The sequence below is a fragment of the Myotis myotis genome, unplaced genomic scaffold (assembly GCF_014108235.1).
Source record: "Myotis myotis isolate mMyoMyo1 unplaced genomic scaffold, mMyoMyo1.p scaffold_m19_p_16, whole genome shotgun sequence".
NCBI lineage: Eukaryota > Metazoa > Chordata > Mammalia > Chiroptera > Vespertilionidae > Myotis > Myotis myotis.
Window position 1 is genome coordinate 14,163,370 of NW_023416320.1, and position 144,179 is coordinate 14,307,548.

A 144,179-nucleotide genomic window follows, 5' to 3' on the forward strand; every position below is an offset into this window, starting at 1 on the left:
TGGATGTCAGGTAGGAGAGAGACTTAGATTTTACTGTTTGACCCAGAAAGATTTATTAGTTAAGAAAAAATTTAAAACATGTGCTAGGAAACAAACCCAAAAAATCCTATGCATGGCAGTCTATTCTATAGGGGTCTGAAATGCATCCAAGCATAATATAAAGAGAACTGATTGGGGTACTGCATTGATTGATGATACATCAACCAGAGGTAGTTTTTCCAAGGCAAGTAACATGCAGGTCCGCAGGGAGTCTCATCCCCCAGTGCTGGTATAAGCAACAACTTTCCTAAAAAGCAGTTAAGGAAGAACTCCCCAAACCCCATGTTGTTTCTTCTTGAGAGACATGCTACATACTTGAAGGCCTGAATCTGTATATGCACCAAAATGAAACAAAAGTAAAGAGCAATTTAGATTTAAAAAGTACCTCAAAGCAATACAAAAAAAGTCACTTTAATTTTGATACATATTAAAACATTTCAGTCAGTTTCTCCTGACAGCATAACACGACAAATACACAAGACCTCAAACATGCTTTAAAATGACATTCAGCAAAGTATTTAAAACTTAATAAATAGCAATAATCACACACAAATACATACTTCATAATCATTAAGCTACGAAAACAGACAGCTAAAGAATAAATAAACAGGAATGGACAATAAAAATAATATGTGGGGTTTGCAAATTACTCTACTTAAAATAGGGGCTGATCTAAATGATTTGTTTTTCAACATGTAGCATGATCCCCCTCAAGAATAAAATATATTGAAAAAGTCACTTTCTTATAATAATGCAGTCTTTAAATACAACAAATAAATATAAAACCAGCAAAGAAATTTCAATTTGTAATAAAAATGCCCCCTTCACCCCCCCAAAGCTATGGAAATATATAGTTATTGTGGTAGCAAATAATAGTATTTAAAGTGATAGTGCTTATGCACTAAACTCATCTGAGACCTTTATATGATTTTAGTGCAAATCCCTAGGGTCCAATACAAGCATAACCCTATACCAGGGAAAGACATCACCAGTTGGAACTTATCTTGTACAATTTTTGTACATATTTTACAAAGTTCAAGATTTAATGCATAGTAGAATATCTTCATCCGCTCAATCCTGTCCCTAAATAGAGATGAAAAATAAATGACTTGTAATTTTACCATTTGGTTTAATACCATATTAGAGTATTAAAGTCAAGATTAGAAAACCTATAAAAGAGTTTCATTTTTGCCATTAGTTTACCTAACTTTATCTAAATTTCACATCACTGCATGTTCAACATAAGAGAAAAAATTTTAGACAAAGTTTTTTTTCCCTTTAACAAGTTCTTATTATGATGAAATCCAATAATATTTGGACAAATGATATATAAATAAAAACACATGTGAGTATAAGGGTCCCCACCCTGCATTGGGAGTACATTAACAACCTTGACTTCTAGTATATTAAGTTACAAGATGTACTGGCAAAAGCAGAAAGGGTTCAATTAAAATAAGATATTTTGTACAAATAATAGTTTTAACATAGATTAAACTGACATCGAATGAGTTTCAGCAGCCATATTTCTAACATGAACTACAGTACCAGGATAAAAACAATGAGAAACAAATGGAAGAACATCATTGAACAATATGAATACATAATGCATGTTTAGCTGCTGAAATAGCAAACTCTAAAGTTACAAATTGTTTAATTTAACCATGCAGGCTAACATACAATAATAAGAAATCACCTGCATCTTTTTTCTTTTTAAATTAATACTAGTTTAATTGTAAAGTTACAAAACAATGACTGGATATTGCTCCAACTTGAATGTAATTTCCTTTACGTGATCGTACCTAACAAAGTAACAAAGCCTCATCATCACTCGTTTCGTTTTTCAGCGTTGCCTCTAAGCACGTGTCCGGTATCTGGGCAGTGTGCACAATACCGCAGCGCTCACAGGGGCCGTCTCGGCTGCCTGGCCTCACGCCAGGGTTTGTTGCAGTATATGGTTGCCTGAAGCCTTGGCCTTGATCTGAGGCAAGATCAAGAAGAGGTCTAGAGCAGTCGTTCACATCCAAGTCTGAAGCTCCATCAGAAACTGGAATTAGCATTTCCACATCATCATCTTCTTCTCTTCCACTGACCCCGTTATCAAGTTGTCTCAAAGGACTCTGGTTCTGATTTACGGAGCTTGATCGACCTAACGTAAAACGTACCCAGCGTAGCCCCTGAGTCATCCGACTTAGTGCACTTGTGAGCTGGTGACGAGCTGGACTCACACTTGGGGGTTCCACACTGGTCACGTCCCTTCCATTATCGGAGTGGCCGCCCCGGGCACTCTGAGTGGAGGAACTTCCACTGGCTCCCACCGTTGCTTCTACGGCTGTGGTGGGAGGGACTTTCTGGGGCAGAGGAGCTGCAACCCCACCAGATGCTCCGGCTGCATCTCTCCTCTCACTCTCTGTGTCTGTGTCGTCTGACTCCACGGAAAACAAACTTCTGTGAGTGTGATTCCTTTCAGGTTCTCTGCTCGTACCCTGACTAGGGACAACCTCGTCACCATCTGCCGAGACCAAAGCCAATGACCCTGAATGACGTGATCTTGCAAAGCTGAAAATGCGATTCCAAATGTTGCTGGATCTGCCTGCCATAGGAAGTCTGATTGAAGTAAATCCAAGCTGGGATCGTACAGCTAGCCTCAGGTTTTCCAGAACAGAAGCCTACAAAAAGAAGAGATCTTTAAGAAAGCAAACAAGTACAAAGATTGGAAACACCCTCTAGTGAGACTGTGCTGTGGCTGAAGATTCTGTCCTCACTGCTAGGGTCTCTGAAGGAAGAATGAAGTTTTCTTGACTACACAGGCTCAACTCACTACGGAACCTAAGGTACCATGTGAACCACTGCTCACTGTGTAAGATTCTCTTAACACCTCATTTTTTATATGCAACTTTAAGGTGATATTTCATATTAGTTATAACAGCTACTTATTTAAGAACTTCACATAGTAATCCAATCCTAAAAGTGTACCGAAGTCAAAAGATAAAATTTGATACTTCTTTAGCTGGGAAGATGGAAGAATCGCCACCATAATTCACTAAATGACCTAAAGCAGTGTGGAAACTAGGCCCATATTTTTGTTGTTGTTTTTGCTGTTGTTTGATTTTTAACACAGAACAAGTGAATCTTGAATTACAAGGTTGAGACTTTCCAAAACGTGAAAATTATATTTCACAGTTGGTTCTCAAGGATTTGTTGTGTGACTGGACACTGAGGACTTGTAAATAAAGGAACTAATATATCTGTTATACAGCACAGGAATAAATAAATAAATAAATTTGTAATATGGCACAGGAAACAAAAAGCTAAAGAAATTAATTAATTAGTTAACAGCACTACATAAAGGTATCTGAGACATTTGAATTCTTTCTTTCTCTTTAAAGATGAAGTTTTATTTTCCAGCTTAGTATTAAGTATTAAATTATATCCTTATTATTGCAATTGGTGATTTTTAAGTAGTACATATGGGAGTGATTTAATTAGTACATATTGTCCGACTGAAAAGGAAAATCTACCTTTTTTCTAGATGAATGAGTTTACAGATTATGAAAAAAAACAAAACAAAAAACAAGCCTACCGCATTATATAAGACAGTCTTTAAGCTCCATCTAGTGGTTATTAAAAAGGAATATTCCAATGTGGGACAAACATGGCTTTATCAATCTGGCAGTTAGTACTGGAAATACGGCCTTTCCAGGACACAACGGTGAACTGGCACCTCCTTCCAAATGATGATCCAGGTTTCCTCTGCCCCTCCCCTCACAGGTGAAACCAGGAAGAAGTGACAGCACACGTTCTGTCACCGTCTGTGACGGGCTATTCCAGCATGTTACTAATATGTTACTAGCATGTTAATTTTAGTATGCATTCTGAAGTATTCTAAATGTTCAGTTGAAGAAGAATCAATTTGAGAAATTTCACTTTGGGTTTTAATTAAATTAATCAAAAGAGTAAAATGCTTAAGAACAATAGAACCAAGTCAGAAGAATGAAAAGTATACTTTTGTATGTTGTGGTATCTGTCAAGATATAATGACACAATGATGCTTTCAAATTCTCCATATATAACTCTTGACTTCACTGCAAAAATGTTGAGAGTCACGGGTCCGTCATCAAACATTCAAGTACAGGTTTCATTTTAAGAGGCACTGAAACAGAAATCATGAGTTGCGATATACCTGATTAGGTGAACACACAGGAAAATCTTCGACCGGTGGGATTAAGCCCTGAGCAATCAACTGTCCGTATGAGGGGGGAGCTTCTCTTCTTAGCAATTCTGCTTCCACTCTTGACAGCTGTGTTTCAAATGATCTTTGAGAAGAAACAAGGGAATTAAGAGGGTTAAAGAAAAAGGCAAGCAAAAAAATTATTTTTAATCATCACTAATCAAAACAATATGAATCTTAATATATTTGATCATCGTAAAAGCTTAGTCAACCAACATTTACTGATACCTATGAACCCCTACGCTGAGAACAGAGATGAAGCAGTGTGTCCTCAGGGGCTTTACACTGGCAGCCTGGATCATTGAGTTTTTTTTGTTTTTGTTTTAATCCTCACCCAAGGATATTTTCCCACTGATTTTCAGAGAGAGTAGAAGAGAGTGGGAAAGACAGAGAGAAATACCGACGTGAGAGAAACACATCCATTGGTTGCCTCCTACACGAGCCCTACCAGGGCCCGGGCTGGGGAGGAGCCTGCAACTGAGGTACATGCCCTTGACCGGAATGGAACCCGGTACCCTTCAGTCCACAGGCCGATGCTCTATCCACTGGGCCACTGAGTTTTCATAAATTAAAAATCCCTGTACAAGGAAAAGGTACTAGATGCCTACTTGCAACACTCAACCACTGAGCCATGCCAGCCGGGCCCCTATTAGTTTGTATGTAGCTTAGCTCCGGACAAACTGAACTATGCTTATCCTCTGAGCACGGCTGGCATTCCTATCTCTATGTATTTTCCCAGGCTGTTTTTTCAACTATACCTTTTCCCTATCTACCTTCTACTCATAGATTTCAAATGGCACTTGTTCAATGAAGGCCTCCCCCATCCTTCTTATGAGACCAGGCATCTTTGTACTTTCGTGCCACTTTGTTTTATAGCTCTTACAACACTTAACATTTTTGCCATCTTATTCTATCCACTCATTCCTTCCTCCTAATTGTAAACTACCTGTGAGATTGTCTTATTCATTTTTCTATTCATCTGTATAGCGCTTTGAACACAGTAGGTTCTCAAATATCTGAAATTATAAAAATACGGGTTACAAAATACAGCTCAGAATCGCAGCTTGTAAAATTCCTACAAAACAGACTAATCTGAAAATAGGAACCAGTAAATACAGATCAACTATTTTCACGTCATAAATCCAAGTACTGATTCACTTTTTTAAATGTGTGTAGCCTTCTGAGTCTTCAGCTTTTCACACTAATTTCTTAAATCAACAATATTTATTTATTTCTAAAATAATATGAAACAAAGACATATGGCTAACCACAGTAAGTAAGGTGCTCGTTGTAAATATTTGGGCCGTATTTTTACCGTAGAGGGCATTACCACTATAGTTCTGTCTTGATACTGACCTTCGCTCAAACATTCTCAGGGAATAAAGCTTACAGGTACATCCCAACGCAATGACGAGCAGCAGGCCGCAGATGAGGCTGCCGATGACGGCCGCGGTTATGACCCTGGTGGGCACAATCACCGGGCAGTTCTCCTCATCGCTGCCGTCGCCGCAGTCATCCTGAGAATCACACACCCAGCTTTCAAACACACAGCGATTGTTTTTACAGTGAAAATTCCCAGGCTGGCAAAAAAAGCAGTTTTTTTCGTCCGAGCCATTCGGGCAGTGATTCTGGTAGTTGCAGCGATCAGAACGAGGGTAACAGACACCGTTTCGGGAACATGGGAACTCCTCCTTCTGGCACATGGTACAGTTGACTTCATCCCTCCCATTGGGGCAATGCCAATACCCATCACAGCGCTGCTGCTCAGTGTAGCACCCCCAGTTACCCCCGCAGGGTATCTCCCAGGGCAAACAGAAGCCGTCTACTTGGTAAGTAGCGTTAAAGCCCCTTGCAGCATTCACTTTATCCGCACAGAAATGGACCCGTATCTGTCCAGAGGAAGAAACCACTGTAAGAGGCGCATGAGAATCAAAGGCAGTCAGCACACGCAAGAGCTTGTGCGGGTTCTCCTCTAATCCATCGTATATTTTGACATAATCACCATAACCAGTACCATCAAGTTTAAAGTCTGTGAAGCGTAGAATGACTTTGCGATGATCACCAGTGTCTATTAACCAGGTGCAGTTGCTTCCAGGAGGATAAAAGTCTGGGTAATTGGGAGAATTAAAAGTACCATAAAAGTATTTCAGCCACTGCCCACAAGTTGGCACATCACAGTCTATTTCATCTCCAAGGTCAAGGCAGTCAATGTTCCCGTCACATTTCAAAGACTCGGGGAGGCAAGTGTACACTTTGGTAAACCGAGACAGACACTGGAACTGGTTGTAAGCACAGGGCTGGAAAGCAGCGGGTGTAGGAGCATTAGCTTCTGTAGCACAGATCTCCTCATCGGAACCATCTCCGCATTCATCCATGTTATTGCATTTCCAGGCTTCCGGGATACACTTCCCATTTCCACAGCGGAACTGATCACAAGCACAGTGTGGCTCCTCAGATTTCCCTGGGAGAACATGGGAGGGACGGAGGGAGCGGAGAGGTAAGGAGAAAAAAACATGCTCTTTAAAATAAAAAATGCGTAAGAGTGAGTGATATATTTATAACAAATGTTGAGTAAGCCCAAGTGAAAGGGTTTCAAAAATCTTGTTTTAAAAAGTAGGTTAAGCTCTAATGGCAAATTAATATTAGCTCACTAATTACTCAGAGAACAAACCAATTCTGTTTTTACAGAAAGCTGTTTTACTGCAGAACATCCAGTAAAATGATGTAAGACACATAAACCAACAGGATATAGTGCCTAAAAATTTTAAATAATCTATTGCATAAACATTGAAATGATAGACATTTTGAAATAAAGAGAAATTCATCCACAGGAATCACCTTTTCAAATCAATTTTCTCATATTTTTTTAGGTGTTTATATAGATAACACAATATTTTGCTATGTATATTATAGTATATTTTGTAGGCCCATTAACTTAAATTCTTGCTAAGATTATATGATCAACTTTATGTTTATAGCATTTCATGTAATCATAACATAGCACTTCCAGTCTATAGTTTCTATTGTTTTAACATAACTGCAAAATATTGCATGAATCTGAGATAAAGGTATAAATTTAATCATCATAATGGGGGAAGAAGACAGAAAAAAATGGAAATGCTCATCTAATTCTAACTATCTTAGTGTACCGTCCTGAATATAAAACAACGAGGCAGAGAAAGAAAACCAAACATTAGATCCCTACAGTCCCAAAATTGACAATGTTGGGCCAATGCTAACATCTCCACTAACAACTTGTTTATTGGTAAATAGGTGACAGAAAATGTGCTTCAGAACCTTAAATAGTACAAAGACTATGTTTTTAAGAAAAAAAGAAATGAACATAAGTTTGCTAAAAAAGGCCATGCACCTCAGAAGATGTAAAATTATTTCAGCAAAAAATACACATAGCTCCACTGCTGAGTTCTTCACATGTGCATGACCTGGTCACTCTCTTTGGATACAGTTTAAAAATAGCCAGTACACTATAAACCATGAGGTGAATCTGAGTGTGTCTTTTTGTAAAGACAATGGTAATTCACAAACAAAAATGTATTCTGAAGTAACTTTCAGGATATGGGGAAGTAGCGAAAGGAGAAAAAGTTCTTTTAAACTAATGTGTTTAAAATATTTAAAAGCAAAGTGGCCTTTGTTTATAAAATTAATCATTTCATTAGGATGATACAAAACACCGTTTTAAGGCCCAGTTCTAGGGCCCCTGGACCTTTAGCTGCTAACTTCCCCCTCACAGCTGCCTGGAGAACAGTCTCGATGAAATGAACACTGCCGGGAGACTGGCTCCCAAGTGCCTGAGCAGTTACTACTGTCGAATTCTGTTCAGCACCTTTCTCCTTCTTAGAAACACACCTGAAAAGTATGCCAGTCTGAAGCCCTTCCGAGAGACGCTGTCATCGGAGTGGAACCGGATCCAGACGTGGTCTTGTGAAGAAATGTAGGGCGGCGGGACAGTGGAGCCACAAGCTCGGTAGCTCTCAATATTCTTGTATGTTTCTATTGTCAACCAGTCCAAACTGCACCTTCTGGACCCCTGGATGTCAAAATCCTGAAAACTACCAAACACACAAGAAAGTCAGAAAAGGCTATTAGATAGGGTAATTATAATACAACTAGAGGCCCAGTGCACGAAATTCATGCATGGGTAGGGTCCCTAGGCCTGGCCAGCGATCAGGGCCTATCGGGGCCTTCTGGTTGCCGACCCGGGCCTCCCTTCCCCAGCTACTGGCTGCCGGCCGGGGCCTTTCTTTGTTCTGTGCCATGCACACCCTGGTGGTCAGCGCATGTCATGGCGAGCGATCGAACTCCTGGTCAAACTCCCGAGGGGACAATTTGCATATTAGGCTTTTATATATATAAATGTATAATCTCCTTGGTTTTCCAGACATACAACTATATCATCTACACTAATAAAAGAGAAACATGCAAATTGGTGTCACTCTGCTACACCCACCAGCCAATCAGAGTGACTGCAAATTAACCCAACAAAGATGGCAGTTAATTTGCAAATGCAGGCGTGGAGCGAAGACTAAAGGCTCCGGCTGGAGTGAAGACTGAAGAGGCTTGGCTTCTCCGCTGCCTCACTGCGGCTGAACCAAAGGCCTGGGTCCCAGGTGCCGGAGGAAAACCGGTGCCGGCAGCCAGGGGAAGGAAGGCCTATTGCACGGATCTCTTAGTGCAATGGGCCTCCAGTCAGCAAATAATAATGCTGTCCACTGTTCCTATATTCATCTTTCTCTCAGATTCCAGAGTAATACTTCTTTATAAGTAATGTCAGATTCCAAAAACAAGTGATAGCTGGTGCCTTTTCCATCTTCTTCTCTCTGTGCGTATGTGTTTAGGAAAGACTACCGCTAATGCAGAATATCCTAAATTGTCCTGTGTTTGAACCCAAAACACCACTCTGTAATCTAACACACACAGAGAAAGCCAGCAGTCTCTTAGATTATACTGGTCATCTGCTTGCTTAATGAAAAGTTTATAGTTTACATTTTCAGGAGAGCAAATAGCATAAATCTGAGCAAAGTATAAAGAACTAAAAATAAAATTTTCAGTGAAAAGTCCCAGAGTTTGAAAATACCTTTTTTACGTAAGTTACTTTATAGTTAAATATTATCCTGTAGTTCACAAAATGTGGGCATGAGTAAAGAGCAAAAAGTCAAGTAAATAAAAGCATGTACATAATTAGTTACTGCTATGAAAAAAGAAAAACCAAACTATCATTTTCTAATAACATATTTCACCAAAAAGTGAAGATCTGACTTTATCTCCTTGCCTCTGCCTTAAACTAAGTTATAATAAAGTTAATTATCCAAGATTATTATACCAGGATATTTTCTCTCTACATATTCTGAATAACTATAACAAAGGCTGGCAGACAATTCGATTATTTCCACTTTTCACTATTATGAATAATGTTTTAAAGAATCCTTATATATGCACCTCTCTCTATACACATGAACAAGTATTTCTCTAAGACATATTTTTCTGGAAGTAGAGCTACTAGGTCAAAAGTCAAAATTCCACTGAGAGAAATGTTCCATGGAGTGTGTAGGAAAGTACCTTATACCCCATAACTCTGGCAAAAGGAGATATTCTGTTTTTTTAAAAAAATGTGTTGCCAATTAGGTGGACAAAAGATTATCACTGCTCTATTTTGTGTTTCCGTATGTACTGAGATTGAAACTCTTTTTCTTATTTTCTTCTATCCTGTATGGAATGCCTTTCCATTTTCTTAATGGTATCTTTTAATGAGTTTTTAATTTCAGTTTTGATCAAGCCTAATTTATTTTTTTTCCTTTATGTTTAGTGCTTTTACTGTCCCCTCTAAGATACCTTTGCCTACCCCAAGGTCCCAAAGATATTCAACAATGTTCTTTGGTAACATTTTAGAGTTTTAGCTTTCACATTCATACTTAGGGCTGATCTTAAATTAATGTTTGTGTGTTCTCAGGGACAGGCTGAGATTCTTATACTATTTTTGTTCTATCATGCAATTAAATCATTGTCCGATCACCCTGAGCTTGTGGAGGTTTGATTTTATATTTTGTTAAGTGAGTTTATTCAACTTTGTCCTCAGTCTTAGGTGAAGTCTTAATTTTAGGGCACTGTCTTTACTTATAAAGTATTTACCAAGCCCCTTGAACTCAGCAGGTTTCAAACTCTGATCTTTTGAACAATTTAAGATTTTACTTCACTATTCACAAGTGATACTTGATTATATATATATATGTGCATGGAAAGTTTGGTATTACCATGACAATAATTTCAGTAAGAACTAGGATGAAAATCACTGTCTGATTCATTAGGTTGTGTACATCCATTCAGTAACTCCTTCCAGAATTTAGGGAATCTTCCTTTAGAGATGGAGCTCACCTCTAATTTTATTCTGCATTTCAGTATTCTGCTTGTTTTTTGGGTGGCTTACTTGTGAAATCTCAAGGATCCACCACATGATCAGAACCAGATGGCAGTAATCTATGCAGCCTCCTCCGTGCTGGCAAGAACTTCCAAGTTTTACATAACTGATCTGGGAGGATGCACATTTCATTTTGGGGCTGGATTTTTTAGGTTAAAAGACAAAAATCTCTGAAAATTCTAGTTTTATGTTGAAAAAGATCCAACACTTGGAACCCCTATGGTAAAAATGCTATTTTATACACACATTTATACTTGGTCATATTACAAGTAACAGCAAAACAGGCATACTGCTCAGATTCCAACCTGGGTATGTTTGCGGAAAGATAACCTCAATGGCACATCCCACCAATGCATGGAGAGAATCACCTCCCCCCGGAGTGGAAGAGGAGGCCTGGGGCTGAGGGGGCCAAAGGAAAACAAGCCAGTGGTCTCTGTTTTACGGCTTCCACAGAACAATGGGAATAGACCACAGTTGTGTGTCTCAAGAGAGAATGGTTCTCGCATTAATAAAAGGATATAGAAAAGAGGGGAAACGATACAAAGGTAGGCTCCATTTACAATCTCATTTTAATAAATGTTAAGTGAAGGGATTTAAGTCTATGATCTGCCAAGTTTCTTCTACTAGTAATTTTAAAATTCCATGCTTCTTACCTACAGAAATGAGACAGTGAAGGAATGTCGAAGGCCCTGTGTGCTGCTGCAGACACAATCTCTGTGGCAGGAATGACATTCTTACTTGTGTGTCAGTGCCAACTACAGTTCTTTGTTTAGGCACACCAACTTTTTCCCCTCCCCTTCAGACACCCCGCCCCTTCCGCCCCCCATCCCCAGAGCCTTGATATAATTTCCATAAGCAAGCAATATCTAGTTCCACTAAATATTTTCTCCTTAATATCTTATCCCCACAGTGTTTCTCTGCCATTTTAAATGTTTTTAAAATGAATCTTAATCTTTCTTATTTATATCGTATTTATTCTCAGAATCTTAAACTTCTAGCTATTTTCCCTAGGAATATCTTTGCAACTTTGTACTCTTAACCAATGTTCTTTTGTTTCAAAGTGAAAACAGAGGCTTGTTTTTCTAAACCCTACATTTATCCATTATCAGCTTGCTTCAAGTTTTGCACATGCATCTATACACACAGACATACCTATTATTGTTTTACTCGTTAAGGCAGAGGACTCTACTAATGAGACTGATGTTACAGGCTAGATCTCCAAGTGGATTAATGAGTTTTGTTTACTTGTCCCATGGCCAAAAATTATACTCTTGAACCTAATAAGCTATTTTGCAAATGTGTACCTTTTGTTAAAAAGTGGCCTAGAAAAGTATGAATGACTCAGTGCAAATCCATTACCACCAGTAGGAATTCAAAACACATGTCCTCAGAGTAGGGAAAGGATGGACTATTATTCTGACCCTTAAGATGATACTGATAACTATAATTTATTACATTTTCTGAAAATCATCTTTTTATATGTTGAGTATTGATACTTGGAAACAGAAATACTTTGTAATAAAACAGTGTCTATTAATACAGAAAGAAGCCAGAATTACCTTATAGTAATAATTTCCCCTGGGTTTGCCCTGATGAGCCAGCTACAGTTGATCTTGGCAGGATATTCAGAAGGCCAGCCTGGACTCGTGATTACACCACTCGGTGCTCGAATCTGTTCTGGAGTTTCTCCACAAGCTGGAAGACAGCCAAAGCGATCTTAGCTAATTATCAAACTTTAAAACAAAACATTAAGTAAATCAGTGCTTATTTTTAAAAAACAAACACTTCACACATCAAATCACATACAGTAAAATATGGTATAAACTTTAAAAAGGTTTTATTATTCTAATGAGATATTTTACTTTCCTTCCTTTTAGTCAAATTATCTTCTCCTAATTAAGTACACATTTGGAGGAGGCATGGAGGTTTTCAAAGCGGATCTTTGAATAACAGTTTAAGAGTCAGAATTGCTAGCTTTAGTCATGAGATCAATCAATTGCATGCTTCACCCACCACCCACCACCCACCCTTCCATCTTTTTTCAAAATTCACCTTTTACAGTTATTTTCTTTATTATAAACTACCTAAAATTCAATGTTTACTAAACTACTGTGCATAGATCCTTAGGAGTACTACTTTGCTTTTTGGACACTTTAAATAAAAGACTATGATATAAATAGTCTTAGGAATAAAATAATTAAGGGAAAGCACATATAAATATAATAATAAGCTGGATTGTTAAAAAGTTAGTGGATGATTGGATAAAGACAGCCAACATTATTTCAAAATTACTGCAAAGTAGTAAACTTATTCATAATACTTCCAATTGTATTACAGGGTCAAGAATAATTCCTAAATTATTTTAAAAATAAAGGTTTGAAATAGTGATTAAAATATCATTATGTGATTAGATATCTGAATATCATAGAAAAATACAGAATAAGTTCAAACTACTACTAACACTTTCCTGGATCATTCTCCTTGACTATCTTGAGCTCCCACAGTAATACACTTAACATTTTACCTATTCGTAACTCAGTTCATAATCTGATAATTTGTTCTCTTTCAATTTAAAAAATAGTCACTGGGCTACAAATATATATAATAAATGTTTAAGCCTTCAGGAAAATTTAATATGCTAGAACCTCTTAGTTGATATAATTTAGACAAATTTATTTTTTTCTGATTTTTAAAGTAACAGATTAGAAGCAGCAAATTACAAGAGTAGCTGCCAGGGGTACACAGAGAGTCATCAGAAGTGATGGGTGCAATGTTCAGAAAAATAAAAAGTATGTGCTGAACTCAAAAACCACAAGCGCTGAGAGCCTGTTCAATACCACCTGTCTTCCCAAAAGTAATAGAACACTCTCATCTACACTAATAAAAGAGCAAGATGCAAATTAACCATCATTCTGTCACTCTGCTACACCCACAAGTCATGCCCACCAGCCAATCAGAGCGACTATGCAAATCAACCCAACTAAGATGGCGGCGGCCACAGGGCTGGAGTGAGCAGGAGACTTGGGTTGCCCCCAGCGATGGAGAAAGCCAAGCTTCCCGCCTGCCCTGGCTGGCCCTGAGCTCCACCCAAGGCTACAAAGTTTCAATTATAGAAGATAAATAAATCCCAGATACCTGCTTCCAGCTGCCCTGGCCTCCACTCAAGGAGGAGCTGGGAGCCTGGGTTGCCAGGGGCAACCAAGGTTTCCAGCCAGACCTGGGCTCTGTTCAAGGCTACAAAGTTTCAATTATAGAAGATAAATAAATCCCAGATACCTGCAAAAAAAGGAAAGGCTGGGAGCTTGGGTCGACGTCCATCAGCCCCTCACCCAGGCTGGCCAGGCACCCCAACGGGACCCCCCACCCTGAAGGGGCTGTGGGCAGCCTGAAAACGGCCCTCAGCACCTCACCCAGGCTGGCCACACCCCATGGGGTGAGGATCCCTGCTGGTGGGCTTGGCCAGCCTGAAAACAGCCATCAGCCCCTCACCCAGGCTGGCCAGGCACCCCAGAAGGACCCCCACCCTGATCCGGGACACCCTTCAGGGCAAACCAGCTGACCCCCACCTGTGCATCAGACCTCTATCCTATATTATAAAAGTGTAATGTGCAAATTGACCCTAACAGCAGAACGACTGGGAATGACTGGTCACTATGACACACACTGACCACCAGGGGGCAGATGCTCAATGCAGGAACTGCCCCCTGGTGGTCAGTACGCTCCCACAGGGGGAGCTCTGCTCAGCCACAAGCCAGGCAGAAGGCTGCCAGCACAGCGGTGGTGGCGGGAGCCTCTCCTGCCTCCTCAGCAGCACTAAGGATGTCCGACTGCAGCTTGGGTCTGCTCCCCGCTGGCAAGTGGACATCCCCCGAGGGCTCCCAGGCTGCCAGAGGGATGTCTGACTGCCAGCTTAGGCCCAGTCCCCTGGGGAGCCTGCGAGAGGGCACAGGCCAGGCTGAGGGACCCTCCCCCCCAAGTACACAAGTTTTTGTGCACCGGGCCACTAGTTATATCATAATTAGTCATACTTAGCTAAATAAGTTGAGTGAATAAATGAATCAAGCAAGTAAAGGGCCTGATACAACATGTGGGCTGAAATGTCATGCTTTTTGGGTTCTGCTGTTAGTTTAAAATTTAGGTAACCCAATTTGTAGAAAGGCAAGTATCCCTATACAATTATACTTTGCAATAATGACCCTGTTTATTTTGTTTGTTTGTTTCTCTCTCTCTCTCTCTCTCTAACAGAGGTTATAATTTGTTCCATTTAGGCTAGAATGCTAGGAAGTATACTATAAAGTTTTTATCCACAAAGACCAAAATAAAGCAAGCTATACTGCTCAGTTTAGTAATCCTTATTTCTATAGAATAACCCACTACCTGAAAGAAAACAACAACACATGCAATTAAAGTGTTCATGCCTAAAATGGGTCTATCCTGGAGTTAGAGTACATTGCCAAAGGGATCTTGTTTTCAATCACTTTCAGAACAGAGAGATTCATGGCACAGAACAAAAGGACATATCAAGAACCTAGCACACATCTGATTGCCTTCCCACAGTTAAAGCTTGAAAGGATCTTTGTTGTTTTTAATTTCATTGATTAAAATTTCCCTTATAAAAATTTAATTTTAATATGACCCTTTAGGAAAAGACTAATTTTAAACAAATGTGATTCTATTTTAAGAGCTTATTAACAATGGAATGCTAGAGTTTTGCTTCTAACTATGCTCTAATGCAGCGAATTTCAACTTTTTTCATCTCAGGGCACACATAAACTACTTATTAAGATTCTGCGGCACACCAAAAGTACAACATTCTTCTGACAAAAGAAATAGGTATAATTTTGATTCATTCACACCAGACAGTGATTGGATTGGCCGTTGTCATCTTTTAATTTGACAATCTAAGGGAAGAGGTCAGTGCCCCTGATTAAATAGTCAGGTACTGCATGTTTTAAAAATTCTTGCAGCACCACGGTTGAAAATTGCTGCTCTAATGAGTTACCATCACAATAATTAATGAAAAGATATCCTAAGTCATTAAAAAGACTTTTTTCTTTTTATCCCTTGCCAAAGCATTCTGGAATTATATATTAAAGAATTCTTAAGTTTATGAAGATACAAACAAGCATACAAATAAACAAGAAAAAATAATCATCACTCCTTCCCAAGAATGTAGAAAATTGCTCATATTCATGAAAAGATTCATCTACATTAAAGATAATAATTAATTCTGGATTCAATTACATTTAACTTAAAATCATAATACTGCACTGAGATATAAGTACACAAATACTTATTAGCTGATTTAACAGCAATGAGGTAGATACATCCAAAAACTAGGGGAATAATTTATGACAAAGCAGACAATTGTTAACTTTTAAATAAATGAATAGACTAGTTATAGGGGAAAACAAGAAAGAGTTTTATTAGGTTTTTATTTTATTAGGTTTTGTTTAAAAACTTTCCCCCCAAAATACCTGAGAAACCCATAGGTGGTGCTCTTATACCAAAAATTAAAGAATTTATGTTCTGGTATGAATGCTCAAAAATACTGTTATGAATATTTTCACACAATTGCCCAAGGATAGTAGTAAGACCCATCTCCCATAAATAAGAATGGTTATCTTAAAATGTAGTATTTTACATTCCTAATACAATAAGTACTTTAAAAACAAAACTATATCATAATGTTTCTCCCACACCTGGTTATTCATATAGATTTTGATATGTTAATTTTGCATATTGCAACATGACTGGTTTCAGATCCAGCCAGTGGCTTTTTATCAACACATTTTTGCATGTACAATACATTGGGGGCACGTAGATATTCTCTAGTACAATCGTAACTTATTCCCTTCTCTACCTGAGAAAGAATAATTCAAATGCGAAAATAGTAAGATTAACATTAGAACATTAAAAATATTTTTTCCTCCTTTTTGGGTTAATAGTTTTCACCAATATACAGGTAGATTTGGAATCAGAAAACCTAAATTTAGTGGCTTTGTCATAATGTAAACTACTAAATCTTTTTGGGTCTTGGTTTCCTCGTGTATCAAAATAAGGAGTTGCTATTTGAATATCTCTAAGGTCTATTTCAGCCCTAAATCTTGCCCTCATTCCCGATCATACTGATTCCTCATATGCTGTTGTTCATGGTTCATTCCCAAGACTTCTGCTCTTCTTATTTTCTAGGGAAGATCTCATTCATTCCTATACTTACCGCTATACTTAGAGTTCATGGGTTTAAAATCTCCTACCCAGAGATTTTGCATAGTCAAAAGCCCACTGGACATTCCAATTTCAATTCAACGTGATCAGAATTGGGTGTTTCTCTAATCCTTCTCTTTATATCCTATATACAGCAGTCCCCTCTTAACTGAGGTTTTGCTTTCCATTGTTCAGCTACTCATGATCAACCAGGATCCATAGTTATTAAATGGGAAAATACAGAAATAAATAATTTATAAGTTTTAAATGTTGAGCTATTCTGAATAGCGTGATGAAATCTCACGCCACGCTGCTCCGTCCCATGTGGGTTACGAATCATCCCTTTGTCTCTGTTTATGCTATCCTCTTGCTAGACATTCAGTAGTTGTTTCTGTTATCAGATTGATTATTAGAAAGAGAGAGAGAGAGAGAGAGAGAGAGAGGGAAAGTCTCATAACTTTTATGACAGTATCCTATATAATAAAAGCCTAATATGCTAAGTGTCTGGTTGACCAGTCGGCCATTCAACCAATCAAAGCATAACATGCTAATGATATGCTAAGGCTGCTTAACCGCTAGCTATAATGTGCACTGACCACCAGAGGGCAGACAGTCGATTGGTCAACCAGTTGCTATGACATGCACTGACCACCAGGGGGCAGACACTCTGACCAGTAGGTTAGCTTGCTGCTGGGGTCTGGGCCGATCAGGACTGAGCGAGATGGGCTGGATACACCCTGGAGCCATCCCATGGCCCCTCCCTGGCTGGCCAACCTCCTGTGTCCCTCCCCTGCCCCAATTGTGCACCGGTGGGGTCCCTCGGCCTGGCCTGTGCCCTCTCGCAATCCGGGACCCCTCGGGGGATGTCAGAGAGCCAGTTTCAGCCCGACGGCAGAACAACTGGTCGCTACAATGTGCACTGACTACCAGGGGGCAGATGCTCAATGCAGGAGCTGCCCCTTGATGGTCAGTGCGCTCCCACAGGGAGAGCGCCACTAAGCCAGAAGCCTGGCTCATGGCTGGCAAGCACAGCGGTGGTGGCAGGGGCCTCTCCTGCCTCCGCAGCAGCACTAAGGATGTCCAACTGACAGCTTAGGCACATTCCCTATAGGGAGCGGGCCTAAGCCATAGGTCAGACATCCCCTGAGGGCACTCGGATTGCAAGAGAGCACAGGCCACCGGGCTGAGAGACACCCCCCCCCCCAAGTGCATGAATTTCATGCACTGGGCCTCTAGTATTGTTATAATTGCCCTATTTTATTATTAGTTATTGTTGTTAATCTCTTACATGTCTAACTTATAAATTAAACTTTATCACAGTTATATATGTATAGATAAAACAGCATATATAGTGTTTAGTACCATCCACTGTTTCAGGCATTCACCGGAGGTCTTGGAATGTACCACCCACAAATAAGGGACCTACTGTATTCTTAATCTTTACTGATTTAGGCATCATTTAGTTAAATAGTCACTTCATCTAATTCAAATAAAAAGGAAATCTACTTTAAGAATACCACAGGCAATCTCAAAGATTTTCAAGCACAGGAAATAAAGTAAAGCCAGGCCCTACAATGACTAAAACTCAAAATTTCCAAGTCAGAAATTGAGACTGCCTTCACCACCTCTTAGGCCTGTTTTATCTTTTACACATCTGCCCCAATCTTCCAATTGGCTTCTTCTTGAGTCCTCTATTTTTTCATTATTTCAGTTTCTTATAATAATTTTCTATTCCCAATTCATCATAACACTTTAGCTTAAGAACTACTATCAACTGTAATTTCATTTTTCTTAGTTTATTACATTTAATGTTATTAATTTATATTACACGTTTTTATATAAAAGATTTTTGGTGACTTGTTGCAGTCAATTTACTAATACTTAAGACTCCACTGTCTCACTTGTAAATGAGGATTAAAACACTACCTACCGCATAAATGCTACAAGGATTAACTATGGTTATTTTGGTAAAGGACTTAGCACACGGCTTGAATTACAGTAAACTGTCAATGAGTAACACCATCTAATATGCCAAATCAGATTGGTCGGTTGGCAGTAACAGCAGGAGTGCGGTATTGAGACTGCCACGAAGGCTGTGTGAGAAAGAAGGCGAAGTGGGAAAGAACCCAATGACTGTTCATCCAACATGTAACTGGGCACCACTCTGCTCTGGGAAGAATGAGAAATGATGCCATGATTAACTGCTTATCTGACATGGGTAGAAGCCAGGGTAAGAATGGGGTTGAGACACATACAAAACCTTGCTTTAGAAAATGAATCTCTTCTGTTTTAAACCAAAGTGTTTACATGCTTCTGCTAGTTTTGTGAGAGTTTCACTATGGAACAAATCTCACCCTGTTCATAAATAAAGGGTAGCATTTATAGTCAATGGTGGCCCCTATCATTTGGTCATCACAATATAGAGTGTTTTATAAATATTAACTCAATTTTGGCTGATAAATACAAAAACAATTAAAAATGTTGAGGCTACTAATAAGGGTTTGATTTGATCCCAATAGAAATAAAGGTACTTTAAAATATCTCCAAAATAAAAAACAGTAAGCAAATGGCAGCTGTTGAATAGCCCTATGGGATGAGAACAAGAATGATCCTGAAGGTTACCAAGTAAATCATGCAGAATATTGAAAGATGAGCGGGCAAAAGTAGGTTTACATAATACAAATAAACAATACAATTAATTAATAAATAATAATACAAAATAAATTTACATACTCACAACTGGACGTTTACTTTTGCCCACACTGTACTGTGCCCATTAAGCAATAAAAGGCACTTTGACTGAGAAAAACCAGAATAGGTAGTTAGGTGATTAGTATCAAAACCAGATACCTATTGTCTGACTGTTAATTTAGGAGCAGGGTAGTAGTTTGAAAACTTAAAGGCTGAGAATGGTGCACAGTATTAAAAATGAGATTTCTGTGGCAGGTCAGAAATTTATGGCGCAGAGGTTCAAGGCCTGTGACTTAATGCGAGGCATGTGTGGTCAGATCTGTGGATCCCAAGCTGCTGCTGACATCAGTGTCAGGTACCTCCTTTTCTCATTTAATCTAAGTATTATCCCTACTTAACAGAGGAGGAAAAAAGTGGAGGCACCAAAATTAAGTAATTTTCCCAAGATCACAAAAAGGTAGTAAGTGTCACAACAGGGACCGGGACCCAGGCAAAGGCTTCAGAGGCTGGACTCTTAACCACGAGGACACACAACCACCTCCTAGGCAGCCCCTGTGACAGCTGGAACAGTATCTGGGGTAGAAGTATCTTGACTGGAATTCAGGAAAGATAAAAGTGGTCTATTTCAGAAAAAAGATCTATTGTTCCTATACTAACATGGAGAGAAAAGACATAAGCTACATAAGCCAGTCAGAGAAAGATAAGTATCACATGATGTCACTCATATGTGGAATCTAATGAACCAAATAAACTAATGATCAAAAACAGACCCAGAGACATAGAAGCATGAACAGACTGTTGAACCTCAGAGGGAAGGCAGGGGAGGATGGGGGGGAAGAGATTGACCAATGAACTTGTATGCATATATATACATGACCCCTGGACACAGACAATGGGTGGTGAGAGTCTGGAGGCAGGAGTGGACTAGAAGAGGTTAATGGGGGGGAAAAGGAGGGTCTATGTAATACTTTCAACAATAAAGATTAAAAAAAAATAACAGAGAAAGAGGGTATACTTAGACTTAAAAAAAATCTTTATAAACATTTTCTAGAACCTACCTTTAATAAAACATGTACATATACACATTCATTATATGTAAGATGATCAGAGCATTGGGTAGAACAGTAGCAATAGGGGATACAGTGAAGGCTGAGGGAGATATTTCAAAGGAAAGAGAGAAAAGGGAAAGGAGAAGGCTGAGTGACTGGAAGATGGTTAATGTTGTACAGAAAGAGTTTAGAAAGCAAGCATGTTGAGTCTGAAGTCTCTGGGCCACTGAGAACACTGGGCAAGTGGTCAGTGAGGGTCAGAATCTGCAAGATGATAAAATACAAGAACATTTGTCAGACTGTCACACAGGACATAGCTCAGCCCTGTAACCTCAACAGGAAACACAAGAGGCTCATGCTAGGAAGAAATCGCTCTGTCTGAAAGCCCTCCATGCAGCCTGACTGGGTTTGCTGTCCGCACCTAGAGTCTTGATTTCTTTGACCCTTTGCTGTCCAGATTCCTCGAATAGGTTTTCTGATCACCTGGTACCTGAGCTGAGCTTGTCACTGAGGATGAACAGAGTTGGGAGGAAACAGACTGAACATGCCTACTTCCCTTAGAATTACTCCAAGTTTCATTCTCATTTTTTCAAGAAGCGATAAAACTGAACTTGTCCAGGAAATAATTTCGAGCATTCTAACAGCAATATTTACTACTCTAAGATGGGAAAGATTTAAATGATCACTTAAAAGGTATAATTCAGCCCTACTGATGTGGCTCAGTTGTTGAGCGTCAACCTACGAACCAGGAGGTCATGGTTGGATTCCCGGTCAGGACACATGCCTGGGTTTTGGGCTTGATCCCCAGTAGGGGGGGCATGCAGGAGGCATCTGATCAATGATTCTCTCTCATCATTGATGCTTCTGTCTCTCCCTCTCCCTTCCTCTCTGAGATCAATAAATATATATGAAAAAACATGATCTCACTCATTTATGGGTAATAAAGACCAGTATAAACTGATGAACAAAAATAGATACAGGGCAGAGCAGCCTCGAACAGACTGTCAAACTACAGCCGGAAGGCTGGGGAGGATTGGGGGGCGGGAGGTGGGGGTAAGAGATCAACCAAAGGACTTGTATGCATGCATATAAGCATAACCATAAGACAATGGAGGTTAGGGGAGGCCGGGGGATTGTCAAGGGGGGGAAAAAGGAGACATATATAATACTCTTTGTAATACTTTAAGCAATAAAAAAAAATAACCAAAGTAAAAAAATAATAATAATAAAGAAAAATAAAAGGTACAAATCAGGGCAAGTATATAAACTTATATGAATCTATCACTCATACTTAGGATTCTCTCTTATTACTCTTGGACCCGTTAGCAAAAACCACACATTTCTACTGCAAGCAGGAAATCCTATACCCCGCTGCTTATAATTAAATGCAGATTTAATGATAATAAACTCTACATTAGCACAGTTACTTAAGAATAAATGCAGCAATATTTATTCCTATTATTTATTTCTATTATTCTAAGTAATGTTTTTTTTTAAGGACCAAAATATTGCACTTGATCATTAGCTCTAATCAAGGCAGGTATTTCCTTGGTTTCTTGAAGGTCACTAAAGAAATAACAATCAAGAACTATATGGTAGTAAAATATTTTAAAAAGTCAGAGGCAAAAGTATGGAAAAATATAGAAGGGAAAATAGAAAAAAAACCCATAGTTTTTCTAGTTCCAATAGGGTCACAGCATAATATGAATAAGATAGAAGAATATTCTTAATGGAACTATCTAACCAGCTTCACCCTAAATTTCCAAGGAGTAAGGATAAATTTGAATTTTGCTAGCAAAGCATAAGATACGACGAACATGAAGATTCAACCTTTTATACCCTTTTTATAGGGCATAAAAGGACAATGTTTTTCACTTGAAAGGGCATAATAACTATTAATATGATACCTACATTTTCCAATTTTAAGCACTACAAAAGACTAAAATGCTAAGCAAGCTACTATTTCTATTTCTGGAATGGTAAAAATTATTAATTTTTGACGTTTACTATGATTCTTGCTGGAAACATAGAAGAGGTAAGGCAGAAATCAGTTCCTGAACAAAGACAGATGGCCTCAGGGCTCATAATTTTTTAAGCCACCTCTATCAGCTTTGACATAATTTTTAGTATATTCACATCTTCTTCCCAAAGTGTTCCAATCTTAGTGTCCTCCATCAGGAATAAACACTACTCAGAAATAAACACTACTCAGAATATGTTTAAGGGAGGAGTAAAGAACTATCATCTACTTTATGAATACTATATTTCTATTACTGCAGTTTAAGATCAAATCACCCCTAACTTCTATTGGGCTATTAGGCAACTAAAATCCAAAGTCCAGTTTGCTTACCTGCTAAGTGCCTGGTTTTTGCACAACAGTGTCACAGTACATCCAATTCAAATTCATGCCTTAACCAAATGACCAGTAATTGAAATGCCACCACACTCAATAAATATTCTTAAAGTGAGAAAGGATCATTCTCAAAGTTACAGAGTGGAAAAGAAAATGTTAAATGTTTAAATACAGCTCGTTTTTTATACGTCCGCTGGATCTGGCCATTCACTCCAGCAGATGAACTTCACTTGGCCAGCTAAGCATCACACTCTGTCACATTATGACCTGCTCTGTCTATGATCCCAGGACTCACTTTTACTGTTCTAATGTTGAGTTCATTTACTGTTTATTATAATAATACAATATAAAATTATAATGCATAATAACTTTGCTATAAATATATAATTGCTCAATAAATATTTGATAATACATTAAATGTTATCTATAATTAAAAAAGCATAATATGCTAATTAGACTGGACAGCTGAACGACCTTCTGGATGTCCTTCTGGATGTCCTTGTGGATGACCTTCTGGATGAAGCCGGGGCTGTGAGGGCCGAGCCCCTTGCATGAATTTTGTGCATTGGGCCTCTAGTACTAGTAATTATATAATACAGAAATATACTAAAACATACTGAATAAAACATAAGTAAGATTTAATTACATAGTATATAATATTACATATAAAAGTATAATATATAAAACTTACAATACAACCATTACTTTTCTTTCTGAAACTTAAAGGGAGCACTCTACTCTAAAAGCTTAAGTGTCTCATAAATAAACTTTCTGAGGGCAGATAATGCCTTTACAATTAGTAGTATCCTAAACTAATGTGTGTGATCTTTTAAAAAAGGTACTGTTTATATTCTCTATTCACTTTCTTCATTGAGTTCATATGTTCTACTTCTATATTCTAAAATCCTAAAAACCTTCACAGATTCATTATCACTCAAAATACAATAAGCTTTCTTTCCCGTCTTCATTGAAACACGGACAAAAGACACTCTGTGTGACATTGGTCCAAAGAACTGATGAGGAAGATGGCGCCAAAAGCTAAGAATGAAGCCTCTGCCCCGCCTGAAGCCGAAACCAAAGCCAAAGCTTTGAAGGCAAAGAAAGCAGTGTTAAAAGGCGTCCACAGCCACACACAAAACATCCGCGCATCACCCACCTTCCGAAGGCCAAAGACAATGAGGCTCCGAAGGCCGCCTACATATCTCGGGAGCGCGCACCCAGGAGAAACAAGCTTGACCACTATGCCATCGTCAAATGCCCCGACTACCGAGTCAGCCATGGAGAAGATAGAAGACAGCAATACACTTGTGTGCATTGTGGATGTCAAGGCCAACAGGCACCAGATCAAAGAGGAGGCAAAGAAGCTCTATGACACTGACGTGGCCAAGGTCAACACCCTGATCAGGCCTGGTGGGGAGAAGAAGGCATATGTTCGACTGGCTCCTGACTATGATGCTTTCTTTTTCTTTTTTTAATATATTTTTATTGATTTCAGAGAGGAAGGGGGGGGGGTGAGAGAGAGAGAGAGAGAGAAACATCAATGATGAGAGTCACTGATCAGGGTGTCCACCGTGGCCACATCATTGGTTGGCTGCCTCCTGTACACCCCCGACTGGGGATTGAGTCCACAACCTGGGCATGCGCCCTGACCAGAAATCAAACTGACCTCCTGGTTCATAGGTTGATGCTCAACCACTGAGCCATGCTGGCTGGGCCAGTCTATGGTATTTTGTTATGGAAGCCCCAAAGGACTAATAATAGTTCTCAATATTTTTAAAAGCATAAAAGGGATTCTGAAACCAAACATTTTGAAAATCACTGAATTAGACAATAACCACTTGGTTGTGTGAATTAAAATGTTGGTAAACAAACTTCTTGTTTCACAGGTACAACTTGGAAAAATAATCACAATTCTCATTAGCTATTTGAAATAGAAAGGGAACAAAATTAAATTCATCTTTAAAATAACCTTATTTTTACTTGATGTATATAATTATATACCATTTGATAGCATATGAAAATGGTGAAACAAACTAAAAGAATACAGGTTACTAAGGCACTTGCTTTGCTTTTCATTATCAGAAAACCAAGCTTGTTGATGTGTTTAGCCAGTGCATACTAACTCTTAGAGTATTTGCTAAATCTATTAACTATCTGAATATAAAATCAGATATAAAAGAAGAAACTTTCAGCTTTGCTTCATATGAGAAAAAACAACCAAACAAATAACAAGCTGACAGGAAGAAATCAGATTGATAAATACACCAAGTTCAATTTTTTAAACTACAAAATTTATAAAAACTATAGGGAAATAATAAAATAACAGTGAGAAACTATTTTAATATATGCAAAATAAAAGATTTTGCTCTCCTAGTAATCGCAGTTGATAGCAAAAATGGTAACAAAACTATGGAAGTCACTAAGAATGAAAATTTTAATAGTTATGGGCCTTTAAGAATTATTAAGTTATAAAAGCTTAGATGAGTGGGAAGATGTATTTACCTCAATGAATTTCTGAATTTCATGGACACAAATATGTTGGAGTTGCTTTTTAATAGCATATAAATTGTGCCTTTTTAATGGCATATAAATTGTGCACTCAAATACAACAGTTTTATGTATAGTCGTAGTCTAATCTAAAAATCAAGCAAAGTGCTTCATTTCTAAGGCTTAATGCTACATTCAAAACTACATTTTAATAAATTTCATTCCATATAACTTTGTATGTAAAGAAAATACTAATTCATTTTGAGCTAACTTCTCTTGGCTCAATGTTTTTATGAAAAATAATTATGCAGTCCATTTGGAAAAATATAATCAACCCATGGGCATGCAGATATCAATTTTATCTTATGAGAATTTCTCCGTGTACCAGTTACTTCATTCCTTATTACATGTTGCAAAAAGCAGTAATAATTTTTATAGCCAAATATCACTTCATAAGATACCAGATGGCTTTCAATATTTACCACATAAGTCATGCATGAAATTTAAACATTACAAAAAATGACTTACCAGTTGACACTCCTGAAATATGCACATTTTCAGAATGTTCTGCAAGAGCACCATTTCCTAAAATTAAACATAATGGATAAACTAATTTCCAAGATAAAATTTATAAAAAATTTTCAGATTCTCCCTTTAAAAGAAAACAACTACATAGAGCTACGTGTAATATTCAGCAACTAAACTAAAGCCTCCTATATATTCTTCAAAACTATACCAAACCCAACAATTCAATGGTAGTAGGAAAAACACAATATTTTTGAATTCACAAAAATGCAATGTAATATATAAAGGTCAAATATACAGATCTGAGTAAAACCACAAAGAATTTCCTATCAAGTTAATAGTCAGAAGAGAACATCATATCACTACTAGAAAAGAGAGAATCATGTACTTGAAAAAACATATATATCTTTATTGATTATAGAGAAGAAAGGAGAGGGAGAGAGATAGAAACATCAATGATGAGAGAGAATCATTGATCGGCTGCCTCCTGCACACCCCCTCCTGGGGATTGAGCCAGCAATCCAGCATGTGCCCTGACTTGGAATTGAACCTTGACCTTCCAGTTCATAGGTTGACATTCAACCACTGAGCCACGCAGGTCGGGCGAGAATCATGTGCCTTTAAAAATCGTATCTCCTAAGAGCATGCTCAATCCGTCAACAGTGTGGCCATTACTAGGGTCACACATGTTGGCACATTAAAAAAAAATGCCTTGCATTATCTCTTTTAACCTTATATCAACAACTCTAGTAGTCTTAAGACCATTAGGGACAAAATTATATCTTTTTTTTGGTATCTCCTGATTTTCTATACATCCTATCACAAAGTTGGGACATGGAACCATTCAAATATACTTCTAGTGACCAGATATATGACCAGAGAACAGGACATTTTGAAGGGTAACTATTCCATTGCTAAGGAAGATTGTTCAAGTTTATTAGAGATTCTATTATGGGAGCCAAGGACACAGTAGGTCTACAATCACTCTGGATCCTGGAGTCCTTTATTAGCCCTTCTCTCTGTTCCCTTCAGACCTTTCCTTTCTTCTTGTTCCTTTGTCTCCTCCTGATGATATATTCAGGTCTTTCTCTTTCATAAAAGAAAACTTCTTTCTTGCCAGTGCACCTACCTGTTTCTGCTTTCCTATCTTGGTCTTTCCCTCCCAAGTTAAACTTTTTGAAAGAATCTATACTCACTAATGGAGCTCCCTTACATATCATTTACTCGTGAACCTGCCTTAGATTTTAAACATCACCTTTTCTCAGCCTGGTACAGCCCAGTGCACTGCCACTTACCTGCTTAACTCCTTCAATTCAGCTCAGGAAATAGAACTCCATCCATCTCAGGATGAATTAGGAGTCCTCCTTAACGCTCCCACCGTACATCAAATTAGTACTGACTCATGAGCATACTACTACCACAGCCCTATCATCCTGTCTGGGTTGTTAATTTACCCATCTTCTACACCAAATTTTGAGTGTCTTTACAGCAAAAAAAGTCTCTTTCCCTTTGCTTCTTTTCTCCTCTTCTTCACTCTCTACTTGCCTCCCTATTTCCCAGTTTCTGATACAGAGTGCGATCTCAGGAAATGTTTGTTGATTTAATGAGTCAAAATGACCAGATCTTGAAATTAAGCACAAAACATCCTTTGTGTAATTAACAATTTGATTTCAGGTTATAGTTTGCTTAGAGGATTAAAAAAAAAAAAAAGGAAACAAAAGGGTAGAGAAATACAAAGAGGAAGACAGGCATTCTTTCATTAGTGAATTAAGTTAGAAAACTACAAAGGAAAGAGATTTCAGATCCAGTTGTTCGCTTAGATTACAGGTTTAGAGAGCTGCTTCTTTGCACTATCCTTTAAATGTAAAATGTTTGGTAAATGACTATTCAGACCTCTGGAGCAGCTTCAATTTTTAGACTGAAAGGGACTCAACTCTGAATTAGCTTCAGCTACTTGTTGGGGGTGGGGGAGAGGGAGCACGGGGGGAGAACCAAGCCAAAGGCATGATGCTTTTCTGCATCATTTTTGATCTTCAATGACTCCTAGGTTCTTAATGGCTTTAATAAATCTATTTAAAGAATTCTTTTTTTTCTATGAGCAAATGGCTAGCTTTTCATTTACCTCTAATGAAGTTCATCTCATAATTTTTCACTTTCACATAATCTTTAAAATAGTACCCTGTAGTTTATCTCATCAACTTGACATTTTCCTATTAAAATATCATATATGAAGTTGAGGATTATCCTTTTTTCATATAACTTTAAAAAGTACCAATCTATAATAATAAAAGCATAATATGCTAATTAGACCAGACAGCTGAACGACCTTCCGGATGTCATTCCAGACAAAGCCGCAGTGGTGGGGCCAAGGCAGAGGCGGTCCAGTGCAATCAGGCAGGCAGGTGAGTGGTTAGGGGCAATCAGGCAGGTAGTCAGACATCCCCCCCAGGGGTCCTGGATTGCGAGAAGAGAGGGTGCAGGGCGGGCTGAGGGAACCCCCTCCCTCGTGCCTGAATTTTATGCACCAGGCCTCTAGTGTAAATATATTTATCCCTACTATATAGGTGTGCTTCCCCAAGTGAATGAAGACAAACATAGATATTCTTACCTAACTACAATGATATTACTTCAATGAAATTAATTATAATTTTTATATCATTTAATATAGCCAAGCCATCGTCAAATTTCCCTGGGTAGCTCATAAATGTCTTTTTACAGTTGGTTTATTTGAAGCAGGACCTAAAGGAAATCTTAATGTTTCATTTGGTTAGTGTGTTTAAATCTCTCAACCTATAGTAATACTCCCTTATTTTTCATACTGCAGACTTGTTACAGAAACCAGATCCGTTTTCCTGTAAGAGGCCCACATTTAGTGGTGTCACTAAACTTTGTTCATCTAACTCTAGAGTCATCGAACTTTTCCTTAAAAAGGCCAGATAGTAAATATTTTAGACTTTGTGGGCCATATGATCTCTGTTGCAACTACCCAACTCTGCCACTGTTGCATGAAAGCAGCCATAGATAATACCTGAATGCATCAGAGTAGCGTGTTTCAATAAAACATTATGAAAAGAAAACAAAACAAAAAACAGGCAGTGGGCTGGATTTGGCTCAAAGGCATATAATTTGCCAACCCTTGGGTAGAATCTGATTTGACATGGGTTCAACATTTTTGGCTGGAAAACTTCAGAGCTGATGTTTTATGTTTCATGTATATTACAGGAGGCGGCACAAACTTTCTGCCTGCCCTACTTTTCATAAGACTGAGGTTAATCAATAGGTCCACGTCGGGCAGCCTGATCCCTCCATTTTAAAGTTCCCACATGACCATTTTTATAATACTAGTTTCATCAGAGGAAACTGATAATCATGGCCTGAATAAGTTATTTCATTATGGCAACATTTTCTAACCCTGCCAATTTTTATACTTCCACTAACTGAAATTCCACAAAGAACTTTCCCCTCAACAAATGTTACCTGCTTACCTTTAAACACAGTTCATACAGAAAAGGGAGGATGAATGCAATTTGCTAGTATTTTATTTAGGATTTTTGCATCTGTGTTCACCAGATATATTGTCTATAGTTTTTTTTTGTGTGTCATCCTTGCCAGGTTTTGTGGGCCTTGTAGAATGTGTTAGAAAGTATTGCCTCTTCTTCAATTTTTTGGAAGAATTTGAGAAGGATAGGTATCAAGTCTTTTTTGAATGTTTGGTAGAATTCACTAATGAAGCCATCTGGTCCTGGACTTTTATTTTTTGGGAGGCTTTTCAATTTCCTCACTGTTGATTAGTCTATTTAGATTTTCCAGTTCTTCATGATTCAGTCTGTAAATGTTAAATATATCTGTAAACCTACCTATTTCTTCTAGGTTATTGAGTTTGGTGGCATATAGTCTTTCATAGTATTCTAGTATGATCCTTTCTAAATCTGTGATGCCTTTGGTAACTTTTCCTCTTTCATTATTGATTTTGTTTATGAGTCTTTTCTCCTTTTCCTTAATGAGGCTAGCCAGGGCTTTGTCAATTTTATTCATCTTTCCAAAGAACCAGCTCTTTGTATAATCTTTTTACTCTCTATTTAATTCTGCTCTAATTTTTATTATTTCCTTTCTTCTGCTGACTTCGGGTTGCTTTTGTTCTTTTTCTATCTAGTTCTTTAAGATGTGATGTTAGATTGTTTATTTGGAGTTAGCTTATTTTTTGAGATAGGCATGCAATGATATACACTTCCCTCTTATTACTGCTTTTGCTGCATCCCAGAAGTTTTGATATGTCATATTATTGCTCTCATTTGCCTTTCTATATCTTTTTATCTCACCTTTTATTTCTTCTTTGACCCAGTTATTTTTTAGTAGTATATTGTTTAATCTCCACATGTTTGTGTGTTTCTTTACTTTCTTTTTGCAGTTGATTTCTAATTTCAAAGCATTGTGGTGAAAGAATATGCTTGGTAAGATTTCAATCTTCTTGAATTTGCTGAGGCTACTTTTGTAATCCAACATATGGTATATCCTTGAGAATGTTTCATGTGCACTGGGGAAGAATGTATACTCTGATGTTCTGGGATGAAAGACTTCGTAAATATCAATTATATCCATTTGGTCTAATGTATCATTTCAGGCTGACATTTCTTTATTTATTTTCTTTTTGGATGATCTATCTAGAGCTGCCAATGGAGTATTAAGGTTCCCAAATACGACTATTGTTTTTGTCTGTTTCTCCCTTTATTTCTGTTAGTAGTTGCTTTATGTATTTGGTGCTCTCTGACTGAGTGCATATATATTAAGAAGTGCTATGTCCATCTTTGTCTCTTGTTACCTTTGTTATCTTGAAATCCATTTTGTCATATATAAGTATGGCTACACCTGCTTTTCTGTGGGTGCCATTTGCTTGGAAAATCATTTTCCACCCTTTCACTTTGAGTCTAACTTAGTCTTCGCAGTTTAGATGTGTCTTTTGAAGGTAGGCTATGGTTAGGTTTTGTTTTTTGATCCAATTTGCTACCCTGTTCCTCTTTATTGGTGAATTCAGTCCATATACATTCAGGGTAATTATTGATGTATGAGGATTTCCTATAGCCATTTGAACTTTTGTTTTCTAGTAGCTCTGTGCCTCCACTGGTTATTTTCCTTGGTGTTTTTGTCTGTTGTTTTTGTGTGGTAGTATTCCATACTTCCTTCCTGTTTTCTCTTCTTTTAAGCCATGTGTCTCAGTTTTGGGTTTGTGTGTGTGTGTGTGTGGTTACCTTTAAGTTTAAGAAAAATAAAGTTTCATATATACTAGTACAATAATCCTTTTTCATTTGGATGTATCTGATCCCCATCCTCCTTTGCAAATTCAGACCTTTATCTTCTCCCCTTTCATGCTTTTATTGTCACAAGTTATCCCTGTTTATTTGTAAAGTTATTGTAGATCTTGCTCATAGTTTTGTGACCTTTTGTTTCAGGTAAATAACTCCCTTGAGTATTTCCTGCAGTGGAGACCTTCTGGTGATAAATTCCCTTAGCTTCTGTATGTCAGGAAAAATTTTGATTTCTCCTTCATATCTTAAGGACAACTTTGCTAGATATAGTATTCCTGGTTGGTAATTTCTCTCTTTCAGTAATTTGAATATTTGGTTCCATTCTCTTCTGGCTTGTAGCATTTCTGCTAGAAAGTCCGATGATAACTTAACGGACTTCCCTTTATAAGTTACTTTCTTCTTTTTCCTGGCTGCCTTGAGAATTATTTTTTGTCATTAATTTTTGACAGTTTTAATACAATTTGCCTTGGAAAAGGCCCTTTTGGATTGATGTGATTAGGTGCTCTGTTTCTTGGATCCAAGAATCTAATTCTTTGCATAGGTTTGGAAAGATCTCATCAATTATTTGTTTGAATAGCCTCTCCATTCCCTTCTCCCTCTTTTCCTCTTCTGGTATGCCTATTATTCTTATATGGCTCTTTTTGATGGAATCAGATAGTTCTAGTAGAATTCTTTTTTTTTTTTTAATGCTCAAATCTCTCTTCTTCCCTCTGTGTCATTTCTATCTTTGATATCACTAATTCTTTCCTCCATCTGGTTGGCTCTATTTCCTATACTCTTATTCATCTTTAATTATTTTTATTGTGTTCTATAGCTCTAGAATTTGTTTGGTTCTTTTTTAAAGCTTCAATCTCTTTGGTAAAGTACTTGTTTTGTCTGTCAATTTGTTTTCTGAGATCATTAAATTGCCTGGCTGCATTCTCTTGCATCTTGTTGATTTTTTTCATAACTGTAATCTTGAATTCTCTGTCATTTATATCACATAATTCCATGTCTTTAAGTTTGTTTTCTGGGGGTTTTTCATTTTCTATTTGAGCTGCCTGACTACCTTGGTTATTCCTGGTTATTTGATGGATTCCTTCTCTGTCTAGGCATCTATGAGTGGTACCTCTCTAGCAGATTACTATGAAGAAGCCTTTCTATTATTTTCCAGTAGGTGGCACTAAATCATAAGTTTTTAGCTATCTTGCACTTCTCTGGCTTTTCAGATCTCGGTGGGGTAGTACTGCCTGGATAGATGGTTTCCCCTACTGTGCTCTGCCCCGCCCCCCCCGCCCTCCCCCTCCTGCTGTCTCGGGGAGCCATCCCACAGAGGAATTAGGTGTGCAATGGACTCCAAATCTGTGGAATCCCAGTGCTGTCCTCCACAGCCAGATGCTGCTGTCATTATAACAATGTGTGTGGGTGTGGGGAACCTGGCCAACTTCTTTGCTGTTTTGCCTGTCAAGTTATGGTGACCTTGGACTTCTGCGGGGTCTTCGCAGTGTTCAGAACTAGTCACAGAGTGCACCCTCTGCTCAGGGAAAAAAATGATTCTGTAGTACTAGTTCTCGAGTTTGCAGATAATGTGCTACACAACATGACACCAAAGACAAAGCAAGCCTCCACAACTTTGTTTCTGAGTCAGGAATGCTGACTGCCAGACAACCACAGCAGCATGTCTGACCTGTGTCCCTGCCCAGGTCACTAGGCTCACCCACAGCTCATACTGCTCACTCCTGCAGGAATGCCTACTGAATCTCTCTCCTGGCTGAAGTGAGTGCCAGCCACAACCTGCTTCCTCCCCTCTCTGGGTTGAGCCCTTCTATGAATGCCCAGCTGTAGGGCTGCGTCTCTGGCTCATCTCAGCTTTTCTCCCTTCTTGCCTCCCCAGTTCGCTTCTACTTGCCCGCCTTAAGGTGTTTCAATGTGCAGGTCTTTCAGGAACATTGTGCATTGAGCAGGGGATTCTTTGTGGAGTTATAAGTGTTCAAAATGTTGAAACTTCAAGGGGAGAGACCAAAGGGATCTCTCATGCCACCATTCCTCTAATGCCTCTACTTTTATTACTTAATCAAAAGGAAAATAATAAAAATTAAGATAAAAATTAATAAAACATGTTACAGTATTTATAAATGTGAACATAACTAAAAAATCTCATGTTCAATATTAAAGAAACAGTTTATGAAGAGAAAGTGATAGGAAAAAGTGCCACAGATATATGTCAAGTAATAGCAATAAACCTATCAGCCAAAAATTACCATTTCAAGTATGAATGCTCATTTCATTACCTTCTAAACACATTTTTACTATGTCTTTATTGAAAATTATGAACACTTAATAGAACAGTTTGATTTTTACATATTTACTAAATTAGTATGTGGTATGTATTTGCATTTCTTTAAGTTAATTTTTGTTTCTAATTTTATTAGTCATCCAATTACTGTTCCTATAATTATCTTTTGTCCATCTACTAAGGAAGGAAATTAACATTTTATGTAGAAAGTATTCGCATAAGTTATTTAATAGCCTCACAAAAAACCCTGAAGGTAGGTAGCAGAAAACCCAATAATCTAGCATCTTGCTATTTTGAAATCTCAAATAGGAAATCAAAATTAATTCAAAAAATTAATGAGCTGGCATCTATGGCTCATCTATCAGTACCACAAGCAGATGAGTTCTAGTTATGAATTTAAAAGAGCAAATGTGCCCTTGCCGGTTTGGCTCAGTGGACAGAGTGTCGGCCTGCGGACTAAGGGGTCCCAGGTTTGATTCTAGTCAAGGGCACATGTTCCGGTTGTGGGTTCGATCCCCAGTGGGGGGCATGCAGGAGGCAGCCAATCAATGATTCTCTGTCATCACTGATGTTTCTCTCTCTCTCCCCCTCTCCCTTTCTCTCTGAAATCAATAAAAATATACATTTTTAAAAAGAGCAAATCTATCAGAAATTAATCAGTTTGCAAAGAAACTACATTGAATTTAGGAATATCTGTAAATAAAACTAAAAAAAACAATATACTGTTATGGTTAAGAGAAGAGACCAGAACCACCCTTTCTGGGTTCAAATCCTAGCTCTTCTGATTACTAATTATATAGCCTTAGCTAAGCTACTTAACTTCTCTGGTTTCTTATCTGCAAAGTGAACATACTAACAGTATCTAGGCTGCCAGGGTTGTTAAGAGTGTACACAAACATACAGTGATTAGAACACTGTCTAGCATACAGAAACTATGTGTTTACTACTGTTACAAAAATGAGTTTATAAAACAGTCCCTCCGTGCCTCTGCTACTTCACATAGCATAACTTGCCATTCAAATACAGTTAAACCTAGTTTCTCGAACTTCTCCCATATTGAACAATTTGATTCTTGACCAAGTTGTTCACAGAAAAAATGTTTTGGTTGTTGTTGAAGCCAACTTCGGTTTAAAGGACAACTCTTTCAAGCTGATACCTCAGCCTGACAAAAATTGTCTCAGACCACAAACAAAGGAGAGAATGTTTTTGTTGTTGGGGAAGTCACCAATTAGCACAATTTTAAAGCACAAAGAGGCCATCAAGAGTGCTAATGCTAAGGTGTGAGAGAAACAATGATCCCAGCAGCTGAAGAGGTAGCGAAACTACTGTTGACTGGTATAAAGGAAAAGCACTTAGCCCAGGCAGTAATACGGGAACAATCAAAGATGCTGCATGCTGACCTGGGAGACACCCTGGAAGGAGTGCTGAAAGTGATCCCTTTAAGGCTAGCAGGGGGTGGTTAGATAAACTTCAGAAGTGTTTATTTATAGATTAAACAGTACATTAGACATGTACTGTATATAAGAAGTTAAAACAGGGAATCACTTGGGGCTCTGGAATGAATTAATTCAATTTACATTATTTCTAATGGGCAAAATGATTCAATTTTCGAACAAATTGCTTCTTGAACAGCTTTCCGTAACGAATTAAGTTCGAGAACTGAAGTTCCACTGTACTGTACTGTACTGTGAGTATTTCAAAATATTTATGTTTTAGCCCTAGCCAGGTGGTTCAGTTGGAGCATCGTCCCATATATTTTTAAAAAATGTATTCCTATACTCTAGCAATGAAAAATACAAAAATTAAAAAAAAAAATTTACAATAGCACACATAAAAAAGTAAGTTTATCAAAGGAAATACTCTGAAACTACAAAACATTGTTGAAAGAAATTAAAGAAGGCCAACATACCTGGAAAGACATCGCATGTTCATGGATCAGAAGTATATAAATTGGTAATATAGCAATACTCCCCAAATTGATCAACAGACTCAATTTAATACCTCACAAAATCCAAGCTGCCTCCCCCCATCACCCCAAATTGAGAAACTAATCCCAAAATTCACACAGAAATTCAAGGAATCCAGAATAGTAAAACAATCTTCATAAAAAATAAATTTGGAGGATTCACATTCCTGATTTCAAAACCTACTGTAAAGCTACAGTAATGAAGGCAGTGTGATAACTGGCATAAGGACAGACAGATAGGCATATAGAATAGAGCTGTCAATCAAGAAATAAGCTCTTACAGTTACAGTCCACTGATTTTCAACAAGAGTGCCAGGATTGCCGAAACCGGTTTGGCTCAGTGGATAGAGCGTTGGCCTGCGGACTGAAAGGTCCCGGGTTCGATTCCGGTCAAGGGCATGTACCTGGGTTGCAGGCACATCCCCAGTGTGAGATGTGCAGGAGGCAGCTGATCGATGTTTCTCTCTCATCGATGTTTCTAACTCTCTATCTCTCTCCCTTCCTCTCTGTAAAAAATCAATAAAAAATATATATTAAAAAAAAAAAAAAAGAGTGCCAGGATAATTCAATGGGGAAAGAATAATATTTTCATCAAATTGGGATGAGGCAACTGGTTATCCACATGCAAAAAAAAATAAATTTTGATCCCCTACCTCACACTTTATATAACAATTAACTCAAAATGGTCCAGGCATCTAAATATAAATACTTAAAACTATAAAACTCTTAGAATAAACATAAGAATTAATCTTCATGACTTTGGATTAGGAAATGGATGTTTGGATATGACACCAAAGCACAAGGAACAAAAGAAAAAACAGGCAAATTGAACCGTCTCAAATCAAAGAAACACGTGTGCTTCAAAGGTCACCAGCAAGAAAGTGAAAAGTCAAACCACAGAATGGGAGAAAATATTTGTGAATCACATATCTGATAAGGGGTTAATATCCACAGTACACAAAGAACTCTTACAGCTCAACAACACAAAGACAAATAATCCAACAAATTAGAACTGAGCAAAGACTTTGAATAGACATTTCCAAAAACATAGACAAATGGCCAAAAACACATGAAAAGAGCATTAAGGAAATGAAAATCAAAACTACAATGTGATATCACGTCACATGTGCTACATGCATGAACCATGATAACACTGTGCTAGGTTAAGGAAGCCAGACAAAATAGATCACATATAGTACGATTTCCACTTATATAAAATGTCCAAAATAGACAAATCCATAATGAAATAAAGTTCCTCAGTGGTTGCCAGGGACTAGGGGAAAGGGAAAAGAGACAGTGATTGTTAATAGGTACAGGGTTTCCTTTTGGGTTGAAAGAGTCTGTAATTAGATAGTGGTGATATTTGGAAAGCCCTCTGAGCATACTAAAACAACTGAAATATATACTTAAAAAGATTGAACTTTATTGTATAAAAGTGTTAAAATTTTAAAAGCATAATAAATACACTATGACCAAGTGGTTTATCCCCCAAATAAAAGGCTAAACATTAAAAAAAATCAATGTAATTCACTATACTAACAATAAAAAGAAAAATCGCATAATGGCAAAGATAGATGAAGAAAAGCATTTTTCAAAATACAACATTCATTCCTGATAAACTCTCAGCACATTAGGAATAGAGAGGAAGTGTATGCCTTACTCATTGACATTAACCCTAGGTCAGTGGTTCTCAACCTTCTGGCCCTTTAAATACAGTTCCTCATGTTGTGACCCAACCATAAAATTATTTTCGTTGCTACTTCATAACTGTAATGTTGCTACTGTGATGAATCGTAATGTAAATATCTGATATGCAGGGTGGTCTTAGGCAACCCCTGTGAAAGGGTCGTTCGACCACCAAAGGGGTCGCGACCCACAGGTTGAGAACCGCTGCCCTAGGTAGTGCTTCCTCTCCGACAGCGCTAATAGTAGGTTTCCCCTTAACCTCCCACCCTTTGTACCATGGTGACTATTCCTATGTATAAGTAATAACGTTAGTGACAACACTAAGCCATTGTGTAGATAATACTGGGGCTATATTTTGGTTAATTCTGTGGCTACGACCTTTCCAAGCAAATAAGTTTGGTCTTAAAGTGTCATCCCCATCAGACTAGAAATACCTAATTGATAGAATATAAGAAGCCTAACCTTGGACTTGAACCTTGAGTTCCAATCAATGCTCATTTAGCATCTCCATTTTAACCCCCTGTCCCCCCAACACACACACACACACACACACACACACACACACACACACTCCGCCTCAGATCCTTCCTTCAGATTCCACTTCTCATGGGACCAATCCATCTCCACTAGTTATCTTACTGGCTCATTTTGTGCTAAGGCCCATTCATAAGGGATCTCTTTCATATATAAGCTCATCTCTATTATCTTCCTGAGTGAAACAGAGTTTAACCACACTAGAACAAAGCTGTTAACTTTTGCTTTCCTAGCATAGTACCTACACAGTTCATAAACACTCTCCTTCCCTAATCTTAACAGGCAAAATAATCACCACTGGAACACTAAAATCTTTTACACTGTTCCTGACCATTGAAATCAACAACAACAACAGAAAAGGTTACAAGGGGATCTAACAGAATGGATTAACAGGTAAAGAAAGTCAGGCAGTAGGAGAGGGGAGGTTAGCTTACAGGAGGGAGGGAAAGAAAAGGAACAGAGGGAGGAAGAAATCTAGGACTGAGTAACTGATCTTGTAAGTTACTCTCAAAGCCTGGCCAGTGGACTCCTGGGACCCACAAAACCCTTTCAGAGTTTAACAGAACACAGAAAGTTCATTGATACAGCTTCAGATTCCATGTTGTAATTAAACTTTAAAAAAGTATTACTTGTCAAGTTCTGGGATAGCATCAAAGAATATTCATTTATCTGAAAAGGCTACTGGAATACTTTTCCCTTTACAATTATATATCTATTTGAAGCCAGATTTTCTTCCAAAACTTCAACCAAAACATGTCACAACAGACTGACTGAAGAAGCAGGGATGAGAAAGAGCTGTTTTCTGTTCAGCCAGACATTACAGTAATTTACAAAAACATATAGCAATGCCACTCTTCTCGCTAAATTTTTTTTGTTTTGAAAAATTTATCATCAATGGTCATTTTACCTAACTTTATTCAATGTATGTAATTTATGGCCACATGTAATGGGTTTCTTATGTCATTTTAAATGAGTAAAATATTTTCATAATTCCTCAATTTTAATTTATATTATTTAAAAACATATACATCTCCCATATAAAAAGAGCATTCTTCGGATTCCTCAGTAATTGTTGACTCCTGAGACCCAAAAGTTTGAGAACTACTGCTATACACTTTTCCCTTAAGCTAATATATCCTAGTTAATTCATCTATTCTATTGCTGATGGAACTATAACAAGGATGCTCTGAATATTCTTGTGGATGTCTTTTGGCATACATTATGTTCCCACTTCTAGGAGTAGAATTGCTAGATCACAGGGCCTATTTTATTCAGCTGTTGCCCAAAGTGGTTATTAAGCATTTGAAATGTGGTTAGTCTAATTAAGATGGGCTATAAGTACATAAATTTCACACTGAATTTTGAAGACTTGGTATGAAAAATTATTTTCTATTGATTACATTTCAAAATGATATATTTTAGATATACTGGGTTAAATATATTAACATTAATGTCACCTGTTTCTTTTTCTTTTAATGTGGCTACTAGAAAATTTATATACATAACTTACATTTGAGGCTCATTCTTCTTTCCAAGACCCCCAGTGGGTGCCTAAAACTGCGAATAGTACCGAACTCTATATACTATGTTTTTTCCTACACATGCATACCTTTTCACTTAGAGCAGTGGTTCTCAATCTTCCTAATGCCACGACCCTTTAATACAGTTCCTCATGTTGTGGTGACCCCCAATTTCATTGTTACAAATTGAACATCATTAAAGCTTAGTGATTAATCACAAAACCAATATGTAATTATATATGTGTTTTCCAATGGTCTTAGGCGACCCCTGTGAAAGGGTCGTTTGACCCCCAAAGGGGTCGAGACCCACTGATTGAGAACCGCTGACTTAGAGGAAGAACGTTACAGCTTCTCATTAGCATATTCAAATCGCCAGCACCACGACTCTTGTGCTTGGGGCCATTATTAAGTAAAATAAGGATTACTTGAACAGTCACTCTGATAACCGAGACAGCTACTAAGTGACTGATGGGCGAGTAGCGTACACAGTGTAGATACGCTGGACTAGGGATGACTCATGTCTGGGCAGGATGGAGTGGGACAAGCACGAGATTTCATTATGCTACTTAGACTGGCGCACAATTTAAAACTCATGAATTATTTACTTCTGGAATATTTTACTTAATATTTTCAAACCATGGCTAACCATGGGTAACTGAAGCTGCAGAAGCAAAAAAACTGTGGAAAAGGAAAGGGGGCTACTGTCTATATCTATTGGACACCACTGCTCTGGGGGGAGCGGAGAAGTAAAACAGGCCAATGCCAACACTGTATATAAGCACAGTCTCACATGTTTATGAGAAGGGCACCTAGTTTTGACGAACCAGGAAGACTTCCCAAAGGAGGTAACATCAAAGCCAAAGAACAGGCAGGACTTAGCCTAGTTGAGAAAGTGTTGGGGGAAGGAAGATAAAGCCAGGCAGAGAAAATAGTGTGTGCAGAGGCCAGGAGACAAGACAAGGTGCTGAGTATGGCAGGAACTCAGTGAAGGGGAGAGGAATGGTGGGGAAAAGTAATGAGAGACAAGGAAGGTAAAAACTAGGCAGATCATGAAGGGCCTAGTGAGTTATGCTTGTATTTTAAGAATAAGGAAATACTGTTGGGATTTAAGCAAGAAAATTACATCATATCAGAAAAGTCACTCTGGCTGCTACTGTATGTGATAGGATTGAATCAGGATAAAACTAGAGTCAAAAGTAGGTGGGGGCTGTAACAATAATGCAGACAAAAAAATAACGGACCTTTACAAGAAATAAACAGCAGTAGAGGGATGTGAACCTTGGGCAAAATTATGACTCTCAGCTTCGGCTTCCTGTAATAATACCTACCTCACAGTTCTGTCAACTGACGGTCATGGTCATTGGCACCAATTCAACACCAACAGGGATCCCCAATTTGGGTGCGATGACGAAGGGCACATTATTCAGCTCAGCTGTGATATAGCAGGGCTATGAGGGTCCTGGGGCCAAGCCCCTCTCTGGCAGACAGCTCTGCTCCCCTTATCGATTGCTGGTCTGTTCTGCTCCGTGCTGGTCTGCTTTGCCCTGCACTGGTCTGGCCCCCTTTGCTCTGCTCCAGGGAGACATCTTCTGTTTCAGCTCCAGTTGGGAAAATACAGTCTTTGGTGTCTCTCAGAGCCAGAGGGGAGCTGACATGCAGACAGAAGTCCCTGCCTCTGGTCCCTGATTGGTCTGTCCTCATACAAATGAGGACTCCACATTCTCAACAGTTTGATTGATCTAAAAGGTACTGCCATCCTGATTGGTCGGAATGGAGCGGTTCTGACTGGTTGGTGGATGGGGGATACAGCTGTGCAGTTCCAACTGGATGGGGAAAGCCTCAGTCCGCTTGGTGGAAACGGGGTTCCAGAAACTCCTCTGTAAGGAATGGCTCAGATGGCAGAAACGCACTGCAGGCAGGCAGCTTGGTGCAGGCTCCTCGCTGAATGCAGTTTGCATGAGAGGCCCCTGTGTAGAATGGCCGCTGGGCTCTGGTTTGTTGTTGTTTTAATTTGAGCCCAGTCAGCCACCAGGAACCCTTTTTAGTAGGCATATTCTTTCTCAGAACCACAGTTATTTTGAGGATTTAGCCGGGCATTTTTGTTGGTTTGTTTGTTTTGTTAATCCTCACCTGAGGATCCCCCCGCTCCCCCCCCCCCCCCCCCCCCCGCCACTGATTATTTTAGAGAGTGGAAGGTGAGGGGAGAGAAACATCCATGAGAGCGAGACACATTGATTGGTTGCCTCCCACACGGAGTGGGGCCGGGGATTGAACCTGTAACCCAGGTAAGTGCCCTTGACCTGAAATTGAACCTATGACCCTTTGGTGCTCAGAGTCAATGCTCCAACCACTGAGACACACCAGCCAGGGTAGCCAGGCATTTTTTTGTAAAGGAGTTCTGTATTCTAACTCTTGGTAAAAGGTTTTAGTGTTACTAGAACAAGCAATTAGAATTTCAAGAAATTGAATTCTATTTCATAATATACCAGATACAAAGATTCATCTTTTCTCCAATTTCCTAACTTAAAACCTAAATGATGCTTTAACAATCAATGAAATTAAGTCAAATAAGAACTTACCTTTTATTTGAAAGGTAAATTCCAACTACTAAATATCTTACTATGCTACATTTAATTTCAATAGGAAAGATTACCACCACCTTCCATTATTCTAAAAACTGAAATGTGAGTTAAAGGTAGGTATCAAGTTACTCTCATTCAATGGTCAGAAACTGAGTGTAAAACAATTTCATTTCTTCACCAAACTAACAGGGCAGTGACTCATCAAATACTTTAGAAAACTGTTCTGTCAACTTCATTTATTTTAAAGTTTCAGGACTTTCTAAAGTTATATATTCTATAAATAAACTATACAATCCAAAGGGAAAAGGTCACTTTATTTTTCCAAAATTTCTGAAATTCTCCAGTCTACCAATGCATTCTTGACACTTCTAAGACATAAAGCAATCTTTAACTGATCCCTTAGAACCAGGCATTTAACTTGGACAAAAAGTCCTTAAAATCTCTTTTGTCCCAGCCTTTATTCCCTGCCTGAAGCACTCTTAAAATACAGTAGAAGTTATGTTCTGTACTTATTTCACTGACAAAAATGATAGTCCTTACAACTGAGTTCTTCACAGAAAATGTAAGCCTCTCCCTTTGTAACTTAAATCTTCACCCTTCTTGTCACATGTTGTGCAACTACTCATCACAGTGCCCTTCTCGCATCGAGTGTTCTGAGGCTTCTCCTTGTTAGGTTAAATAGAAACTTAACTTCCTACGGGTCTGAGCTGTTCTACTGAAATGTGGAAACAGAAATCGCCCTCGATCTCTCATGCCTCCTCTTCACTCTCTCCTGATGATCTCGTGTCATGTTACTTAGAGAAATCTCCATCTTCCCACCCCAAAATATACAGACCTAAGTACACGTTCACCAATACTAACTCTTTCCCTTTTGTGACAAGAGAGAAAGTATCGCTTTCTTCCCTACCACCTGGGCATTCCAGACTCTTCTAACTCCGCTATCACCACTTTGGTCCAAGTTCCTGTGTCTCTTACCTGGATTACAGCCAAAAGAGGATTACTTCCTCTCTCTCCTCATGCCTACTTCAGCGTAATCCTCCCCACAGTGGTGAAAGTGACTGTTTTCAAAACGTAAGTCACATTATGCCCCCTTAAACTTCTTTAATAATTAATTACACTTAAACCCAAGTTCTTTACCATGGTTTTTCAAGAGATCCCAACTTTACATGTCACTCTCCCTATGACCACTGTGCTCCAGCTACCACAATTTTATTCATTTACCTGAAACACACCAGCTGTTACACATCCACTCTTTCATGATTCTGGGTCTTCCACGTGTTTTTCCCATGTGCAAAGCTCTCTTATTCCAATCATAACATGGTTAGCTATCCTTTAGGTCTGATGTCTCCTCGACAAATAAGTCTTCCTCTAATGATCCTGTGTCTGTTAGTCACGATTGCTGCCCCTTGTTTCTGTTACAGAGCTTATTACAACATATTCACTAGACTGTAAGTGCTATGAGGGCAGAAACCATGTCCATTAGGTTGTGCCTTAGTGCCAGACACAATATGTGCTCAACGAGTATTTGCTAAATGAATGAATGAGGGAAGAGACAGACAGGATTGGGTTGCAATTTTGGCCCCACTACTTCCTAGTGATTTGATCTTAGTTCAGTCACAACTTGTCTGAGCCTCAATTTTCTCTTCTTTTGAAAAAAAAAAAAAAAAAGACCAAGCACAGTATCTGAACTTAATTTAATGTTATAAACCTAACACACACATACACACACACCCCTATTGTTGGCATCCACATAAAAAGACTGATCTATGCATCTGAACAGTTTGTGTTTGTAACTTGTATTTGCAGGATCTAATCCTATACCTTAGAAAATGGAAATAAATAGTGTCCTTCTTGTTACTTACCCCTCCCAAAGAGTCATGGAGCAGGTGGTGAGAAAGAGAGGGGAAACAGGAGGAAAAGGTGACCTTAGAAACTGGAGACGATTAACTCAAGAACAACCTTCATTTACTATAAAGATTTGCAGCAAGAACAGGATTAATAGTCATTCTAAAATTCTGAAATAAAACGTTTTCTAATTGTTTAAATTTATATAAATCTCATCTATATTAAATGTTTACCTCCTTTTTTATATTTACTAGAGGCCCGATGCACGGAATTCATGCAAGAGTAGGCCTTCCTTCCCCCAGCTGCCAGCACCGGCTTCCCTCTGGCACCCAGGACCTGGGCTTCCCTCGTAGCCCTGGCTTCATCAGGAAGGTTGTCCGGAAGGACTTCCAGAAGGACATCTGGTCTAATTAGCACATTATGCTTTTATTATTATAGATTCTTTAAACTGTAATAGCATTGATAAAATGTAAGAAAAACAAAAAAAAACCCAACCACAAAAACACCTCAGATCAAAAACACAGAGGTCTCAGTGTTCCCTTATTTTCTTTTTTTTTAAAAAATATATTTTATTGATTTTTTACAGAGAGGAAGGGAGAGGGATAGAGAGTTAGAAACATCGATGAGAGAGAAACATCAATCAGCTGCCTCCTGCACACTCACCACTGGGGATGTGCCCGCAACCAAGGTACATGCCCTTGCCCGGAATTGAACCAGGGACCCTTGAGTCCCCAAGCCGATGCTCTATCCACCGAGCCAAACCGGTTAGGGCCCTTATTTTCTTGATAAGTTTTAAATATTCTAATCACAAAAGTCAGTCTTTTCTTTCCAAACATTTTTTTTTTAACTCATGTTCACTTTTCAGCCTGCGATCATTTTTATGGTTTCTTCTGAGATTTTACTTTCTAGGTACCTTCTCAATCATTTACCATACATCACTCCAATCTCCTCCACACTCTTCCTGGAACATAGCTATCTCTCTGAAAGTGGTCATTTCATAGTTTCTGCCCCATCACCACCTAGAATTTTGTGGAATGTGCTGCGTATTTTCATATTCTCCTAGGCCAGGGATATAACTTAGATTATAAACCCAAGGCAGAATTTATGCTGAGCAATTCAGTTTTATTCAACATATTTTATATAATCAAGCTTGACTTTTTTAGAAGTAATTGGAATCTGGTTTAGGTTTTCCTTTCTCATGTTTGAGTTGTTTCTACAATCTTTCTAAAATTGGAACTTTTAGTCTATCCTTAAACTGAAAAATTATAAAATGCTACAGAATGGTCCATAAAATTCACGGGAAAAGATTTACCCATCTATACTAATAAAAGGGTAATATGCTAATTAGGGCAGACGTCTTCCGGACGACCTTCCAGACAAAGCCACAGAAGCTGCGAGGGCCAAGGTGTGGCTGTGAAGGGCCCAGGTTCAGACTGGCAGTGGGAACAGCAACAGGGTAATGGGGGTGGCGACTTCCCCTGATCCACCAGGTCGCCTCCCGCAGAGGGAGGCCAGACTGCGGTTTAGGCCGGGGGCTGAGGCAGAGGTGGTTAGGGGCTATTAGGCCGTCAAGGGGGCAAGTTAGGGGCAATCAGGCCGGCAGGCAGGCAGAGGGGTTAGGGGCATTCAGGCAGGCAGGCAGGTGAGTGGTTAGAAGCCAGCAGTTCCAGATTGTGAGAGGGATGTCTGAGGGGTTGCAGGCCGGGCCAAAGGACCCCCCCTCCCCCTGCATGAATTTCGTGCACTGGGCCTCTAGTTAGATATAAAACGCAAGAGTAAAAAAACATTTTATGGTACACAACATCTAGAAGAATACTGTGTACAGCAAAGACTTTTGACTGTACTAGTAATAAGCTGAAATCCAGCTTAAAGACTTTATCACAGGCCAATCAGTATATGCCAGGAAGAGTTCTCACTGCCACCAAACACTGGCAGCAAGTAACCAGCACTAACCATCTCCAAGGCTATTGTAAAGGATACACAAGTACAACAAACTTTTTAAATTACATCTGAAGGCTTCATCTGGGGCAGTGCTTTTCAAATTACAATTATGTATTGTAATCTTTAGTGGGACCCAAATCATTTCATCAGCCCACACCAGGAAAGGAAGAGCGAGAGAAGGAACAGTAAATAGAGTATGACGTGTCAGGGTACATCACAAGTAGTAAGGGTAAGTATTATTTCATGAACTCTGTTCTGTATACTGGGGGTAATATAACATGTACTTTGGGAAAAAAGTTAGAATACACTGATGTGGGAGACAAACAAAAGTGGAAAAGGATAAAGCTATGAAACTGTTAACGATTACCAAATGATTGCTCTACTAAATAAAAGCTTCTATTGACTAGGAGACAGTTCTGAAAACCTCCATACCTTGATAAAAGCCAGACTTCCCTCTGCGAATTACGAGGGAGCACATTCTTCTTTTACAGCAGGCCTACAGCAGGCCTAAAACAATGCCCAGCAAAGCTCACACTTGCCCCCACTGATGTTTCAGCCCTTCACACTTCCAAATCAGAGTCATGGGATTTGAAGCAGCAGCTCCTGGGAGATAAGTATTGGTCCTGGAACAACTACTTCTAGAGAACATACCACAATTTAGAGTTTCAAATAAACTTTGGTAGTCAGAAAAGTAAATTGGAGTATAATGGCCACATTATTCCACTAAAATGGTCACATTTAATAGTCACCTAGTCCATTACAATGGCCATGTGAAGAGACTAAACACAGAAATAAACAAAGATTAAATGCACACACACACACACACACACACACACACACACATATATGAACTGTTTCAAAGATTCAAGGTACAATTTGGAGACATTAAATATTGTAGTTAACAGATAAAGAATCACTCTGAAGAGTTAGTATTGGAATTGCCTAACTACTGACCAATCATCCTGGTTTTCTTTACTGGGTCTATGTTAAGAGTTACTCTGAACCCTTGGTTGTTTTAACAGATCTTTCTATTTTTTGAAGCCACTTAAAAACACACACACAACACTTTTTGATGTGTAAGGGACCGTTTCATAAATTACAGCTAATATTTACTTTAAGAGGCTCAAGATGATGGGTATTTCTCAGGATGAATCTACTACTCATTACAGCTAGGGCATATTCAAGTTAAACACACCCCACTATGGTATGCAAGCCCCCGCCATACTATTGTTATAGCTTTTTTTCTCTATATAAACCCACATCTGGTGGAAGAGACAGAAGAGGACAAAAGCTGCAGCTATAAAGGAGGATGTCCCCAGTTGCAGGGTAAAAGGTTCCTTTAATCTCTTCTCACACAGTTTAATATTCTGCCTGGCTCACTACCTCCTTTTTTCATTTACTTTGAAACTTGCTGTGGCTTGAGACATCAACCCTTGGCATAATCCCTTGCTAGCTTTATAAAAAGGAAGTTTCAATCTTTGCCTCCTAAGACTGCCTCACTAAACACAAATTCCAAAAACATAAATCTTTGATAAGCGCCTACCAGAAAGTCATGTTGTGCACAAAAGAATGCACCAAGGCAAATTATGGGGTTCAGAGCCTCTTATGCCTAGAGGCATAAAGACTTTCAGTTCAAACACTAACGACATCGGTTTTAATGAGAGGAGAGCAAAAGACCCTGCTTGTTTATCCATTCGAATCAGACATCACTAAAATTCAAGTCTGATTATAGCAGAGGATAAAGCTGGACACTCCTAATCCCCTTAGATTACAGATCCCTCTCACTTTCTTCTCTCTCCTGGGCCACCACACCAAACCCAGGGCAGAACTCTACCCACCCTCAGGCCAGAAGAAGCAACATAATAGCTTATTGATCTCTGGTGCAGACCCACACCCACAAGTCATCAGGCAAGTAGAGATCACAGCCGCTCCTTGCAACTAACACTCCAAAGGCACGCACTGGGTTGTCTGGTCACACACAGGCACATCACTGGCAATGAACACATGGCATGTGGACCAAACCTCTCCCCTCACCAAACAAAAATAATAACATGTGAATCAAGTCAGGCAGCAATACATTCTGCATCACGCCAGGGAACTATTTCTTTTGGCTGTCAATTTCAGTTTAAGTGCATTAAATTCTTCCTGTGTAAATCCCCGGGTTTTCAAAGTTACCATCACACAGATCAACGCTTTCAAAGGCGTTAATACTTGCTCATGAATTACATGCTGATGGAACTCCATCACCACCACCACTGGTGGTGTTAGTGTGCGTGGCCAACGGCTTAGACTTTTTACGGTAAAATTGAACCGTGGGATGGTGAACTTCCAATCATTTCCTTCTGAAGAAATCATGCCCCACTCCCCCAAAAGTCAAGGTTAACTGTGTTCTCTTGAAACACCGTGACCAAAATGTTGAACTAAAAAACGGTGAAGCCAGCAGTGGAACTCAAGATTCTCAAACAATGAATGTTCTTTCCAACCAATTCCTTCGCTCCGGTTCGGACCCCGGCGCAATACACAGCTTAGTTCTGATCACACACCGCCTTCAGCCTTCTCTCAACCCCCAGGGAAGACAAAAACCGCCATCCATAGATTGAAATAAAGCAACAGTGACAACGTGAGCGGACCGCGATGGATCAAAGGGCAGATGAGCCCGGAGTCCGCGCAGACACGCATCCCCGCAGAGGGAGACGCGGAGGTGGGGCTGCAAACTCTTCCCCGGCCTCCTCCCGCGTGGCTCCCGGGGAGGAGCAGGACCCCGCACGCCCGGGTGGCGGGGGGTCGGCCCGGTGCGGGGCTGGGGAGGAAGCAGGGGGCTGCGTTTCCACGGAGGGGGCGGCGGGGGGCCGATGCCGCGGGCATCGCGCCGGGAAGAGAACTTCCTCACCCCGGGGAAGGGTCGGGGGCGGCCGGAGCGTCCCGGCAGCGGCGGGGCGACTTCCCCTTCCCTCTCTCAGTCATGCATCGTGTGTGTGCGGATTGTGCAAGGGGCCCTCCAGCCCAGGTCGGGGAGTCCGCCCGCCGCCTCCCCGGGCTCCATCGGGGCTCCCCCGGCCGGGACACCAAGCCCCTCTCCAACACCCCGAGGGTCTGGGGCGCGGGGGGCGCGCGGACCAAGGCGTCTCCGTGCGGGGCCACCCCCGCCAATGCCTCTACCCCTCGCCGGGTCTTTGTCCCGCCGGCACCCAGAGACTCTCCCCGGTTCTCCCGGGGAGCCCCTGTCCTGGAGGCCTCGGGGCCCGGGGTCGCCCCCAGCTTTGTTCGGCCAGCGGGGCGCGGGGACGCGGACACTTACCGTACACCCCGGCGAGGAAGAGCAAGACCCACGCAGACCTCCACCGCGGAGACTCTTTTGTGCTCCAGCGACGGGCCATAACCACGGCAGATGGAGGGAGCGAGGAGATGGAGGAGGAGGAAAAGCAGGAGGAGGAGCCGGGGCCAGACGCCGCCGCCGCCGAGCCCCCGGCTGCTCCCTGCGCTCCCCGCGGCGGCGGGAGGAGGAGGGGAGGGGCCGCCGCCGCGCTCCCTCCCTCCGCCGCGCTCGCTCGCTCGCTCGCTCCCTCCCTCTTCTCCTCCCTCCGCCGCTTCCCCGCTCCCACCCCGGGCGGCGGGAGAACCCTACGCCGGGCGGCCCTCCCCGCGGCCGAGACGGGCGGCGCGCGCGGGCGCGAGGCGAGGGGGCGGCGGACGCGCGGCTCGGGCCTCGCGCCTCCCAGGCCGGCCCCGCCACCCGCCAGACGGAACCCGAGCCGCAGCCGCGCTCATCCGTGCGATCGGCCATCCGCTGGCCCGCCTGCCCGGGCGCCCGCCCCGCGCGCCGCCCTCCCTGTGCCGGGCGGGCTTCCCCGCGCCTGCAGCCGGCGGCCAGGCAGTGCCAATCGATGAGCGAGCGCGCGAGCGCCGGCCGCGGGTCCCCCGGGATCCCGAGCATCAGTCCCGCCCCCGTGCTGCCCGCGCGGGCGGCTGGAAAGCGAGTGGGGAGGCGGAGGCGGGCGGCGTGCAGGGGGGAGACTGGGGGGTCGGAGGCTGGGAACTTGGGAGTTCCTCTCGCCTCCCCCTGCGCCTCGCTCGGGGTCGCGCGGGGCTCGGGGTAGGGGGCGCGGGTTTAGTGGGCCGTCCGGCCGCGGGGGGCGGTTGGACTCCGCGCGGGGCGAGGCGGGCGGGTCGGAGCTGGGCGGCGATGCTCGGCCGGAGGTGAAGTCAGCGTGCGGGGTTCCTCGGACGTTTTCTCATTTCCCTAAACAAATCCCCGGGATCCCGACACGTGCGGACCCCCCCCCCCACCCCCCCCCCACCCCCCCCACCACCACCCCCCCTTCCCTTGGATCTCCCGTGCACTTGCTACTTGCATGTGTAGCGGTGGCGCTGGCGCTTCAGACCTTGCGCCAGGTATTTTTAAAGAGTTTGTCTTCGCTTCTTACCTCCCTCCCTGGGTTCCTTGCGGCTCTTGCACCTTCGCTCCCACGTATGCACCGAAGACCTACAATGCTCTGTGCTGTCCTATTGACATGCGGCGTCTCTTTAATCCCTAACAACTTTTGGAGATAAACATTATTATCCACATTTTATAGATAAGAAAATGAGGCTCAGAGAGATTACCCCAAACGACGTAGCAGCTAAGTTATTTGAAACAGTTTTCCTCATTCTAAATTCAAGACTGTTTCCCCAGTGCACGGCACGCTTTGTAGTGCGATGCTTAGTGAATCATAGGTGAATGTTCAAGACACTTTTTGAAGGTACATTTAGGCCTTCTCTCGATCCCCTACCTCAGCGATTTTCAACCTTTTTCATCTCGTGGCACACATAAACTAATTACTGAAATTCTGCAGCAGACCAAAAAAAAAATATTTTTTGCTGATCTGACAAAAAAATGGTATAATTTGATTCATTTGCATCCGATGGCTATTGTTGTGTTGGCTCTTGTCATTTTTTAATTTGACAGTCGAAGGGAAGAGAGGTCAGTGTCCCTGACTAAATAGATATTGCATGTTTTAAAAATTCTTGCAGCACACCAATATGTTCCGTGTGTGTACCAGGGCACACAGGTTGAAAATTGCTTCCCTACCAACTTGTCCCAGGAAACGGTATTCCAAAAGATTAAAGAATGTGTTAACAAACAGTACAAAATCCAGTAATTAACAAATCTTGTATCATCTGGGAAAGAACCCCCTACCCCCCAAACAACAACAACAACAACAACAAAAACTCAGAACTCCCAAAATATTTTCCACTCTCAGAAGCAATTTCTGTGTTCTTCATTAAACAACCTGCGGCTACCTTTCTCTAGTTTTAGGATTCTAAAATGTACTTGCTTCTTTCTTGAGATCTTTTCTAGAATCGTGGCTAACCTAGCATAAGGGTTGTTTTTAGGACGTGCCACCAACAAAATGAAGGGAGACTGTGGACTGCGTCTCCTCTCCACATTGTACCATTCAGGGACCTCTGTCCCCAAGACAAGACACCCAGGGTCCTTATCAGTCCCTTGACTGATGTATTCATGCCCCTCCCACCCCTACACTTGCTGTCTTCTGGGACCTAACCAAGTTCTCAAACTTTTTGGTCTCTTGGCCCCTTTAAAAACACTTAAAATTTGGGAGGACTCTAAAAAGCCTTTGTTTATGTGGGCCATATCGATATTTAACATAAAGAAATTAAAGCAACTTTAATACATTTGTAGATTTATTTAAAACAAAAAATGCATTACAACTTAACTCTGCTTTCTAAAATAAAACAAAATAAAAAAATCAGAAGTGTGACATTGTTTCCATCTTCGTAAGTCTCCTGATGTCTGGCTTAATAGAAGGCAACTGGATTCTCATATGTGTTCGGCATCCAATCTGTTGCAATATGTTGTTTTGGGGGAAGTACGTGGAGAAAAATCCAGGCTCATACAGATACATAATTGGCAAAGGGAAGATCTGTACCTCAGCAGGGTCTTCAGACAAAACTTGGAGAACTGTTGGTCAAGGTGTCTATCTTTTAAAAAATCTTTTAATTGAATTTATGGGGGTGACATTAGTAAAGTTATATACATGTTAAGTGTACAATTCTGTAATACATCATCCATATAGTGTAGTGTATGTTTACCACCCAAAGTCAAGTCTCCTTCCAACACCATTATCCCCCCTTTACTCTCTTCTAACTCCCCCAGCCCCACTTTCCCTCTGGTAATCACCCGACTATTTATGAATTTTTTTCAAGGTGTTTATCTCAATGCCTTCAAAATCTATTTTGTTTCTCGTTGGGAAGAATCTGATAAATATCCATTCAAATGTATTAACAGCTGAGCAATTCAGTGTTCACCAGCCAAGGATATTTATGTTTCATGAGGGAACATTTTTATTTATACAAAAACTGATTCTAATGGAATATCAGACATTGGTAAGCAACACGGTACAGATTAGGTATTCGTTATTGTCCTTTTTCTTACCTAATGTGTCTAGCTGAGTACCTAAATGTCTACTTCTGGGCTGATGTATCAAAAATAACTCATATGAGAAAGCACTTAGAAATCTATAAAAACTATATAAAGTGGTTATTATTGGTAACAGTGCTATTGGAGTTGGACTGCTGATTTAACGTGACCAGCGCTCTGATCTGCACTGTATAAAGCATAAAGAATGCTCTGGACGCTGCTGGGCGTGGCTCAATGGTTGAGCATCCACCTATGAAACAGTAGGTCACTGTTCTGTTTCCCAGCCAGGGCACATGCCTGGATTGTGGGCTTAATTCCTGGTGTGGGATGTACACGTGGCAGCCGATCAATGATTCTCTGTCATCATTGATTTTCTCTCTCCCTCTCCCTTCCTCTCTGAAATCAATAAAAAAATATTTTTAAAACATGCTCCTGAGACTGATGTGGTTCTCAATCTGGGTCCCTGGGTCCATAAATGGTCTTCAAGGGGTCTCTTAAGCCTCCTGAAATTATGTGAAAGATTTGTGCTCATGTATTTTTATAAGCAGAAGGTTCATATTTTCAGCAGATTCCTGAAAGGATGTGTCAACCATTAAAAAAAGTTTATGAAGTCATAGCAGGTTTGGCTCAGTGTATAGAGCGTTGGCTTGCAGACTCAAGGGTCCTGGGTTCGATTCTGGTCAAGGGCACATGTCCGGGTTTCGGGCTTGGTCCCCAGTACGGGGCGTGCAGGAGGCAGCCAATCAATGATTCCCTCTCATCATTGATGTTTCTATCTCTCTCTCCCTCTCTCTCCCTCTCCCTTCATCTCTGAAATCAATGAAAATATATTTTTTAAAAAGTTTATGAAAAATGAGGCAGCTATTTGAGTTGTTTCTTAATCTTTCCCCCAAATAGTTCTCAAACTCCTCAAATACATGCATTTGGGAGTGGAGAAGGACATGGACTATTTCTTTTTTCCTTGACACATTGTGAAAGGGGCCACAGTCCTCCACTATATGGAGACATGCCCTTAAATAATCCTTTTGTTTTGATTTTAAACTTATTTTTTCTCCTTGTTTGGTTATCACCACATATAATGGTTTAATTTTTACCCTTGTCACCAATAAAAATCCTTCCTAGTGTAGACCCTGTTCCACATGGCATCATGTGAGAACCTCATTAAAACTGAGTTTAGACTGGGAATTTAAGGCGACCAGTCTGAGCATCATTTTTTTTCTTGGAGAGAAAGTTGATGATAGTGGTTTTACTACTTGGCAAGCTGCCAGGCTAAGCTAAATCTTTTAACTTCCCCTCAAAGGAATACCATGTTTAAACAAGAAAAACAAACTTGGTAAACACATAGAAATAAGAGATTTTTTAAAAGATTGAAGTTAAATATCTTTGTAAGCAAATTGTAATTTCCATTGGAATTGAATAAATCTAGTGTAGCATATGATATTCATCAATCTAGGGAATTTCTATATCAGTTCCCTAGCACATTTACTGTGGTTATTATTTGTTATGTTCTGTGCTCTGTCAGCATACCCAGCATTGTGCCAAGTCGTCAGAGACATAGTCCTGGCCCCAATTCACATAGATTTAGTTTTGACCTCAAAAACTCAACTTCCAATTGCAAAACCCAGCTGTAGAGCATGTATGAATGTATAGTACTAAAAACACCTCTTGCGGACATGCATTAGGTGCACCTACCAAGACAGAAGGAGAGAATGGAAAATGAACGATAGACTTTGGTACTTATAAAGCAATGCTCTCAGTGTCTTTGTTGTTTAATTTCTAGGTTTCAGAATGCACATAACTGTTTTTGTATTCCTTCCTATGGTTGATTGAGGATATGAACTGGTAACGCTCACAGGATGGAATCTCATATGAGCCCATTAGAAGTGAATTTGGCAACTGTGATGGCAACCCAATGCCCCTTTATAGGAGAATATTGCTAATTTCAGGCATATATAACTTATTCTGCCCAAGTCCAAAACGGATTTGAGGTTCTCTGGTATATTTGGCAATATAGTAGAGAGTAGTTGTTAACAGTTTAGGTCTTAAGATTTTAACAGGGCTGAGTTTGACCTAGGTAGTTAACCTTGGTCAAATAACCTAATGTGTTGGACCTCATATTCCCACTTACAAAATGGAAAAAAAAATGAGGCACTCATTAAATTATCTATGTGCCTTAAGAGAGATAATAATTGCTAATATAGAGTGCTTATACTAGTAGTATGCTACTCCCTTAATCCTCAAACAATCCTATAACATCAATACTATTATTACCCCATTTTTCAAATGAACAAACAGGCACAGAGAGGTTTAGTAATTTTTTCAGGATCACACAGACAGTAAATGGTCACATTTAAACTCTGTCAGTCTGACTCCCAATCATGTACTCGTAATCATTTTACCACGTTGTATATAGCACTTAATACAATGCCAGGCCCTTAGTAGGTACACAGTAAATGGAAGCTGCTATTATTAATCACATAAATGACACGGGCAAAACTGTGCTTATTCTCTAATATTATACATTTTAAAATAAAAAATATATGATTTTCTTCTGTCTTTTATTTTCTGGAAATAACTGATACGACCTTGAGTTTGGTTTAAGTAAGACATACGCTCTTTTAAATTTCTTTTAAAAAACAAAGGCCATTTTTTAAGATTTTATTTTCCTGAATTTTAGAAAACATCAAGTGAGGTTCATTTAGCTGAAGCATGATAAGTCTGGCTTTCTGCTGCTTGTACTGGTTACCTTGTAGTCATTATTTATAGTTTCCTTTGAAGATCAGAGAGCCGTAGGTTTCTGATTGCCCTAATCTTCAGCAAAGATCTATGACAAATTTTTCTGATCCCAAAGAATACATCAAATCATATGAAACGGCTCCGTTACCAGCCCATGAATACAGAGGTTATTTCTACTAAAGAATAGATGACTCCAGCTTCATCATGAAAAGAATCTTCTCCTTGGAAATTCCCAGGCGGGTTCGCATTTTGAATATGTGGCCGCTGTGATGGGAAAGGAGAGTCTAATCCTGTGGTTCTCAACCTTCCTAATGCCGCGACCCTTTAATACAGTTCCTCATGTTGTGGTGACCCCCAACCATAAAATTATTTTCGTTGCTACTTCATAACTGTAATGTTGCTACTGTTATGAATCGTCATGTAAATATCTGATGTGCAGGATGTATTTAGGCGACCCCTGTGAAAGGGTCATTCGACCCCCAAAGGGGTCGCGACCCACAGGTTGAGAACCGCTGGTCCATCCTTTTGGCTCCTGGAGTCCACCACTTCACTTGCACAGCAGGGGACGGGAAAGAAACCGTGTCAATATTCTCACACTCAAAAAAAGTAATGGAGTAACTGAAAAACAGTTCAGCACTTCCAAGCGCTACATCAGTGGGTTCCAGTCACGAGGGCACTTAACTCTTGCCACCACTACTTTTTTCATGTTAGTACCACCTTTGCTTAAGTATAGACTCTCCTGGGATGGAAGCCCCAATTTATAAATACTCAAGTATACAAAATTTCATTAAATACTTTTAGCCCTTTAAATGCATGGTGTGAAGACATTGCCTGGCAAGTAGCAGGTCGAGCCCTGGCTACATGGAGGCTGCCTCAGCGAGTGGGTGCGCGAATGAGAGAAAGGGCACAGCTCCTGCAGCTGTGCTGACTATGCTCTTTTTGGATTGGATTCCCAACAGCTCTAACCTTCAGCACTGCAGGGACCTGGATATGTGGGAATGAGGTTCCTCAGGACCTTCTGCCCTTGTTTGCACTGCCTCACACAGGCAGAGCAGAGAGTCACGCTGCCTGCCACTCACATTTAATTTTCCCACTCCCTCCTTCCCTGTCCAGGGGATGATGTCATCCAAGAAGTCTGTTTTCAGTGTTGTCCACCCTTATCAGGACAGCTGGCCTATTTCCCCAGGTTTCAGATCTCTTCTCAAAATCCACTTCCTGGGCACCCCCCTTAACTCAGAGAAAGCAGTTAAGAATTAGACATGGGCCAATCAATCCCTGAAGATGGGGGAAGTCTGAATCCACTAATCGCATCTGTGGCCTATGGACTGCGTTTGCTAGTCTGATGGGTAGAAGCGATGTACTAGTATTCAGATTCTCCCATTTTCATTGAGAATGGATAAAGAAAGGGAGGAGAGAAGTCTCCAGTGAGACAGGGACTTTTGTCTGTTATATTTACTACTAGAGGCCTGGTGCACGAATTCGTGCAGCAGTGGGGTCCCTCAGCCTGGCCAGGGCACAGGCCAGGCCGAGGGACCCCACCGGTGCACGATCAGGGCTTGGGAGGAACGCAGAAGGTTGGCCAACTGGGGAGGGACCATGGGAGGCCTCCAGGGTGTGTCTGGCCAATCTGGCTCAGTCCCGATCGGCCGGACCCCAGCAGCCAGCTAACCTACTGATTGGAGCATCTGTCCCCTGGTAGTCAGTGCATGTCATAGCGAGCGGTTGAATGGTCTTAGCATATCATTAGCATATTACACTTTGATTGGCTGAACGGATGACTGGATGACTGGACACTTAGTATATTAGGCTTTTATTATATAGGATTGTATTCATCAGCCTATCGTCTATTAAATTATCAGTAAAGCCCTGGCCAGTGTTGCTCAGTTGTTGGAGCATCAACTAGTGCACCAAAAGGTTGAGGGTTGATTCCCAGTCAGAGCACATACCTAGGTTGTTGGTTTGGTCCCTGTCAGGGTGCATGCGGGAGGCAACTGATCCATGTTTCTCTCACATCGATGTTTCTCTCTGTGTGTCTCTCCCTTTCCCTCTCACTCTGAAAATCAACGGACATGTCCTCAGGTGAGGATAAAAAAGAAATTCTCAGTAAACATTCACTGAGTGAATAAGGGAGTTCAGGAATAAAACAGGCCCCTGGAGGGAAAGAAGAAGCAAAGCTCTTTGTCAGGGTAACACAGGGAAGAGGGCCCATGCCTGTCCTGATGTTAGTGCGCAGGTTGCCTGCAGATAAGGCTGCTCGCTTTGGAGTCCAGGCACAAATGGACTTTTTTAGGAAGAGCCAATAAACTTCCTACAGGATAAAGCCCATATAATCTTATGTGCTGATACGCCAGATCTTGCTTAATGAGGTTTAACAAAAATACTTGTGGTGTTGAAGCCAGAGCTTTCTACAACTTTATTGCTAATGTTTAATATTTCTAGTATGGTATAGATTAGATGGGCTTTTTATGGTCTCAACTGGCCTTAAATGATCTAAAAGTTGGGCACTATTTATTTTATTGATTGTTAAAATAAACAGGCCCTTTGTTCTCTAACCCAGCAGAAACCCTTAGAAAAGAAAGCTTTCAACTGTTCTTCAGAAAGCTGTGAACCAACACCTTCCTTCAGGTGTGCAGAGAGATATTCTAATTCTGTTGTCTACAAAGTGGAGTTGTTCCTTAACATCAGTCAAGAGGTAATGAAATCAGTGCCCAGTGGGAAATAAGGAATGGAGGGCAGAAAGGGTAACCAGATGGCCAGACCTTTGCAGTCTGAATTCAAGACTTGTTCAATGTGTTATGAATTTCTGGGTCATCAGTTACTTCCACATTAAAATGTAAATACAAAGAGCACCTTCCTACTTTCAAATTCCAAAGTGAATTATCCTTATTATTTATCATGTGTTACTATCAATACCGTCCTCTCTCCATTAATATGTATTTGCTAAAGTTGATTGTTCAGCAAAATCAAGTCAAATTTCTAAAAAATTATCCATTATATTGTTGAGATTTTAATAATAATTCACTTCATATTTTTGAATATTTGGTTAAAGATTGTAAAGTGTAGAAGTTCACATTACCTGGCTCAATCACTTAAAGGTGGAGGTTCCATACTGCCAGGCTAGCCATTGCTGATACAAAGGAGCTGATAATCTAGTGGAGAAACAGATATACCAATAAATATAAGCAACACTCATCATTCAACAAACACTTATTGAGCACCTACTATGCGCCAGTCATTTTCACAGATGCTGGGACTGCTCAATGAATGAATGTGGTAATTCCATGGTAGAGGCATATGCACATAAGATACACTTCAGGAGAGAATTGGATATTTTGAGGTAGAGTGAGATACCATATTCACACAACTTTTATTATACTATATTATTATAATTGTCCTATTTTATTATTAATTATTGTTGTTAATCTCTTATTGTGCCTAATTTATAAATTAATCTTTATTATACGTATGTATGTGTAGGAAAAGACATAATATATATAGGGTTTAGTACCACCCAGGTTCCAGGCATCCGCTGCGGGTCTTGGCAAGAATCCTCTGGAGTAAATAAGGTGGGGCTACTGTAGACAGAGAAAATTATGAGCTTAACTTTGAGCAACACTTGTAGGTAGAGAAGCCCAATACGCAGTTGGATATACTGTATATCCAAGAGGAGAAAAATGCTCTCAAGATAGAAAACTACTGGCATCAATAAGATTATCTTCGGAGAGGGTGAATTTTCCCTTAGAGAGTAAGAAAAGCATCGGGATTTCAGGGAGTGAGGTGGTAGAGGGAGAGGAACCCACAATAAGAGTGAAAAGGAATGGCCAGTGGGCAGGAGGAGATGCAGAAAAGCCTGGTATCACAGCAACCAGGCGAAGAGAATTTTAAGAAGAAAGGCAAGGTACAGAGTGCCAGTGGCGAAGAGAGCTCAAGTAATCAAAGGTCAGGATGTGAAGAGGAAGTAATACAATTGGCTACAAGAAAGTTGAACATGCTTATCTGAAGGCTTCTACAGATATCTGTTTGGCCTTTAATTTAGTGCAAAGCTGAATTCTAGCACTCTGTATAGTGTCTCATTTCATCAAGCATTTTACCTTTTTCTTTCTCGACCTATTAGGTGCCAACATCATTCATTCTGAATTTAAACTTAGGATTTCTAAATTCAGCATGGACCCTGGCCATGATAGTGAAGTACATAAAGTTTGTCTTCACCATCCGATGTTGCCTTTCTATTTCCCTCTCCCCGCCCCAGCCTTGTTTACATTCTCTTCCTTTAACTTCAGACTCCTGACATGGTCATGCTTTGTCACCCCACCATCCCTCCATAGAAATGCTTATCAGGAAAGAACTTTATAAGTGAACTAGAGGCCCGATGCATGAAGATTCATGCAAGAATGGGCCTTCCTTCCCCTGGATGCCGGCACCACCTTCGCTCCCGCCAGAGCCGTCTTTTTGTCTTCACTCTGGCCCGGAGTCATCTTTCCACCTTCCCACGCTGCCCAGTGGCCTGGAGTAGCTGGGGAAGTGTGGAACGCCCCCGACCGCTCGGCGCCTGCATATGCAAATTAACCTGCCATCTTTGTTGGGTTAATTTTCATACTCACTTCTGATTGGCTGGTGGGCGTTGCAAAGGTACTGTCAATTTGCATCTTTCTCTTTTATTAGTGTAGATTTATCTTAAAGCCAAATATGGTTTCTCTCCCAGTACAGGGAAGAAAGTGTTAAGCATTTGTAGTGGGATTGGATGTTTGGGGGTGGAATGTCAGTGGATGCAGAAGCGATTTGGGGCCAGGAAGCTTTTACCAATGCCGATCGATGGTGACCTCCTACCACAAGGCAATCCTTACCTCAGGGAGGAGTGTGGCAGTGCAAGAATGCCTACTTTCCCCTCCTAAACCATACTAAACCTTTGGAAGGCTTAAAGGTCATAGACATTTATTATAGCCGTAATGTTCTTTTTGAAAATTATATTTTTGGCTTATAGTATTTCAATGTACTTAGTTGCTAACATAATAGCCAAGGAACACATATCTTTTATCTTGTTTAATGCCAGTTACTCTGTCACTGTTTTGCTCGGAGCTATTGGAATAACTTCAAATGTGGTTTGGGACAGACAAGTTCAACTCTACCGAGGCCATATATCCATGTCCATTGAAGCAGCTGCTTCCTATTGAATTTTTTAAAGCAATATTAATGACTGACTTCTGTATAGCCAAGTAGCTTGATGGTGCCTCTAATTTAATTCAGTTGTTTAGGAAAGGGAAACAATTTCATTAATCATTTTTTAAGAGCCAGTTAGTTTATGCATGCAGTACAGACACTGTATTTCCTGAAACAGTCTTTGCTGAAGTTCTTTGGGAAAAAAGGAGCAGCTCCGTGAGTGCAAAATTTTATTGTTATGAACTTTGTTTCTAAAAGTAAAGGTAAATGACAAGAGGATTTGCCTATTCTCACATGCAATGAAAAATGATATTAACTTTTACTCAGTATATCATTTCAAATGTGTTATGCTTTCATGCATAGGTTTGTATCTTGTGTGCATTAGTTTTGCTTTTTAAAAAATATATATTTTTTATTGATTTCAGAGAGGAAGGGAAAGGGAGAGAGAGAGAGACACATCCATGATGAGAGAGAATCATCGATGGGCTGCCGCTGAGCCATGCTGGCTGAGCAATTAGTTTTGCTCCTAATTTTCTCTTTTCAAGCCTCATGGAACAAGGGTCCTAATAAGTGTATTGTGTAAAAATATTCTTCTACCAAAACAGAGGAGGAAGTGGAGAGACCCTAACAGCTCACCAGCAAAGGCCCAGTCCCGGAGGCATGGATGGGTCCTGGCCAGAAAGCTCAGCAACAAGCTTCGGAGGGGCAGAAAGTAGCAGATCATCAATGCTTGCTGTTCATGTTCGATTTGTGTTGTGTGAGAAATGCAGAGGGGAAATCTTTAGCACATCCCTTAATGGCCTGGCTAGAATAGAATCATTGGGTGAGCTGATAATAACTACAGTATTTAGAAAAAAAAGTACTCTCTGAGAAATGGAAGCATTCTTCCAAAAGAATGATGAGAAATAAATCATCAGAAAAGAGAGATAGGCAGAGAAATGTAGGTACAGAAGTAATCTACTCAGGACCTGGTGCGATTTTATTTTCCCCGAGGTGCTGTCAAGGACCATTAAATAGAAGAGGCATTTATAGAATCATAAGGCTGTCAGAGCCAAAAGGGTCATCTCTAGTCCCATCTCCCAATTTTACGGTGAGAAAACCCAGGCTCAATAACGCTCTGTGAATTCTGCTGCAGGACAGGCATTCTGGGAGAAATGGGGACCTTGAACTAGACCTTATGCCCTTGGATGGACATGGGGGAGTTAAGAGGGACTGGCTTCCAGGACGGAAGCCTGATCTCATGGAAAGAGCATGTTCTATGGAGGGTACAGCAACAGAGGAAAGGTCATAGCCTGGGAGAAAAAACGTAGCCTCGGCTGGAAGGGCTGAGGCAGCAGGAGTATCCTGACTGACAGATGGCACATAGCTATTCTGGGGAGGCCAGCAGTTGGGACGGGGAAATTTGAGGAGGCAGAGGACCCTGAGCAGGTAACTTTCACCTTCCTTGTTCATCTTCAATCTAGAACACAGGTGAGAACAGATGCAAAGTAGGCAAATGGGGTGTTCCAAGAGGCGAGGCTATAACTCCCTAAATTCCTCTTAAAGGAAAGGATTTTTCTAAGACACTCCAGTATGTGGAAATCCAGCTGTGAGGAGAAGAGGTTTTTAAGTCCCATGAAAATACATTTATTCTCTCCTAATATTGCAGGCCCAGCTCCATTTAGAACACTTTTGCACATTATCAGGTTACTTTTCAGTTTAATAGATGAACCTCATCTAGGGATTTTGCCCTAGCAATTTTCAAAGATGACTTATATTAGCATCACAGGGATCGAGAAATAGAAGAAAATTTGCCCTTTCCTTCCTCATTAATAATACGGATTGTTCTCATGCCTGGATTTAATAATAGAACTTTGAATTGTGGGTCTTGCTTTTGTTTCCAGCAAAAAAAACCCCTGAAAGTGGAGAATAATGTAATTGGAATATCATGCAAAATTTCAGATGAGTGGGGTAATCTCTGCTGGTTGAGAATTAATATTAGTCAGTTCAGCATTTACTGAGACCTTAGCATGTCAAGGAGCTTTGAACCGAAGGATACCATGGTATGACGATTACTGTTATATGTCAAGTTGGCTAGGTTATGGTGTCAAAATGTTTGGTCAGACACCAGCTTAGATATTGCTGTGAGGGTATTTTTGTATGTGATGAACACTTAAATCAGTAGACTTTGAGTAAAGCAGACTACCCTTCATACGTGGATGGGTCTTGTTCAATCAGCCAAAGGCCTTAACAGCAAAGATTGAGATTTCCTGAGCAGTTTTCTCCTCAAAACTGCAACATAGAAACCCTTCCAGAGTTTTCATCCTGCAACATTAACCTTTGCATGAATTTTCAGCCTGTAGGCCCGCTCTACAAATTTTATACTTGCCAACCCCCACAATCACTCAGACATTTCCTTAAAACATCTATCATCTATCTATCTATCTATCTATCTATCTATCTATCTATCTATCTATCATCTATCTATCTTACTAGTTTTGTTACTCTGGAGAACCCTGACTAAAACATGGTCTCTTCTCATACTGAGAATAAATCAAACACAGAAAAATCTTCAATATCTGAGGTACCTTGGTCTGGTTAGGCCAGTAGCATTTGCATTTTTTTTTTTAAAGTGTTATCAGGAAAACGACACTTCTCAATACATTGTACTTCAGTTTCTCCTTCCAAGACTTGATTATTAGTTTTGTCCAAATTTGAATCACAATGAATCTTGCATCTGCTGAATGCCTGCCATTTTTCTATCAGGAGCTCTTTAAGCCAAGTGTTAGCGGGGACACGTGAAAGTCCCTTTGAGGCCATAGCAAATAGGAGAATTTGAGAATTTGAAGGGCCCTTTGATGAGCAGTCCAGTTCATCATGTGTTGCCAAGCATTTATTTAAAATAGTGTCATGTTAAGCCATTGATTTATTGCTTGTTGTCAATCACAAGACACTGAACTAAACCAGGAATAAAAACACCTTTTTCTACTCATATTTTTATGATTTCTTAAAAGTTGATTCAACCTAAAAGGATCTCTAATCTAATGTACCAATTTTGCAAATGAAGGGCAGAAAAATGAAATGATTTTGAATAGTGATTTATTTTCAACTAGCAGGCAGAGTGAATTTATAAAACCATGTCAGATCACGTGATACCTACTCAAAAATGTTCAAGGATGTCCCAACTTATGTCGAGAAAAAGCTAAAGGCCTTTCGGGTTTACAAGCTGCTACTTTGTCTGCATCTTCCTTCTATGCCCCTTGCTTACCATTTTGACCTCATCTCCTACCGTCGTCTTCCTGGCTCCACCTGCACCAGCCAACCACCCTGGCCACCTTGATGTTCTTTGAGCAGGTGGGGAGTTCTCTCGCTTCAGGACATGGGTAGGTGCTGTTAATAAAATGTTCAGAAGAACCCACTTATGCATAAAAGGGGTACACAATGGTGTGCTCCAAGAGGCAGCAAGTAAGTAGTTGAAGTGGCAGGAGCATGTTCAGAATTAGGGAAGACTATCAGCAGATTTTAAAGATCCCAACTTGTAGGAAAACTGAGCAAGGAATCTTCGTTTCTGCATCACAGGGAAACAAAGCTACACAAGACATTTATTCAGCAAGCATACTGAGCATCTACAATGTGTCCAATGCTTTAGGCTCTGGGCATAAAGCTGTAGACACAGAGAGCCCCAATCCCCTGTTCTAATGGAATGTAGCTTGTAGCAGAAGAGGACACACAGCAAAACAAATAAGTAAATGTGAGAGCAGGCTCAATGTTATAAAGAATAATAATGTAGGAGAGAAGGGAGAGATAAGAATTGTCAGAGCTGGGCAGAGGGACAGTGGGGAGAGGAAGGTTCCATTTTATATAGTGAAAGTCCTACTGAGAAGGAGACATTTAAACCGGGACTGAGAAGAGGTGAAAGAGTGAGCCGTATGGGTATCTGGGGGAAGAGTGGAGAGGGCTGGAGTTATAAATCTGTGGCTGAATGAAATTGCCAAGAACGTGAAGACCAACGAGGAAGAGAGGGAGCCTTACCCTCGGGGCCCATCTCATTTTGGAGAACAGGAGGAATCAGCAAAAGAAAACTGGGAAGGAGCAGCCAATGGATGAAGACTAACAGGATGCTGGTGTCCTGAAAACCAAGAGAACGTGTTTCAAGTTGGAGAGAACAATGAACTGTGACATAGGCTGCTAGTAAGTCAGGTTACACGAAGACTGAGTATTAGATTTACAACATGGAGGTCTTCGGTAACCTGGACAAAATTAGATTCAATGCAACAGAGAGGGTGAAAAAACAGAAGGAAGTGGATCATAAAAGGATAGAAGAAAGGAATTGGAAACAGCAAGTTCAGACAAGTCTCTCTTTTTTTTTTAAGGCACTTTGTTTTATTCATTTGGCATGTATTCATCTCATTTACTCCTGAAACAACTTTATAATATAGGAAGTATTATACTCTTATTTTGAAATGGAGGCATAGAGAAGTTAAAGTTATATGCCCAAATCAAACAACTAGTTACTGGTGGAGGTTGGGTAAGTAAGGGAGATGTCTTTTTATGAGTCCCATTTTGCAGATGAAGAAACTGAGATTCAGAGAGATTAATGATCCCTTCATATTGGCAAAGCTGGTACGTGGCAAGATTGGGTCTCACAGGTCCAAATTTCATGGCTTTAACAAGACTCATAAAAATTATCTAAAAAAGTAGAGTTCTTAATGGCCCTTGAAAGACATGAGAGCTGTGTGATGAGAATGCTAAGCATTTACTGTCTATAAAAATTAAATGAAGTGAATGCAAATAAGGGATGCAGAGGAAACACATCAAAAACACTGAAGTACCATTTAACACCATGAAGGATAACTGTGGACCATTGAGAAGCAGTAATAAAAGACAATCCATCCAAGCATGCAGAAATCAGACATTGGATTGCTCTTGGGAAGCAAATGTCACCAGCAATTGCAAAGATATTTTTTAATCTATGAAATAAGTATAACTTTCTGAGTCTACATCCTTCTTGTTCTCTTTTCTCCATGTTTAATTCACTTTGGTCAGTTTGTTTACAACATTTGAATTGCAAGCAATTACAACTTCATCCATATGATGCTATGAAGTTTGTAACCCCAAATTGAAGAACCTAAAAGAGTCCATTTTTGAACTCCTAGTTCTTTCCTTTTAAGGAATGAGTGTAACTATTTACTACTAAGAATAAGTTTTAGCAATAAAAGAATTATTGGTTAGGCAGGACTTAGATCTTAATTCTGATTATCGGGGTACTATGCTACTATTTCCAATAGCTGTGGTTGGTCCAGGCTAGTAGAAACTCTGCACTCATTTGGGCACATGTCATGTGGAGCAATAACAACAAAATTTGGGGCACATCAAGGAAAAATAATAAAGAAAGTTATACTCTAATGGGAATTCAGGTTTCAATTTTAAAACTCTCCAAATCTTACAGCTATTTTTTTTTAAAGGGAGTATCAGTCTGGTAAAATATTAATGCAGTTACCCATCTGAGGGATTCTGTGTTGCTAAATTTATGCCGAGTATTATTGAGTGACAACATATGTGACATGGAGTATATTTTAAAATCGCTGATCCTTCATTTTCTATGTGGAACCAATTATTTGAAATTCAAAATACAAGGATGACAAAAATGAACGAAGTTCCTCTTGCGGATCTCTTCCAAGCTTCTTTGCACTGTATGTATGCATCTTTTGTGTATGGCAACAATTTAAAGGCTCTCTGGTTTCTTTATGTGGTCCTTATGACAGGACATTTATTTTTAGTAAGATTATTTATACTATAAATATATCTTTTTATTTTATTGGATATTCTAATGAAATATATGGTATGTGAGATTTTTGGGTGTATGTTTGGAGGAAACAAAGCATAGCTACTATTGCATCAGCATGTTCTTACAAAAAGTGTTGGAACTGATCCATTCTGAAGCCTCTGACAAGATATCATATTCCAACTCTGTTCAGAGTGTGAGGAGTATCAATGTTGGAATTCTAAGAGTTAAAGTTAAGTGGAGGAAGATAGGCCCATTGAGGACACTGAGGTGTGTCCAGAGAGAGTACAGTAACTTATCATCAAAACAAAGCACATAGAGTCACCATATAATATATTTAAATAATACCACTGGTATTATTTAAATATATCGGAGAAAGGCTGAGTATACCAGAAAATTCTCTGCACAGAGGAAGAGCGACAATGAAATTCTCTAGAAAAAAAGTGACAGCAATCCTTTAATGTCTTTAAAAAATTCCTAAGGGAGATGAGCATGATGAAGTTGAAGGGTTTGAAGAGTTTGCAAAGCTTCTTCAGATAGTGAAATGTTGAACCAATTAACATAAATCTCAGGGGCTTGGCTGGTGTGGTTCAGTGGTTGAGCATAGAGCTATGAACCAGGAGGTCACTGTTGGATTCCCGTCAGGGCACATGCCTGGGTTTCTGGCTCGATCCCCAGTAGGAGGGATGCAGGAGATAGCCGATCAATGATTCTCTCTCATTATTGACGTTTCTATCTCTCTCCCTTCCTCTCTGAAATCAATTATATATATATATGATAAATCTCAAGGAAAAAAATGGCTGATGACCTTAGGGGTCAAGCGAGATAATAATGATAGAATGAACAATAACCATATCCTACATGCCAGGGGTTGTGCAAGGTGTTTTAAGTTCGTACCTTAGCTTTGACTTTTACCAACACCTTGAGGGCTCAGGGTGCTCACCTAATAAGCACAGTCTTCGGAATCCTACAGTGGTGTTCCTGTTATGACCCCCCTCCCACACCTTACTGGGGATCAGGCCAATTCCTGAAATGTCTTCCTGCCTCTGATGCTGGCAGGCCTATTCTCCCCTCTTGACTTCTGAAGCTCTATCCAGTGAATTCTTCCGTGGATCAGGTAATCTTTTATCTTAAGGAACCAGCTCTGAGACTTGACTATATCTCCATGTAGTTCCTTATAAATCGTGGTCTCTGGCCTTTGCCACTGGGGATCGCGTTTCTGGCTCTGTTCCTGTTACTCCTGCCAAATTCCATTGAATTCCCCCTTAACTAGTTGCTTTCCCCCTCTGCTTGTAGGATACAGAGCACGTCCTCTTGGAATTAACTCATAAAATATCTAAAGGCCAGAACAAGAAATGGGTCAGATTCAGGTAGTCCAACTAGATTCAGGAAGGAGGGGAAAGTCAAGGAGGCAAGATTACGAATGCTATATTACATCTTCAGTAGAATCCTAGTGTGAGCTTGGCTCCAGACCAAGGTTGCTTTCAAAATCCCAGTGTCGCTGTGAAATAATGCTGCTTCCGCTCTTTGCTCTCTGCACTCTGATGTGCACAGCAGTGCATGGTTGGCTGAGGCCCAACATGTTTCCCTGAGGGAACCCTCAAAGCCGGGGCACACTGCTTCTACTGGGGCAGGAGCAGGGGTATTGCAATGAATGCCAGGGTCTTACTACATGCACCCAAAGGTTACCAGGTGATTCCTGGTCAGGGCACATGCCCGGGTTTCAGGTTCCATCCCTGGTAGGGGATATGCAGGAGGCAGCCTATCAATGTTTCGCTCTCACATCGATGTTTCTCTCTCTCTCCCTCTCCATTCTGCTCTCTCTAAAATTCAATAAAAGTGTATTTTTTTTTTAAACTCTGCAGGCAATCATGATAACCCACGCTTTCCATTTGCCTTGGAAAATATTATTCAACAGACATTTAATATTTCATTATTATTATAGTTAGAATTGTATTTTAAAGGGAGAACCTACTTTTTGAGGTAGAGGTGAGTGTGGATGTAGTGAATTTTTAATGTGCTAAGTTATTAACATTTTTAGACCTGAGGGACTGCCTTTTGTGATAGTGTTTTTATTCTTCTGACAGTGTAAGGGATAGTCACTCATACAGCAAACTTATGTTGTTGTCAATTATATGCTGCACACTGTGTTTGTACTGGGTGTAGAAAGATGAATAAGTTCCAGTTCTGACATCAAGGAACCTAAAATAGAGTTAGGAGAACTTAGAATACAGTCGAATTATTTTTAGGTGCAATGAAGTCTTTGAGGTGTCTTAACAGGTGTCAGCGTAGAATGCAATGGGAGTATAAGGGTGAGTCATCAATTTTATGGGGTTGGGAGGGTTAAGAAATCTCCACAGACTAAGACACTTCAGGTCAAAGAATGTGGGTGCGTAGACGCAGAAGTATAAAGAAGTTGGGCATATGGGAGGAACTTGCAGTTGCGAAAAACAATTTCTGATGATAGCACGGTAGATGGATAAATGAGATGTTAGACTGAAGGCAGAGAGGGGCCTTAGGATGGTTTGGATGATGGGATAGATGATGGGTCATACACTAAGATGAGGAAAGTTCAGAAGAGGAGCAAATATAGAGTAGAGAGTAGAGTTTATTTTGAGATGTCTGTGAGTAATCTAAGCAGTAAAATAAATATTTCTGGACCACGCAGGGAAGGTCTGATGCAGAGGCACGGATTTAGATGTTATTTGCACGTATGTGTCAAGCTGTTCAAGCTGCAGGAATTGATAAGATCACATAGGAGAATGTTAATATTGGAAAGCAATAAAACAGTCATCTATGGCTATTATGAATATTAGAGGATAGGGAGGTAGGGAATCTGGAAAATTAACCAAGCAGTGGCAAGATTAATAGCATGGGACTCAAGAGAATATTTCCTGGTAAACCGAAAGGTTGCAGGTTTGATTCCAGGTCAGGGCACATACCTAGGTTGCAGGGAGGCAACTTTCGTTCTCACATCAATGTTTCTCTCTCTCTCTCTCTCCTTTCCCTCTCTTTCTCTCTCTCTCTCATTAATAAATACATATCCTCAAGTGAGGATAAAAAAAAAAGAGAGACAGAACTGATTCCAAAGGAAGAGTTGTTGTCCCATGCAGGGAGATATCAGTGTAGTCAGGTGAAGCAGGGAGATCACGATTCAGAATAAAAACAGACCAATGGGTTAGGGTGTCAAACATGACCTTTACCAGAGCAGTGCTGTCAGTAGAGTCGTAAGAGCAGAACCTTGACCACAGTTCACGGCAGACCCGTAAGAGCTTGCTGAGAAGGGACAGAATTGCTAGTGGGGAACTAAAAGCCAAAAGTGTGTATTTTAAAATAGAGGAACTTGAGCTTGTTTGGGCTTCGGTAAGGAGCCTATCGAGAGAGCAAGGTGTTGAAATACAGAAGAAAGAAGAAGTAACTTTTTTAGCAAGTTACCGGAGATGATGGGGGAAATGGATTCAAGAACCCAGGTCAGGGGGTTGCTCCAGAACAAGAAGCATGCTTCTTCCTTAGAGACTTAGGGGAAGGAGTGGGCTTTGGCATGGCCACAGTTCCCCCGAGCATCCCCCCAAGCATCCAGCACAGTATTCTCCTGCAGATCTCCCTTATTGTCTGGGTCCGATATTCTGAATCACTGAGAGGCTTTCTTTAGGTTGTTAGTCTTCTTCTGATACTTGATCAAACATTGGTGCTTGTTTATTAGTTGTTTTCGTGTTTTTTGAAGATGCAGCCTTTCAGGCACAAGCATTTGCAAATTAAGGGTTATTAAGCCCACAAGAGCTGAAAACCCTGATTGCCAGCCTGAATTGCCGGTTTTAGTTCTCCCAGTCCTGTGAGCATTGTTGTCACAAGCAAATCCCAAACGTCTGCTTACGGGAGTCCTTCTGTTCCGTCTTTAAGAACTTCAAAATCTGAAGCTACTCTCCTTGTGTAATTTGCTCTGAAGTTTCCCTGAGAATCAAACCATTAGTTTCTGGTCACCTATAGTCTGTCTTCCCTTCCTTCCTTTCCTTTTCCTCCCTCCTTCCTCCCTTCTTCCCTTCTCTCTGTCCTTCCCTCCTTCCCTTTTCTCTGTCTTTCCCTCCTTCCCTCCTTCCAGCAGTCTTTTTAAAAAAACTATTTTTTGTTATTGACTTCAGAGAGGAAGAGAGAGATAGAAACATCAATGATGAGAGAGAATCACTGATCGGCTGCTTCCTGCATGCCCTCCACTGGGGATCGAGCCCACAAGCTGGAATCAAATCCAGGACCCTTCAGTCTGCAGACCGATGCTCTATTCACTGAGCCAAAAACATCTAGGACCTTCCAGCAATCTTTCATTGGGTGCCACCAAGTGCCAGGCACTGTACTTGGTCCTGGAACACAGCAGTGAATAGTCAGACATGGCTTCTCGCCCTGTGGAGGTTACTTTGTAATGGAGGAAAGGGGGAATAAAAAGTAAACACAACAGGAACATTATCTGTGTCATAAAGTGCTGTGAAGGACATAAAGATGGTTCTGTGACAGAGAATGAGATGTGTGTAAGGGGAAGGCTTTGTTAGATATGGTGATGGTGGGGGAATATCTCTTTAAGAAAGTGACATTTACTATCCAAATAAAAGATGAGGCGGCAACCATGTGAAGACTTAAGGAAAGAGTGCTCCTGGAAGAGGGAACAAGGGAGTCCAGCAGGATCTAGGAGTCCAGGAAAGGTCCATGTGGCTGCAGCCCGGGGAGTGAGAGGCTGGATGGGCGAAGAGAAGAGGTTGGAGTGAGATTATGTGAGGCCTTGCAGAGTTTCAATTATATTCGAAATGCTCTGGGAGGTAGAGTTTGTTTTTAAACAAGGCATTATGTAAATCCACATAGGTATTTTGAAAGTACTTTGACAGCTGGATGAAGACTAGGTTGGAGAGGGACGCATTAGAAGCAGGGCGATCAGTCAGATGTCGATGGATTAGTGTAAGGTGAGAGAAGGTGGTGGCTTCGATTAGGGTGGCAGTGGTGGAGACAGAGAGACATGGAAAGTATTCAAAATTTATTTTGGAGGTAGAACGGACCAATGGACTGACTGCAGAAGGCATGTGGGTCAGGAAAGGATCAAGGTTGACCTGTACATTTCTGGCTGCACAACTGAGTGTCCCTTACCAGGATCAGGAATAGTGTGGAAAGAGCAGCTTTAGGAGGAGACGATGGGGAGGAAGCAAGTCTGTCTTGGACCCGCCACATCCTTCGGCTCCATTTTTCTGAAACGCCTCTCATATTTTCTACATTAAAGAACACCCTACTGATTTTTTAGGGCCCTGTTTAAATATCACCTTCTCTGTGCTCCCATAGCCTATTGCAATTTTCATCCTATTGTGTTGTTGTTATAGAAGGTTCCAGTTGTTATTTCAAAGAAAATGAAATAGGTTAGGAGGAGGGATATCTGGGTTTCCATCCTGCCTTATTCTCCAGATAAAAACGTTTGCTGACTCCATTTGCAGGAAGCCAGTGATGACCTCAGGGTTTCATTGTAGCTGTTGACTTGTCTGCTTCTCTTGCGATGTCTGAGCAGGTTAGCGGCACGGTCGGTGTGAATTTCTGTATTCCTTGCACTGAGCTCATGGAACACAGAAATAGATGTAGAAGAAACAACATTTAACTGCATAAATAGGTGGTCCCTAAGGATTACCTTTGTTCACGTATGGTAAGAGAGAAAAAGGCGGAGCCGAACAGATCAGCTAACTCTATTAAGCAATGTTGCGCAGTTATACTTTGAAAAGCAAGTTACACCAGCTTTGATACTAAAAGGAAGATGTTTAGTCATATGTAGAAGCAAGTGGTTTCTCACATTAGTCAGAATTCAGCTCTGACCTAATTTTTACTGATGTGCACATTTCCCAGTCAAACCGTGTCTTTGTTTATGTATCTCTCTCTGATTGGAATGTCTTTTCTCCTCTCCTCTCCCCTTGGAGAATTCTAATAACCCCTTCAGGCATAGCTCAGATATCTGCTTCTAAAGTTTTCAGGACTCCTCACTTTTCTTTTCAGAACCCTTTTTATGGTATATGACACATTGCACATTAATTTCTCAAGTGTTGCCTATTCCCCTCCCCTCCCCACCTCTTCACCCTCAACCAGGATGGCAGTTCCACGAAGCAGGTATGATATTTTCGGGTTTTAAATCTCTTTGTATCCCTACTCCTGAGTGCAGTTCCAGCCTCAACTAACAGCAAGTGCAATTGAATTAATTCTTTTTCCTCTTCTCCCAAGTTACACATCAGCATCTTAGAATATGGTGTAAGAAGAAGGGAGGAGTGATGTTATTATGATAGTAAATCAATAGCAACTGGGTACCAGCAGTGACTGCAGACCTCTGGTTTACAGGTCTATGTTGTTCAGCTCTGTAAGTTCAGTCCAGATGGTTACTCTGTGTAAATGTAATTATCATAGAAGCAATAGGTGGACTTGGCTGGGGTTGCTCAGAGCAAGGAAAGGTGGACTAGTTTAGGTATTAGGGAAGGGTAATAGGGATTACCCTTTTTGAGCTACCTGGATCCCTTTAGTAATTTATTTGTAAATTGCTTAAATAGCACCTCCGTGGCCCTAGGAAGCCAGCACATATGCTTAAAAGTAAGCAACTTACTTTTCTCTCAGTTATAGGATTAGTCCTCAATGGCCCCTTTAAATCTTAATGACTTCCTCAGAGTGTGAAATGGTATAGTCTTCTGTGGTATTCCAACTGAAGCATTTCAAATCAAATCACATATTTTTTGTGTTCTGTGAAAAGCATGATGCTTAGCTATGGGGCATACAAAGATGAGTAAGATATAGTTGCTGTCACCTAGGAGGGTATGATCTTATTGGGTACACAAGGCAGATGTGCGATCAATTAAATAATAATAACACACCATTTAAATAACAATTTGAGAGACTCCTTGCAAAGATTTCATGAGGCAGTAAATGATGAATTGGTAGATTAATTATTCAGACTACATACTATAGTAGGCATTCCAGAGAGTGGAGAAAAACCCTTTAGGTTACGTAAGGCTAATATTTCCCGAAGAAGGAAATATTTCAGTTAATCCTTCAAAAGTTTTGGGAAAGGGGAAGGAATCTGTACTGTCTGGAGATGTGAGTGGGAATGACCTGTCACCTGGGGGGACAGGTAATCCTGTCAATCAGGAAGTAGTAGGTGGTGGTTTGTCCTAGTCCATTGGGCTGCTCTCACAAAATGCCACAGACGAGGTAGCTTATAAGCAACACACATTTACTTCTCACAGTTCTGGAGGCTGGACATTCTGGGATCGGCGTGCCAGCAAGGTCAGTTGATAGCCCTCTTCGGGTTGCAGATTTTTCATGGTGTTCTCAAGAAGTGGAAGGCGTGAGGGTGCTCTCTTGGGTCTCTTTTATAAGGGCATTAATCTCACTCATGAGAGCTCTGCCATCATGATCTAATCCCCTCAAAGGCTCCTTTTCCAAATACCATTACAATGGGCATGAACTTTGGTGGGACACATTGTCAGACTATAGTATGGGTCAAGCACCAGGATCAGACAGGGAAATTGCTGAGAGGGAGTGCAGTCTGTAATACAGTATCTAGAGGGAAACTGGTCTTGGCAAGAAGTCAATAGAAAGAGGTGCAGCATGAAGGAGAAAGATGTCAAGATAAATGACTGTACATAGATAATAGTTAATCATGGCAACAACGGCAATTAAAAAATCACAGTGACGGCAGCAGTCATCAGCAATTTTCTTGCTAAGTGCCAGGCATATATATATTACCTCATTCCATGTATTCATCCTTCTAATCCTCACTAATTTATAGAGTAGGTGCTATTATAATTCCCATTTTACAGAGGAGGTTATTGAATCATCAACCCACAAAGTAGATGATATTCCCCAGTCAAATGGCATAGGGAATTCTGTCCACAAACAGTACCCGGGCAAAGGCTATCTTAGGAAACGTCCAGACCTATAAAAATCTGAGAGTTTTAGGCAAGTTGTTGGGAAATGGTTTATTACACAAGGGTCTTTAAATTGGCCCGAGCCACCCATTCACCATGTACCCACCAGCCTATGGATCTAAGCCACAACTACCCAGTGGTGTTTCTGCCATTTGGCCTGGGGTTGCTAGTACTTTCTTACTTGGACTCTATTTCTGCCTATTCTGTCCTTCTAGCTCTGAGACCTCTGCCCTGATTCCTGCCTCCAGCGTCTACAACTGGTCTTAAAACTTGGTATTCACCAGTGGCCGTTGACTTGGCACTGGCCTTGATTTCTGTCCTGGTGGACTGTCTCTAGCAGGAAGTTCTAGTTTCCATTCCAACCTCCACACTCAGTCTTGTGGGCTCCAACACTGTCCGCACCCAATATTCCTCATAGGCCAACTACAGGGCTCCTTTTTCACCATTCCCCTAAGTGAGGATAGGGCGGGATATGGGTAGGCTCAGACACGAAAAATGTTTGATCTGTGCTTGGAAATCAACGAGTTTGGCTGGAGCAGACTTCTGCGAGGAAACATTGGAAGACAAGCCTGGTATAGTCTGTTGAGATCAAAATGGGAAGGCCCTTTAATCTCTAATTACTTGAAATGTAGCATCTCTAACCATCAGATTTAATGTGAAAATAATGATAAAACGAATACTGCAATGTGTTCTTAGATGCTCCAGCTCTGGGCTATCTTTGCAAAATTAAAGTCACACATGGGCTCTATATTAAGTATATTTTTCTTTCTAGTTTCAAGGAATATATACGACCTCAGGATGCCTTAAATTAATGTTTATTAAGGGGTGGGCCATCAAGCTCAGATATATAAAAGGAAAAGTTCTAGGTGATGTCCTGGATCCACTAGATCAGAAACCCGGTGGGTTCGGAGTTAGTAGATTTTTAATTCACATCTCAGGTGATTGTTGTGCACACCACGTTTTTAATAAGAGGAAGGCCAATACACACTACAGCCACACAATCAGACTTCAAATAAAGCTGTAAGAACTTTTGTGAAATAGTATGATTCTAGTGATAGTTCTGTATCCTTAGCAATATTGTTACTTATCTTAATATCTCACCATTATGACTCTGCTTTTTTATTCTCAGTCCCAACCTCTTCAGCTCTTACAACTGGCATTTTCTACTCTCCTACTTTTCTGATTTTTTTGCTTACTTACGGTTTCTATTATCTGATGGCTTATGCTTCCTGCTCTTTCTCTGGATTTTTGTCCGGTCTGCCTTTCCTCTCAACTGGTGATGCTGTCATTGTCCAAGCAGAATTTGATGGACAAGGTCTTAAATCAGAGAATAGTAGATCTCTGAAGGAGACAGGGCTCATCGTTTTTATTTTCTATCCTCATAAATAATTTAATACCTGTGGGATTATAGAAGAAATAAAACTATGATTTATATTTCCCAAGTTATATAATTAAAATCACATCTTCTATCATGTTCCCCCATCTCCCTGTAATGCTACACATGCCCTGCATGTAAACTCTCCAAGAGAGACAACATGAATTATTTAGTTTCTTACTTTCCCAAGTAGCGTGGCCCTGCTGGCAGAGGTGTCATGCCATTTCACAGGTCCCTGGCCAGCCTTGAGTCAGGCACCCATCCCTGGTGCGAGAGTAGTAAGGTCACACGGTCAGCTGTTCTTAAAATCATCAACCCCAAACTATGGACTAGTGAAGAACTTAAAATATAAACATATCCCTCAAATATGTGGCCACATTAGTATTTGGCGATTTAGAGCTTTTAGGATAGACTAGTGCAAGGGTCCTCAAACTTTTTAAACAGGGGGCCAGTTCACTGTCCCTCAGACCGTTGGAGGGCCGGACTATAGTTTAAAAAAAACTATGAACAAATTCCTATGCACACTGCACATATCTTATTTTGAAGTAAAAAAAACAAAACGGGAACAAATACAATATTTGTATTTGCATGTGGCCCGCGGGCCATAGTTTGAGGACCCCTGGACTAGTGTATTGGGTTTTCTTTAAGGGTATTGTGAAAATATAGTCTAATCCATCATCGCTTGCTTCAAGTATTTGGGTTCACTTGGGCATGACTCTGGACACATAAGTTGCTCATAGTTGGCTACCTCAGTGGGTATTTGTCACTATGGACTTCTAGTAACAATGTTAAGATAGGGATGAGCATATTCCAAGAATCACACACTACTACTTGCCATTTCAGAGGCACTGGATGCACAATAAAGATTCATGAAACTTTATTTGAAGCGTTAACTAAAAATAAGACAATGAAGTTGGTTGAGGGATTCCATAGATATAAAAAAAGTCACAGGCCTATAGCTTCTTCAGACCAGAGAATCAATTACTTGTCAGGTTCCGTGAGAAACCATGCATTATTATTTATAGCAGGCATATCAATGGATTATTATGGGCTGTACTTAAAAAAGTAAAGAAGCCTTGACTGGTAGGCATCTGTTTTCTCACAGTAGCTATGAAATGCTGGTGCCCCCTGTGTTCACAAGATGGGAAAAAATGATTCAACACATGTCATGATGGCCATATTACAGGGAAATGTAAATGGATAATTATTTTCCTGAATACTAGCTATTAAACATATTTCATGGAGCATGAAACTCCTATTCAAAAAGTATTGCTCCTTGCAGAGAGGAGATTCAAAGTTTATATTCTGTAATGTCTTTTCTACTGACGTAATTGTGAATATTTACGATGTATAGGAAGCTCCCAACTATCCACTCAAATATTTATCGAGAGTCTATTATGTTCTAGTCATTATGTGCCAGCCACGGACAAGATAAAGTCCCTCTCCCATGGAGCTTGCTTCCCAGTGGAGGACAGCAGAGACAAACCCGATGATTTCAGATAGTGGCAAGTGGCTCGAAGCAAATAAATTAGAGTAATGGACTAAAGAGTAAGCGATGGGCAGCAGTGAAGTACTTTTACTAGAATGGCCAGGAAATGATGCCCAAAGGAGATAAATTTGAACTGAGATCTGGATGAAGAGCAGCAGAAGCACCTATGTAATGCTGGTGAAAGTGTGCATTGACAATACTTTAGTATAACCTATAGAAAGTTGAAGGCACACATGTCCTATGACTCGGGAATTTCTCACCTAGATATATACATGCAACAGAACTGCCAGCACGTCTGGGCCAAGAGTTACGCAGAATGCTTACTTGTCTACTTATCTACTTAGTAATGATGCTCACATCTGTGCCAGCTTCACGGTGCTCGATGCTAAGAGGGTGGAGTTGGTATGTGTTGTTATAACATTTCTGACTGCAATTCATTTGCTAAAAAATGTATTGCTCCAAACACCTACAGTGTTTCACAGTTTCATAATCTCAGACTGAAAACAAACCAAATGCCCATAAACAATGGAATGATTAAATAAACTGTACTACTTCTACCATGGCATAGTTTCCAGCAATGAAAATGAATTACATCTCCATACTCATTATGAATGAATCTCCCAGATGCGATATTAAATGGAAGAGGCCAGACACAATGTATGGTGTGTAATTCCATTCACAGGAAGCTCAAAAAGGAGGCAAAGCTAAAGGCTACGGTTTAGGGGATGTAAGTCTAGGTGGTAAATCTGAAAACAGGCAAGGAGGTGATTACTGTGTAGGTGAGGATAGTTGTACCTCTGTGGGGGGTGGTTAGTGCTCCGGAAGTGGCCAGGTGGGAGGCTTTTAGGGTACTGACAGTGTCTACTGCAGATTATATTTAGATGGATCTTCCCTTTGTGCTACTTTATTAAACACTAGATATAAATGATATATAGTTGTCATTTTGTGCATGTAACTATTTGTTATATTTCACAGAAGAAAAAAGTTAATAAAAGCACAGCCCATACATAATTTGAGTACTACTTGCACAATAGAATGAGAACAAAGTCAAAGATTACTTTTTAAAATATAAAAATAAAGAAAAACATATCTGAAGATAAAAGTTATTATTATTTTGTTGTGTTTATGTTTAAATTATTAAACATGATTTGTATCTGCAATAGAAACATTTTATTCATTTTTATTTGCCACCTCATTGCTGTTTATCTATGAAAGATGCTAATGAGTGATTTATTCTGACCTTAAACCATACCAGAAGGTATTCTAGCTATTAGACTGCAATAGGAATGGAAAAAAATATTTTATATTTTATGTAATACCCTTTATGCTGAGAATGCCTTATGGCATTTTACAGAGTAAACATGAGTAATGAATAACAAATTTTGCCATTGTTAGGCATTTAAAACTCTATACATATCAAACAAGGAAATACTGGCCAGAATGCAAGGATTTTGCTATTATTAATATTTATTTCCGAGCCTACTAGGAGTGCATACATAATGAAATACCATGTTGAAATAATAAAGGTCAACAACCATAAAAAAAGGTTTACCTGCCTACTTGTCTACTTTGTAGATGCTCACATTGTGCTTATCATTGTGATGCCTACTACTACTGGTAGGAGTTGGGGTGTGTTGTAGACAATGTTACAGACAGCTGCTGATTCCTGGGTAACTTAATGCTCAATCCACCATTTGGCATGGAACTGCCAGGCTGTGTAGCAGTGTCGCCACAGAGGAAAACCTTGCATGCTTTTTCTTTGCTGTAATTTCTTTATTCCTGTGTGTGTGTGTGTGTGTGCGCGCGCGCGTGTGTACATACATTTGAGTATGTCTTCACACACACAAAAAGTACCGTATCTATTAACTACAGTTTATCACCCAAAGTGATGAAATCTATTACTAGCTCTTAGTCACACTTGGTTTATTTCAGGCACCTTAAACGTGGAGCTTGAAGGTTGCTAAGACAGGAGTGACGTACATAGCATTAGGACTCAGGGACCCTCAGGCAGAAGAGATGGAGAGGACCCAAAAGTCAATGTTATAAAAACCTATGGAGGCAGCCTTACCGGTCCTGTGTAAAGCCCAGGGGCAGAGTAGGCATAAAAACTTCACAAGGAAAAGATTTTGAAATAAAGTTACTACAAAAGGTAGAAAGACTTAAAACCACAGGATATGCTTGGGCAACAAGATAGGTGGTTAAAGAACTGCGATTTTTCTGGGCTCTGTGAGGCACTAGATACCAGAACTACTCAGAGCTATGGTACCTACAGATGGCAGACTTGGTGACTGACTGTACGAACTGCAATGCCAGGAAGCCAGGCCACAGAAGGATCGTCCTTCTCTCCAAGAAGAACTAGTGCAGCTCGGCCAGGCGTCTCCAACACAGAGGTGGCTCAGCCCAGCGCTATTTCTCTGGGATGGACCAGCAGAGATTCGTGTCCTTAGAGAGGTGGCAGCAGACACAAATGGAGAATTTCTTCAGACTGTCTTGGGCAGGGCCTTCTCCAAGGCTGCTGCCCTGGGAAATGGGATCCCTGGCACAGCAGCAGGAGCATCGCCTGGAAACTTGCTAGAAATGCATGTTCTTAGGTCCTAGTCTGGACCTATTTCATCACAGTTTCCGAGAGAGGGGATCAGCCTTTGGTATTGTAACAAGTCCTCTAGGTCCTTCTGATTCACGGTAAAGGTTGAGAACTGCGATCCCAGAGCAACCCGGTTCCTGTAAAGATGGCAGGATCCTCCAACCCCAAGGCTCTAACAACAGGGGGAGGATCCCCAGGAGTGGCCCTGGCAGTCACTGCAGGGGGGTGACCCTGAGTTCTAGTACCAGCGACAGCATTCGCAGTTTTAGTGACCACACCAGCGGTCGAGGTTGGATGGTGGCAAAGGTAGCATTGTGTGGACTCTGGGGAAACCCAACCTTCTTTCCTGCTGGGTTTCTCCCAGCCTCCAGGGAGCCTCTGTGTGATCCAAGAGCAGGTCAGCTGGAACGCTGGGCTCCGGAAAGCCGTCTGGGGCACTTGTGAATTCTCAGAGGAGGGGGTCCAGGAGGAGGAGAGACCCAACACTTTCTCGTCTGTGATGAGGGCTCCAGTGCCACGTGGTGCAGCTCTGGGGGCTGCCTTTTACATCTGCAAGGAGGGTCTTCATTTATTCATTGACATTTTCAGTCAGTCTGTTTAACATATTAAAAGTTGAAAGGTTTTCACTGACTAATCAGGGATCAGCGTCCTGATGTAGAGCATTCCTGACTCCACACTGGCATCGAGGAGGTGGCCTTTGTCCAGGAGATGTTAGCAAGGAAGGCGTTGCTGCTCCCGCCTGGAAGCAGCCGCCTGGGAGTTATGACAAGCAAGCACTTAGCGGGAATGTGCTGCCTTCCTTTTCCCAGGAAAGCGCAACTAAAGTCAGTCTCGTCCTCAGGAAGAAACACCGGACTCACCACAAGGAAGATCACAGGGCCTCTGTCTCATCTATGGCCTATGTTATAAGATTTAACATTTTATCTGTGTGTTTTTATTGATTTCAGAGAGGAAGGGGCGGGGGGGGGGGAGGGGAGGGGAGGAGGAGATAGAAACATCAGTGATGAAAATCATTGATCAGCTGCCTCCTGCACGCCCCCTTCTGGGGATTGAGCCTGCAACCCTGGGCATGTGCCCTGACCTGAAATTGAATTGTGACCTCCTGGTTCATAGACTGATGCTCAACCACAGGCCCACACTGGCCAGGCTACGATTTAACATTTTTAAAAATGTGCAACAGTGTGAGGACATTATTAAGATCTAGTATAAGACAGTGAAAAGCTGACTCTGGAGAAGATTGAGGAAACGAAATATATTTATGGAAAGGCTCCTCTGCCTTGCGACTTCTTTCTCCTTTAAGGAAGATTGAAAAAAAATTAATTCTCATACCTTAATTATAAAGCCACATCTGATGTTAACGAAAATGTTGTTATGGCTAAGCCCAGCACCTTAAACATTTTTTTATATATTTTACATCCTCATTAATTTCTCATGTCCCCCCGCTGAAGAATACATCAGTTCATTTCCATATGAAAGGGCTGCAGACATCTATAGAGTTTTCTGCAAAGTTTTTGAAACTGTGGAAACAGCCATACTCATAAATCGATGGTGCTTAAATGGTCATGAGTTGTAGAAATCTTACTTTAATGGTTTTTAGCATATAAATGAGTGCAGAATTTGTTGTAAGCCAGTTATTGCTATGCTAGCATTTCCTCGTGGGATTCTCTGACTACATATTATTGGCTACATTTATGGTGTGGAATACATTAATAGTCTATTTCTTTATCAAGTCAAAATCTTGATAGTCTCACAAGTAGTAATATTAACTTTTTTTTTTTTTACAGAATCATCAACACACAGCAGTTCACTATGAATAATTAAGATTTGAAATGTGATGGGCCCCAAACCTTCAGAATAATGGGAGAAGCTGTCATATATGCATGCAAGCATATTTAGGTATTATAAATTACATGACTGCAACCTACCTGTAAGCTGTGCGAATTTCAAATATTCCTCAGCTTATAAAGTAGATGTGCAAAGTATATCACACCTGGGCAGAAATAAATGTTGTTAAGAGAAATTTCTGTTCGGGAAGCTTCTTATCTAGTTTTATTCACTCTGGGGCCAAGTACCTATATACATAGTAGCTAGTGGTGTTCTTTTTCACCTTTGTGAAGGCGATAAAAGGGATTTTTGGAGGTTTATTCAACCCAAAATCTATAGTGGCAACTGAAGTTTGTGCGAGGCATCTGATCCTTTAACTTTTTGAAGCCTGTGCCTTTTTCCTCTCTGAAGTTTATAAAGCAAAATGCTGACTCACAATGTTATTAGAGAAAGTGGGCCTGACAGAGAGTTAGGGATGAGAGGAAGCAATAGACCTGCACCATTCTTCTTCAGTATAAAAGACATGACGGCCCTCGCTGGTTTGGCTCAATGGATAGAGTGTTGGCCTGCGGACAAAGGGTTCTGGGTTCGATTTCAGTCAAGGGCACGTGTCTTGGTTGCAGGCTCCTCCCCGGCCTCCACCCCAGCATGGGTCGGGGGCATGTGCAGGAGGCAGCCAATCGATGTTTTTCTCACATCGATGTTTCTCTCTGTCTTTCCCTCTCTTCCGCTCTCTCTAAAAAAAATCAATGGAAAAATATCCTCAGGTGAGGATTAACCAAAAAAAGAAAGAAAGAAGAAAAGAAAAGAGATGCAAATCAAAACAACAATGAGGTACCATCTCACACCTGTCAGACTGGCTATCATCAACAAATCAACAAACGACAAGTGCTGGAGAGGATGTGGAGAAAAAGGAACACTTGTGCACTGCTGGTGGGAATGCAGACTGGTGCAGCCACTATGGAAGACAGTATGGAGTTTCCTTAAAAAACTGAAAATGGAACTCCCATTTGACCCTGTGATCCCACTTCTAGGAATATATCCCAAGAAACCAGAAACACCAATCAGAAAGGATATATGCACCCCTATGTTCATAGCAGCACAATTCACCATAGCTAAGATCTGGAAACAGCCTAAGTGCCCATCAGTAGATGAATGGATTAGAAAACTGTGGTACATCTCCACGATGGAATACTATGCTGCTCTAAAAAGGAAGGAACTCTTACCATTTGCAACGGCATGGATGGAACTGGAGAGCATTATGCTGAGTGAAATAAGCCAGTCAATGAAGGAAAAATACCACATGATCTCACTCATTCATGGATAATAGAGACCATTATAAACTTTTGAACAATAATAGATACAGTGGCAGAGCTGCCTCAAACAGATTGTCAAACTGCAGCGGGAAGGCCGGGGAGGGTTGGGGGGCAGGAGGTAGGGGGGTAAGAGATCAACCAAAGGACTTGTATGCATGCATATAAGCATAACCAGTGGACATAAGACACTGGGGGATAGGGGAGGCTAGGGGACTGTCTAGGGCGGGGGGATAAAATGGACACATATGTAATGAAAAAAAAATTTAAAAAAAAAAAAGAAAAGAAAGAAAGAAAAAAAAAAGAGAAGCAACAGAGCCTTTTGTCACCCGGGGAACGAGTCTCAGAGTGAGGCAGCACTTGCCCAGAGTGAGGCAGCACAGCTGGACCAGGCGAGCCCGAGATTCACACCCAGATCTGAAAACCCAAAGACCTTCCCTCTGCCTCTCAGCCTCCAGAATTGCCATTGCTGAGGTTTCTGGCCTCTCAGACAAGGCGTGCCAAGCCCCTCCTTGGAGCTCTCTCTGAAAGGGAGCCTGGGGAGACTGACCCAACTGCAGGAGGGAAGGGACCAGAGTGCCATGCCTCACCCAACTGACAACCCAGCAGAGAGAGAACCCCAAAGCTTGGCCTCACAGGCCATTGCTGATCCCTAGACCGAGAAGTCCCTCGGTGCCCTGCCCACATCCCCCACTCCCAGCATCTTCTGAGGGCGGAACTTCCCTCCTGCATCCAGGCTGCGCTGGGCCCCAGCCTCTGAGGAAAGGTGGTCTGTGCCATCGCATTGTATGGCTTTGGGAGAAAGAGCAAGACTGGACCCCCAGACACCACAAGGCTTCGCAGGTCAGGCAGTGAGTGCTGGCCACTCCGGGAGTCCTGGTCAGACCTCCGGTTGCTCTGAAGCCTGGACTGGCCCAGAGACTAAAAAGGTCCTAGTGTACCCATGTGCTGAAGGTCACGCGCAGGAAGGCAGAGCCTACCGCAGTGGGGCAGGAGGCCTGGGAACGTATGCTGTTAGAATCACCTGGTTATTAAACAGCAGGAAAGGAACAAAGAGAAGTCTAGATAATATAGGCATGCCATTTATACAGCTTTGCCAGAAAGCTGCATTTTAACTGGTAGGTCTGATCAAATAATCGAATCAATATCTCCCACCTCCCTAATCTATTACCAGTGGATTTCATGCAATCCACTTACGTCTCCGTCTTTGATGGAAATTTATAAAACAAAGTGAAAAGCCACCATTTTTTTTGGAGCATGGGCTTAACTCGTTGAGATTCTGCTTCTGGACAATTGTGGACAGTTTGGCTCAAATAAACTCACAAAACTTCTTTACTGGTTTGAATGCTTCCTGGCGTTAACATCATGAAGCCCTGGCTCACCTTTTTCAGAACTGGGGTAAGGGCATGGGACTTTACAACTCGAGGAATATAACTCCACAAAAATACAGTCTTTTTAAATAAATAAATAAATAAATAAATACATGCATACATACATACATACATACATACATACATACATAAGACTTGGGAGCTGCAGGGAACTCAGAGGAAATGGTGATGGAAGGAGAGTTGATTCCTGGGCTGTGGGCATGGCCCCAGTAGGTAGTCATTCGCCTTCTTCTTTACCCACTCCAATCCAGCGTCCTCACTGTGGCCGGGATAATCTTTCTAAGGCATTAATCTCATCACTCACCTACTTAAAAGCCTTAAGTACTCCCTGATGCATTGTCTTCAGAATAAAAGCCAAGCTCAATTCATATTTTGTCGGTGACACACAAGGATCTCTATGAACCCTGCCTCCTACACTCTGTTCCAATTACGTCCATCAAGACTGCACCTTCCCCACACATAATCTGTCCTTCCTCGTCCTTCTCCTGGCAGCGCCTTCCCCTTTTTCTCCATAGTCAATTCCTAGTCACTCTTTAAGCCAACACCTTCAGGGTTGGCGTCTGCAATGTTGGTGGTATTCCATACACATTCTGGGTCTTCTCCAGGCCCCCGTGGTTATTTCCATCCTAGGACTTTCTGCCAGGAATTGTCCTGGTCCATCTCCTCACTAGGCTGTGAACTCCTTGAAGCAGGGCTTGTGTCTGCTGAGTCTTCAGAGCTCATCTGTCCCGTAAGCAGCCCATGGAAAACACTCATGTATTCTCCTGAATGAATGAATTACAGTGGGGGTGGGGTGGCAGAGAACGGTAAACTATTGTCAGTCCTAACGAGGAGGAAAGTATTATTGCGATATTTAACACTTGCAGTCTAACTACTTACAGGCTTTGGATAAAGTGGAACACATGGGGTCTAAGCTGTGAAATTGCCTTCGGGTGGACTCTAGATGGAAATAGAATGAGGAAATCAAACAATTACAAAATAAACTTGATTCCAGTAAACTGACAAATACATTTGTCGTACCTACAAGTTATTTTTCTTCTTTCTTCTTCCATGTTATCTGGCACAGAACATATCTTTTGAAAGTGATGTTAACTAACTTATTTTGAATCCTATACTGTTTTGTGTTTGTGGGAAGAGTGTGTATGGGTATATGGATATATGTAAAAAATGTGGGTTATTTTGTGGAACGGTATAACCAGCGGTGTGCAAGAAATGCTCATATGGGCTTATATGAGCCAATTGCTAATTTCCAGGAGTTCTGCAAGTCACTTACTAAACACAATTAGCTTGAAATTGACCAGGGTGGGAATATTTACATCACAGAAACCAGCAAGTGCTGCAGGGCATAGATCTGTTCCCCCTGTACCCAGCTGGTTGTTAACATTTACTAGTTCATCACTAGATACACTCCTGTTTTACTCAGTAGTATTTTTATGCTCAAAGTCTGCCCAAATTATGTTTTTTATAACCTCATGAGCAATGAAAGATGCCCTAATTAGTGGAACCTATCAGATATGAAGGCAGTTGACAGAGGAACTAGACAATCTCCATAGGCTATGTCCAAAACTTGAAACATTCAAGCATAATAGAAACATCACCCTGGTTTTGTGGCACAAATGCACGTTCTATATATTGTCAATTTGTGGGGAGAGGGTATATTCTACTGAGATCGCTGAAGAGGAGATAGTCATCAAGTGCCTATGATCTGTACAAGGCTATAGTGGTAAATATGACAAACACAGGCCCGCCTTCATGGAGCTCAGACAGGGGAGACCATCAGCAAAAACCATCTAAATTGTGTTGTGTAGAAATTCAGAGGGAAGAGGAGGAAGGAAGTGTGAAGCTTATAAAGCTTAAGCTTCAGGATACAGCCTTCATTCCCGATGTACGTGTCAAGACCCTCAGGTGAAGTGGAGTTTGTCATGTTTCAAAAGCTAGAAGGAGGCCCAGGTGCTTAGACTAGCAAATGAGAAGAAACGGGCGCAATACAGGGCTGCAGAGTTAGGCAGGACCAAGCCCATGGAGGACTTTTCAGAAGGGGTTAAAGATTTGAGACTTTCTCCTAAGTATAAGAGGAGGCACATAAAGGGTGCTTGCTGAGATATGCCACGTTTCAAAGATTACTCTGAACTGTTATGTGGAGAACGGATTGGAGTGCAGGCAGACACATAAAGCATCATGAAAGATGGCCCTGTTGTGAATTGGAAGAACAAGGTGTTTCTGGGAGAATGCCAGTGGCTTTATTATTATGAGGCCACTTACACTGAATGTCCTTTTTAATGACCTGGAAGAATGATCAAAATAGTTTGTAGTAGGGAATTACCCATAAAAGTGGGAAAAGATATGTTTTCAAAGCTTTAGAAGAATTATAACTAGTGTTAGAAATAAAAACTTATTAAGGCTGAACATCTGTGGACACACACACATAAAACATCCAAGAGTCTGCCAGGTCTCAGGGAAGAGGGCATTGTCAACAAGAGCACATCTTGTCCAGTGTTGTTTGGATCTGAGAGCTCTGTGTTGTTTGGTTCAGCAAAGTCGCTGCCTCCATTACATACTAGAGCTTTTCAGCTCTCCTTCTGACAGAATGACTACTGACAACCTATTTAAAGGACTTGCAGGAGGATGGCCATTCATGTTAAACATTGGGAACAGCCCTAGCCCTGCCATAAAAGAATCAAGGAATCTGCTAATGCCATAACCAACGGGAAGCCCTCTAAATGAGATGCCATCACGAGTCTACACAGGATGGAAAGTAAAAAAATTGTTGACTAACCTAATTGGCCTCGAGGGCTTTATATAATGTTTGCTGCTTCTGATCACAGATAAAGCATGGACGAGTGGTAAAATGCAACAATTCAACGTTCAGGCCACAAAAGTGTGCAGCTTTCCTCCTGTCAATTTTAGACAAAGCCATCCAAATGAAAAATGCAACTTGAACTGCTATGAAAAGGCATTAATTTAAGTTATATCCTTGGAGAAGAACTTAAATGAAAGATCATTTGCCTTCCGTTATGTAAGTTTAAGTTGTACTGACTATAAACTGACTGCTTCTTGTCTTAATCCCACTTATCAAATTACACAGAGCAGATGGTTGTCTTAATGCAGCCCCTTTCACTCCGCATCAGTAACAAATAATCAACACCACTGGTTTGGCATGTGGGGAAATTAATGTGTTGATGACTCGTCTTTAGGTTTGCAACTACAGTTTATTAGTTCTAATCTGTATGATTATTACACGTTACCAGGGGAGTAGGGTAATTGCCTTCGTGAACAGTGTCCATTCCGTTCTCACCCAAACGAAAATGTTATTAGTGCTGCTACATTTTCTTTTCCCCAAGTAGAGAGTCGCAAAATATTGGAATTAAAAAACTAGGTTATGTCTGAAGATAAATATTATAGTTTGTGATGCTGATGGTTTGCATGTGATACGATGAGATGCCTGATTAGAAATGAGTCTAATCTTGCACAGTCATGTAATTTATAAATGAGCTGAGCTGGATGAAAGATTTTTCAAACGTAGTGAATTAGCCTCTTTGAAAAATAGTTCCATTCAGGTTTAATAGTTGGGATACTAGTAAGAAGTGTCCCTCATGGGTTGGTTGGCTGGTCACGACATAGACATAGGCTGGTGCCTAAGAGTGTAACCAGCAACTGAGGTACTGTCATGGCTCTGGGACAGTGGGGGTACTTCTCAGGTAGTACTCAGTCTGGCTAAGGTGTGGGAAGGAACGAGGGAGGGAGAAATGCAGAGAGAGGGAGGAGAGAGGAGGCAGGGGAGAGAATTCCTAGACAACAGGCTGCAGCAGCAACTCTGGAGAACAAATGTTGGAGGAGAGAGAAGCCAGTTTAAATTCCACATTGCCGAGACCTGTGTAGGAGCAGATAGAAAGATATATAGACAAAGCTATGAAAATAACATCAGAGCTAATAAACTGACATGCATACAGGAGCCAAATAAACAACATAAATGTAAACAGGGACCAGGAGGGCCCAATAAAAGTGTGAAGAAGGCAGCCAGTAAGATATTCATGTCTTTATTGCCACCAAGAACAACACCCATCAAGTTATGGTGCCTTTAAGAGATGCTATTTGAGCTAAAAGAAAAATGACCCTATAAAAACACTGAGGTTGATTTGTGACTCCTAAGGTATTGTGCTTAGAGTTTGAACTTGAGCAATTTCATGCAGTGAGAGAATTTTCTACAATGACTGTAAAAGCCCCGAAACCAGAAATTGTTCCTTCTAGTGGAGGCAAGAAAGATAAAAGAAGAATATTTCAGAATTATACAAGAGCATTATACAACAACAATTTGTTGTTGTTTGTTTTTTTCATTAAGTTCCCAAGTGTGGAGGGATTAGAGTTAATATACAAAAGTTCATTTTATGTTATTTTTTCTATGTGTGCCTGTATATATTTACCTAAGTTAGCACTTCAGTAAACTTTTCACAATTCATTTCTTAGCAGAGAATTAGTCATTGTCAACTCAGCTCTTTTTTTGTGTGATGTTATATTCCTAAATTTAGTTTATTCACCATTGTCTCTGGTCTGAATTCTTGTAATTTTGCTCTCACCAGTTTTTCTGTTTATTTTGCCTCCAGTGTCTACTTCTCATTATTTCCAGCCACTTCCTTAGAGAGGGCCCTGGACTGGCCGAGTTGAGATTTCCATCAAAGGGGCAACCAGCACAGACTCTCCTGAAAAGAGAGGTCTAGAAGTGGGGGAAGTAAATCGGCATGTTGAAATATGAGTCCAGTGGGGCAATATGGAGACTTAAATGTTAGAGAGTCTAAATACCAAGGCCAAGGGGCCAAAGATAGGTTCAAAGTTGGGGGGTAAGAGAAGAATTTGAAGTCGGGTAGTGAGGTCAGGGTGAGATTAGGTGAGGAGCACCCAAGGGTGGGCCATGGTCATGTCTATTGGTCAATGGGTGTATGTGTGGTGGCTGAAGCCTCAGGCTGCGACTGGGACAGGATATATATTGTTCTCTTCACTGTTGTTCAAGGGGACTCTCTAAAACATGAATTGCATCATGTAACTCCTTTTCTGACAGACATGTTTAGGATTCTGCTCAGAGCCCCGCTACTTGCCCTAATGAATGCGCCCTGATGTGGAGTCACAACATCCCAGTGTGTTACGATCAACGAGGTGTGTGCAGTCACATGTAGGTGTGTCGCATGCAATCTGTTGCTTGTAATAAAGTGCTGGAGTCTGTGAAGCATTTTTATTTTCAGTTTAAATTAGAGCAGATTAATTCTCCAATTCATATTTTGTCAGTCTCTCCTGCATCTGAGTGTTTTTCTTGGTGGAAATGAAAGGCCCAGTGTTGCAAGTGGGACTTGGGGAATTGCACATAACCTGAGGCCCATCGTAGGAATGATGAACATTCGCTAACTACTCACCTTTCCTAATGTGCTGAGAGTTCTTACCAAAAGGCAAGTTTAAATTATGATAATCCTGGGCTTCATCGAACGGCGGTGTGGCCATAGGCATGTGTTGTGAATGAGAATGTTAGCTGTCATGTCTCTTTTGGAGAAAAAACATATAGAGACCCACTATCAAAATTCAAGCTTAGGCCTGGCCGGTGTGGTTCAGTGGTTGAGTGTTGACCTATGAACCAGAAGGTCATAGTTCGATTACTGGTCAGGGCACATACCCAGGTTATAGGCTCGATCTACAGCAGGGGGCAGGCAGGAGACAGCCCATCAATGATTTTCTCGCTTCATTTATGTTTCTATCTCTCTCTTCCCCTCTCCCTTCCTCTCTGAAATCTATAAAAATATATTTTTTTAAAATCCAAGCTTGGTTGTTTGTGCTGTCCTTATAGCCTCATGTTTCCCTCCCCTCTGCATGCGTACCAGACTCACCACACTGCTACAGCGGTTCTCAACCTGTGGGACCATCGGAAAACACATATATAATTACATATTGTTTTTGTGATTAATCCCTATGTTTAATTATGTTCAATTTGTAACAATGAAATTGGGGGTCACCACAACATGAGGAACTGTATTAAAGGGTCATGACATTAGGAAGGTTGAGAACCACTGGCTTATAGAGTCACCTCTCCATGAGTTTCAGTTGCCCTTCCTTTTGCCTGAAATGGCTAATCTGGGCTGCTGTGTTGCCTAATCCCAGAGAGCACCATTTCCATTGTATTCTGGAGACGTCCTCTGGGAGGGGGATGGCATTCAGAAAGGTAACTGGTCTGGTGTCCCTGAAGTTGAACAAGGGGTGCTCTTTGTTATGGTTCCTTTTCCTAAAAGGTATATTTATTGGACTTTTGTCCCCTTAACACTTGGTTATTAGCGTCTTCCTTCAAAATTGTCATATTAGTTTTATGTGCTCACTTAACTTTTGAAATAAAGGTTTCTAAATTTCAGAAAACACAGTAATGTACCCACATCACATTTTCATTCCCATTCTCCCCATCTGAGGTTATCAATTAAAACAACCCAGTGCAAAAAAAAATTTTTAAACAACTTTTTTCAAACTCATATAAGTACTTAAATGTGAATGTCTATATCTATTTCTTTGGCCATTTTTTTTTCCCCCGAAAATGAGGTCCTATAATATAACTTCTCTACCATACTCTAGACTTTTCTATAGCTCTATATTAATAAATACAACTCTTTCTTTTAAAGGGCTGCATTTAGAGTCATTGGGGAACATTGAGAGTTAAATGTTAGGATGAACAAGTACCAGTGGGAAAAGGGCCAATGACAGGTTCAAAGTAGGATGACAAGCCAGGAATTTAGAGTTTGGGAGAGCTCAGTCAGGGTGAGATCAGATGAGGAACATACAAGGAGTGTCCATGGCTTGGGTCTCTTGGTCAGTGGGCATGTCCGTGGTGACTGGAGTGTCAGGCTGGTTAAGGGGCCAGACTTTCCTGCAGCTTAATAATCACTATTTTCAAGGGCCCATCGCTTGAATGCAACATGATTTATTCAACTCTTCCCCTATGTAGGTTGTGGTAAGTTCCTGCCAACTTCTCCAGCTCTGTAACAAATATCCCTGTTATGTATCCTTAGGCTCTGCAGCTTTTATCTCTGGAGAGTCCCAGCAGCCGGACCGAGAGGTGAAAGGCCATGCGTATATCAAATTTCTTTCTGTTGCCAGGCTATTCTCCAGAGTAGCTGCCACAATTCTCATTCCTTGGATAGTTTCTCAACAACAGAATATACTTTTAAATTACATAGGTCACAATCTTGTCACTTTACACTGGTGCTCATGCTTTGACTTTGTGGATCAAAAGCCTAAAATCGAGGCTTTTTTACTAGAAAGAAAGCATAGCAACCTGTTTTTCTGCTGACAAAATTATCCATGAAGCCAACAGAGGGTTATAGTGATCGCCTTGGAACTTGGTAAAGGTTAATTTAATTAACTTCAGCAAAATAGGAAAGACTAGGAGATAATAGAATCTTCAAAGCCCTCCCAGGTAGGAGTGAGCAAGAGAACAAACCCAGCTAGCAATTCCAGGAGAACATCTGCTCCAGGTGACAAGTCATGGAACGAGGAGGCGCATTCACTAGAATAGTGGCAGTCAGAGAGGTGGCACTAGAGAGCTCCAGGCTGAGCCCTATGGAGAAATGCAGGAACAGAAGATCCTTAGAGGCCTAGGAAGGCAGCAGGCAGGTGGTTGGCATCAGGCAGGTGGTTGGCATCAGGAACAGAAGAAGCAAGGACCCAGTCATAAGACTGGGCAGCAGGGAACCCTGGGTCCTGCGAGAGGCTCAGGCTTTCGAAATCAGACAGACCTGCTTTCAAATCCTGGCCCTGCTGCCCAGTAATTCTTTGACCTGGAATAAACTATTTCATCTTCATGAGTCTCAGTTTCTTTTCTTTTAAAAGATATGTTTGTTTTTTGTTTTTTTTCAGAGAGAGGAAGGGATAAGGAGAGAGAGATAGAAACATCAATGATGAGAAAGAACCATTCATCGGCTGCCTCCTGCATACCCCCTACTGGGTATCAAGCTCAAAGCCCAGGCATGTGCCATGGCCAGAATCGAACTGTGACCTCCTGGTTCACTGGTTGATGCTCAACCACTGAGCCACACCAGCAGGCCAGTTTTCTTTATCTGTATTGCATGTGAAGAACTTAGGCCATACAATACATAGATACAATGCTTGTTGGTTTTTCTAAGAGTGCTGACTTTTTCCTGTGACAAAGGGTTCATTAGTAGATGGCGTATAAAATGAATGGATAGTTGTAAATCCAGCCTCCATCTAGTATGCCATGTTGACTTTGTCTTCCTGAATCTTCTACCAGTGTCTTCTGCTGGGCAGGTAGTTCGAAATATGATAGAAAACCTTGAGGCTATCATTTGCCTGACTTCAAGTAACACCAGTGCTTTTAATGCCCCGACTTAGGGGTAACTTGCTGGATCATCCCTTTTTGAACATCTATTTCAAGTCACACTCTCCCTTAGTTCTGGCCTATCTCTTGCCTATTGACCTATTTTCATAAAGCCTCAAAAATGCTCCCCAATCAAGCATATCTGAGTTATGACACAAGGCAGAGAAGAGGCAAGACCAAAACCAGACTATGATGCTGAATCTCAGAGTGTTGGATGTGTACTCCTAGAAACCCTTTTGCCTAATGATCTTACTTGGTCCTCAGGTAAGAAGTGATTGAGCCTATACTTATGAGGCCATAGATATTGGGAACCATTCAGAGCTTGGCAACGTCAATGTTTATAATTGGGCATTTATTGCCTGAAGGGTATGTTATAGACCAAGTACTTATTTGTTGTTGTTGTTAATTTAAAGATTAAATTTTTATTTATTTATTTTTTCAGTTACAGTTGACATTTAATGTTATTTTATATTAGTTTTATGTATACAGTATAATGGTTAGATCATTATATAATTTACAAAGTGATCTCCCGATAATTCTAGTATCCACTTGGTACCATGCATAGTTATTACAATATTATTGACTATATTCCCTATGTTGTACTTTACATCCCCATGACTATTTTGTAACTACCTATTTTTACTTCTTAATCATCCCTTCACTTTTCACCCATTCCCACATCCCTCCTCCCATCTGGCAAGCCTCAGTTTGTTCTCTGTATCTATGAGTCTGTTTCTGTTTTGTTTGTTCATTTATTTAGTTCTTTAGATTCAACATACAAGTAAAAACCTTTTATTTGCTGTCTGACTTCTTTCACTTAACATAATACCCTCTAGGTCCATCCATGTTGTTGCAAATGGTAAGGTTTCATTCTTTTTTTATGGCCAAGTAATATTCCATTGTATGTATGTATCACTTCTTCTTTATCCACTCATCTATTGATGGCATTTGGGTTGCTTCAATATGTTGGCTATTGTAATAATGCTGCAATGAACATGGGGGGGGGCATATATCTTTTTTAATTAGTGTTTTGGATTTTTTTGGATATATATCTGGAAATGGAATTGCTGGGTCCTAAGGTAGTTCTACTTTCAATTTGTTGAGGAAACTGCATACTGTTTTCCATAGTGGCTGCACCAATCTGCATTCCCACCAACAGTGCATAAGGCTTACCTTTTCTCCACATCCTTGCCAATACTTGTTTGTTAATTTATTGATTATAGCCACTATGACTGGTGTGAGGTGATATGTTATTGTAGTTTTAATTTACATTTCTTGGACGATTAGTGACATTGAGCATGTTTTCCTATCTCTATGGGCCATCTTTATGTCCTCTTAGGAGACGTGTCTATTCAGGTCCTTTGCCCATTTTTAAATTGGATTGTTTGTGGGGTTTTTTGGTGTTGAGTTGTATGACTTATTTATACATTTTTAATATTAACTCCTTATCAAATGTATCATTGGCAAATATCTTCTTCCATTCAGTAGGCTGTCTTTTCGTTCTGTGGATAGTTTTCTTTGCTGTGCAAAAACTTTTTTAGTTTGATGTAGTCCCATTTATTTATCTTTTCTTCTGTTTCCATTGCCTGAGGAGGAGACATATCAGAAAAAATATATATTGCTAAGATAAATGCCCAAGATTTTACTCTCTCTGTTTTCTTCTGAGAGTTTCATGGCCACGAATCTTACATTTAAGTCTTCAATCCATTTTGAGTTTATTCTTTTATATGGTGTAAGGAGGTGTATAACTTAGCACTTCTTCAACTGGTTAGACTGAATTGATTCTAATGTTTGGAGAACAAGAAGGTATTTCGCAGGAAAGTATATTATGAGTTTCTGTGATTTGTTATGTTAGCAGCAAACAAAAAAATCAATACAATAAAAAGTGCACACATCTGCTAGTGTTGTCTGCTCAGAATACATTTTCCGTTCTCCAGGCAACTGCATCTCAATGTTTCTTTGAAACTCTCCGCTTTCCTCTACCTGTGAGTCCATGACATTAACAGGTAACTTAAGTGTAGCCAATCGGCATATTTCAGTTGCTAGTTATGGCATTAGCTTAACAGTGAACTGATCCCATGAAGTTCAATCCCAAAACTTTCACTGGCACTATTAGGAAAGAGACTCTCTCTTTTTTGCTATGGAATTTAAGCTGGTAGGACACAAGACTGAAGGTACTGCTGGTCATCTTGCCAAGATATGGGAGGAGTCTACTTCCCTAAGCTGTGCCTAAAGCCACATTGCCTCTGGACTATTTAGCTACATGAGCCATCCAATTAATTCTTTCACTTAAGCCAGCTTCTGCTGTATTCCTGTTTCTTGCCATCAAAAGGTTCCTGACTTTGAGATGGATTCCTAATGTTTTTGAAATCCAAAGCTAAAGTTAATGCTATTGGACTGAAGACTCTTCCAAACTGTTATAAATACAAATAATAAATCTGAGGAATGACTGTGGTTCCTGCCCATCATTGAGAACAAAAGAATTTTGAACTAGAAACATAACACCTCTTCCAGCATCAAGAGTAAACATGCCGAAACTGGTTTGGCTCAGTGGATAGAGCGTCGGCCTGCGGACTGAAAGGTCCCAGGTTCGATTCCGGTCAAGGGCATGTACCTGGGTTGCGGGCATATCCCCGGTAGGAGATGTGCAGGAGGCAGCTGATCGATGTTTCTCTCTCATCGATGTTTCTAACTCTCTATCTCTCTCCCTTCCTCTCTGTAAAAAATCAATAAAATATATTAAAAAAAAAAAAAAGAGTAAACATACTATGTAGCAGAAAGAATCGGCCAGATTGTAAATTTCAGTGGTATTACTAGCACCTTTGAGCATTGCAAGTAAATGTTCTAAATGCACCTGAGATCAGGTGTTTAATCAGATATTCCTAGAGTCCCTTCCAATTCTTTATGTGTATACAAACCATGTAGACAGTGGGGTGTGATTTGGTTTGTGCCAGTGTCATCACATGGGGAAGGCTGAAAGGGAGCCCTGGACAGTCTGAGTGACCTGATATTGTACACGTTCATAGGTTTTGGGACCAGGCAGACATGGGTTTGAATTCTGGCTACATGCGTTAGGAAATTTACTTAACCTCAGCGTTTCAGTTTTGTCGTTTGTAAAATGGGGACAGCAAACCTGCTTCACTGTGAAAGACCGAGTAAGATACCATGTGCTAAATCTGCTTTGATGTGTAGAATTTTAGTTCTTGTTTTAAAGTTCTACGAAAATGACTTAGTTATAAATAAAGGTTCCTGAATGACCTGCTAGCCTTTTGTGTAAATGGCTCTCTCATTCGAACCCAGAGTGAATCTTTTTGCTACATGTTTTGCACACAAGACCCCCTTTCTCTCCAAACTGGTATATTTTTGAATGTTTTGAGTTTAGATTTATGTAAGCAAAATAGGTGGCAATGATGGCAAATTGAGGTTTACCAAAGACTAATTTGGGGGAAAAAAATGCATAACTTTGGCTCAGGTTGAGAAAACAACCATTTAAAATACAGACACTGAGACCATTGGGAAGAGAGCTGAGGTATTTGTAATGCATAATGTTGAGATGCTATATGTATGCTATATCGATTTCACTACTGAGGGGATGCTTTGCTTTGTGATATGCTCTATGTTTTTTAAACGTTTTGTACTGTGAATTATAGATGATACCAAAGTATTTGCTAAGCCCCAAATAGTGTTTCTTTTTCCACCATTTGATTTTTATTTTTGTTGGAAATGCGTGTTTTGATGGTGCTGAAGCCACAAATCTCTCTTGATGGTGCCCTGTCTGTTTTACTAAGTAGGAGCCAGAGCTGGCTTCCACTGACCGTTCTTGAATGTTAAACAGCATTGGAAAATGTTAAGTTGTTCGATAACTCACTAGTTTCCCCAAAGCTCCTCTGGGAGGCCAAGAATTAACCAGGCTTCCCCTCTTTTTCACACTCCGAGGGGAATATGTTAATTAACTATTAACTTTACAGCAATGGCTTAACATTCCGTTTCTTCTAATTCACAATTCACTCAGGAACCTGTGCACAAGCTCTGTATAAACTGATTTCATTCCATCAGGAATCCTCACCCAGGAGCACTGCCCTGACATGGTGAGAGTGAGTGAAGGGGGGCTCCCAATCCTCACCACTTCAGGGGCCTGCGTGGTACCTGGCGCTTCAGAGGGCCTCAGGGGATGATTGTGGAATCAATGAAAAAGAGCCACCAGAATTCTCTGCCATAATGTGTCTGCTCACAATACATCCAAATTGATTTACTCTGAGGGAGATGGAAAGTAACGTTGTGTCTGGGAAAACGTGAATCAGGGCCTGTTAAGTTTTTCTAGTAAAGCCTCGTGATGTATCTTCAGGGATAGGTCCCAGGAGGCTATGAGTCAGGAACATGGTGCTTTTCCTGGATGGCAAGACAGCACCAAGTTCCTTCTGGGACTTGCATTTTTCCCCCTGGGAATTTGATGTCACTATTTTTTATTCTTCCCACTCATTCCTGACCCTCTAATGCTCATCGATTTGTTTTTTAAATATATTATTATTGATTTCAGAGAGGAATGGAGAGGGAAAGAGAGAGAGAGAGAAACATCAATGATGAGAGAGAGAGAGTCATTGATCGGCTGCCTCCTGCACGCCCCACACTGGGGATCAAGCCCACAGTCCAGGCGTGTGCCCTGACAGGGAATCGAACTGGGACCTCCTAGGTCATAGGTCAATGCTCAACCACCGAGCCAGGCCAGCTGTGCTGTTCATGTGTTGTTGTTGTTTTTTAAATGTGGTTTTATGGCCTTTATATTTATGTTGATATAAATATTTCAGGTATTTGATCTTTTGTTTTTAATAAATCCTGCTCAGATACAATAAAAAGTCACTATAAGCTTGTCCCATGTCTTTTCAGAGCCACACAAATTTGTCCTTTTTTTCAGGTGGACTGGAAGCATATGTTCTGTCGATGGCTGCTGTTGTTGACCAACTTTCTCTGGGCTGGGTATTTTGTGTACATTTTCTCTTTTAGTCCTTATCACAAGCCCATGAGAATATGAGGCTTTAGATGTAAAAGGTCTTTTCAGTTAAGAACAGGATTTTGGTCTTTAACAGAGATGAAAGGAAATAGAAGCAGATAGAGTGATGTGTCTGGACAACACAGAACTAATCACATCTTATGGTTAATTTTTTTGTTAATCCTCACCCAAGGATATTTTTCCATTGATTTTTAGAGAGAGTGGAAGGGAGGGGGAGAGAACCATCCATGCCAGAGGGACACAACAATTGGTTGCCTCCTGCAGGGCCCCAACCGGGGATGGATCCTGCAACCAAGGTATATGCCCTTGACCAGGATCAAACCCAGGACCTTTCAGTCCTTGGGCCAATGCTCTATCCACTGAGCCAAACTGACAAGGGCTATGGTTAATTTTTTATTTATGATTAAGATGTTTCATTATGAGTGTATTTAAATGCGTTTATTTTATAATCCTATAAATATCTCTGATATAGGGTCTTTTGTAGTGGTATTTAGGCCATTTGATGTTTTAATGCCCTTCTCCCCCTTTCTTCCTATGTTACCACTTTATAAAATATTTAGGTGTCAGCTCAGATGTCACCCTTCTGACATACCATCTAAGATGACTCTAAACTCTACCATGACTATCCCAATGTCCTATTTCATTTCCGTCATAACTTTTATTGCTATTCAAATTCGTACTTTTTATTTGTTTATATCCCCAATTAGAATAGGAGCTGCTTAGGAAAACAGTCCTTATTTGTCTTAATTCAACTCTGCATCCCCGGGCCCTAGAACAGTGCCTGGATGAAGTAAGGTATGTTGAGGTATGTTGTGCAAGATGCAGACTGAGGTAAATGGCATGACTCTGATCTTTACATAGTGAGGGATTGGATTGGCAAGGGCAAGGCACAGTCACGATAGAAGATGCCTGGCAGCACTCCCTTTTTGCCAGCTGCTGTATGCTCTCCCAGCTCAGCCCACTAACGTGGGTATAATTAGCTTTTATGGTCTGCCTAAACCAGCGCCCAAGACTCAACATGAAGCGATCTTTATCTAGGTCCCTACAGGCATTGCTGGTTTGTATGAAACCAGAGCAGCCTCAGTAGGCTCTCATCACTCCTGTGACATTAAATCAACCTGAACTGATCCTGGGGATTTCTGTTTCCATGTAGGCTTGTCCATTGCTTAGAAATGACCTAACTCCCTGCAAATGACTGTATGTACTTAACCAGATTAAGCCCTGCTATTCACCAGGCACTACCCTAATTGTTTTAAAATCACGTAAGTTCATCTTCAAACACATCTGGAAATAGAGGCTATTATTATCCTTTTTCAGATGAGGAAGCTGAGCTTACAGAAAACATGAAGGCGTGCTCATAGTCTGAGGATGAGCTTCATGGACATTGGCAGGACCTTGGTTTAGAAATTAAGAAAGAAGTCAAGTTGAATAATATTTAAGTTGTGATAAATGGAAGTTTGATACAAATCAATTTTTGGAAAGAGTTCATCTTTATTGACTTGAATTATGTATGTACTTTGGAGACAGAGAGATGTGGATTCAAAGCTTGGCAGATCCTTAATAGCTATGTAACTTTCAGTGTTTTTTTTTTTTATGTTTTTAAGAGTTAATGTGGATTTGAATACCTATTGTACACAATTTTGCAAGAACAGCTAATTCAGAGGCTGGCACATAGGATGGAGGGCAAATCATGATTCCCTTGTCTTTAAGTATTATGGCTGAGAATATTTTTTTTGGTCATGAAGTTTCCACTCCCTCTCCCCCCGCCCCCTATATTTTATGCTCTCCCAGTAGTTATGTTAAAATTATTTCTCTTCTTTTTATTTCTGGCCTCAAGTTGAGTTTAAGATCTTAATTCATTTCCTAAGATTTGTGCATCATTGCTCTGGAAAAAAATCTCTTGGCCATCAAAGTAGCGGTTAAAGATCGCTTTTCCCCTCCACTGCATCTTCCCAGACCTCATTTCTGGCCATAGTCTTTGTGTAATGGCTTACGTTTCACCACCGTTACCTTTTCATGAGTCTGTGTGACAGCTTCCTTTGATGTTACCCTACAAGAGTTTCCCTCAAACCATATTTTTGAAAAGTTGGGGCATAAGAGTTTGAGAGAATATTTTCATTACTTTAGGAAATTCGGATTGCTTTCGAATCATTTTTTATAGTCATTGTGTAGAAGCATTTGTGGTAAGAAGTAAAAATACTAATATGAAGTGACTTAGTCATGGTCCATACCAATAATGAACATGAGGGCCATTAACTTGGTTGGAACATTTGAATCTGAAAGTGAAACTATTCAGATAAAAACAGCTGGGTCCATGAGTACAAACAGGACAAGAAGCTACCTCAAATATGGGAGAGATGATGTAAAGGCAATAACATGTGAATTGTCTCTATAACATGTCTCTTGGAATAAGATCACTTTCTTTATACTTGACAGGCTACAACTAATGAAATTACCCACAGTTTGTATTGTTTGAAAGGCAAACAAGCTGGATAGCTTGCATATTTGTCACAGATACTTCAGGACATGGTTGCAAAATCATAATTAGCTTACGCCTCTTTTTGCAAACTTTGTCTTTCCCTTATTCTTGAAAGCTTGGCTTCCAGGCCATTTCTGTATGGCCCAAATCACCTCTGACTTATGAGGGGGTGCAAAAGGCTGCCATGGGCACTTAGAAACCTAAGTCCTCTAATCCTTCTGACTCCATACCTCCTAAAGCTGCATTCCTCCACCAGGGTCCTGCATTCTGTGCTTGGATGATATTGTGACTACAGTTGGCTCTGAGGCAAACCCTTGCATTTGTGCAGGAAGAGAACTGCTAAAAAGCACTAATGATCTCCTTTCACTGGTGGTGGGTTAGCACTATTATTCCCATTTTACAGATGAGAATACTGAAGCACATAGGTGTTGAGTAAATCACTCTGAGATGTTAAAAAAGTAGGTTGCGCTGTTGGTAAGCTGCAAGCTAACGGCTCAGACTCAGGGTGACCAACTGCCCCGGTTTGCTCAGAACTGGGGGGCTTCCTGGGATGCAGGAATTTTGGGGCTAAACCAGGCAGTTCTGGGCCAACCAGAATGGTCGGTCACTCTAGTCCAGTGGTTCTCAACCTTCCTAATGCCGCGACCCTTTAATACAGTTCCTCATGTTGTGGTGACCCCCAATTTCATTGTTACAAATTGAACATAATTAAAGCATAGTGATTAATCACAAAAACAATGTGTAATTATATGTATGTGTTTTTCGATGGTCTTGGGCGACCCCTGTGAAAGGGTCGTTTGACCCCCAAAGGGGTCGTGACCCACAGGTTGAGAACCACTGCTCTAGTCTCTGAATTTAGAAACTCTGTACTCTTCATCTTTTCGCTTAAGATTCTAAAATATTTAGCTCCCCCTAAAATACATAGCTTGCCGTATTCCCCTGTAACCCCCACTCACCTGCTACCCTACTTCTACTACTAGCTGATCGGGCAGACTGTGCTCACTGTCGCATTTGCCTGTGGGACCACTTACCCTCTTTTCTGGGCCCCAGGCTATTGAAAGCCTTACAGCTCAGTGTCTCTGTGGTTTCCTGGGCCTCTAGCCTTATTGGATTTCCAAGCAGAGAATAGTCATCTTCATCCTTGGGGAGCATTGTTGGGAAACTCAACAATTGCCCTGATTTCAAAGATGACAAGGTCTATGAAGATCGCTGAGCATTCAAATCCTTCCTTCCAGATTCTCTGATGCTTTCATGATGGTTTCTGTTGACCTCAAATCAGGCTGCCTTAGCTGCTCTTGGCGATTTCTCTCATCAGAGGAGGATCCTGATGGTAAAGGCACCTGGCACTTGCTGTTACTGGCCACACTCTTCTTAGCAAGGACTTCTCCATTCTGTTGATCTTATCATCTATCTGTGGCAGCCTGAGAGAGAGCAATTGTTTTTAGTGGCTTTTTTGTCTGATGGTAACAATCCTCCTAACATCAGCTTTTCTAAGGGTTTGCTGGAGTCTTTTGCTTCTTCAGAAAGTTCCATGCTTCTGCTATAGCTGATAACTGAGTTTGATCCTTAGTAGGTGCTGGAGTTCGTGTTAGATTCTCTAATGAAAACCATAGTGCTTTACCATGGTCCCAGGCAGTGGTATTCACTGCCCGTCATTACTCATTACTGGGTCATAAATAGTGTAGTGTGTTAAGACCAGTCATTTTGAAAAAGAGAAATGTAAAAAAGCTAGAGAAGAAAAATAGAAAATACATTGTATGTGGTAAGGATTGGTATTGTTTTGTAAAATTTTTACATCATTATTCTATATTTATTTGTGTGTGCCTACATACATACACATATACACACACATATATGAAAATAAAAACTTGCCATAAAAATGTATTCCTTAATGACTTAGATTACAATCAGTAAAAAGCTCCTAGAAAGATTTTTGTAGAAAAACATCACACTGTTTCTTATTGTACGACATTGCAAACAAACAAAATGTTCAGCTAGAGGAGATTATAAACTCCGTGCGTATCATATCTACAACATTGATTGTTGTATCCTCCAGAGCTTAGCATTGAAGCCTCATACAGAGTCAATAAATATTGTTGGCTATTATTCTGGCTGTGAGATTAAATTCCCTCTGAAGCATCCACATGATGGAATTTACTGCAGTTCTTTAAATGGTTTCTAGTAATTTTATAAACATATGAGAAATGTTCATAATATAATGTTAAGAGAAAATATGTTATATAAACTTATATATAGTTGTGGGTACACATATATGTAAAAGATTGCAAGGAAAAACTCCAAAATGTTAATTTGGCTATCTCTGATTAGTAAGATTATTAGTGGTTTAAAAATTCTTCATTATTCGTTTTCTACAATGAACAAGTCTTACTTTTTATAATTAAAACAATGTTTGATTCCTTTGATATTGCAAATTTGCTCAAAACTACATGGCATCCTAGATTGAACTTCCCCACATGTTCTTTCTTGGGGCCTATGGTGAAGAAAAATTCCACTGACTCACCCTTGTTGGAAGAGAATTTGAAATACACAGTCTAGAGAGGGACCTCTTAAGGGCATATTCACTCAGCCAATAAAAATGTATTAAACTCCATCTTTGTGGGAACCATTTAGCCAGGCTCAAGGGATTCAGAGATTAATGGAACATGGTCTCTATTCCAGGATTTCACAGCCTAACGGGGAAGAAAACTAGGAAGTAACTAATTCTTGTACTCTTGTAAGTGTTAAGATACAGATATGAGTCTGTGCTATGGGCAATGAATTCTGAGCTCATCACTCTCTTTTTGTAAGATCCTAAACTCCACTAATTTAGAGGCTTGAAAAGCATTCTAAGTTTCTCTTCCCATGTTTCTCCCTGTATCCCCAAGCCATGGGGTAAGCCTTGCAAATCAAGTCCCAGTAGCAAAGGTGGTCAGTCATCTCATAGTCCCTCAAGTGGAACTAGCGGCAGTATAATGGAGTGGTTAAAACATCAGTTTGGGATTTAGCATACGGCAATGTAGCTTGTAATTTCATAGCTCTATGACTCAGGCAAGCCACTCACTTTACCTAAGTCTCATTTTTTCATGCCTGTATAATGGGATAAGGATATCAATCTCTTAGTGCTTTTGGGATGAAAGCACTCAGCATGGTCCCGGGCACACAGTAGGGCTCATTATATGATAACAATTGTAATTCTGGGTTCTGCTGTTTCCAAACAAAGCTAAGCTGACGTTTCTCTTTATTGCATAATACAGGCAACAAAAAAGTTCAGATTTCTTATAAATTACTTTTTAATACAGTATATGAATTTTGCCTGAGAGGTTGTATAGATTAATAGATGGAGAATTGAGAAATATCTTGAGAAATTGACAACTGGGAAAGTCTCATGTGCATTTTAATTAAGTTTCAGATGAGATTTTGGTAGAAGTTGACTACCCATGAGTATTTGCTGGGTGGAGGCTACTGAGAGGCAATCATTTAGAGGAAGGAGGGGCCACTGTGGTAGACCAAACTCTTTCTGGACTTCTGTTTACCCTGAACATGCTGCCGATTCCATTGTTCCCTTACAAGAGCCCACCTTCTGTCACTTTGCCACAATTCTGAACGCTTGTGTCTATATCTCTGGTCTGAAAAGATGGATGCTTACACACCATAAGCAAGCAAACAAGTAAAAGATAGAAACTTGACATTTTGAAAAAAAAGTTTCATTCTTTAAACAGCTCTAAATCTATGATAGAATGTTCATTTTCCTCCTAATCCGATACTCATTTCCACAAGAATTTGTATTAATCAGGTGCGAGTGAAAAGTGCAGAGGTATTTCAGCTTTAGCAAGGACTTGACCTGAGAGACCAAACGATGCCACCAGGAAGCACCCTCTCTGCCTTTCTAAGCTACTTTCCTTTGTGCTACCATCATGCCAAGGCAAGCTTTCTCCAAGGGCTGGAGAAACTAAGCCTGAACAACAGCTTCACACTTGGTCTTCCAGCTCAGCAGCTGCTATGAAAAGTGGGTGATCTTTCCTGATAGCAAAAGTCTTTGGACTGACCATGATTGGCACAGATTGGAGTTGGCAGGTGTGCTCAACCAGAAAAGGGGAGGTGTTATCCTATCTGATCCTCAGATGAGAATGGATGCTGCACAGGCAGAAACAAAAACTAAGAAAACACATCTCCCACCCACAAAAACAAAAGCGAATGCTTACGATATTATTAATTCAATGCCTTTATTTAAACTAAAGATAGCATTTAGGCTAATGGCTCTCACACAGGTACCTTTCTCTACTGTTTATGACTTTTACTCACTGACATCTTCCACTGCTCATTCTACATGGATGACTCCCATTGTATTCCATACTGAAGCTCTCTCCCTGACTCCAGGGCCAAATATCTCACCGCTGGTTTGACACCTCTAGCTGAATGTCACACCCTCATCTCACTCAGAAATTAACCTCTCTTTTGCTCCCACGCATACATACACAGACACACAGGCATTCGAATATGTATGTGTGCATGTGTGAAAGAGAGAGCTGATGTGTGTGAATACCTAGTATTTCTTAAAGTACATTGTTGACATGTAGCTGTTTAAATGAAGCAACATTTCCACATCAACTGACTCACTGGTAAAAATTAACAAGCCAACCTATGGGCTGATCAGTGTGACCTTTGCTCTAAAAAAATAATGAAAGGCAATCATTAGGGTTTGGTGCTAACAAGCAATGAGAAATAACATACTTTTCTGCTGGGTCTTCAATAAGAAAACCTGCCAACCTATTTCTGTTGAACCTGGACATGCTGCTGATCCCATGGACAGGAAGGCTCCATGGTGTCTCCCTGGCCCAAGCACTGGCAGGTGAGCCTGCTGGGACCACAGATGAGCCAGCTGGGCTGGAAATGCCAATGAGACAGAAGCTTACTCCTGGTCTTCGCTGTGATTCTAACAGTGTACATATTTAGGCTGGCGAGTTTTCAGTATGAAAATGTCTTGTCTCCTGTGAATCTTCAAGGGTGTGGCCCTGAGAAGGAAGATGCCAAGCTGAAGAGCTTAAGAACAAAGATTGAAATGGAAACTTTTTGTCGTGAGTGCTTTCTATAAAAATAGCAATTTTTGCCCTAGCCGGTTTGGCTCAGTGAATAGAGCATCAGTCTGTGGACTAAAGGATCCTGGGTTCAATTCCAGTCAAAGGCACATGCCCTGGTTGTGGGTTCAGTCCCCAGTAGGGGGTGTGCAGGAGGCAGCCGATCAATGGTTCTCTCTCATCATTGATGTTTCTATCTCTCTCTCCCTCTGAAATCAATAAAAAACACACACACAGACAGACATATATAGCAATTTTGAAGGGGATTATTTTGTAGTGCTCTTGTTCTTTAATTTCTTAAAACGAAAGCTAAAAACATATTTTTATAGGTCTTAAGCATTTTGACTTTTAATCTGTATTTTGTTTCAACTCTGGTCTAACACGGAATAGAGAATGAGGAAAGACAATTACCAAGATAAGGGTATTTTCCTTCCTTTAGAAATAGTGTTGCCCACGGCCAAGCTCATCATCTCTAAGCAAGACCAACTCTTTTCTCTTGGTTTCTTGTTTTTGTTCGAAGCCTGATGATTTTCCAAATGTTGTTTGCCTCTGTCTCAGCATAGTGGTCTAATATTGATCGTACTTTTGTTTATGAGTATGTGATAAGGGAATTAATCATGTCTGTGCTTCAAATGGTAAGACATTTACTTCTTAGTGTTTGATTTTTTTCCACGCATAATTTTCACACTTAGGAAAATTTGTCCCTGGCAAGATATCTGGTAATAGTACAACTTTGAGGCCCTTTGACCTTCTAAGGATACTGGGGGGCTGAGGGAATGAGGAAAAATGGTTGCTTATACTCCTGATGATTTGAGTCCAGAGAGGGAAAAAGTTTTACTAGTAATCATGAACAATTTAAGTCCATGGGAAGAACTCTAGAGACTGAAAATAGCATACTTAAAAAATGTTTCCACTGCTTTTGTTTCAAGAGGTGCTTCCAAGAATCAGGTAAAAAGTAATTTTTATCCATCTTTATAAATAGTGTGTTAATAGTATTATAGTAAGAGGGTAATTTTCCTTTTGTAATGGCTTTTAATACTGGTCTATTACATTCTCTAGGAACTTTCCTTGTGATGGTTTCATTTATTCCTTACCTCTTGGGGCCAAGGAATTCTTTCGCTCTGGCTGTAAAGCATGGTACTTAAATGTGCACTGGGGCCTCCCTATAGTTTCTTGTCTACATTCTCAATGTCAACTCTCAGCCTCTCTTATTTATAAGCCTTTTTGGCTTAGCATCGCTATTTCCAATCCTGCTACAGAATTTTGCCGATGTTGGAAGTCACCATTGTTTACTCAGGAAAAGACATGTTTAGAAGTTCTGACAGTTCAGATAGACTTCATGCCAGAGCAATGTGCTTAGACCTAAAGTGTTCGATGAAAACTGTAGGTGGAACAAAGGACACTGTTTTAAGTTCAAGAAAGACCTGTTTGCATCACTTACTTGTGAGGAACTTGACAGTATCAGCCTCAAATAAGGTTATGGGCATTCAAGGGGCTGGTGGCAGAACAGGTAGGTATCCGCCTCTTCATGAGCTGGGTAACTGGCACAATAATATTCCAGGCCTGAAGACCTTCTTTAAGTCAGTCATAGTGTGGCTGGTGGCCCATTTCACTACAGTGCATTTGGTTCTTGTTGTCATGTTTTGCCTGGTCTCTCATTATGTCATAGCTGCACAAATACAGGTTTTCCAAATGATCTCCTTGCCTTCCAACTGACTCTAACCAAATCTATAGTTTGCATGGTTGGCCAAGTTATCTTTTCAATATCAAATCAGCCATCTAATCATTCAAGGTTTACTTAACTTTATAGAGCACCTATGAAGGCCCTTGTGACAAGTCTAGAGGGGGGAGACAGGTTTGTACATGGAAAATTACAAGACAATGTGATATGTGTTCTATCTGTTAAAGCTTTTCCATGCTTCTCCATTGTTAATAAGAACACAAGTTTAAGTTCTTCCCCTAAAATAAAAGATTCTTCACATTAGAATCCACTTTACCGGCATAGCCTCATCTCCAGACCCTTTCTCCATGTGAACCCTATGTGTCAACCACATAAAATGTGCTGATGCTCCTGGGACCGCCACCATTCCTCACAACTGGCGAATTCCTACACATTCTGCCGGACTTAGCTCATGTCATTATCTCCTTTTTGACTGTGACCACATAACTCCAAAGCAGTTAGTCATTCACTCCTTTGGGCTCTTGTGGACATTTTTATATGTCTCTTTTTTCTCATGGATCATGAAATACCTTATTTTATGATGATATCCACTCAATTGTGAGATTCTTGAAGGCAGAAGTATGCTTATGCCTTTTATTTTCCCAGGGTTTAGTTCAATGCCTGCCACACACATGATGCACAATACATTTTTTTTTGAATGAGTAAATGAATGAATGAGTGAATGAACTATGAAGCCACATTTGGAGTTACCATTGGATTTTTTTTTTACAGTGAACACACTGTTGAAATACTCTGTACTGTTAAGCAATTTTCTTCTGGTGGAACACCTGGTAAAAATCTATAACTATGTTGGCCAACAACTCAAAGTGATTAGTGCAACCAATTTACTGCAATTAGAAGGAGGACCACACTCCATCGAATTTAAAAGGTACATTGATTACACACCTGTACAGCATAAAAAAGATTATGACTATTGCAATAATCATGAAAGCATATCTCTTTCACTAATTAGTTAAATAGGTTACCGACATTGGTATCTTATAAAAACAGAGTCAGATAAAGGCAAAAGGTTAAAAGCAGGCTATAGGAAGGACATCTGAGAAGAATCACCCAGACAAAGAATTTTTTAAAGAAGATAATATAATTCCACCTCCACTCACACTAATATAATCATGTTCATGTCTCGTAGGGCATTTTTAGAGTTAACAGAGGAAGACAGGTTAGAGATCACGTTTCATGAAAAGCAATGTGCATACAGCTTTGCTTTGGAGTGGAGTGTTCATCCATTTAGGGTAGTGGTTGAGAGCCTCAGTCTAGATGCAGTGTCATTGGGTGTGAGTCTAGCTCTACCTGCCATATAATTTTAGAAAAGTTATATAACCTCTCTGTTTCTCAATTACCTTACTATAAAATAAGGATAATAACATCTATCTCATAGGATTGTTGAGAGAATGTAAACTAGTGAGCTTTCAAAAACACTAGCTTTTATTACTGTTTATCAACTTCCTCTTTGGGCTCTTATTATATCCCATCTGTGCCATTTTTAGCATGTGTTCTCACTAGCACTTGGTACTATTTTTCCTATAATTGTATTTTTCCCACATGTTCCTATAAAGTTTCTAATATCTGTATCATTCATGTGTTCCATAAAATTGCTACATCCAAGCTATTGGCATTTTTTTAAATCTGGGAAATGGTAATGATCAAGTGTAGCTGCAAGAGAAACATCAAATCCATTAGTAACCAAGGTCAGAAGAAGATCGCAACCTTTTATTTTTATTGTTTGCTATAGATTGCACAGAAATCCTTTATGTTGCCTACAAAGGTTGTGAATTAGCTGTTATCACTGAATTTAGGGCTAAAGTAAGCAAATTTAATTGTGACTGAGTTAACAAAAGCTAAATACTTAGGAACATTATTCAAAGTTTCTCTGTAATGATGATTATATTCCTGGGCCTCATAATTAGGATGGGATACAATAATTATTGTATCGATTAGAGCTCTACCCTGCTTTGGTTTGACAATCAAAGCCAACGACATACCAATCTTCTTTCAAATGTATGAGAGGTCTGTTCTACTGAATGACTCACTACAACATTTTTAAAAATTTCTTTTATGATCAAACTTGAAAAATAAATATTAAGATGGCAAAGAGTTGATAAAAATAAAATAAATTGATGAATGTCAACAAAACAAGGATTTATACATATTAGGAAATATAAATTAAGACCTATGGATCTTAGTACTTACTGTTTTGATTTGAAACATTGAGCTGTGGACTATGTACTGCTAGTATATTAGACAGCTTTAGTCCATTTTAGGTTGGCTGTTTATACCCAATTTTAAACGGGTTATTTATGCAAAATTAGCAAAAGAAAAAAAAAATCCAGCAGGATAACTTATTTTAATTGTTATTTTATTTTAATTGTTGTTAACTAGCCACATTTCAAAATTATTTTCTGTACTAACTTGTGACTAAAGATACTAAAGGACTTTCTATTTGAGAATACCATGAGAGAATATGAGGAGGATAAGATAAGGAAAGACACACAGTGTCTAATATTTGTGGAATCAGGAATAAAAATGTGCTTCGAATGGAATATTAAGTATCATCATAGTGTTTGCAACCAATAGGGATTATCATAAACAAAAAGTTGTGTCAGCTGTGTCTTGGATAAAGTTATTGTCTTATAAAAATCAAGTGAATAAATGAAAAATAAATGGATACATTTTAAAGTCTAAGTTTTGATGTGATATCTATGCATAGCTCTATTGAACAGGTCTTATATTGAGAAATCAGTCGATCAAAAATGAGTTTTAGGAAAAGATGGAGGACTGAATATGTGCATCAACATTTAGTCCCTAAATTCCTACTCAATAATAATAACACTACGTGTTAAAGGCTACATGAGTTAGCTTTTGCTGCATAACAAAAATACCACAAAATGTAGTGAATTAACACAACAACCATTTATTTAGCTCATAATTCTGCGGGTCAGCAGTGTGAGCTGGGCTCAAATAGCTGATGTATCTGGACTCCTTCAGCCAGCACCAGGTCAAGTTCAGCTTTGCTGATCTTGGCTGGGCTCTCTCATTTCTGGGGCCTCTACCAGGACCATTGGGCTGACTCAGGCTACCATCCTCCATCAGGCCAGACTGAGCTTGTTCCTATAGAAAAGGAGGGTTTCTCAAGAAAGTAGCAAAGCCTATCCATACAGGAAGCCACAGTCTAATCACAAAGGAAACATTTACATACCGATACTCATACACATGCACATATACATGCATATACAACCTATTGTACACATGCATAATACATGCATATATACATAATGCATGTATATGTGCATATAGTAATTTCTATATCTATATCTATATCTATATCTATATCTATCTATCTATCTATCTATCTATCTATCTATTTATATATATAAATCTCAACTTCTAACTGGTATTTGACATTATTTTTCTGGTGGAAGGATAGAAGATGATAACCATCTCTCGGCAGTTCAACACGGGTGGGGAGGAGAGGCTACAGGAATTATTGGTTCCTTTGTGTAAAATCGAAGCAAAGAGAATACAGGCCTTCTGGGGTGATAGTGGCAGAATTTATAAATGAGCTGTGGTTGGACTAACAGTTCTGTTTACTGTTCCTTGGAGCCTACATCTGTCATGGGTGATGACAGATGTGTGATATGTCTATTGAATATTGTATCTTCTCTCTTAAGGTCAGAGCTTGTGTCATACCCATTTATTCCCAGGATGACTAAGAAGCAAATATTCAATCTCATGGCATTTCTGGAGTTGGATGACCTGGGAAGTTTAGGCTTCCTGTTTGGATTGGCTTTGCTACTTTTCTCCTGAAATTTTTTCAACACTAGGAGCATCCTATCTGGAGAGAAGGAAGGACTCGCTCTTTGGCAATGCATCTGACACCGAGTTAAAAAAAATAAAACTTATTTTTGCCCATTGAAAAAAAGAACCTTTAAGCACACACAAAAAAGGAGTAGCATAAGAGAAAATTATAACTAGATGATGCTGTTAACTGTCCAAATGTGCAATTAAGCGCATTGGAGTTTTAAGTGGTCCGCAAATGGTTCCTGACTAATCTGGTTAATAGATGGCAATGGCTCCGCATTAATTGTGACTTTTCAGATGGAGTAGCTCTCCATGCTCTTCTCTGGAGAACACACGGGAGGGAAAAATTGGCCCTCTGACTCACTCTGCTTGTTCTTAAAATAGCAGCGAGAGCAGCAGCAAAATGCTGGGTTTAGCCTGTTGAGTTTCTGGGTGCTGAGTGGGGCTGGGATCTGTAGTCAGCCTGAATCTGTCAGCTGCATCCCCCACATCTTGAGAGCAAACAGCGGTTAAACTTGAGCTTGCCTACCTTGTATCTCTGTAAAAGTCTAAACTTTCTTTGTGAGCATCCATCTTTTTGGAGCTGTAGTGCTAACTGTATTGAACTTACGGTGTGAGTGCTGAGCGCGGTTAGTTGTCTAGAATAGGCCACTTAATAAATAATGGTTGCAGTGAACTGAATAAGATGTAAAAGTAACTGGAAGGGTGGACTAGCAAAATCTTACTTGTAAAATTTAAAGCCTCTTTTACTTGTAGGTATTGTTACTATGACCAACTATTTTATGATTATATATTAATTAAATGTAACAAATATTTACTGAGCTCGGCTAGCCACACTTCACCAAGGGCCTGGAAAGGGAGGAGAGCTGGTGGTACAAGACTATATCAAACAGATTGTTATTCATGGAGCTTGTAACCCAGCAAGACAGATGCACTAGAGCAGTGGTCGGCAAACTCAGTCAACAGAGCCAAATATCAACAGTACAACGACTGAAATTTCTTTTGAGAGCCAAATTTTTTAAACTTAAACTATATAGGTAGGTACATTGTTATTAACTTAATTAGGGTGCTCCTAAGCTTGCCTTTGCTAAAAATGTCCTCAATCTGATTGAGGTACGTTCGCTGAGGTCGACCCCTTCCAACTCTCCCATCCACATTTGTTGTTGGCGTTGGTGGTATAGTGGTGAGCATAGCTGCCTCCCATCCACATTTGTCTTGTATACTTGTTTTGTCTACCTCCTTTCGTTCATCCTCTCTCTATGTCCAAACCATCTCAACATGCCTTTCTCAATCCTCGAAGCTACATCTTCTTTCACTCCACAACATTCCCTAAAATTAACTTAATAAACTTTACTTAAAGTTTTAAGTCAACTTCGCACTGTACGTGCGTGCCCGCACGTGGTATTTTGTGAAAGAGCCACACTCAAGGGGCCAAAGAGCCACGCGTGGCTCGCGAGCCGCCGTTTGCCGACCACTGCACTAGAGTGATGGCCTGCTTCTGAAAAGTTGGGTCAGACCTTGTATGCATGTATGTATAACCCGTGGGCACAGACAGTAGGGTGGTGAAGGCCTGGGACAGGGGGGCAGGAGCTGGCTGGAGATGAGTCAATGGGGAAAAAAGGGGACATCTGTAATACTTTCAACAATAAAGACTTATAAAAAAATAAAATAAAAGTTAGGTCATAGAGACTGTTGGCATGTGTCCTTAAGCAAAATCTTACTTCACTTACCAAAGAGTCCTAGATAAATGAAAGGAAAACAAGACGCCTAGCCAGAGGTTAAGAAACACACACACACACACACACACACACGCACGCACACACACACGCACACACACGCACACACACATGCGCACACACACGCACACACACACACGCACACGCACACACGCACACACAACAGTTTGGGGTGCATAGTGTTTTCTGAGGGTAAGTGAATGCTTCTGGAGCCATTCCACTAGAAGCCAGGGCTTCTTGCTCCAGATAAGACCTGATTCACAGGTGGGTTCCTTTTCTCTCTAATGTCATGCTGACTCCCTACCCATCTCCTCATTTCTTCAGGGGTAACTCCCTTGGGTTTTGACATAAACTGCTCAACACAAGGGAGTTCCCACACAGCAATGGTGCTACCCTCTCCCAAAACTCCATGCCTCACAGCTCTCCTCTACTGGTCTGGCTTGCTCATGAACTGTAATATTTGGGGATCAGTTTCAAAGTTTGACATTTGTAAAAGACCCTTGAACAAGAAAATACTTAAATTGGCTTTGGAGGAATCTGAGCACTCAATGTTTCTTGACACACCATACCAGGGATATGGGGATTACTTCTAGGAATTGAACAAAACCCTCCCCCCACCCACCCCCCGCCGCAAGCAAACTGGCACTGGTGGGGTGACCCATGGGAAAGCCTGCCCGGTTTATGCTTTCTAGGGAAACAGGAAGCTACAATGATCTGCTGTTAACTCTCAAACTTCTTCCAAATGGTTTGAAACCGTGCTGCTTGGAGAACAGCCGTGAGAATATCTAGTTTGTCTGTCCAGAGGCTTCTGGAAAGAATCCCACAATCTCTTTCTTCTTCCGTTCTAACCCTGTGATACTAGAGGGAGCTCTATGTTCTCACTTGACATCACCTATCTTCTGATCGCCTAAATTTCTCATATCAATCTCACAGGGGATTGGTTCAGGGGTGTACAAATTATCCAAAGTCAGCCAATCAGAGCAATGCCTGGGATTTTCCTAACTGGAACTCAGGCAGGTCAGTCCCTCTCAGGTTGTGGGAGGCTTGGGGTAGGAAGCTTGTGAGCTCTTGGCAGTCATGTTTGCTATCACATGGTGTCAGGTGGTCTGCGGTGCGATGTGATGACACACATTGTACAAGAGAAAAGCAAAGGCAAGAGATACCCTAAAAGAATCCTACTGGTGTTTGAGTCCCTGGTTTCTTTTGTTCGGGAGACACAGCTTAACTCTGCATGGATTTGGTTGTTCAATGTTCCCTTCGGTTACTGGAAATACTCCAGGATGGTCGCAAATAATAGCGCCCCCTTTGTGTGTTCTACTTCATACTGAGTTTTTAGCACTTGTAACATTTACAAAGTCCTGATTAATAAAAGATCTGCTCTCAGCTGGTCATTTATCTTCCAATCTTCTATATTTTCCCTTTGCTTTTATAAACACTGTATTTCCATTCTTCTGTGAATCATTTTCTCAGTTTATTTCCTCTATACTTCTCCCTGGTTTTACAATCTTTCTTTTCCCCTTCTGTCCTTTCCTTTCTTCCTTCCTTTCTAAAAAACACTGTCCAGATGCCCACTGTTCTTTCTTCCTAGTAAGTAATTATCATTCATTTTATGTAAAAAAAGTTTTAAAGATGTTTTCAATTGCATCCTGGAGGTCCTTTTGAAAGTGATTCTTTGGCAGTTATTATATCACATGCTGAAGTTAGATTCAGAAAATAGAAATAAATGTGCTATTCCTGTTGATTACCTCTAGGTTATATCTTTACAGATGATTTTCTTTTATATCTGAGGAAATGTTTTGCTTTTATTAAAAAAATTAAACTATTTTGTCCTTGATCACCTAAACTTGTGAAATAAATGCCTACTTACTTCTCATTTGTTGTTGGTAAACTACTTCATATTACAAGTTGTACCTCAGGATGATCCTATCAAAAAAACTCCCCTGAGGAATTTATAGCTTATACATCTTTATAGCAAGAGAATTGTAGCTTAGTTCTTCTTGTCAAATATGGATGGATAGATGAATAAATAAATGAAAGGATAGTTGAATGAATAAGAAAAAGAAGAAATCATTATGGCAAAGCCTGCTCCAGTATAAGGCCCTCAGGTAAATTACCAGACTGTGCCAGTCTCTCAGCACTGCTTGACCAAAGATGAATATTCAGTAGGCTCTCTGGGTTAAACCTGGTGATGCTATATTTGACAGCTTCAAGTAGGGAAGGAGAGCCACACTCTGGATTCAACCCAGCTGGTAAAGGAAAGGCAGATCTCAACAGAAATATTTTAGCAAGTTACAAAGGCAGTGAGGAGAAAAAGGTCCAACTGCACCTCATGCTCTCTCCAGTGAAGCATCTGGCCATGGAGAGTCACAGAGGCACTGTCTTTGGTCTAAAGGGAGCTAAAACACATTCAACTTTAGATCAAGTTGCCACAGGAATGGCAAGTTAGGTGAGAATAAGCCAGTTAAGAAGAAGCTGGGGTAGTTTGACGAGAATGATAGTTCCCAAGTAAACGTCTGCTCCCAGTTCCAATGTGTGCGGGGTTTCCCCAGACCACCAAGCAATTCTCTGACACCAATGGAGTGTCTTACAGTTTAACTCAATTCTGACATGACTTACCTGGAGATAGAGGCTAATCCCACAGGACTGAGGTGCCCTATAAGACTGCCCTACCCCTCATCACTTCAAATGTCCATCACTAGTCCAGCTTACTGCCCATGCTTCTGGCTGTAGATCAGAGGTTCCAACAGCCTCTCCTTAATGTGATTAATTTGCTAGAGCAGCTCACAGAACTCAGAGAAACTTTTACTTACTAGAATACCGGTTTATCATAAAATAAGCTCCGGAAGAGTCAGTTGGAAGAGACACATAAGGTGAGGTATGTGGGAAAGGGTGTGGAACTTCTATGCTCTCTCTCCCAATGTACCCCTCTCCCAAATCTCAAATCTCCATGGATTCACCAATTGGAAGCTTTCTGAACCCTGTCCTTTGGGTGCTTATGGAGGCTTCATTACATAGATATGATTGAGTAAATCATTGCCTATTGGTGATTAAACTCAATCCCTGTCTTCTCTCCCCTCTCAGAGGGTGTGTGTGGGGGGGTGGGGGGGGTTGGGGGGAGGTAATGAATGGGTGGAACCAGAAGTTCCATTCTCTAATCAGGATTGGCTCCACTGGTAACCAGCCCCCATCCTCAGGTGCACTCCAAAAGTCATCTTATTAACATAACAAAAGACGCCTTTATCACTCTCATCACAGTCAGTACCCTATTCCAGGAATGGGACTAAAACCAAATACAGATATAGTACTTGTGGGAATGTATAGCAGAACCACGTTTGTGCAAAATGCTCTGGTCATGCTCAAGTATGGTAGCAACCAACTTCAGGTAGAAACTGAAGTTTAACTCTAATCCTGTTGTTTGGCTTAACAATAGAAAAGTTATTTTGATTTTCTGAATTGTATAAATCCCATTTGATTGAATGACTATCCCATTGATTGTTATCTTACTGGTTTTAGAAAGCACATTCTTCTGTACCTGGGAAACAGGACAGCACAATTATCCTAAATTGTCTTAGTGGCCACAGATAATGCGTTCCAGTTGACTCAGTGGTCCCAAGACCAGGACAGCACAATTACTCTAAATTGCCTCAATGACTCTAGATAATGAATTCCTGGCAACTCAGTGGTCTCAAGACCTGAGGGCTCTAGATAATGTGTTCCTGTCAATCCAGTGGTCCCAGATAATGTGTTTCTGTCAACTCAGTGACCCAAAACTGTAATTAACATGCTTAATTCTGCTTCTGTAAACTGCTTTTTGCGAACCAGGTTCCTCATTCCAAACCCTGGGATGTACTCAATACCTTTGTGATTTTTGCCTATATAAACCTGGTTTTTCGACCATCTTATGAGTATGAGATTTGGGAATGACCCCTCATAGTCCCAGATTGCAATAAATGTGACTCTTTAATTCGACTTCTTGAGGCGTCCTTCTGTGATTCGCGGGGTACATTACAACAATGCATCACATGCCTTCTCACCAAGATGAAAAGAATTTATACTAATGAAAGTTGTTTTTTTTTTGTTTTTTTTTATTTTATTTATTTATTTATTTATTTTTTTTAATTAAATCTTTATTGTTCAGATTATTACATTTGTTCCTCTTTTTTTCCCCCCCATAACTCCCCTCCTCCCAGTTCCCGCCCCACCCTCCGCCCTCACTCCCCACCCACTGTCCTCATCCATAGGTGCACAATTTTTGTCCAGTCTCTTCCCGCATCTCCACACCCCCTTTCCCCCCCAGGAATAGTCAGTCCATTCCCTTTCTATGTCCCTGATTCTATTATAATCAACAGTTCATTCTGTTCATCAGATTATTTATTCACTTGATTCTTAGATTCACTTGTTGATAGATGCATATTTGTTGTTCATAATTTGTATCTTTACCTTTTTCTTCCTCTTCCCCTTCTTAAAGGATACCTTTCAGCATTTCATATAATCCTGGTTTGGTGGTGATGAACTCCTTTAGCTTTTCCTTATCTGTGAAGCTCTTTATCTGACCTTCAATTCTGAATGATAGCTTTGCTGGATAAAGTAATCTTGGTTGTAGGTTCTTGGTATTCATCACTTTGAATATTTCTTGCCACTCCCTTCTGGCCTGCAAAGTTTCTGTTGAGAAATCAGCTGACAGTCGTATGGGTATTCCCTTGTAGGTAACTGAGTTTCTTTCTCTTGCTGTTTTTAAGATTCTCTCTTTATCTTTTGCTCTTGGCATTTTAATTATGATGTGTCTTGGTGTGGTCCTCTTTGGATTCCTTTTGTTTGGGGTTCTCGCGCTTCTTGGACCTGTAAGTCCATTTCTTTCACCAGGTGGGGGAAGTTTTCTGTCATTATTTCTTCAAATAGGTTTTCAATATCTTGCTCTCTTCATCTTCTGGCACCCCTATAATTCTGATGTTGGTACGCTTGAAGCTGTCCCAGAGGCTCCTTACACTATCCTCGCATTTTTGGATTCTTTTTTCATTTTGTTTTTCCGGTTGGGTGTTTTTTGCTTCCTCGCATTTCAAATCATTGACTTGATTCTTGCGCTCCTCTGGTCCGCTGTCGGGAGTCTGTATAATATTCGTTATTTCAGTCCGTGTATGCTTAATTTCTAGTTGGTTCCCCAATATAAGATCGAGGGTCTTATTAGTTTTCTTGTAGATCTCATTAAGTTTATCGACGGCTTCTAAACAGTTCTTGAGAGACCTTAAAAGTGTGGTTCTGAACTCTATATCTTCCATTGACAATTTTGTCCTGTTTCTTTGTCTCCGCATTTTGTTATGCTTCCTTGGTGCACCCCCTAGTGGTCTTTGTTCACAGTCTTATAGTTAAATCTTGATTGTTGTAGCTAATTCCAGGGAGGGTTTGACCTCCAGGCCAAGTGGCTATGAGAATCAGCTGTGTCAGCAGTGAGAGAACTTCTGTCCTCTAGGGAGGTGCTAATCTAGCCTTTGCCTGAGGCTATCCGGCAAATGCCTGTGTGCAGGGCTTGGGCGGGGCGGGTTGCACAGGATCAACAGGGGGGGCCGGAGAGAGCAGTTATGGCGGCTCTCAGTCCTGTCCCCAGGGGCTCTGCCTCTCTGAGTCCCAGCACCCGCTGCAAAGCTCAGAGAGAAAGCTGCACTCGCTCTGACCGAAGCCAGACAGTCCCGCTTCTCCCGTTTGAGTCTGGGTCCCTAAAGACTCGCCCGGATCTGGAGCTCAGAGTCTGCGACTCCCTCCCGATTGAAAACGCCAACCGCGCCCTCCGCCGCCAGCCCGCTCCGCGCACTCCGCACCTCAGAATTTGACTTCAGCACTGCGCCTCCTCTGAGTGTCCGTATGCGTTTCTCTTTCCTCCTAGTGCTTTTGTTAATAACAAAAAAGCAGTTGAGACAACTTAAAAGTCAAAAAGAGGTGGCTGGTTGAATTATGGCATATCCATAAAGTGAATACTTATACGGCAATTAAAAAAGATATTGATTTATAGTATTTTCATGGGCATGGGGATATATCCAATATATTTACATGTATTTTTAAGTGAAAATGCAAATTTTAAAGTAGTGTGTAGAAAATGATCCTGCTTTTGTTAAAAATATTAGTGTTGCCGTAAACGGTTTGGCTCAGTGGATAGAGCGTCAGCCTGTGGACTGAAAGGTCCCGGGTTCGATTCTGGTCAAGGGCATGTACCTTGGTTGTGGGCACATCTCCAGTAGGGAGTGTGCAGGAGGCAGCTGATCGATGTTTCTCTCTCATCAATGTTTCTAACTCTCTATCTCTCTCCCTTCCTCTCTGTAAAAAATCAATAAAATATATTAAAAAAATATTAGTGTTTATAAATACATGTGTATTTTAAAAATTCTGAAAGTTTGTGCCAAAATGTTTGCAGTAGTTCAATTTGGGTGGTGGGATTACAGGCATTTAAAAATGTGTATGCTTATCCTTATTTTCTGTTTTTATGTAAGGAATACAAGGCATTGGTATAATGATATAAATTAAAGTTTAAATGGGAGGTGGAGGCATTGATAAGTCAATCACTTCCTCCTTCCTTCTCACATTCCACCTCTTCCTACCCTCAGTCCCTGAGAGAGGTAGGTCTATTTTATGTCACAGGACCTCACCTGTCATGGAAGTCACCCCCATCCAAACCCCAGGGGTCTGGAATGGAGACACCAAAAGACACTGAAAGCCAGAGGATGGGTACTGAAGCTGAAAAGCCATGCAGAACAGCATCCAGAGTTGGCACTGTGACAGGCTGCACTATGGGAGAGCAGGGAGGCCCTGAAAGCCAGGCTGCAAGGGAACACGGTGGACAGATGCCAGAGGGAAGCAGAGCAGAGAGACCTAAGGGCCAGCTGAGGGATGGGTGGTGTAAGTGTAACCTCACTAAGGAACCCCCTCTCCCCCCCCCCCCAGCTCTTGTTCCTACGTGGCCTGACTCTATTTCATTTTTGGCTTTTAGAACATCTTTGAGATTGTTTTGTTTTTAAAATAAAAATCCCTTTCTACCCCCCAGTGGGCTGGAGTGAGTCCTTGATATGGACAGAAAGGTGAGCTCTGAACCCGCAGCGGGGTGGGGCATCACCCCCCAGCATCTTCAGCCTCTGAAAGAGGCTCCCCTGCATGGCCAACACCAAACTGGGTTTTCACTTTTTCATGTTGACCATGAAGACTGGGAAGCTGGTTGTGGCCATTCTCTTTCAAGAATCAGTTAAAAAAAAAAAGTGAGAAGTAAAACCTTGACAAACGTTTCTGCTGAGGTGGCTGTAATTCCCAAGTCATATCTACCCAAGAATGTGTGTTTTTGTGGATTTCCTTAAAGATTTTTGAAGGTGAGGAATTTTACAGTGCAGCCCTCCTATTCAATATTCTGAATTGTGTTGTGCAGAACTCAGCCTAATGCGCTTAACAGCGTTGGCAAAAACAAGCGCTACATAAATGCATCATCAATATAATAACGTAAATTGAATTAGAATGTTCATTTTGTTCTGCTGTTTCTTTCCTGAGCTGATTATGTCTGAAAGGGTCTTGTTAGGAGTTTTCTTATTATGAGGAACTCACTGTTCTATTCCAGCCCTCTGTCAAGTAGCACTTGTTTGGCACTTTCTACTGTAATTTTTTTTTTTTTTTTTTTTTTTTTTTTGTAGTCAAGTAGCCCATCATGTGAAGACTTGAAGGTCAGGGTCATGCATTAGAATTGCATTGTGCTGCTCCTCCTGGTTAAGATTTACTGTTAGCAAGTTAAGGTTGCATTTTGAAGAGACAAAGGTGACAGTCTGGATTCTTGATTATTTACAAGGTCAAATGGTGGCCCAACAAAAGATGATTGTAACATGTTCTCTAATAATCTTCTCCTAGTTGCATAATTCATCTTTCACCCTTATCCAGAAGTATGGCTTATTTGCAGTGCCCTAAATCACTTGCCATGCCAGTGGACTGGATCAGTGTCTAAATTATGTATTGCTAGGGTGGGTCATTTTTAAAAAATAATTATAGACTTTCTTTTTGGAACAGTTTTGGAATTACAGAAAAACTGAGCAGCTAGTACAGGCAATTCCCACATGCCTCTGCCCACCACCTCACACTAAGTTCTAGATGACTTCTTCCTACTCATTCCTAGCTTCTAGTTTGAGATACTTGCTGCAGAGGGTAGAGCGAGCTTCAGAATGCCTGACAAGTCTATGGCCTTCGTATACAGGTCACCTTTCTCCCTGGCCGGAGAAAGGTTCCAAGCAGTTCTCTAAGCAAATACATTCCTGTTGGCACCATCGGAGCCTTGGCTTCTTAGCTATGGCTCATTAGACTAGATATAGACAGACCAAGGACAAGCTGTAAGTTCTAAGATCATAGAGCAAGAGCTTTGTTCAACCAGAACAATTAGGATTAAATTGGACAAATCACCATGTTAAAAACAACAACAACAAAAACCTTAGAGAATAAAGGCAGCAGAACCATAGGTAGAAGGGCCATGAAAGACGATGAATAACAGAAATTGTGAGCCAGAGAAGTAATGAGTAAACCAAAGTGATGAATAAAAGCAAACCAGAAAACATAGGAATTTGTTTGTAGCAGTAGGACAGGTATAAGGAAAGACAGTGAAACAATGACTCATACAAGGGGACTCTATGAACTCCTGGGTGGAGGGGATGACCGGTAACTGGGATCTAGAATTGCCTTGGATCCCAAGGCACCTCCCAGTTCATGAGCTTCATTTCTTCTCCAGGAGCCCTAATCTTTCAGGTACTCTCAGGTTCCGCAGTTATTTGTATTGCCCTCATTTGCATGTGTACTCTTCCCTTATACAGGTATTATTCAAGCTAACATAAGGGGGTTTAAACAGCACACATGTCTTGTCTCCATTCAGGCTGACAGGAGTTGTGATTAACACTGCAAATGATCTAACCCTCTCCAGTCCAACATCTGTGCCTTGCACATCTCAGAGATGCTCCATATTGTCTCACAGAGGTTTGCCCTTCATCTCCAACATAGAGACAGAGCCTCATAAAAGCCAAATTGATGCAATTAGAAACAATTTGTATCAGGGGCAAAAAAAGATTGTGCCCCCCCCCCAAAAAAAAAATTTCCTTTGTCAATTCCCACCCACTGCACTGGGTCCTTTTGTTACCTGACTTAACCACAATCGAGTTTGTTATTCATTGTTTGATATCAGAATGGTAAAGGCCTTCTCTTTACCTGCTTCTCATAATGAATCACTATTATTTACACATGCAAGGCACGATTCTAAGAAATGTACATATATGAATTCATTTAGTTCTTACATTAACCCTTTAAGAAGGTATAATCATCACTCTCTTTTTATATGTAAGGGCAGTGAGGCTTAGAGAAGTTGAAAACTATACCAGAGTTTACACAGCCAGTAAGTGGGATTTGAAGTATAATCTGGCTGATAGTAGAACCTTAGTTCTTAACCAGGGATTGTGCTCTCTGATGCCCACCAGGCCGGGTACCAACTCCTTCCGACCTTCTGATAGTTGCTAACATCCAGGCAACTGTTTGCCTGGGTCTTCCTGAGGTCTAGGTTCCCTATTCCTGTGCTCAGCCTGCCTGCAGACAAATCCCTAAAGGGTGTGTACTGGGGAAATAAACCAGAATAACATTTTACTCTGGAGCCACAGGAATCCAACCCCGAGGTTGGTTTCCTCAAAATAGCCTGTCTGAACCAGACTGTCTTAATATCCAGTCATTTCCACAGCAACATTTCCCCCTAGAGATTGACGTACTTCTGCTATTTCTTCAATGGCTGGCACTGACCCTTTTCTGCAATGTCAGGGCTTACCAGGCAATGGGGCGGGGAAGGCAGTGGCGTCAGCTTCTCCTCACTAGGGATTCCTGTGGCTGCTGGATGCTGACCATTCCTGTCCATTGGCAGCGACCCCCTGCAGAATCCCTCTTCTCCGCATCCGGCTGCCTGCCTGGCTGCATCGCTGTCCCTGTGACAGGCAGATGCAGTGCTGTAAGGGGGTTGACAATGGGGACCTCTGTTATAGAAGTTTCCATTTCCCAAGGCGGCCCGTTCCTCACAGGATGTTGATCTCTTGCTAAGGGAGTGAGTGATATCTCTTATGCAGGCTCCTTAAGCCCTTTCCTAAGATAGGCAGAAGAGAAAAGACTGGCTCCAAAGTACAGAGCTCCTTATGCCAGTCCCAAGTGGTCCAATAGCATCTCTTTCTTTCCTAGGAATCTCCTACCTCCAGAGGAAGAAGACCACCTCCCCACCCTTCTGAGCAGTGTCCATGGGAAGAAGTAGCCTAGTATTATGCTGAAAGCTAATTCCAGCAGGGCATCATAAAATGCAAAAAGTTCATCAAAAGGTTGATGGGCTTCTATATTCAGCAGGGCTGAATCATGTTACTGCCTGCTGGAACAGCTGAAAGCATTTCCCCAAACCGAAAGATCTGCATATATTATTGCCTGCTGCCTGACAGCCAAGGGCAGTTCCCCCAACCTGACAATGCCTACTGTATACCATACCTTACCTTTGATATGTATACCTGCTTTGCTTTAGGGCAATTTGTGTTAATAAAAAAAGCTAGGGGTCCAGAGATTCCGAGAACTTGGTTACTGAAGCTAGGTCTCCTCTGGCTCCCCCATGTATTCCAAGTTTATATTTCTAGTCTCTTTATTAATTTACACGCAGCCCCTTCTCCAGATTCCTGAACCCTTCTGGATGCTGAGAAACACCCCGGCAGTATTATGGGTGGCTGACACCATTATTTGCCTTTCCAGGAGCTGCTCTGTCTCTTTGTTTACTGGACAAGCCCGTGTCCTACCACAGAAAATGCCAGTTACTCCTTTCCTGGCCTCTCTTACAACTAGTGAGTAGGCAAATGTTGCTCCATGAAACCCAAAAAGATATCCACAAAAGGTTTGAAGAAAGGCTTCTCATTCTAGGGAAGAGGAAGCATCCCTTTTTTTCATTTCTGAATATAATTTGTCTTCGTGTGATCTTGGAACCACTGCAGTCTTTTAGGGGTCACCAGGGGAGGCATCAATGTCACATTGTGAATGTCGGTGAACAAAGAATAAAGGCCCTTGGGTCCCCGAGCTTCTGCACCAAACCCAGAACCTCATTGCCTTGACTTTCTTGTCATAATGATAGTAATAATAGTAATAGTTATTATTACCAGTAATGATAGTACCTAGCACTTCTATAGAGCCGATTATGTATGAGGCATAGTTAGTTATTATGTGAGATTATATTCGTATTGTTTCAACCACATCTTATAGTTGGGTGTTCTGTTACTTGTGGCTGAAAACATCCTAACTGACATGCTTGCAATTCTGGTTCTCATTCTCTGGAAGCCTTAGAGGTCCCTAAGAGGCTTCTTCAGGATGCAGGCTCGAACCTGTGTCCTCTAAAATACATGATCCTGCCGTCATGGAATGACTGTTTTCCCCCAGGGCCCTTCAATGAAACCCCTTATCCTGTGCAAGCATCCTAAAGTCTAGAGGTAAAGAATCCTGGAAAACCAGGCATGAACTTGACATGCCTTTATTTCAAGCCTGGTGATTTCTGAATTACATGCACAACAAGAATGCGCACACACGGAGTTCCTGGAGGACCCCTCTCTTACAAAACATTTGCAAACCAGGGTTTGGAGTGAAGATGGGGAAATACTTCTGAGATTCTCCGTCACTGTAATATTTCAAGAAGTCAGGCTACTCTAAGGGCTCCGGCTCGAGGACCCATAATTAGGCCACTGAAGTAACTATTTATCTGGACACGTCTGCCTATAGCAATCACTTTCCTGGCTCCCACACTCCACTTGACAACACCCTGTGTTTATTAGGTAACTTTATATGATAAAATAAACACCACTACCCAGGAGCTCTAGAAACTTTAAAATATTATAAAGATATAATTTATGATCACAAGATTTATTCATTACTTGCTTCCAATATTAATGGCTTTGGAATCTAGAAATATATTTATATCCTTGTCTGTTTTATTGCTTTATTCAATTGTCAACATAATCTAGTTTCCCACCAAACAGATTGACTGTGTCAGACTGGTAGTGTTTTCTTTCCTTCCTATTGAATACATCTCACATTTTATTAATAACTAGAGGCCCGGTGTATGGATTCGTGTACTGGTGGGGTCCCTCGGCCTGATCTGTGGCGATCTGGCCAAAACCGGCTCTCTGACATCCCCCGAGGGGTTCCAGATTGCGAGAGGGCACAGGTGCATGATCGAGGCTGGGGAGGGGCCACAAGAGTAACTTACTGGTTGGAGCATCTGCCCTCTGGTGGTCAGTGCGTGTCATAGCGACTGGTCTAATGGTCAAATGAACGGTTGGGCACTTAGCATATGAGGCCTTTATTATATAGGATTAATGTTGGTCAACACTTTACAATTTGCTTTTCACATATGTTATCTCCTATGAGCTTCATAACAATCCCCACTGAAATGAGAACATGGAGGCTCAGACTTGCCTAGGATGACTCAGGCAAACCAGGTGGTCAAATCAGGAAAGGTGCAGGAGCTTCTGAGCCAAGGTAAGTGGTTTCAGCTCTAGTGTGCTGACTTCCCTTGAGGTAACGCACGGCTTTAAGAGGAAAGAGGGAGCCCAGGTGTGAGATACTGAAGTTCGTCAAGACCAGGGAAGAATTCCAAAGATGAGCTAGGCAGAGCCTTTCAGGACTAGAAGTGCTGTCAGGGAGAGTTTTGATAAAATGGTGATATGACCACATGGTGGACTTTGGTGGCTCCCTGGCAAGTTACTTGGACAACTTCTTTGCCTGAATTTCTTCATCTGTGAGAGTTGCCAACAGCACCCACCTTATAATGTTGTTGGTTTGTGCGAGTTAGAGCTGTGCTTACCACATAAAAAGTGCATCTATTTTGCTTTCTTATCCAGTGTGAATACAATGTGGCTGAGGAGAGAGGTAGGGCAACTCAGATATGTCTCTCTCCCTTCAGATCCTTCTGTTTTCTCTATCTTTGGGAAAGATCAGGAAAACATGTAGATTATAGAGCAGTGATGGTGAACCTTTTGAGCTCGGTGTGTCAGCATTTTGAAAAACCCTAACTTAACTCCGGTGCCGTGTCACATATAGAAATTTTTTGATATTTGCAACCATCGTAAAACAAAGGCTTATATTTTTGATATTTATTTTATATATTTAAATGCCATTTAACAAAGAAAAATCAACCAAAAAAATGAGTTTTCGTGCCATAGGTTAGCCATCACTGTTATAGAGCCTGTGTAAATCTCCTCAGGAATAATCTAAACTTGATTGTAAGCACCCTGGCCGAAAAGCGAGTCTTGAGCTTAAATGAATATTGTGATATTCAGCTCTCTTCACTGCTTAACGAGTTCCTTTAAAGAGCTTAAGAGAGGATCAGCAGGATTCTTGGATATTAAACACATCTTCTGATGCAGTATTTTAACGAGGTGAGTATAATATAGCAAGCCCTTGGATTAATCTTCCCTTAAAGTACCCGTGAGCTCAAGAGGCAGAGAAAAATATCCCCAGAAAATTGTGGAGACGTTTCTCGAACCCATGTGTCAAATGCAAGGAAATTACAGGTGCTTGCTTCCTAACGCCTATCAGAGGCTGGCTCTGTCTCTCCTTAAAATCCCGAGGCAAACACGACTACCGCACAGGGAACCTGACAGATGGTTTCTGTGCTCCGCATCCCTCTCCAGATTCAGAAGGAGCAGCCTCTGGCTGGGTTGGTCTGTGGGCTGGTTGGTGAGCACTGAGTTTGTTCCCAGAGCTGAGGACTGAGTGTTTCTTGGCCGAAGGCCGCACGGTGTGTCCTCGATGCAAAGGCTGTCTTTTTCTCTGAGAGCACACAGTTTATTTTTAACAGCTGGTACCAAGACCTTGTGCTGTTCGCCCGCCTCGCATCAGAGTGTGGGCAGCTAAGACGCACACATGCAATTTCAGAGCACGGGAGCTGTTTGTCTGGTATTAGTCATTAGGCAGCGGCTGCTGCCGCCTCCGGCAGCTCTTTATAACTGGGCCATTTTAGGTTGCCTGTCCTTATGGATACAGTTTAATTTTGAGCCCTTAAACTTAATTTTGTCCTTTGAATTCCTTTATAAATTGCATCATCTTGTGATGGTTATTTTTTTACTCTCTAAAAAAGGAAAGGACTACTACATTGAGAGAGAGAGAGAGAGAATGAAAAGAGAGAGAGAGAGAGAGAAGGGCTGAGGAGGGAGGGAGGGAGGGAGAGAGAGAGAGACAGAGAGAGAGAGAGAGAGAGAGAGAGAGAGAGAGAGAGAGAGAGAGAGAAGGGAAGGGAAGGGAAGGGAAGGGAAGGGAAGGGAAGGGAAGGGAAGGGAAGGGAAGGGAAGGGAAGGGAAGGGAAGGGAAGGGAAGGGAAGACAGAGAGAGAGAGAGGGAATGCTGAGGAGAGGAAAGAGAGAAGCAGCTCGTCCCTCCTTCCCTCCTTTCCCGTGGACATTGTGAGACAGGCACAAGTGACCTCAGGGGACCTCAAAGGGCAGATGGAGGAGATGGTTTCTGTGGGTTGATTTGATAAGTTGGACATTTATTATCCCATTGCCTTAGACATCCTCCCCACTTTTTGCTTTAATTTATTCCTTGGAGTTCAGCATTGCCTTTCTCTAGGAGGCTCTTTAAAAGGCAAATCCTCTGAGAAGGCCAACCATGAAGCTTTAAACAGTTGGTAAGAGTGAAAGTCTCAGATTGCTAGTTTCCAAAACCAGCAGATCACCCCAAGCCCAGGGGTGCTCAATAAGCATACAGATTCCGGAGCTTCACTCCAGACCCAGGGAGGACTCAGAATCTCTAATGAGGTGAACCTGCACCTGTGTTTATACAAATGCTTCTTAGGTATTTGAATAATTTGAGAATTTCTTACAGACTCCCAGATGGGCTTCCATGTCTGATTTGTTCTCCTAGGAAGAAAGGAAGGGCAGAGAGCAGAACTGTACTGGGTCCTTTGGGAGGATGAAGAGTCTAGAAGGAGGGAGTAAAGGGGGCAGTGGAGGGTTTCATCAACAGTTTGCCTTTCTCACAGTGTTTCTACAAGTTAGCTGTGCCACGGGGGATGTGCCTTCATCTTTATTAAGTAACTAGAGGCCCAGTGCATGAAATTCATGCACGGGTAGGGTCCTTAGGCCTGGCTGGTGATCAGGACTGACCAGGGCCTTTGGCTGCCAGCTGGGGCCTTCCTTCCCTGGCTGCTGGCTGGACCCTTTCTTCATCCCGTGCTGTCCCCTGGTGGTCAGCACATGTTATAGCAAGTGATTGAACTCCCAGTCTCCCCGTTGAACTCCTGAAGGGACAATTTGCATATTAGGCTTTTATATAGAGAGATGTCATAGAACCACTAGGCAGTCATCCTTGTTTTCCCTTTGGCACTTCAAATATTAATGCCAGTAAACAAGCTGATACTGATTATTTGGTCTTGATATTTTGCTGGTTTGAATAAAGAGCCAGTTTATGTCAAAGAAGAGAGAGCTTAATGAATGAACTAAAAACAACACACACATGTTTGTTTAAGTCAGCAGGTGTTTCCAGTTTACCTGTAGGTGTGATAATCATGGATGGAAGTCCTGTTGATGAAACATCATCATTTTGGCTTCTGTTCCTTTCTTTGTTTCTTTATTTCTAAAATAAAAGGGAAAAAAAATAGAGTAGATTCATGGGACATATGAAGGTATTCTATATGCTATTTTCAGTATCTGCAAAAGAAACCAGGATTAAACATTATTTATTGACTTTGCATAAGCTAACAAAAAAATCAAGTTTCTTTGTTTTTTGATAATAAGTATGTCAGCTCATTTTAGAACATTGGTTCACTCATGCTGAATTAAAATTATGATTTAAAATTATATTGTTGACAAATAAAAAAGAAACAAAGTCAAAAGCTCATGGATATCTTATTGGTAATAAGACTTTGGTCATGAAGGGAAGAAAAGCTAAAAGTTACATGTACTTACCATATGTCAGGTCCTATGCTAGACTCTAGAGCTGAAACATGAATTAGACACAGTAGGAATGCAGAGACTTGCAGATTAGTAATTACAAAAGTTATAAAGTATAGATCTTCTCCCCCTCTCCTCTCCTTCTCCTGCCCCTCTCCTCCCCCTCTCCTCCCAGTAAAAAAAAAAAAATAAAAAAAATAAAGTATAATTAGAATTCAATGGGGACATAAAAGAGAGTATAATGAGTTTACTATGAGGAGTATTCAGAAAAAGCTTTCGATGAAATATGAAGCTTAGAATGAATCTTGAAAGATGATGAATTGTTGGCCAGAGAGAAGTGTAAGGAAAGATGTTTTAGAGAGAAGAAGCAGGTCAGGCAAAGGTCTGAAGGTCTGGACTTGGTTGGGAAACACTAATGATTGTGACATTGTTGATGCTTAGATTTGAGGCAATGTCATACCCTGTGGTGAAGCTTGAGAAGCAGGAAGATTATAGAGGCTTTGATATCTTGCCAAGTGATTTGATTGTATCTTGAAGGCAAAGGGAAGCTCTGAAAGGTGTGTGTGCGTGTGTGTGTGTGTGTGTGTGTGTGTTTCCTCCTTAAAGAGAGAAGTGACATGATTGGATGTGCAGTTTTGAGAACTCAGAATTAGGCTAAGACACATTGTAAACCCTTTGAGGGGCAGGCTCTTTGGTCTTCATTTTATATAAATGCCATGATCCGGAAATAAAAGCTAAGAATGATGGGGCTTAAGACAGGAGAACTTTGCTTCATATTTTCTTTTTTCTATTAAATAAACATAAATGTGAGGACTCATATTTATCATCCCTATCCAACATTATAATCTTCATTAAAATCAAACAAATCACTTCATCTCTGCCAGGCCACTTTAAAGAAATTCATGCTGGAGCTTTCTGTTTATCCAGAAACAATCTAACACAATTTAGACAGAGAATTTCCTTGTAAGTTATTTGGCAAAGAAAGAAATATTCTTAGATATATTGAAAATGTAGAGCAAAGATGCATTTATGTATCCATCCATCCATCCATCCATCCATCCATCCAATCTACTCTGGCCCCCTCCAACATTCTATAAGATACTAGGGCTGCAAAGATGAATTATCTCAGCCTCTGTTCAAAGAGCATAGAATGTAAGTTCAGAGATAAATGTATAAATAGATGGTGGCAATATTATATGACCATGTAATATCTATTGTTAAAAAATACACTTTCAAGTAAGATAGATATATAATTTACCTTGGAAAGGTTCAGCACTTGAAATTAGAATATCAAGGTTTACGTTCCAGATACAGAATTGATTATCTAGATATTCTTGATCATGTTATTTGACCATACTGATGGATATGCTTTAAAAAAAATTGTACAAAGAAAATAATGATTGCACCTATTCAAAAGAATCAGTTGAAAAGCTATTCAAATTAAGAGTGCAATAAAGTTGCTGCATAGAAGTACACAAAACCCAAGAACATTCATATATAGTCATATCTTGTGAGAGGCAATCCACTATTAGCCCTAAGTGTCCATGAGCATGCTTGCTAGTTATGCAAAGAGTGCAGGGCCCTAGCCTGGCCATTCTTCACCCAGGTCATCTCTCAGGCTTATATTTGCAGCAAGCTTCTTGGAGGGATGAGATAACAGCTCCACCCAGGCAAGGGACAGACTTACTTCTGCTCACTATTTAAGTGGAGACTACCACAATCTCAGTGGTCTTATGTAAATGCTGCCCACCGTGTGTGCAGGCATCTGTGATGGGTCCTTTATTTCATCCTTACAGGGAGATGGAGAAACCACATGAGCATCATGCTGACATTCTGGCTACTGCTTTGGCTGTGAATAGTAAAGTCCTTTTTCTGACCCAGGAATCTTGTGTCTTCCTCCAGCATTCTTGAAACAGCAGCAGGCTGGCATATTAGCTTGTAATGAGTATAAAACCTCAGACCTTGAGCAGTTTTTGACAGTAACTGCAGTGATGATTTTATTAATATCATAATAAAAGAGACCTTATTACCAGCAGCAATACAAATACGGTATGTAGGGGTAACTTACGGAAAAAGTACTTCTGAACTATCTGAAGAAAAATGCAATATTTTATTGATTAAAAAAGAAGACAGGCAAATAGAAAACAATGCTATATTATTGCATAGGAAGATTGAATACTTACGAAAATCAATTCTAAAGCATTTTTATAGACTAAATGCAACCTTAATCAGAATCCAAATAGAATGCTTGGAGACACTACTATTTAATTCTAAAGTTAATATGGCAGAACACTCCAAGGAGCTTATCAAGAAAATTCTAGGAAAGAGAAGAGAGATGAGTAGCACAGAGGTTAAAATCAGGAAGGTGGCATTGCAGCAGAGTGAAGGACAATGTGGCTTTGTCATGAGAATAATCTGAGTGTGGGCTTTGGCTCTGTCACTTATAACTGTGGGACTTGGCTCAGGCACTTGACCTCCCTCAGTCTCAGCTTTCTCATGAGTGTACTGGGGCTTGTAATAGCAAGTACTTGGTAAGGTTGTTGTATGGGTTAAAGCACTTAGCAACATGTTTAGAACTTAGCCCTCAATAAATGTTGGTTACTATTAGTTTTAACTGATATTTAAATGTATCACAAAGCTACTTGGAACTGGCACAACAATTCAGAGAAATGCATCAGAATCTATCATCTGTGATTTATCTACCTACCCATTTACAGAATGTAATTTATAACCAAGGAAATATCAGGGATAACTAGAGAGAACACACACACATGTATGTCTATGCATGCTGAATGCAGCACTGACTTCCAACCTTGTGAAGTTGTCACTCTATTATATGTTTGTGTATCAACATACTACATATAAAACATTTTCATTCCTCTTTTCTGTTCACCTATGATATATCCTTTATTATGAATGTTTGCATCTATATCCTACATATGTATATTGTATGTATATATAGTATATAGACATTTACATATATACATACAATATACAGTAGGCCCACCGAGTTATATACTATCTCTCTATATAAAAGCCAAGCAAATGGTACACTGGAACAACCGGTTGCTATGACGCACAATGTGGCTGGCCCCTGATTGCCCCCTCCAATGTGGCTGGCCCCTGATTGCCCCCCCCCCCAATCAGGGGCGGGGCTGGCCGGGGGGAGGCTGCAGGCAATTGGCCAGGGTGGGCCAGCCAGACCCCAACCGTGCACAAATTCGTGCACCAGGTCTCTAGTCTATATATATAAAAGCCTAAGCAACCGAACAACTGAACAACTGGTTGCTATGATGTGCGCTGACCACCAGGGAGCAGACAATCAACCCAGGAGCTTCCCCCTGGAGGTCAGTGCACTCCCACAGCCAACCTCCCACAGCCCCTCCCCACAGCTGGCCAACCTCCTGGGGACCCTCTGCAGGCCAGGCGGAGGGACCCCACCGGTGCACAAATTCGTGCACTGGGCCTCTAGTATATAATATATAGGCACAAAATATATACATACAATATAAATACATGTAGTATACTAGTATACACACAAACACTTATAATAAAGGGAATCTCAAAGGTGAATAGAGATGAGAAACATACATGTTAGATACATGCTTATACATATACACACATACATATAATGTGTCTACTTCAAAAGATTGGGGATCAGTGCTGCATTCAATGAAAAAAATAGCCCCCCCCCCCTTGCCAGAACCGGTTTGGCTCAGTGGATAGAGCGACAGCCTGCGGACTCAAGGGTCCCGGGTTCGATTCCGGTCAAGGGCATGTACCTTGGTTGCGGGCACATCCCCAGTGGGGGGCGTGCAGGAGGCGGCTGATTGGTGTTTCTCTCTCATCGATGTTTCTAACTTTCTATCCCTCTCCCTTCCTCTCTGTAGAAAATCAATAAAACATATTTAAAAAAAAATAGCCTCTCAACAGACTAATAATGCAAAAGAAAATTCATTAAAGCACACTAACCTTATTTGAGATGTAATCCTAGCCACTGGGAAATAGTTTATGAAAAATTTTCATTAAACAAGCACTTCCTGTTTCTTTGGGCTGCCAAAATCAAATGCAGGCTGTGGTGCAAAGGTTAATCGCATCCCTTTAAGGGGAAAACCCTCTAAAATCTGATTGCCAAGCATTAGGGGAAAGTGGTAAATATGTAGTAAGTTCTGAATTAAATTTAAGGCTATTTTAATTATAAAAGCATTAATGACAGCAGGAAATTTAATGAAATAGTGGACCATGAAATCAGTGTTATCATTTTCATACATAACAGAATATGACAAACTCTATAAGATTCCTGTTCTCTTTCATGTCTATTACAATTTCCTTCTATTAGTTTCTACAAATAGAAAATTACATGTAAAATTGAGTTTAACCAAATCTCTGTGAAAATCAGACAATCTGATTTGGTATTATATAACCACACTGAAATTCCATTTAATTTCCAAAGGGCTTCTCCTGGTGCCTTGAATACTAACTACTTTTCTAACAACACGTATGTAGCTCTGGCTTTGACAGCAGAATAATCCTTGTGCCGAAAAATAGATCAAGATTTTTAACAGGAAGAATGAAGGCGGAAAGAAACGGAGGGCTTGACCCAACCTCCCATAGGAGAGATTTCAAAAGCATTTTTTTTAAAAAAAAAAAAAAAAAAAGGTCTGAAAATATTTACTCTTGCTTATCATCTTACAAAAGAATTCTTTCTGAGAAAAAGTTGAAGATTCAGATGTTAGGCCTGACAGTCTCCAAATACGGCCCGTCTGTATGTATCTCCCCTGCGGTCTCTATGAAGAATAAAAAGCCTTAGGAAATAGGTCTTATGTGCTTCAACTACACTGAGTGGATTGTTATTATAGCAGTCTATTGTAAACTGGTAATTATTGGAGGGCTTTCTAATCTCTCACACAGATGAAAAGGGCTTTAAAATGAAATATTTTAACAGGAGGTTAATTGGTTTATTTTAGAGAAAAGGACCAAATGTAGAAGTTAAGAGAGAGGTGACCCTTGGGGAAGAATACTGATTTAGAGAAAAGATGAGAGGGACTCTGGGGTGCTGATAATGTTCTTGTCACGATGCTGGTGATAGAGTGTGCGGTTTGTGAAAATTAAATCATATCATTATAATAAGTGTACTTTTCTGTATGCCTATTATACGTCACAAAGTTTTTTATTAGAAAACGATTGCCTTAACTTTCTCTGTTAAAAATACAATTGCCTGAAATAATGTAAAAATCTCAAACAGTAAAAATTTCTAGGTTAGCATTCAGTGGAAATTTCTAGATTTGGCTTTATCTTGGACACCATAAAGATAAGATTAGAAGCAAATAATAGGATACCTATCTCCCTTAAATCTGAATAGTCCAATCCTCTCCCCTAAGGTCCACCCAATGAAAGTATCCTTAACCATGCAATCCTATAGAACCCTAAAATGTATGTCCTAAAGTGAATGCATAAGCCATTGGTCTTGTTTTGATTGGTCTTCAAGTTTGCAACTCTCTGTCAGATCTGTATTCAATCCCAGCACCTCACTCACTCATTTAGGCAAATTGTCCTTCTGAGCATCTAGAAATATAACTTGCTCCAGCCCCTAAGGCTTTTCACATCCAGTGAATTCTCTTCTCCCTTTTGGTGAACTCTGACCTCCATGGTATAGCAGATGGTTTTATCCCCCGAGCCTGGATTTCTTAAAAAGCTTTCTGCAAAGTCAGGCTGGGAAGCAATGCAGAGCAATAAAAGCAGCATGAAGCTGAGAATCAGAACGAGAATCCAGTAGTTTCAACTGACCTTTACTTCCCAATAGTTGTATGACCTTGTGCGACCACTTTGTAAAACGGGGGTTGAATATCTGCCTTCATTTTTTAAAAATGATTATTAAATAAGAGAATGTGTGGGGACATAATTAGTGCGCCATACACAGCAGTGCCGGAATTACTACCATAATGTAGGTTATTTGTTGTAAGCTATATTTGTTTGTGTTCCAGGGCAAAGAATTACTATCACTTTCAAAATATTTTCAGCTCTCTCCCTGTAGAGACATATTCACAACCATATCCAAGGCATAGAAGGGCAGGACTGTTTCTGTTCCACTTCTGGCCGCTTCATTGGGCATCTTTCACCGGCAGCGTGACTGAGCTAGGCTTGCAGTGCAGACGCCAAATTATGGCGCCTACCCTGTGGGGTGGGGCAGTCCTTTCCTTCCAGATGACCCTCAGAAAGAATTATGTGTTTGTCCTCAATTTGCAGTGTTGGGAGTCTCCCAGATAACCAGCCCACAGTAGGAAGTGACAGCAGCATCTAGATCATTTGAGGCATCTTGGGGCAAATCTGTATAGAAAATATTAAAGGAGCTTAACATTTTAAGCTCCAGTGATAATAGATAATGGGTCAGTGGGGCTCTATTTAGAAGCTAGGTTGGGGGAAAAGTGACTTCCTGGGATTCTCCAGTAGATTGAGACCATTAAATTTGAGGTAGATTGTTTCTTAGATCAAGAAGACATTTCTTTGTGGAAAATTATTGTATTGCCTTGGACCATCTCCATTGAAATCCCGGGGACCCCATCCCCATTCATTTCAAGCAACGTTTGAAAAAATATTCCATTTCAACCCTGCTGGAAGTCTGAGATTTGTCTCAAAAGGTTTGTAAGGTTACATAGCCCCGAGGGAGTTGGGAACTAAATTGAATTCTTTAGCTTTACAATTTCTTTACCCAGCTGGAGCTTACATATTACATTATTTACTGCACTTCGAAGTAGAAGCCTCTTTCTTGTTCTTAAGTCCCAGATAAGCCATAACTAATACTTAACGAATTACAAATGTAGAGAATAGGCAGCTTAAAATAAACATAAAGATGCTTGCAATTCTCATGGGAAAATAACAGCTCTCTTCGAAGGAATACAAGCCATAAATATGCTCATAGACCATAGTTCTAAATCTTTTCCAGGGGAAGTCAGGTGACTTAGCAAGTTAATTATATTGTTGTCCTAGGGGCTGGATGGAAGGTCATGCGATGCCTTCCAATGCTTTCTGCAGGTCTGTATATTAGAAGAATGGCACTCTCACCAAAGTAGCAATCAAGCCATCCCGTTCAATCAAGGGATCGCACTTTATTACATGCTTTAGAGGCCACAGCTCTCCAGCCAGAAGGTGGTACAATTCAGAGACAGAAAAGGGGGGGGGGGCAGATGGGAGGCTGTAGAAGGGGGCCTTGCAGTCAACCTTCTCCACCCCAAGAAGGGCTAGGGCATTTTTCTAGAAGGAGACCTGGTTGGGGGGGTCGGGGGGGGGGGTAAGTGTAACTGAAGGTACAGGAAGAACTATCGAGTGTCAGGTGCAGGCCTCACTGGTCCTGGGTGGAGGAGGCAGAATTCCCTGGGCTGTGGCTTTCAGCAGTCAATCACCGGTCCCTGGTCTAATTCTGATGTCGAATGTTTCACATCGCATCCTTTGTGTTAAATGTTGCTTAGCTGAGCTGCCTCCTTAAAGGTACCAATCTTCTCAGGAGAGAGGTAACTCATTAAGCTACTTACAGCGGTTCTCAACCTGTGGGTCGCGACCCCTTTGGCGGTCGAACGACCCTTTCACAGGGGTCGCCTCAGACCATCCTGCATATCAGATATTTACATTACGATTCATAACAGTAACAACATTACAGTTATGAAGTAGCAATGAAAATAATTTGATGGTTGGATCACAACATGAGGAACTGTATTTAAAGGGCCAGAAGGTTGAGAACCACTGATTAGCACCTTAGCTAATGACTCTGACGAGGTAAGGCTGCACAGGCGGGAGTCTAAAAGGATGGTGAAGGAAGCCACAGAGCAAACTAGACATGTTCATAGGGCTTTGCTTAGGGAGGGGGGCCGGTTGGTGTGTGTGTGTGTGTGTGTGTGTGTGTGTGTGTGTGTGTGTATTTGTGGCCTCGTTGCTTGCAGGGTAGTGTTCCTCAGGGGGGTAGTTATCAGGAGTCCCTACTTCAGGAGGAGCACCTTCCCGCCTTGCCTCCATTCTGTTCAAGCCTCTTGCTCTTTCTGGCCTCCGCCTTCTCCTTATGGGTTCTTCCCTAATCCCTCCTGTCTCTGGTTCTCCCTCCCTTCTGAAGTTCGCCCTGGAACCATGGCAGTTTGGAGACAGCCCTGCTAAGCCCAGTGGGCCTCCTCACCTCTCGCTCAGGGAGGGAGCTGGTGGGCGCAGGTGCAGCAATCTAAGGGCTGGAACAGACACCAGGAGGAGAGATGAAAGGGAGTGGGCAATGCTGCCTGGAGGAGAGAGGGCTGAGGGGTAACTGGAGGGACATTCTGGAGCATCCGAAGGGCCTTCACCTGGCGGGGGGGACCTCTGTCCTCCACCCCCTCTGAGGGTCACACAGAAGGAGGGGGAATGCATGGCGGGAGGGATGATGGCGGGAGCGGAGGAAGGATGGTCATCCCTCTTTTTAAAAAGAAGAGCAGGAGTGAGGGAGGGGTTTGTCTTCCCTGGGGCTATTCTGCAGGGGTAAAGTAGGAGAACAGAAAACTTGTCAAATACAGGTTAAAGTTACTGACCCCTTTTTCTTTGCATGAAATTGCATAGAAAGCTCAGCCTCTCTGGTTGACCTGGTGGTAGGCAGCCAGGAAGCCAGTCAGTGATTTTTCCTCATCTTGCTGAGGCTCTTCTGCGGATCCCCGGCTTTTCTAAACACAAACCTCACACCTGTGGCACAGCGCGCTCAGGGCACACAGCACTTCCCCGTCCTCCATCCCAGCGGGTCCTCGCCCAGCCTCAGCAGCATCATAACCTTACAGGTGAGGAGATCAGGCCAAGAGAGCTGAGGGACATGGCCGCTCCTACTCAGCTTCACCCAACAGGGACCTGCGCCAGGTGCTCTGGCCACAGAGAAACCCCCACTCCCCGCCTTCCTCCTAGGAGGTGCCTCCAGACCTGTAAGAACCCCAGAGCCTCTGCCTTCTGGAACCTCAAAGATAAAGTCATGCAGACGTCACTGCACTTGAGAGGCGTGCAGCTTCTAAAACACAAAGCTGGAGCCTCGAGCTGTTTGCGACTGAGGAAGGACAGAGCAAACGAGGCCGCTGCCATGAGGTGCTCGGATGTGTCTGGCCGCTCTTCCTCCTGCACAGATGATCCGGAAGTGGGCTGTCGCTGGGCCACAGGAGTCAGCCAGGAGTCTGAGAGAAGGACGCAGTGACACAATTAGGAGAAGATGAGGTGGCAGGAGAGCAGGCTGATGCGTTTAAACTAATTTAGGAGGAGAAAAGAGAGGCAGATGGGCAGTGGAAGTGCTGGCTCGGGATTGTGAAAATCAGAAAGTAAGTCAGGCAGCACCTGTCTTGTCTAATTCCAGGCTCCATTAGAAAGGAGATGCAGGCCCCACCTCTGTCACTCATTCTGGGCAGACTCTTGAGGTTGGCCTCACAGGGAACAGGAATGTGTAACTCAAGATTGTTTATGAGGATGGTTCACATTGCTTTATCTTCCTCTCTTCCTCCCTCCCTCCTTACCTCCTTCCCTCCCCTCCCCTCCCCTCCCCTCCCCTCCCCTCCCTCCCTCCCTCCCTCCCTTCTTCCCTCCCTCATAATCTTCATGCGGAATTTGTTCCTAGGGGTTTTAACTGCTCAGGTGGTTGGCTCTCCTCTCTCCCCTCCCTGGTCCTGACTCCCTTCTCTGATTTGCCTTCCCACCTCCCTTTGAGTCCACCCACATCTTTCTCTCCTTGACATGCTTCCTCCTCTCTGCCTCCTCCATGCCTCTTTCCAAAGAGGAGAGAGAGAAAAGGGCAGTGAAGGAATTCTATAGCCACAAGCCTTCTTCTGTAGGATCCATCATCCAAGTAAGAAGCGGCTTGTACTTTATAGCCAGTTTTGTATTTTCTGCATGTGCTGATATGTATACAAATATTCAAAAGGAAAAAAAATGGTTGCACTGCACGGGGAAATGTGATGAAGTGTGGAAGAGTAAGTCTGGCAGAAAGCAGCTTTGACAGGAGCAGGGATGTCCCGCAGTCAAGGGCAGGAGCCACGTGAGGCTCCCGACTACCCTTCAGCTGCCACGAACGCCTTGGAACAGGCCTTTCCACCTGCAGTGGGAAGGCAGCATGGGACAAGGCAGGTAACACAGGGCTATTGTCCTGGGATCCCAGAGCAACAACTCCCTGTACTCAGTCTGGTCCTGTGGGCTCAGGGATCCTGCTTGGCTTGCCTAGGACATTTCTAAAATCACTCTGTTTTTTAAAACTTTATCTTCATCGTTGAAAGTATTACATATGTCCACTTTGGGGTTTTTTTGTGTGTCTCCCCCCCCCCCCCCAATGACCCCTTCCTCCCCACACTCACCCCTCCTAAGCCTTTGCCACACTATTGTCTGTGTCCATGGGCTATCTATATCTATATCTATATCTATATCTATATCTATATCTATATCTATATATAAAAGGGATGGATATATATATATATATATATATATATATATATATATATATATATATATCCACTCACGAGTTTGACCCAGAGACCAGGAGTTCGATCGCTCGCGATGACTTGTGCTGATCAGGGGCCAGCGTGGAATGAAGGAAGGCCCCGGCTGGCAGCTGGCAGCTGGCAGCTGGGGAAGGAAGGCCCTGGTCAGCAGCCAGAAGGCCTGATTGGCCCTGATTGCTGGCCAGGCCTAGGAACCCTACCTATGCACGAATTTCGTGCACCAGGCCTCTAGTGTGCATATAAGTTCCCCTGCTCAACTCTCCCCTCAGAGCCCCCATCCTCACCTTCCCTCTGAAATTCATCAGTCTGTTCATGGTTCTACATCTCTGGGTCTATTTGGAATGTGGCCTCTTACCTGTCTGCACCTTCCCAGTTTTACCCTTTCTGTCTGCTTCCTTATTCTTATGATTTCTTACGTTCCAGCTCTGATGGCATGATATGTTTGAGATACAGGAACATCGGCATGGTGATAAGCATTGGCAAAGGAAAGAAAACAATCTTGATGTGCAGAAAACCATGATGGTCATCAGCCTTGACCTCCCTCCCTCGTCCAACACTGCCTTGTGTCTATCAGCTTATGAATGGCATCAGTGTTCTGCAATTCCTTTGCATATTCTTAATCTCTTCTTTTCTGTCATTTACATGATCATCATTCTCCGGCCCTTATATTCTACCAGCAAATGTCCCTTGACTTTGTCCCCTCCTTTTGTTCCTTGAGTCACTGCCCTGGCTCAGGCTCTCTTATCTTGAAAGATGCTGTTCTGTGATTGTGTTCTCCTTTTAATTCATCTTCCACATTGCAGATTATTTCATAAAATCTGAAATACACTTTTTGTCACCCCCTGCCCTAAATATTGTTGCTGGCACTCCACTGCTGGCATAATGTCAACACCCCTTATGTTTTCAGTCCTAGTTATTAGCCAAGCCAGGATTTTCAGGAAAGAAAGAATGGCTCATCAAAATTACTTCCATAACAACCATGTCTTCCCTGGGATTCAACTTCTATTCACGTGCCAGCTCTTGAATTCTTCAAAGTGGCCCTTTTACTAAAATAATCTTTTACTTTTGTTTACCAGCATTTTAAAGAAGCTATTCAGAGTAGGTGTACCATAAAAGCAGATTCCTTTGAAATGGAGGGAATAAAAAAAGATTTTCTGGCTTGTTTTTCTCTTGCTCTATCTTGTTTGTCTTTTCAATGTCACAACTCTTTTCTCAGGTGGAGAAGACAATTCATCTGTGTGTTTTATCTTAACAGAGGGAAGAGGGATCAAGTGAGTGGACTTAGACAAAAACCAATGGAACCAGGAAGGAGAAAAACACATGAAATTAGTTTGAATAGATTTGTTGATAAAGCCAATCTCTAATGCCAGGCTCATAAAAACAGGCCAAGATAACTGTTGTCATGCTACTCCACAGATCAGAGAGAGATGGTGGAAGGACCACAGGACTGGCAGGCAGAAGCCTGGGCTGCCTCCTGAGGTACTGGCCTGTCAGTTAATCTCTAAAGTGGGGATAGTGATACCCACGTCATCCTATTTCACAGAGTTGTGGAAAGATAAATGAGAAAATATTTGGGAAGCCACCTAAGTGCTTTATAAATATTGAAATGGTGTATTCCAGGATCAAGGGGATTTGTTTATTAGCTTACAAAACAGAGGCACTAAGATGCATTTAAATCTCCATGAAAAAATTCAACATTGTTCCATTTGCTCACACCAGGGAAGCAAATCCTTTTACTTGTATGTGTCTACACTCATTAACTGGGGAATCTGGCCCTCAGCTGTCATCCTTCCCATCAAGATTAAGAAACGACAGCGACAGCTAGAGAAACACAGAAGTATGAGCAGGAGACAAGGATGTTTGAAATGTCTTCATCTGCAGTACTTTCCAGACCAGCAGTGTGCTCCTTGCCCTTGGCGTTGCCTATGTAGTATCCTCAGTGAGAACCCTGAGAGCCTCTTCTACTCTCCAAAAGTCTGCCATTGTTGTTCCAAAGCCCACCACTAGACACTGTTTCTTTACAGAAGGCATTGACTTCTGCTCAAGGCCCTTTGGATTGCCACATCGAAGACACGGAAAATAGGTGTGGAGTTCAGGTGCCCACGGAGAAGAGGAGGCACTGGTTCCATAAAGAACAGAACCGCTTCAAAAGAAACCTGGGGCATCCTGGAGATGACCTGTGTCTCCCTCATTTTGACCTTGAGCTGACCTGTAGAACAACAATGCCCCTGCCCCACCCCGACTCTTTCGAAGCACAGTGAAAGTCGCTGAGTGGGGACAGAAGCACAGATGTGAGGTCTTACATTTTGCTAGGTGTCTTACTTGCAAACTGAAAGCTAAACACCATTTTCAAGATGTAGATCGGGTTTATCCTTAGAGTGTTTTGGCTTCTACAAACTTCCACCCCCAACCAACTGCCAATGCTCATTCCTGCTAACATTTTAGTGCCAATTTTTTTCTCTTATATGTGCCACTGGGGCTTTTGGATTGCTTATAACTTGGCTCAGAATGAAACATAAAGTTAGTTAGGAGGGCTCAGATCTCTGCCAGGTGCAACCAAAAGATCTACCTTAAAAATTTAGTAGCGTCCCTGGGTAACCCTGACAATCTTGAGCTTGCATTACTTATTATAAGAAAAGCCTGGGTTACCCAGAATTGATTTTTGGATTTCAATGGAAGCCTCTTTGGTCACTGATTTGTATTTTGGGCCATAGATTTATATGTTGACTTGGCTTTTATGGGGCTTGTCACTTTAAAATACTGATTTTTGGGGGTAGGGGGAGGGGACTGAGTTTGTGGAGGTTGAGGAGGGATGGGAAATAATGAAGATTAATCAGTGATGGTTGAAGACAAAAAAGAGATGAGAATTTTAATGAGACTAAATGGTTTTGCAAAGACCCAACTTTTGTGCTTCTTTTGAGGGCAAGTCAATCAAATAGGCACAAAGGTAATTCTCAGCCTTTTGATGTTTGTGACTATGAAATGATGTTTAAAGCTGTTGACGATATGTAGGAAGAAAATGGTTTCAATGTCAAAAAAAAGAGTTAATGAAAACCCAAATTATAAGGGACCAAAATAATCATTGCCACTATAATTAAATCAGCCACAAGTATTAGAAAGAGCTGCCATGATCTCAAGACATGTTAAGTGCTACTTTGACATGGAAGACATTGGAGGGAGACTTGTAACTATACAAGAGGGCTAAACCAAAGATGATGATAAATGCTCACAATTAAATGTGCCAGGAGAAGTATTAATAAGTACTTTCATCAATTTCTCTTGGCTCCAAGGCTAAGGACCTATCTTGGGCCTGGTTGGTATGCCTCACTGGTTGAGCGTTGACCCATGAAACAAGAGGTCGCTGTTTTGATTCCAGGTCAGGGCACATGCCTACGTTACCAGTTCGAGCCCCAGTAGGAGATGTGCAGAAGGCAGCCAATCAATGTTTCTCTCTCATCAATGTTTCTATCTTTCTATCCTGCTCCTCTCCTTTCTCTCTAAAGATCGATAAAACACACACACACACATATACATATTTTTTAAAAAGAATCTGTCTATACATTTAAAGACAACAGGATTAAAGACAAAACAAAATTGTGACTTTGGGGAAATAATTAACACTTTAACACTTTAAAAATGAATATAATCTTGCTTATTTGTCAGGCTTTGAGTATGCCAGAGCTTTGCCTTTCCACCCCATAAATAATGTACTTGATTGCCTGTTTGATTTTTTTTTTTTGAAAGTAGGACAGTATAGGAATTAAGAGCAAGGGCCTTCAAATCGGACTGCTATGTTCAACTTCGTCTCCCCAGTCCTTATCGGGTGCCAATCAGGCCAGCCGGCCGGGGGGAGGGACAACAGGAGGTTGGCTGGCCTCGGGAGGTTGGCTGTGGGAGCATACTTACCACCAGGGGTCAGCTTCTGCATTGAGTGTCTGCCCCCTGGTGGTCAGTGTGCATCACAGCAACCAGTCGACTGGTCATAACGGTCACTTAGGCTTTTATATATATAGATGTGTCTGTTACTAGTTTTGATATTTCCTCCCTCCTATGCCTAAAAGAACTTTAATTCTTGGAAGAAAGAATAGAAAGGCTGGTCTTTGGTATAGAAATCCTAGACAATTTCTTTTTTAAAAATGTTTTTCTTTCTTTTGTGTATGTGTGTGCCTCCAAGCTCTTTCAAATGAAACCTGAGTGAAAGCCAGTGAGTAAAAGTAAAATAAACATGAGTCAATATGCTCTGGAAAGAGATGGAGACAAAATCCAGGGTTATAAATCTTCCCTCTCCTCACCCCCCAGGGCTCCGCTGATGGCTCTGGCCTTGCAAAGCATAGTCTGTGCCCAGAAGTGCCATCCTCTGGGTCCTGCCCAGCTCCCCAGCCCAGCCCAGGGCCTTGCAGAGAACACTTTATTGAATGTCACATTATTATTCTCTTCACTGCTCCCTCTCTTCCATCGGGGGTGGAAGGAAGACAGTGAGGCAGACAATTACATTGCTGATGTGGGATTTTTAGAGGAAAATTGAGGGAAATTATAGGGACTACCCAGCTGTGGTGAAAACTCCTCACTCTCTTCCCACAGGACCCATTATTTTACAAACTGCTACTATTAAAAATGATTTACAGTCACTTGCCAACTTTACCATGCTGTTAGATTCACTGGAATCTTACCCAGTTTTAAAAGGAGTACAGGCGATCAAAGCATGTCCACTCTCAAAATGGAGAGGAATTTGATGACTACTGTGTAGAGAGTTAAAATCTACTACACCATCAAGGTCAACCTTATCTCTCCAATATCCCCTATTCTGCTTGATTTTATTTCCTATCTTCTACATCCTGTCTCCTACATCAGCTTCTTTGCACCTTGAAATTTTCTCTTACTAAAAATGTCTCTGGACTTTTGCTTATTCAGTCCTCTCCTTCCAAATATAGAGAAACCCCCCTTAAAAATTTTATCCTTACCCTTTATTTAAAGGCATTCACTGTGTTATTCTATTCACTTTCTTCCTTTTCCGTTTCATCAAGAAAGACAGATACCGGAGGTGAGTGATAATCCTATAAGACTGATCCAAACCCCCCTGGCTGGGTGAGCTGGTTAGCCCCAGTGTAGACGAATCTCCTGGTTGTCTGATTATCTTAGAATTTTGAAGATCTATGGCACAGATGAGGGTAAACAATGAGATGCCTATTCAGCAGCCACCATGAGCAAATCATAGCTAATTACTGAAAGGCAGAATCTCCAGAGCTTGGTGTAAACTTTGGGGACCTGACTTTAGAAGGAAGCTATTGTCTGGTTCATTTTGTATGTTTTGCTGTAGGGGCTACTGTTCTATACAATTAACACTGAGGACATGGGAAGTGGTTTTCTGGAGGAAATGCTCAGGGACCTCTCAGTAGTTGAGATTGCACCAAAGGAGATGTCGTCAGTGTGACAAAAGCACAAATGGAGCAGGAATAAAATGAGTCACTTCTAAGATGTACATTTAAGAACTGCAGAGTAACGGGCTACTTTGGAGGCAAAATGGATACTTTTACCATTTGGCTAGCACATTAGCTGGCTATATTTTAATTTTTTTGGGGGGGGCGGGGGGGGGGGGGAAGAAAAATTCTGGGATTCTAGCCGGATAGCTTTTAAAAAACATGGGACTATTAGGTGTTAATTTTTGGTTTGGAATTGACAAAAGAATGCACGTTTCTGTAAATAATGTCAGAGCAGAGAACAACATCGCATTGTTCAGGGTAGGCTAGGCTATGCTTGCGATAGTCAGCCTCTGAGATGTTCCAAGTAATCCGCCTCCTGCTATTCACTATCTTGAAAGGCTCATTCCCTTGAGCGTGGGCTAGATTAGTGACTCACATCTAGCAAAAGGAATAAGGCAGAGGTGGTGGGATGCCACCTCTGAGGTTAGGTTATAAAAAGACTGACTTCCA

At 41.0% G+C, this 144,179-nt stretch overlaps 1 protein-coding gene and 1 pseudogene across 2 annotated transcripts; one reads left to right on the plus strand and one right to left on the minus strand.

Moving 5' to 3' along the window:
* Positions 1 to 430: 430 nt before the first annotated feature.
* On the minus strand, positions 431 to 49,394 carry LRP12 (LDL receptor related protein 12). 2 transcript variants are annotated; one of them, XM_036338031.1, is made up of 7 exons: positions 48,963 to 49,394; positions 26,016 to 26,072; positions 12,260 to 12,395; positions 8,135 to 8,337; positions 5,624 to 6,728; positions 4,220 to 4,352; positions 431 to 2,705 (listed from the first exon to the last, which is right to left on the minus strand). In XM_036338031.1, the coding sequence occupies exons 1-7, from the start codon at positions 49,039 to 49,041 to the stop codon at positions 1,839 to 1,841; spliced, it is 2,580 nt and encodes an 859-aa protein (XP_036193924.1). In that variant the 5' UTR covers positions 49,042 to 49,394; the 3' UTR covers positions 431 to 1,838. The 2 variants fall into 2 exon arrangements, with proteins under 2 accessions (XP_036193924.1, XP_036193925.1); XM_036338032.1 differs by lacking the exon at positions 26,016 to 26,072 and having other exon boundaries at positions 48,963 to 49,393.
* LOC118670746 lies at positions 24,026 to 24,475 on the plus strand (annotated as a pseudogene).
* Positions 49,395 to 144,179: the final 94,785 nt, after the last annotated feature.

Excerpts from the sequence above, each read along its gene's own strand:
- LRP12 (XM_036338031.1), bottom strand. The coding sequence starts at position 49,041 with ATGGCCCGTCGCTGGAGCACAAAAGAGTCTCCGCGGTGGAGGTCTGCG. Across the intron at positions 6,729-8,134 it reads CAGACTGGCATACTTTTCAG|GGAAATCTGAGGAGCCACAC; the intron begins GTGTGTTTCTAA and ends ATGTTCTCCCAG. Across the intron at positions 2,706-4,219 it reads CTGTGTGTTCACCTAATCAG|GCTTCTGTTCTGGAAAACCT; the intron begins GTATATCGCAAC and ends TTCTTTTTGTAG.